The sequence below is a fragment of the Pinus tabuliformis genome, chromosome 7 (genome assembly GCF_031772625.1).
Source record: "Pinus tabuliformis cultivar Carrire ecotype Pingquan chromosome 7, CPIR1, whole genome shotgun sequence".
Taxonomy (NCBI): domain Eukaryota; kingdom Viridiplantae; phylum Streptophyta; class Pinopsida; order Pinales; family Pinaceae; genus Pinus; species Pinus tabuliformis.
Window position 1 is genome coordinate 1,242,268,568 of NC_142293.1, and position 144,179 is coordinate 1,242,412,746.

General features: G+C 38.2%; 1 pseudogene; it reads right to left on the reverse strand.

Moving 5' to 3' along the window:
• Nucleotides 1-8,956: 8,956 nt before the first annotated feature.
• LOC149251877 (NAD-dependent malic enzyme, mitochondrial pseudogene) lies at nucleotides 8,957-108,191 on the reverse strand (annotated as a pseudogene).
• Nucleotides 108,192-144,179: the final 35,988 nt, after the last annotated feature.

The window sequence follows — 144,179 nt, forward strand, 5'->3', positions numbered from 1 at the left end:
CTAAGACCAACGAGGGGAACAGTGACGTTATTCCGATTAAAATAAATTTTAGACGCTTTGACACAACTTGCTTTTTCAAATTTTAAGAGTCGAGAAAAAACAAAAGATGACTCTAGTCGCTTTCGATTTTTAATGAGCCTGAAGTGACAAGTGCTTAGATGGACCTTTTCCTTTAAGGAGTCTGAAAAGGAACAAAAGAGACTACTTTGGAAATTTAGATAGAGGGATTACCAAACCAATCGCAAAACTGAACAATACTTTTTACGGTACAACAGTCAATCTTCTCGAATGCTGTGTTCAGTGCATTGCGATCGATAGGGTGGCAGACACAACTTCCTAAGGATAAAGGATATAGCCTATTGTGGTCTCCCAATATATACTCGACGGTACGTGGGAGCACAAGTTCGTACTGGCACTTGTCATCTCAAAGAGGAGGAATCACCCAACCTATGATGAAAGCGATAGTTACCAGGCTTTACGACGCCGGAATACGTCTCTAGCTTAGACTTCTAGATGTTGTGCGTTAGGTTCCAAAGTTTTTATGTTCATTGAATTTATTTTACAGTTGATCTTTCTTAAGAAGTTTTCCTTTCAGGTTCACCGTGTGATGTAGATATACAATTCCTAAAATGCAATCTAAGATGATAAACAATCATTTGATCTTCTTCTTGCAATGAAAATCCTAGCTACTAAGGAAAGAGAAATGAGATTCTTTCAACATAGAGCAGAGATCACACACTAGATGCTCTGTCCTAAATGAACAAGCAGTCTAAATGCAAATGCACATGCATGTATTTGTTTTCAGCCTTCTTAATGTGTGAATGACAAGAAGAATGCTAAGTACAAATCTGAATTATCTTTTCAAAGCGATAGTACTAACAATTTTTCTTCAAAACACGAAAGGAAGATAATGACGACACTTTGCGATTTTGAGTTGAAAACTGCTTTCGACACTTGAAAAACCACTAATTCAAATCAAATACAAGAGTAACTGTATAATCGACCATCAAGAATGATAGGATTCTTTTCTTTGACTGAAAACGACACTTGCGACACTTCCAAATCAAAAGACGACAGTTTGATTATGCTACTTTTTGTAAAAGAGAACTGTAAATGGCACACAATACATAAAAACATTCACAATTCTTTGTACTATGGAGGCAAAATCATGCAAAGGAAAGGAGTTTCCATAGTGGTATACTGATCACAGACAACAAAACTCCTGAATAAAGCTGAAGAGAGTGAACAAAGAAACCAAAATTTGGAAGCAGAAGAGGTCTTATCTGATCAGCGCACCTGCAACACAGGGAAAGTGCGATGCAGTGCACCTACTGCACACGGGAGGTGCGATGCATCCAGATTCCCAAGAGGAGAAAGTGTGATGGTCCAGGGACGAGACTTCAACTTGGTTTTTGGTCACAGTTTGCAGCTTAGTTCAAGGATTTAGGTCGAGCTAATGATAGTCAGTAAATAGAAATCACAGGGGCTGATCTAATGAGGTTACTAGAGCCACCACTAGGGCAATTAGGATGTTTGCAAATCGATTGTTCAGTTTATAAAGAAAACCCAGAGATAGACTAAAGCAACATTGATCTACTTTGCACTTGCATAGCAAATGCAGTTCGAAGGCTAGCTGGCTTGACTTCAGGCTCCGTCTGTAAGTTTATAAAACAAACAAATATAGACAAGCAAACAATCTATTCGCTCCCCAGTGGAGTCGCCATTTTGTTATCGGGAAATCTAGTGTCTATGCAGAGCTGCTAGTCCCACTAAGATGGGTAGCTATCTTAGAAACAAACAGATTAAAGTTACTTTCATTTTCCTTTATGAGAAGTAGATAGGAGAGGATCAAAGAATACCAACCTCGATTTTTTGTTCGGTTCCTTGCTTGTTCCTTCTCCTCACCGACAAGTATTTGCCGCTTCTGCCTTGACCACTCCGCTTCAAAGAGTACTTGTAAAGTCAAAGTAGCATAATACCTTCAAAGTGCAGAGATCTACAATCATAAGCAATATAGGACCAGATATATATTGACCACACAAATGCATATACTATCAGACATACAAGAATGTGGAGGAAAACTTGAATAGCTTTATTGATGTGAAGATTAGAAGAGAGGATTACAACCCATTGATCTGACCCAGCGTCATCCTCCCAGCATGAAAGCCCTTTTTCACCTCATGAAAAGCTTAGATCACCCAACATTATGATATTCCACCAGGAAACCAACAACACTTCCTTACAAGATACAAAATTCCAGCCCCTGGATGTCTGGGATGAGGGATCCATATATAGATGATTGCAAGGAGGTGAGTCAGCTTCTGGGATTTTGATTAGTGTCTTCTCTCTGATAGTTCTTGATTCCACTTGGAGATTGATGATCTCTTACTCATCCCTGGGCAAATTTAGAGAGGCAAGTGTCACAGGAGAAGTTTCTGGAAGATTCCATGATCATCCACCTTGCAAATTGTCTCTGCCATTTGTCCATTCTCGCCCATCGCACCCTATAGAAGGGCTTTCCAGTATGCATCGCACCTTTTACACTGGGTAGGTGAGATGCATCGCACCCTTAGCACTGAGCAACCTGTATGGTCTAGTTTTGACCAGTTTTCTGTGGAGAACTTCTGGGAGATGATGTAATCAGCTGACCTTGTTCCTTTAGGGCATGAAACAACACTTTTAGGGACTCAGAAGCCCTTGGTTTATGGACATATATGATTAAGGTTGCAGTGCCCAAAAATGTCTATAACACTGAGAAACCCTTTGATACATTGACATCATTCCATGTGTAATCATATTTCATTATTTGATCCCCCTTCTTCAGTTCCTTTGTCCACCATACTATAAGAATACCTTACATGGAAAAAATAAGCATTTATTGAAAAAGGATGACAAAACACTAGGGACTCTTGATAATTCAAGATAACTCTATTACTGCAGTCTCTTTCTCTGGCAGAGCTACAACCCTTCATATACAAGGTCTACACAAGAACTTTGCTTTTGAAATTGTCTTAGTTCAAGTATTAAACATGGATGTTATATCGCATATCAAGGTTACAACCTTTACAAGCTTCAACTAACCATTTTCATATGTCACACCCATTCCGTAAACGAGGAAGGCATTGACCATGAAGACAAGCATTAATAAAGAAAATTTCAATCAACTTAAATAAAAAGTCAACCTCCTTCCAAGGTTCTTTGCCATATGACAATATGTTAATGGGACTTCCCCATCCAACCAATAAATTCATGAACATATACTTTAATTTAAATATAAATAAGCCATGGTATCCAAACTACAACATCATACAATCATATACCTATCTCTTTAAAACTTAGATTTTCCCATTTGTGTAGTATATTATACATATACAGATAGTTTCATGATATATATATATATATATATATATATATATATATATATAGTCACCCAAATCATTGTGCCATACATGATACCTACAAACACAAGCAAGCATTCACTGATCTTTCTCCCTCCCTTTCCTCAAGCAAGGAAGGCCTTAACTAAGCGGAACAAGCATTACGAGTAACTCTGTAACATCAACCTAAAGGAAATAGTCAGCCTCAACTAAGCTTGTTAGCCTCCTACAACATACTTACTATGGGATTTCCACATACCAACCAACTTATATAATACATATGCCTATCTTTCACTAAACCAGTAAGGTTATAGGGAATGCAAATCACACATGGATCCTTTCCCAGATTGATTCATAGACTGTCGTTCATATTCCATTGGATAGTTCGTCACAACATATCTGTTAATATTATATTAAAAATATGAGATTTTACACTTACAATTTATGTAATTTCTAGATCTATAAAATTAACAGTAATTAGTGCATGCATATAAAAGTAAATCAAGCAGGAAAGTAGAGAACAACAAAATAATCTCACACAAACAATACACAATATATATTCTCTGGGAAACCCTTTCTAGAGAAAACCCACTTGGAAGTTGAGGCTTCTTCACTCTCTTTCTCTGTCTAGAAATATGGCTGCAAATACAAAGAAGTAATGGTTATGGCCCTTGGGCTGCTACAGTCCTGTTGTGGCCAGAAACAACCCCATTTTTTATTTAGTTTTAGTAATAAAGCTAAGTAAATGGGGACCCTTCTAAAACATAAAAAACTAGCACTATGTTTCCCTTTGAATAAAACATGCTATCATAAACTTAGGAAAACACTCGCTAAACCTAAAAAACTTAAGTTTTATGATAAGTTTCGAATAATTTTTTTCTCTTAACAATAAAACATCGCATCGCAAAGGATAATGGAGGACATCATATAAACAAGCTTTCGAAATTGTGAAAATGCGATGTGAGGTCGAACGCCTTAAAGACTCATTGCACATCACGGATTTCATACGCCGCAAGTATCACCTAAGGTAAAATATCATGATCCGGTGATATGTGATAAGGCATCTCGTAAATCGCATCTCGCAGACGCATAAGGTAATAAATGATTGGTAACGAAACATATTAGCGATATTGTGATCTGCGATATTGCGAAGGAAATTGCAAAATCGCTTTATCGTAGATCTGCAGGGCTCATAGTTCAATAAAGTATTTCTCATAATCCGATACCGAGTTATGGGCATTAATGTCAATTTAATGGTTAGTTGATGGTCATTTATGAGATAAGATTTAAATCTGATCGAAAGGTTATTTCACGTAAGGTGATATATTTGATATGATTTCGGCATTAAGAGCTTTCCTGTCACCTTATCTCTTACCATTATTCTTTCCTTGCTTGTAAATTTGCAGGAGCGGCAAGCAGAGTAATATACGCAGCAGTGTGTATGTAGTGCCCACTCTAGTTTCTTGACCATAATATGACATTATCTTAGATACTTTATTCTTTAGGGAAGCTTAGGTTGAGGATCCAGTAACGTGACTCTATTATTAGTAAATGTGATTGTTATGAATGTTCTCTATTAATATTATGATTACGATATAATTAATGGTTATGTGTACTCTCAATTGATATCATGATGGTGATAGTAGTAAAGGATAAACATGTTTTCTATTGATGTTATAATGATAATAGCTTTGATCTATATGTATGGTTCCATTAATGTTATGATGATGCTAGCCATGATGGATGTGTCCCCTATGTTACCTACTTGCATTAGTTCTGGTTCACAATGAACAATGACATGAATGACTAGGTGATGGCGATAATGTTATTATGACAATGGCTAACATTGAGAAACCTTGTTACTAATGATTATTGAGTATGGCAGGAAACCACTAGAGGCACTCGCATATGACGAGTTAAAGACACCTGGTTTGATGAAAAATTATATTATTTTATCTTTGAATTTCTAAGTCAATTTTGAAACCTGCTATATATGTTTATCTATATTCTGATGATATGTTGGTGGTTGCAGGCACAGATTAGTTGCTTCGCTGAATGACTCACATATGGGTGATGGGGTTGTACAAGTGGATGGAACTACATGGGAGGGGTGGGACAGTGTCCCTGATCTCACCCACTAGCACTCTCGCCGTGACTTGGGCTGGAAAGGTTGAAACACCTTCGCTTTGAAGATCACGATGCCATGAGGGCAGGTCCCAAAGTTGGGTCGCTCATGAGGATTTTACCGAGGGGCACGCATCAAGGCAGATTCCTTGATCCCCGACACCATTAGTCTCACTATAGCAGGCAACACAAGAGATGACAGTGGTTTATGACGTTGCACTATACTTTCCCCTCGTAATCACTAGATGCTTGAAGGGCAAGTGGTGTGGCACCCTTGGAACTTCAGGGAAATTTCTTGAAGGGCACGACCAACTTGGCACCCTTGGCATCACAAATAAACTATTAGGTGTGGCACCCTTGAAACTTCTAGGGAAGTTCTTGAAGGGCACAACCAAACTTGGCACTCTTGGAATCATTAAAAATAAATAATAATAAATAAATATAAGCAAGGAATGAAAACTAGGTAAATTCACATCAAGGGTAAATGATGATTAGAAACCAAGGTAATTAAATAAAAAATAAAACTTGGAATAAGGAGGATCATAGGAAAAAAATAAAATAGAGTACCTTAAAAACTCTACCCTTCCCATGTTGGAAAATAATAGGTAGATTATGTGGTTTAATTAGGTAAAAGGGGTAAGACAAACATAATTGTAAGGATAAAGATTAATCCTAAACTAATTAAACCTAATTAAGAAAAGAGGAAGGTGAATTAAAATAAGAATAATAAATTAAATTTAGATAAATGTAGAGAAGCTCCATGTGGCAACAACCAATATAAGAATATACATCTAAGAGATAACCTGAGTTAAATTAGGGAGTAGATTGGGGATAAAATCTTGACTCATTAATTGACTTCAAGTAATGAACACAATTTAAGGAATAAAAGGGGGGGATAAAGAGACAACTAGGAGAAGAAATAGGAATCTTGTGAGGTGAGGAAAATATTTGTTTTAAATAAAAAGTTAAGTAAATAATTTTGGGTGACCCTTGATGAGAGAGTGACACATGGGTAGGTGAATAATCAAGCTATTGAATTAAAAAAAAAATATACAATTATGCATGACATGCCAAGTGTCATCTATGAGGACTCTTATAAAAGAAGGGGCAAGCCATGGGAGAAAGGACTTTTGGGAACCCTATCGTTGGATGGATGAGATGATGTCAGAGCAGTGATTACGAAGCTATAGTGAGTTTGGTGAGGTAGAGGATTTTAGAGAGGGGACTCTTGAGCCAAGGTGTGCTCTCCTCTACCAGCTAGTGCTTTCCTCCATTGTACAACCCCATTGCAGCTCGGGGGTCCGCGGGGAATAAGAGTACCCAAGGAGTAGGCTGGGAGGTTAACCGGTGGGTCTTCGCATTCGGATCAAGTACGTCATCATTCACTCGCGGAGGTGACTGGCAACAAGGGAATACCAGTAATAGCAGAGCAAGCGGAGTCTCGCCTTTTGGTGAACGGTACATATGTATTTCATTACTATTTGATCTTAGTTAAAAGTATGTAAATGTTATGATATGTTTCCTGAAATGAGTGGCAGGAATGTGTTAGATAGTGTTGAATAATCTTGAGATTTAATGCGTTTCTTTTCTGGTTGTATTTGTTGTTTAAAAAATAAATAAATGTATATAGTCTGAATGTGGTCCTTACACTCTGATTGTGGTCCTTACATTTGGTATCAGAGCCCAAGTTGAACCCTTGAGGCCTATGGGCCCATGCATGCATGACTAGTTTTGTTTGCTATACGTGGGTATTTATCTAAAATCAAATTACTCAAGTTTAAAAAAAAAATAATAATAAAAAGATAATTTTTTATTTATTTTAAATTTACTCTTTTTTAAAATTTAATTTGAAATGTTAGTAAATTTATTCTTTTCCACTGTGGATATCTCTTACGAATCCAACCACAAACATGAATCAGGTAATTTAGCCATAGTAAAAAGTGACTTCCTACAACTTAGATGACAAATCCGTGATCATCCAGATAAGGCGAACCTTCAGTGTCAGTTATTTCTTTCTCTGGTATATATGGCCCATCAGTTTAGGCTTCGTTAGCACAGTACAAATCGAGGGTCGAGCATTAATCAGAATTAATTGGATGGATATGGTGAATGATTGAGTGGCATGGCAGAGTTTTTAAAATACAGTGTACGACACATCATACTGCTTTCAAAGTGAAGCAACCCCTTCATCGGGCTTGCCAGAATTTAGCATACAGATTATGATGTGTGTGTACATTTACAGTTTCCTTCTTTGATTTTTTTTTTTAACAAATCGAACATATGTGGGGATCGAACCCACGACCTGCATCCCAGCAATCGTCATTCCGTAATCCACAACCTTCAGTTCTCAGCAATTTATAACGTGAGAGCCGCACAACAAATCGACCACAGTGGGAGTCGAACAAACGACCTGTTGATCCGAAGTCGAATGCGCTAATCCACTGCGCTATATCTTCACAATGTTTGGTAATCGGCACCAACGTTGGAAGCATGGGATATTTTAGGCTGTTTCATGGAAATAACACTCTTCTGGGGAGTAGTCTGATACGACTTAGGATAGTTCCTCTGTGCGATTTTTCCCTGTATTTTTACTCACTCCAACGAATATTTACTGAGAAAGGACTTCACGGTTTTGCCTTTTACGCACAGCAAGAGGAAACAAAATCATAAGCTCAACCCAAAATAAAATACGTCCCATTTTAGGGTATGCTGTCCAGAACTCGTTTTATCAGGAGTTGATGATGTTGCTCGTGGACAGGGAGAAAACTTATTTCTTCTAGTTTACAAACTCAGCTGCAGGCATCTCAATAATGAACCAGTCCCTTTCTACACAACTCGAACTCCACAATTCAATTGATAAGAATATCCTGAACAGAACTCGGCCAAAAAGAATAAGAGAACTAGTCCTCTTCCATCCGTGATTGTGAGATTCCTTCTTGTGAAATGGCTCCAAGAAGTACTGATTTTTTTTAGTTAATGCATCTTTTCCAGTGAAGCATTTAATCAAACAGTTTGAGAACAATGTGCTATGGGTGTACTTAATTTAATTTGACTCCAGATGAGAAGCATAGAACCCAGATGACTGGTAATACTCCTGCAACATATCTGGGTATATTAGATGATTTGGTGAAGAACGTCAACTCTACAACAGTGGACATATATTCAGAAATTAATTCCATGTGCACAGTTGTTCCATATGGCCTGATAACCAGAAATACCTCCTCCCTTTCGGCAGCTACAAAACCCACCACAAGCTGGGTTGTCTTATCACCCCTCAAAACTCCAGTTCGAACCCTTATGAAGGTTGGTACGCACAGATTTTGGAGGTTGCTTTGTTCAGCTGGCAATGAGAGCTAACTCATCCTTCATAGCTAGATAACTCGACCTCTTAACTACTAAGAATCGGCCCACAAAAAGGGAGATGACAACACCCTCTTTCCTGGAATGAAACTCGGTCAATGGTACACAGAAACCAAGTCTTCTTTCAGAGACATACGATGAAGCTCTCCGACATCTTTATCTTGGTAGCCCTCTGCAAGATCCTCTGCCACTGCTTCTCTCGCAACAGCTGTAGCTATCTCCACAGTAATATTGCGAATCCTGGATGTTGAGGGGTATATAATTCCCTTTTGCACTTCTTCTTCTGTCATGCATTCAGCTAGGCATTCTGCTGCAACCTGAAGCATGCCATCTGAAATGAGATGAGCACCAGATACAAGGGTACCCAGCCCAATCCCTGGGAAAAGGTACATATTGTTGCCTTGGTTGGAATGCCCAATTTGACCATTTCCAAGATCCACATCAAGAAATGGACTTCCACTTGCAAAAACTATATGGTGTCCCACAGTGTTGAAAGCTTGCTCGGTAGTGCATTCATCATTGCTAGTTGGATATGACATTGCGAAAACAAATGGCCTTACACAAGTTGATTCTTTAAGGGCTTCCAAAACCTCTTTTGTAAATAAACCTCCGACCGCAGTTAATCCAATCAACACATCTGGCCTAATTTTTTTTACCACTTCAGTGAGCTTGGAACCTTCAGCTAAACCTTGAAAACCTAGTTCTTCAACTTTTCTGGCAAATGGTGCAACATCAGGGTCAATGTCATTCCGTGCTTCTGTAACCAAACCCATTGCATCCAGTACCCATAACTGGTACCTTGCATTTTCAAAGGCAGATTCTGTACCACCTAAAAGTCTTGCCATTGCTTTTCTGGCAGCATTTAAGACTCCTATTCCTGCACTCCCTGCACCAGAAACAATAATCTTTTGCTTTGCAAAGTCTGATATTGGTCGGCCTTGTGCTCTTACCGCACCTAGGAGACCTGCAATAGCAACTCTTGCAGTTCCCTGAACATCATCATTAAACATTCTGTATTGATTTCGATACCGTTGTAGCAGTTTGAAAGCCCTCTTGCTTTGGAAGTCCTCAAATTGCACTATGACTTTTGGCCACCGTGCAAAAACTGTTTCCATGAATTCATCAATAACTGATACATATTCTTCTCCATCAAGTCTACGGATTGGCAATCCTAGATATAAAGGATCTCCAAGGAGCTTCTCATTATTTGTTCCACAATCAATCATCACAGGAAGCACCCTTCGAGGATTTATGCCTGCAACAGAAATGTACAAGTCTAACTTTCCAATGGCAAAACCAATACCCTCTACTCCAAGATCTCCAAGACCCAGTATTCTACTTCCATCCGTAACCGCAATCATGTCAACCTGTTCTGCAGGCCAGTTATATACCATTGACATCATTTCCCCCTTATCAGCACTGCGAAAATGCATTCCTCTCGGCCGTCTATACAAACCACTGTAGTTTTGACAGACGATACCAACAGTAGGTGTGTATATTATTTGCGCATACTCTGCAATATTATCAATTAAAACCTCCCAAAGCACACATTTCTGGGAAGTTTTCTTGTAAGAAATAATTCTTGTTAACAAACTAGGCTTTCAATTCTTGAATGGGACAGCCTTGTAATCAAATTTTCTGTAATCAGCAAGAACTCGGAGCGGCTGTGACGCCGTGGGTAGGTCATCAATTTTCTTTAATCAGGAAGAATTTAAATTTAGACGAGTAACCTGACATCTACCGCTTAACTTGTATGTATTATTTAATTTCAGCGCGGAGTGTCTGTAATTACAATTACGGTATATCATCTATTTCCTTTTATTAAAACACATGTTTGTAATCTATTTTTATGATTTTTTTAATAAATAAAATATTTTTTTATTATCAATCAAATTCTATTTTTAAAATTTGAAATGAAGTTAGAATAATCTAGAAGCATGAAGCAGAGACTTATCAAAACTTTATTCAAATGTTATGTCCCAAACCAACTAACACTCAAAAAAAATATATTTATTTAACCAACGAACATTCCAGAGTTTAGAAGTCTTAGAATTTATTGTAATCTTACAAAGCTTTACCATAACTATTTACCTTAAATGCCTCGTAAAACTTTTCAATCCCAAAACGGTTCCCCGAGATTTTTTTTCTTGTGGCCGATGCATCTCCTTTTTGCTAATAAAGTTTTTTTTTATAAGAATTTAGCCTTAATTTATGGAGGAGTATGTACCTCTAACTTTCTTTAAAGTTTTAATTTTTAAATTGGACTTTCGTTTATATTCTTTATAGTTTTATTTTTATTTCTAACTAGTATTTACTTTCTTAATCACTCCTTGGGAAAATGCGCTTCATTCCAAAACCACGAACCCATTCATATATTCATGAGACACTAACAATTCGTAAGGCATTGATCTAACGTTGCTTTTAATTTACAGGTAGACTTTATCACGCTGCAGGAGCAATGGTACTTTCTCGCCATTTCTCATCTCACTACGTTGGATTGCTTATCATGAGTGTTTTCAACCAAGAAGAGGAAGTCCGATAATAAATATATTGAAACACGAAGCCTTACGAATGAGTGATTTGGCCGGGTTGTGTATCTGTAGGCGATTAAATCAGTAGTGGATACAACCATAGGTGTTTTCAAAAAAAAAATAGTGAGCTTATTTAACTTTTCTCAAATGTTGAGAAAGCTCATCTCCCCTCTCCGATAACAGGATGCAATTCCCACATGATTTAGAAACTTGATATACTCGCTAACACGCTTATTCTTGTACAAAAAGGGTAGGATGGAGGAGGAGCTGGGCAAAGAAAAAAAATAAAGTCCTTCCCTCAGCTTCCGGAAGTTAAAACAGAGTGACAGAGTTTCAGTAGATAAAATAGAGTGATAGAGTTTCGGTAGATAAACATTACAAATTTAATTCTGTAAAAATATTTGATTTTTACAAAAATCATTTATTAAAAGTCAATAAAAATTTGGACCAAATCTATGAAGACACTAAGTATCACTGACAAGTACTAATGGGACACTTTCAATGAATTTGACCAATTAAGAAAGAAGCTTTATGAATTAATGGATTATGGAATTTATTTTACAATTTCTAATACACATATTGAACTGCTAAAATTAAAGAATCTTAGGGTAGTGATGAAACATACAGTTGAGAAGCACTCATCCTTAAAATGAACTGGTCAATGCACATGTTTTATGACAGCTAAGGACCTTTGAGTGCTTAATATATTTATAACAATTTAATGATTAACAAATCACCAGAAAATAATAACAATAAAATAAAACATACAAATAAGTTTGACTAATGAAACTAGTTCCATCTCATTTCAATAAGTTGTCTTTTCCATCGTATAACACCAAAAACTTAATCTTGACTTGGTCATACACTAATTTTCTTGGTTTAGGCTTTATGAGTGGTTGGATGTGAAGCATGTTAATGCTTTAACAATAATCAAGCCATTCTTTTAAAATTTAATAACGAGTTAAAAGTGCCACATTATAAATCAACATATGGAAATTATGTTTTATGTAGTAATATCTTTGGTTAAATTTAATATTTACATCAATTGTATAGAATTTTTATATATTGGTATGTATTAAAGAGAAGTCAATAATTAAGTATTGATTGCAAAAGGATGTTTTTTTTTTACATGGGTACATGAAAAATTAGGAGTGTGTTTTAAAATATTATTAAATTAATTTGTTTTGAAATTGTTAATAATAATTTGAATTAAATTATAGTTTTCATAAATATAATTATTGATATAAATATATATTATAATTTAGATATCATATTTTCAATAGGTTGCTATGATAATTTGATAATCTATTTAATTATTTATGCATGAGTAAGTGAAGTTGAGTGGTCATTGGTCACAAGGTGTGATCACTTAATAGTATTCTTGGGTTTTCGTTGAAAAAAAAAAGGTTGGGATCTTTCTTTGGAGATGAACTTGAGTGATAGTAGGGATGTCTCTAGCTCTTTCTTGATAAGTGAGGTGTGGTAGGTGTTATAACCAATTTGATTCCTCTCGATAGCTTTTATGTAGCTAAAACAAAATTTTCCACATTTGCAAATAGAAGACAACTTCCTTGGATTGGGAAGTATGTTTTTGTTTGATTGGCATAACTTCCTTATTTAGAGTATTCTTCTTTATGCCCAATTCAATGCTCGATATATTATTGACTACATGTTTAAATTCTTCCATTGTTAGGTCATGTGCCACATCATCTCTAAGTAGTTGAGACACTAACATCATTACTTACTAGGATATTATCTATAATTAAGTAATGCGTTGATGTTTCAAAGAGTTTCTTGGTTGGATGAACTTCTAGGAACTATTCATTGAACACTACATCTTGACGCACAATCACTTGCTTGGTAATTCATCTAATTATTTATTTATTTACATCTGCTAATAAGAATGTTTTAATTTTAGCACTTTTGACATCAAAGTCCTTCATCTTTTTGCTAGCTCGTGAGCTTAAGTTCGCCATTTGAATTTCTTATTCTTACTTGTCCACCTCTTTCGGAATTTTTCTGCCTATGGCCTAAATGCAATGCTACAAATATCATTTTAGGGAACATGCTAACAAGGGTCCAAAATGACACTTTTTGAGATATTGGGGAAAATATTGCAGAATTATCAGAAGGGATAACTTAGAATTTAAGACTTTTGAAAATATCAAACATATGAAAAAAAATAAAAAAAAAATTGGGTTGCAATGTTCCCTAGATATGGTCTTTTAGTTTATAATGATATTCGTGGTATAGATACCTTGGGAAAATTATACCTGCCCACTAGAAAGTTGACAAGAGTTTCAGGAAGGATTCCTAGGAGAGGTGTCACTGTTTTTCCTTTATGTTCCGAGGACTTCGGGACGAAGTCAATTATTAAGAGGGGGTGTATGTAGTGCCCACTCTAGTTTCTTGACCCTAATATGACATTATCTTAGATACTTTATTCTTTGGGGAACTTAGGTTGAGGATCCAAAAACGTGACTCTATTATTAGTAAATGTGATTGTTATGAATGTTCTCTATTAATATTATGATTACAATATAATTAATGGTTATGTGTACTCTCTATTGATATCATGATGGTGATAGTAGTAAAGGATAGACATGTTTTCTATTGATGTTATAATGATAATAGCTTTGATCTATATGTATGGTTCCATTAATGTTATGATGATGCTAGCCATGATGGATGTGTCCCCTATGTTACCTACTTGCATTAGTTCTGGTTCACAATGAACAATGACGTGAATGACTAGGTGATGGCGATAATGTTATTATGACAATGGCTAACACTGAGAAACCTTGTTACTGATGATTATTGAGTATGGCAGGAAACCACCAGAGGCACTCGCATATGACGAGTTAAAGACACCTGGTTTGATGAAAAATTATATTATTTTATCTTTGAATTTCTAAGTCAATTTTGAAACCTGCTATATATGTTTATCTATATTCTGATGATATGTTAGTGGTTGCAGGCACAGATTAGTTGCTTGGCCGAATGACTCACATATGGGTGATGGGGTTGTACAATTGGATGGAACTACATGGGAGGGGTGGGACAGTGTCCCTGATCTCACCCACTAGCACTCCCGCCGTGACTTGGGCTGGAAAGGTTGAAACAACTTCGCCTTGAAGATCACGATGCCATGAGGGCAGGTCCCAAAGTTGGGTTGCTCATGAGGATTTTACCGGGGGGCGCGCATCAAGGCGGATTCCTTGATCCCCGACACCATTAGTCTCACTATAGCAGGCAAGACAAGAGATGACAGTGGTCTATGACGTTGCACTATACTTTCCCCTCGTAGTCACTAGATGCTTGAAGGGCAAGTGGTGTGGCACCCTTGGAAATTCAGAGAAATTTCTTGAAGGGCACGACCAACTTGGCACCCTTGGCATCACAAATAAACTATTAGGTGTGGCACCCTTGGAGCTTCTAGGGAAGTTTTTGAAGGGCACAACCAAACTTGGCACCCTTGGAATCATTAAAAATAAATAATAATAAATAAATATAAGCAAGGAATGAAAACTAGGTAAATTCACATCAAGGGTAAATGATGATTAGAAACCAAGGTAATTAAATAAAAAATAAAACTTGGAATAAGGAGGATCATAGGAAAAAAAAATAGAGTACCTTAAAAACTCTACCCTTCCCATGTTGGAAAATACTAGGTAGATTATGTGGTTTAATTAGGTAAAAGGGGAAAGACAAACATAATTGTAAGGATAAAGATTAATCCTAAACTAATTAAACCTAATTAAGAAAAGAGGAAGGTGAATTAAAATAAGAATAATAAATTAAATTTAGAGAAATGTAGAGAAGCTCCATGTGGCAACAACCAACATAAGAATATACATCTAAGAGATAACCTGAGTTAAATTAGGGAGCAGATTGGGGATAAAATCTTGACTCATTAATTGACTTCAAGTAATGAACACAATTTAAGGAATAAAAAGGGGGGATAAAGAGACAACTAGTAGAAGAAATAGGAATCTTGTGAGATGAGGAAAATATTTGTTTTAAATAAAAAGTTAAGTAAATAATTTTGGGTGACCCTTGATGAGAGAGTGACACATGGGTAGGTGAATAATCAAGCTATTGAATTAAAAAAAAAAAATACAATTATGCATGACATGAAAAGTGTCATCTATGAGGACTCTTATAAAAGAAAGGGCAAGCCATGGGAGAAGGGACTTTTGGGAACCTTATTGTTAGATGGATGAGATGATGTCAGAGCAGTGATTGCGAAGCTATAGTGAGTTTGGTGAGGTAGAGGATTTTAGAGAGGGGACTCTTGAGCCAAGGTGTGCTCTCCTCTACCAGCTAGTGCTTTCCTCCATTGTACAACCCCATTGCAACTCGGGGGTCCACGGGGAATAAGAGTACCCAAGGAGTAGGCTGGGAGGTTAACTGGTGGGTCTTCGCATTCGGATCAAGTACGTCATCATTCACTCGCGGAGGTGACTGGTAACAAGGGAATACCAGTAAGAGCAAAGCAAGCGGAGTCTCGCCTTTTGGTGAACGGTACATATGTATTTCATTACTATTTGATCTTAGTTAAAAGTATGTAAATGTTATGATATGTTTCCTGAAATGAGTGGCAGGAATGTGTTAGATAATGTTGAATAACCTTGAGATTTAATGCGTTTCTTTTCTGGTTGTATTTGCTGTTTAAAAAAAAAAATGTATGTAGTCTGAATGTGGTCCTTACACTCTGATTGTGGTCCTTACAGTGTAGAGCATAATGGGAAAGAAGGGAAAAGCTCTGGTTGCTGAGGACAAAGAGATGACGCCCTTGTACATAGACACCACCTGCAACAGAGATGCCGACATAACTACTTGGGAAGGAATGTACAATCTGCTCGAAGAAGAAAAGCCAAGAGTTATGAAGGTTAAAGCAACAACAGACTCACGCAGGTCGTCCGAGGCATCAATCACTAAACTTGCATGTTCATTCCTTCATTGAATAGTGGTAAGACCAAAGATTCTTCCATACACAGACATGGTCAAGTGGGTACTGGACAGTGCCGACATAATAGACAGACAATTCAAGTCTCGAAGCCAAGACCTCATTGGTTCATTCACTTCATAAGATTTAAGGCTTATGTATCATCTACCAGAGCCGCAGGCAACCTACAACAAATAGTTCATGGAAAAGTTTGCCAAGGAAAACGAAGATTTGGCAGAATGCACCAAGAACTGGTCGGTAAGGGAAGAACCATTGAAAAGGGCAAAGCGTGTTGATCGAGGCCCATCAAGACCGTACAGGAGGCAAAACTAGCAGTTGGGAAGCTTGGATCAGGAAAAGGAAGTAGTTTCTCATAAACCCCTTGAGAAGGAATGTCCCTGAGTGCTCGGTCGCATGTATGCCAGAAAACCACGAGGAAAAGCGCTAAAGGCTAAAAGCGGGACCCATGCTCCAAAACCGGCGGTATTTATCTGTTAGGATATTCCGACACATAGGATATAGTTAAGTTCAACTTGGTCTAGTATAGAGTTAGGTTAGAGTTAGGTAAAGTGTGTTTCTTTACCGTTGTACATTTTGTAACTTACAATCCGACGGTCACGATATGTAGTGATTCGACGGTTCACTCTCACCTCGGTATTACCGACACTTGATCCGTGGCTTGACACCCGATTGGTCCATGAGTTCTATTTAAAGCGCATGGAGGGTCATTGTTCGGGTAATCCGTGCATGAGAGAAGCTTATGTAAATTTTCATTCTTTGATTAATAAATTGCCTGTAGTACCCACGTTGGGACAGGCCGTGGACTGTTTCCCTCCTTGCACTTTGAGGGTTTTAACCACGTCAAAAATACTGGTGTATTGATTTGAGATCTGGTTGTGAGCGGTGTCCTTTTGGTATTCTTTCTGAGGAACTTACCCTGTAAATTCCTACATGGTATCAGAGCTATTTGAGGGCCGCGTCCGTTGGTGATCCAAATCTGAAGCTGGTAGAACTGCATGCGGCTGTCGTTTCCTAGATCTGCTGTTTCTGACTGCTTTCGGGCTGAGAGGATTGCTCTGTTGCGTTCGGAGCATCTGTTCCAGTGAGGAACCCCTTTTGTTTCACGCGAAAAGGTTTCCGGTAGCCCTAGCTGCGTCATTTTTCAGATCGGGAGGTATATAGTGTTTTTTGCAGTTTACTGTTATTTTCTCTCTGCTTATTTCGGTCTCAGTTTATTTAGCCTTTTTTTTTAACCGGATCTATACCTTTCATTTCTACGTATGCTCTTTGCCCTGCGACTCTGTGCGATCTGGGCAAATCAGAAACAGAAAGGAAGGATTTTTCTCATGCGTATGCTCTTTTCCCTGCACCTTAGTGTGATCTCGGAAAATCAGAAACATTGAGAAAAATATTTAGTATTTCGGCTAAAGCTAACTTTGAGATTTTTTTTAAATTTCTAGTTTTTTGGCTAAAGCTAACTTCGAGCCGCAAGGTTCGATTTTCTTTGCCTATTCGTGTTGGGTTTTGTGTTTTGTGTTTTGTAGGGAAAAAGAGCTTTCTCAAGGCAAGCACGCAAACCAAGGCCCCCCTCTCTCTCTCTCTCTCTCAAATTTTTTGTATAGATCAATTGGTTCAAAGCTATTTTAAGAGAGTAGAGGTCTTGGGTTCAAGTCTCCATTTTGTGGGGGCGGATTTTTTTCATTCCCGCACATTCGCGCACTTTGCCGGCAACGTCAACAATTTTTTTTTCAAAAAGCCATAACTTCTTCATCCGGAAGCCTTTTTCAGAGCCGTTTTTTTTAAAACCGCCTATTTTTTCGAGATCTATCCATTGGAACACTTACTTTCAGCATCGTCAGCTTCAGTTTTTTTAAAAAATGGAAAGTCCATGCCAAGTCATTCTTGACAGCACTAACTACTTCCAATGGGTAGCTTACATCGAAGATTTACTTAGAAGTAAAGGTCTCTTCAGAATAGCCACAGACCAAGAGAAGAAACCAAAAGATGAAGACAAGGCGGCAAAATGGGAAAATAGACAAGATCAAGCACGTGGTTTGATAGGGATGTCTATTTCTCCTGATCTTAGATTCCACATTGCAGAACTTGAGACTCCTCATGAAGCATTAGAAAAACTTGCTAAAGTTTTTGGGATTAAAAATGAAATTAGAGCCCATCAACTTGAAAATGAGCTGCTTACTTTGGATCCTAATAATTTTTCTTGCATTGAAGATTTCTTGTCCAAATTCAAGACCCTTAGATATCTCTTGGAAGGTGTTAAAGTTAAGAAAGAAGATGGTAACCTTATTTATTCCATCCTTACTAAGTTGGGACCAGCCTACTCTGTATTTGTTTCCACTTTCCATTCTACAAGGGAAGCTTTCATTTGTCAAGGACAAGACTACAAGGCCCCTTCCTTTGACTCCTTTTGTGATTCCTTAATAAGAGAACAAGAAAAACTCTTACACCTTGGTCTTCTTAATCTTGGAAACTCTTCCACGAAAGCGTTAGCCGCCCAGCAGCAACCAAATTCAAAGAATCCTAAGAAGTCATATCCTCAAAAGAATGGTCCTAAACCATCTCAGCCTCAAAATGAAAGATCATTTCAGCAAAATGATAAGACCAATAAAAACAAATGGAAGAAGACTGATAGACATTATAACTTTTGTAATCGAGACAGCCACTTAGAATCTAAATGCTTTAAGAAGATGGAAGCCTTGGAAGCCGCAATGAAGAAACATAACATCCATGTGGAGCCTACTTCAACTTCAACTTCCGGAATGGCACTTTCTGCATGTCATTGTCAATCATCTCAGTTTGGTTATGCATTAAATGTATCTTCTTCTTCTTCTCATTCTCATGAGTGGCTCATTGATTTTGGAGCCTCTTGTCACATGGCCAAAAACCAAGCCATGTTTTCTTCTTTAAATGATTGTAACACCAAAAATATATATATTGGTGATGATAGATCTCTTAATGTTGTAGGGACTGGAACTGTTCATCTAGACAATGGTCAGTTTAATGATTTATTATGTGTTCCAACCTTATCCTGCAACCTTCTATCAGATAACTCATTCAGGTGAAGGTAAAATTGTTGAATTTTCACCTCATGATGTTGTAATCAAGGATCTAAAAGATCCTAAACAGATTCTAGCTACTGGTCTTGCTGATGATTCCAAAAGGTTGTATAAGTTTCACAACTTTGGGTCATCAAATCTTCCCTCAGTATTTGTTGCTCATAATGATGAAGTGAGCAAACTTTGGCATGAGCGATTTGGTCACTTAAACTATCGCTCCCTTCAGCATCTATGTAAAGAAAATATGGTGACAGGTCTTCCTATGGTATCTTGCAGAGATGGTTTTTGTTCCGGATGTGTACTCGGAAAACATCATCGGGACAGTTTTGACAAACGTGCCTCTTGGCACGCCTCAGCCCCTTTACAGCTTGTGCACAGTGATTTATGTGGTCCTCTTCCTGTTGCTTCATTCTCTGGCTGCAAGTACTTCTTAACTTTCATTGATGATTTCTCCAGACGCACTTGGGTATACTTCTTAAAACTCAAGAGCGAAGTATTTAACACTTTTTTGGCCTTCAAAGCCTTTGTTGAAAAACAATCTGGACATCAAATTCTTAAGCTAAGAACTGATAATGGTGGAGAATATGTTAAAAAAACATTCATCAACTTTTGCACCGAAAATGGAATTCAAATGCAACATACTGTTTCATACACTCCACAACAAAATGGTGTAGCTGAAAGGAAAAATCGCACCTTAAAGGAAATGGCTAATTGTATGCTGCAATCTAAAGGACTCAGTCTTAGTTTTTGGGCCGAAGCAATTAATTGTGCAAATTATATAATCAATCGCACTCCTACTAAGGTTCTAGAGAATATCACTCCAGAAGAAGCTTGGAGTTCCATTAAACCAGATGTAAGTCACTTTCGTGTGTTTGGAAGTGAAGCATGGGCCCATATTCCAGATGAAAAGCATAAAGCTTTAGAACCTAAGAGTGAGAAATGTACTTTTGTTGGATATTCTGAAGATGTAAAAGGTTATAGACTTATTCCATTTAAGTCCAAAAATGTTATCATTAGAAGAGATGTAAAATTTGATGAAAATAAATCGGCCTGCGAGCCTAGTCCGGCGGATGTGCCACCTCTTCCTATCTCTTCTACTTTTGAAAACATTTCTTCTTCAGATGATGAAAGCGAGGATGATAATCCTCCCCCACCTTCTCAGGATCCTCAACTTCCAAGATGGGTCCGTGCTACTCGGGATGCAGCAGGTGATCTTGCCGGTGATCCTACAGATCAGCGACGTACACGTTCTCAGTTTGAAAGAGCCTCTTCTTTACTGGCTCAAGCTCCAGTAAATCATGATCTTGACACTTTTGCAGAAGCTTCAGGCCATCCACATTGGGAAGCAGCTATGAATGAAGAATATCATTCATTGATGACAAATGATACATGGGATCTTGTTCCTCTACCAAAGGGACGCAAACTTGTTAGATGTAAATGGGTTTACAGAACCAAGTATGGACCAGATGGGAAAGTTGATAAACATAAAGCTCGTCTCGTTGCTAAGGGCTTTTCACAGGTTGAAGGCATTGACTACACTGAAACCTTCTCCCCTGTTGCCAAAATGAACTCTATCCGCCTTATTCTTTCCCTTGCTGCCTCTTTAAAATGGGAAGTCCATCAGATGGATGTTAAATCTGCCTTCTTGCATGGGGACTTGCAGGAAGAAATCTATATGGAACAACCCATTGGCTTCATACAAACAGACTCCAGCCTTGTTTTTCGACTTAAGAAATCCCTTTATGGCCTCAAGCAAGCTCCTCGGGCTTGGTATGCCAAAATGGATAGCTTTCTTTTAGAATCTGGCTTTTCTAGGTGTCATTCTGACAATACTGTCTACACCAAGAAAGTGGGCAACTCTCTTATCATCCTTGTTCTTTATGTTGATGATCTTATTCTTATTGGTAGTGATCCCAACCTTATAAACCATGTGAAGTCCAGCCTTAAAAAGAAATTTGAAATGACAGACTTAGGACACTTACACTATTTTCTCGGTCTTCAAGTCTTGCAATCCCAAGAGGGTATTTTCCTTTCCCAGTCCAAGTATGCTTGTGATATTCTTCGTCATTTTCACATGGAAGACTGTAAGCCAGCCCCTTCTCCCTTTCAGTCTGGAGTCAAACTTTCAGTCTCTTGTACTTCTCCTGAAGTTGATGCTACCTTATACCGTCAACTTGTCGGAAAACTCTTGTATTTAACCCATACTCGTCCTGATCTTTCCTTTGCTGTTGGCCTTGTTGCTCGTTTTATGCAAAACCCCCGTGAAAGTCATTGGAAAGCAGCTAAAAGAATACTTCGTTATGTTCGAGGTACAGTACAGTTTGGGATTCATTACAGTGCCAAAGCAGCTCCTCTGTTAGTTGGTTTCACTGATTCTGATTGGGCTGGTGACCCTGATGATCGGAAGTCTACTGCCGGTTATGTCTTCACTCTTGGTTCAGGACCTATTACATGGGCTTGTAAGAAACAGGCTGCCATTTCTCTTTCATCAGCAGAAGCAGAGTATCGTGGTGCCGTGGAAGCTAGTAAGGAAGCCTTGTGGCTTCGTCAGATCCTATCAGAGTTTGGCTTTGAGCAGCAGCATCCAACCACACTTTGGTGTGATAATCAAAGTGCCATTCAGCTATGCAAAGATCCAGTCCAGCATCAGCGCAGCGAACACATTGAACTACACATGCACTTCATCAGAAAGCTCATTCATGACCATGTTCTTGAAGTGCAATATTGTCCAACAGATGATCAGGTTGCAGACATCTTCACAAAGGCTCTCACAGAGGCGAAGTTCACTAAACTTCGATATATGCTTGGAGTTCAGGAAGTTGTCACTAAGGGGGGATAGGCTCTAGTGCCTCCTTCCTTCTCCTATTGTGTCATATTTGTAAATCCTTCAATCCTATCCCAAGTTGTTCTTAAGGGGGGATGTTAGGATATTCCGACACATAGGATATAGTTAAGTTCAACTTGGTCTAGTATAGAGTTAGGTTAGAGTTAGGTAAAGTGTGTTTCTTTACCATTGTACATTTTGTAACTTACAATCTGACGGTCACGATATGTAGTGATCCGACGGTTCACTCTCACCTCGGTATTACCGACACTTGATCCGTGGCTTGACACCCGATTGGTCCATGAGTTCTATTTAAAGCACATGGAGGGTCATTGTTCGGGTAATCCGTGCATGAGAGAAGCTTATGTAAATTTTCATTCTTTGATTAATAAATTTCCTGTAGTACCCACGTTGGGACAGGCCGTGGACTGTTTCCCTCCTTGCACTTTGAGGGTTTTAACCACGTCAAAAATACTGGTGTATTGATTTGAGATCTGGTTGTGAGCGGTGTCCTTTTGGTATTCTTTCTGAGGAACTTACCCTGTAAATTCCTACATTATCAGGTGCACCCTTGGGCAGTAAGCGGATTTAGCTGAAACCTAGCGATTCCATTCAACACCCGACGCGTGGCAGCGGAAGAAGCAGCTACAATGGGAAACAATGTCATTGACTACATCAATGAAAACCTACATAGGGAAAACCTCATTTCAAAGACTGCACCAGGATTTCTCCCAAAGGCACAACAACTGCAGACGAGCTGGAAACAAAAAGCTGAGGAAAGAGCAGAGTCCATCAAGAAGTTAACCAAGTTGAATTGGGATACTTACTGGCAGTACTTGGTTAAACCGCATAGTCAATGCATGACTGTCAAATGCCTTACGAACTCTACCAAGAAGATAGCGCTAACACTTGCCGATTTTGTTTTCGCATGGCAACTAAAATCAGAGGTCGGCCAACCGACACTCCTCCAGCCGATGCTGAATGCTTACGATCTCAGAGAACAGATACATAGATAGTTAATTCTAGATTCAGTTTTAGTTGTAGTTTTGATTTATTTTTTGCCTTAGATGAGGACGGTAATTTAAACCTCCTCCTATATTTTGGTAATAAACTATTTTTGGTATGTAGGAAGTATTATTTTAACCCCTTTCATGCATTTAGAGAAGGGTCCTAAAATTTGTCAAAAACATTTCCTCAGAACATGCGCTTCTGCAACCTCAGAGGAGGTTTTGATGAATGAATGGAACAAGATTTATTGATATCTGTGTTTAATATCTGCTACTGAAATGAACTTTTGTACTCTTAGTAGATGTTGAATTAGGAAGAGATAAATCTATATTGCTGAAGCTCATGAGTAGAACTTGTCATCAATGGTACTTTTATCTCTTAATGATTTCTACTTATGTGTCCAAGTAATATTTTATGCTCAGTTATTTATATATGAAAGCTTGAATGTTTGAGTTATTATTTGGCACTTTTGTACGGTAATGACTATTATGTTTATGCTCAATATATGAATGACTTATTATGTGATATGCTTCTCACAATTGTTTCGGCTAACTTTTTATACAAAACAGTTCATTTTTATCGAATTCTTTTCTTGTAGCGATTGAATGATATTTATTACCAATTGCTGTTAGAAATTATTTTAGATCGCATAAGTAAAAAGTTGAATCCCGGGTTAGTTTTAGACTTAAATATTTCTATTCATTAGAATACAATTGCATGTTTTAAATTAGACTTAGATTAAAATAATTTTACTTAGAAATCTTTAGAAAACAGAAATATCAATTCTTATCAACACACACAAATTGGGAAATTGGTCAGATTATCCCTAGTCCGATCCACCATCCCAAATGGAAAAGGAGCTACTTTCAAGGTCCGGACCGGGTGGGTACCCCCGTTGTTGTAGACCTGATTTTCGGGGCTTCAACATATTTGGCGCTAGAAGGAGGGCCCCTAACTATGAATGGCTAGTAAATCCAAATCTAAATACCATTCTGAGAGTAAATCGCCCTTAACATCTCCCCCAACTTCTCCATCGCATTCCAAATCTTTAAATCCTAAGCGAGAAGTTGAGAAAACAACAACCACTGCCACAAACCCAAACATTTCAGAGAAATCTACTATTGAACCTCCTAAAGTTGAATCTTTGATTCATAAACTTCAAGGATTTTCCATATAACCGCAAAAGTCTGAAATATCTCAAGGTAGTGTGACTTCGCAATACAATCCTTCTCATTCTTTAACCAGATTGCAGAGTGAAAAGTTTGGTATCGAACCAACCGAATTACCTCTACCTAAAAGAAAAAGAGCAAGGAAATCACCTCAAGGGTCTGATAGTGAGACTCTTTCATCATCGACATCCATTCCAACTTCTCCATTGCAAAGTCAACCATCTACCCCTCCAATTCAAATTGTTGTCCATCAAAGTGCTGGAACTTTAACATCCTCATCCCTTCCACAAGCAACTTCGTTTGCGCTTTCCTCTGTTAGTAGATCAACGATGGCCCAAACCCCATGGATAACCCAGGGGTAGTCTTAATGCCTGCACCCTTAGTCAATCACCGGCCCATCCTGAAAAATGGCTGCCTAAGTTTAATCTTGAAGCAGACATGCTGCAGAAGAACACATAAACAAATTTATGTCATCAATAAATTTAAATGGTGTTACTAATGAAGATGTTGTTGTTCAGCTTTTCTCTTACACTTACGAGGAGCAGCCGGATCCTGGTATTTTTCATTACCATCAGGATCCATCACTAGTTGGGACATTTTCCAAGAGAAATTCTTGACTAAGTTTGGCGATGATAGATCTACAACAACACTAATCAATGATCTATCAAATCTAAAGGCTGAATCAAAAGAACCTATCAAAGATTTTAACTCGCGTTTCAACAAGCTTTTGAATAAAATTCCGACCACTTCCAAGCCTAGCGAAGAAGTTCGAAGTGAATGGTACATATCTGCATTACCATCGAACATAACGATCTTCGTTGATAGGGCTGCTAAGATAACATTGGATGAAAACATGAAGGAAGCGATAGCGGTAGAGAAAAGTATCTTAGCTTTAGAAAATAAAAACGCTGTCGATGAAAGAAAATCTAAGAAGGTTAATTTTAGAGATGATCCTAAGAAAAAGCAATCAAAAGACCCATTTGATTTAGAAGGATTACAGAAAGTCTTAAAAACCATGTCTAATGAAATGGTTGACATTAAGAAACAAGTAGCAGAGACTTCTTCAAAACAGCCCTACAAGCCTTATAGAAAAAATCCCTCAACTGATTCAAAGCCTCCCAACGCTGTAACAAATGTAGAATTAGAAGAAGAAGAGGAAGTTTCTAATGAAGAACCTACTGATGAAGATGAAGTTGTAGAAGTACAGGGAATGTGGGACTTCATCCTTCCAGATGAAGAGGATCAAGAGGCATCACCAGTTAGTACCAGAAGTAGAAATCAACTCGATCCTCCACAACCTAGTCCTAAACAGAAGAGCGCAAGCTCGACATCTAAAGATAAAGTCGCAGGTAAGAAATCATCACCAAAAGTGACTCAAACAAGCCCAGCCCAATCCGATCCCTGAACTCCATCTAAAACACTAATTTTTTCTGATGAGATGGAGTATAATATCGTTGAAGAAATGAAGAAGACTAGGGATAACATTACTTTTCATGAATTTAGCAAATTGAAACATCAACAAAAGATACTTTTGAAAGAGTTACATGCAATTCCCGTTGCACCTCTCCCTTCCGTTGTAATCTCGCAAGCTTCTCATGAAATGGGAAGACCTCCAAATAATATGGAAAATAAAGTTGATCCGAATGATATTGCTTTAATTGGAGGTAGGTCAAAACCCCATACTCTCCCATTCCTTCTTACTTACGAAATATTCAATAAAAACTTGCATAATTGGTTGGTAGATTCAGGAGCTTCATCTAATATTCTACCTAAAACAATATGTGCAAAGTTAAACGTCCAACCTCAAAAATCTGCAGTACGCATAGTTCAGCTGGATCGATCATAGGTTGAAGTAATTGGTGAACTAAATCAAGTTACCATAAGGCTGTCTTCTAATCCAAAGGTATGTCAAGTTATTGATATCCTAGTTGCATACATTCCCAAATTTTATGGTTTAATTCTTAGTAGAGATTGGTTTGAAAAGATTCATGGATACTTTGCAACCGATTGCTCACATATGTGGTTCCCTTACAATGGTGAACCGAATCAGATAAAGGTTGAGTGAGAAAGACACAAAAAATACATAGTGACGGAATTGGAAGGAGAAAATGAACCTATAGCATACAAAAACAATATAATTGGCAACTATTCTGTTGACTCTTTCTTAGGAAATTTTAATGCTCATACTTCCCCTTACCTAGAACATTCTGTTCTGTCTCAAGTGGAAATTTTTTCTCAAACATATAGTTCTAAATGTGTTAATTTTATAGATAGTCCTATAAATAAATCTTTATTTTGGAAATTATTTTTTGATGGTTCTAAGTCTAATGATGGAGCAGGAGCAGGATGTGTATTAGTTAGTCCAGAGGGAAACAAAATGATGCTAACATGTAGACTCGAGTTTGATTGCACAAACAACACTGCAGAATACGAAGCTCTAGTCCAAGGACTATACAAGGCAATCAGATTAGATATCAAGTATCTACAAGTCTTCGGAGACTCTGAGATTGTTATTAAACAGGTACGAAATACTATACATTTTGTATCAGGTCATTTAAAACATTATCAATCTTTAGTGCAAGATCTGACTGAACATTTTATAACATTTAATATTTCACCTATTCCCAGACTCCAAAATGCTAGTGTTGACCTCCTGGCTAATGTAGCTTCCAAGCTCATTCCCTCGGAAGACTATAGCCCAGAAAGATTCTCAATCGAATTGATCTTTAGGCCCTCTATCCCTGATAATGTTACAAACTAGAGAATTTTCAATGACGATCCTGATATTGTGAGTTTCCTGACATCGGAAGGATCTTACACTAATCAGATAATTGATGAGGACCAACATGACAAACAATTACAACAAGAAAGCACTAATAATGCTATACCAAAATCTGTAGTCAAGTTGGAAGACCTATATGATTTGAAATACTGATTTAAGAGATCTACCAATTCAAAACTTTAGAGTTCAACTCTAAATTATGAATTAGTAAATCTAGAAACGGATACCAAGCCATAGAACATCAACCTAGGTCTTGGCCTTACCCTATAAGAAAAAATAGCCTATGTTCGGCTCCTGAAACAATACAAAAGTGTCTTTGCCTGGAACTACGATGACCTTGAGACTTATGACACTTCAATCATTCAACATACTATCCCAATGATAGCTGATGAAAAACCTGTCCAACAAAAGTTGAGGAAGATTCATCCTTATCTAGAAAGTCGGATTAAGTCTGAGCTTAATAAATTATTGAAAGCCAAAATTATTTTTCGTGTTCGACATTCTAAATGGGTTTCCAACATGGTTCCCGTCAGAAAGAAAAATGGAGATATTAGAATTTGTATTGACTTTCGAAATCTTAACAAAGCCTGCCAAAAGGATAATTTTCCCCTGCCTCCTATGGAACAAATATTGCAAGCAGTTGCAGGATCAGAATTAATGTCCTTTTTAGATGGTTTCTCTAGCTACAACCAGGTTCTAGTCTATCCCGACGATCAGCTAAAAACCACATTCAGAACCAAATGGGGTACTTATGCATATCAAAAGATGCCTTTTGGTCTGATCAACGCTGGCGCCACATTTTAAAGGGCCATGGATATCACATTTAAGGGATTAATAAACAAATCAGTGGTGATTTACTTGGATGACATAATAGTATATTCTAAAGAACACGGTAATCACCTTAGAGACTTAAAGCAAATCTTCCAACGTTGCCAAAGGTATGGGATTTCACTTAACCCAAAAAATCATTTTTTGCATTAAGTGAAGGAAAACTTCTTGGATTTGTAGTGTCAAAATCTGGAATCCATATTGATCCCGATAGAATTAAAGAAATTTCTGAAATATCCTTGCCACATAATAAGAAAGCCATGCAATCCTTCCTTGGCCAGATTAATTTTGTCAAAAGATTTGTTCTAGACTTCTCAAGGATTGTGTCACCATTACAAGCAATGATAAAAAATAATTCACTTTCCAAATGGGGCCAAGAGGAATATGAAGCATTCAATCTGATCAAGCAAGCGATTATCAATGCCCCATCCTTAGCGACTCCAATTTTTTCTGATCCTTTTATTTTGTATACATTTGCCTCTGATAAGTCATATGTTGCGATACTCACTCAAGCCAATCAAGACAAGGCAAAAGCTCCAATTGCCTTTTTTAGTTCAAATCTGCAAAGGGTTGAATTAAATTATTCTGACGTTGAGAAACAAGCTTATGCTATTTTCAAAGCGATCAAATATTTTAGACCCTTTCTTTATAAAACCCATACAAAGATCATAGTACTGTTTTCAGCGGTAAGAAATCTCTTAGTACAGAAAGACGTGGGTGAAAAGAGAGCAAATTGGGTCACTGCCTTATGGTAATACGACGCTGAGATTAGGTCAGCAAATATTGTAAAAGACCAAGGCTTTTGCAAAATGTTGGCTGGAGCATCACTTATTTATGAAATATTATCTCCAAATCAAGAGGTACAAATGTATGAGGTAAGCCTAAACGATATTGAATCGATATATGCTGATATCATATTTTATCTAAAGAACGGATATGCTCCTTAAAATCTAGATTATACAAAGAAAAGAGCCCTAAGATTGAAGGCTAAGCAATATCAACTCGTAAATGATGTACTTTTTAGGATGAATTATGATTCTGTTCTCCTTCGATGTCTTGAGAAACTTGACGCTGAAAAGGTGTTGCAGGAACTCCATGATGGATCAGCTGTTATAGACATTTTTGTGCCCTGCAACCCCAAGCATGAACTGTCCATAAACCAAGGGCTCCTAAGTCTCTAAAAGTGTTGTTCTAACCCCTAAAGGAACAAGGTCAACAGATTACAGCTTCTCCCAGAAGTTCTCCATGAGAAACTACTCAGAATCGGTCAAAATAGGGTCATTGCAGCTGCTCCACTGGCTAGGTGCGTTGCATCTCACCCAAATACACTATGAGGGTGCGTTGCATTTCAAAAGTCCCTTCTGTGGGGTGCACTGGGCGAGAAATGACAAATGGAAGTGTCATTCCGCAAGGTGGAGAGGCAATGGAAACTTCCAGAATCTTCTCCTGTGACACTTGCTTCACTGAATTCGACCAAGGATGAGTAAGAGGCCCTCAGTCTCCAAGTGGAAGCAAGAACTGTCAAAGAGAAGACACTAATCAAATCACAAGCTGATTCGTCCCCCTTACAGATATCTATATATGGATCCCTCATCCCAGAGATCCAAAGGCTGGAATTTGCATATTGTAAGGAATTGCTGTTGGTTTCTAGAGATAAACATCAGATTGTTGGGTGATCTAAGCTTTGTTTGAGGTGAAGAGGGGCTTCTTTGCTGGGAGGTTGATGCTGGGTCAGAACAACCGGTTGTAACTCCTCCTGGATCTTTTCTTGTTTTATCAATAAAATCTATTTGAGTTTTCCTCCATGCTTTTGTATCATTGATGCTTGTTACATTTGTATGGTCAATTTATATCTGATCCTAGATTGTTTATGATTATAGATCCATGTCTTTGTATAGTGCTATGCTTCTGTGATCTTATAGGTACTTTGTGAAGCTGGGCGTGTAAAGGGAGCAGGTAGCTGAGGATTATCAAAGAAGAGAGGGATCGAATCGAAGGATTAGCGCAAGACAGAGGTTGGTCTTTCTATTCCTCTCTATCTATAATTCATAAAGGAAATACAAAAGTAGTTTTTCTCTGTTTGTTTCTAAGGCAGCTGTCACACCTTAGTGGGATAGAGCAGTTCTATATAGACACTTTTCCCTGTAACAAAATGGCGACTCCACTGGGGAGCTAATTAGTTTGTTTGTTTATCATTCTTTGTTGTTTGTTTCATAAACTTACAGGTAGCATTCGAACTGCATTTGCCATAACAAATGCAAAGTAGACAACTACTACTTCAATCCATCTACTGGATCTGTTTATGATTCAAACAATTGATTTACAAACTATTTGATTGCCCTTGTGATAGCTCTTAGATCCTCCTTAGATCTACCCCAGATTGTTGCATTACTGATTGTTTTTTACTCGGCCAAAAACCAAGAACTGAACTGCAAACTGTGACCTGGAGACCGAACAGAGTCTCGTTTCTGGCCCAGCGCAGGTATTGTTCAGAGATTCTGAATTTCAGCGCACTTCCCGAGTGGATAACCTGCGTTGCATTTCAGATTCTCTGTGTTACAGGTGCGCTGATCAGACTAGCTCTGTGCAGTTGTGGTTTCTGTGGATCATTCTTTCCAATTCTATTCCTGAATTTTGCTGCCTGTGATCAGTATATGTCTGTTTGAAACTCCTTTTCCTTACTGTTATTCCGCCTCCTTTGTACAAAAGAACTGTAGATGTTTTTGTGTGTTTGTTGAGTCGTTTACAGTTCTCCTTTGCAAAAGTGGCATAATCGTACTGTCATCCTTTGATTTGAAACTATCACAAGTGTCGATTTCAGTCCTAGGAAAGAGTTTAATTGTTGTTGATGGTCGATTATCCTGTTACTGTTGCTTTTGGTCTGAATTTGTAATTTTCTAGTGTCAAGAACAAGTGTTCAGTTCAAAATCGTAAGGTGTTGTAATCGTCTCCATTTTTTATTTCGAAAAGAAACTTGTTGATATTTGTCGCTTGAAAAGAAATTCAGATTTGTGCATCAACTTTCTTTTTAGCATCAATATACTAAGAAAGTCGAAAACAAATACATGCATGTGCATTTGCATATAGACAGTCTGATTGGCTTGATTTAGGAAAAGTGCATTTAGAGTGTGCTCTTTGCTCTTTGTGAAAAGATTTTGTCTTTCTTTTCCCTAGTAGCTAGGATTTTCATTGCATAAAAGAGATAAAAAGTTTGTTTATTATCTTAGATTGAATTTTAGGAATTACATCTACATCTCGTGGTGAACCCGAAAGGAAAACTTCATAAACAAGGTCAACTTAAAATAAATTCAATGAATCTAACAACGCTTTGGAACTTAACGCACAACATTTAGAGGTCTAGGCTAGAGACGTATTCCGACGTTGTAAAGCCTGGTAACTGTTGTTCTCACTGATGGTTGGGTGATTCCTCCACTTTGAGACGATAAGTGCCAGTATGGACTTGTGTTTCCACGTACCGTCGAGTATATTTTGGGAGACCCCAATAGGCTTAAATCCTTTATCCATAGGAAGCCATGTCTGCCGCCCTATAGATCGCAATGCACTGAACACAGAATTCGGGAAGATTGACTGCCGTACCATAAAAAGTATTCTGCAGTTTTGCGATTGGTTTGGTACTCCCTCTACCTAGACTTCCAGAGTAGTCCCTTTCGTTCCTTTTCAGACTCCTTAACGGAAAAGGTCCATCTGAGCACTTGTCACTTCAGGCTCATTGAAAATCGAAGGAGACTAGAATCATCTTTTGTTTTTTCTCGACTCTTAAAAACTGAAAAAACAAGTTGTGTCAAAGCGTCTAAAATTCATTTAATTCGGAAACATACTTCCCCTTTATTTTAGTTGATCAAGTAATCCGCAATCGTGGAAGAAAGTCAATTGAAACCCCGTTGTTCACGGAGGCTTACGAGTCAACCGTCTTTGTCTCCAGAATCGAAGCCCGTCGGAGAAAGCGAACTCGTTTAACCGGTTCCAAATCTCCTATTAAAGTTAGAACAAGTGTTCCAACGATATCAGAGACTCCGGTTACTCCAAACATTTTTGGAATCCTTGCCTCTACAGAAGAAGTTCAGCAGCTACAAAAGGACAGTGATACTGATCCTAGTCTGAGAGTAAACACTTGTGTTACCGAACCAGTTCCATCTACAACCGGTTCAGAGAGTCTTGCTCTTCAAACATCTATCGCTGCCGATTTCACACCTTCTTCGGCACCAGAAATATTTTACGGACCTGACAGTCTTCCCCTTCCACCTGGTCTGATTGCCATAGAAGAAATTGTAGAAGATCCTCAAACAAGTACTCCAATGCAATTTGGAGTTGGGATCACTCTATATCCTTCTTCTTCAGAAGTTAGTCTACCACCAGCGGAGGCTCCTGTAGAATCGCTAGGTAATTTTTTGGATAGACTACAAATGTCTGAACAACCGTCAACATCCAGGACTGTGTCGTCTGACATAGCGACGACAGAACTCCCTACTGTCACTCCGAAAATGTTCGCTGGTATACCATCTGTCCCGACTAGCTCTCAACCGCTAGGAGTCCACTCAGGGGCTATCTCGACAGTATGGTCTGTTCCTATTTGTTCATCCGGAATAATATCCAGAAACTCTTATGTTGAGTCTCAACAAATTGATCCATTTAGAGGTCAATTTGGGCAGTCCGGCCCCCAAGGGAAAACAATTCCCTTGAGTTCTGGGTTACCACCGTATGGGGGGCAGTATACCCTTTCATTATCCCCTCCGGGAGGATATCCATACGGGAATTCACAACAACATTCAGGTTATACTGGAATTACCTCGAGCGGTTGGGTACCAATACTACCTCAACAACCAAGAGTTGTATATTCGATGCAACAATGCTTACCTATGTCAAATATCCCAACTACACCAGCTATTGTGACGGTATCGCAAGTTCAAGCGCTGCTTGTTGTATGCCAACCTCAGGTTTTTCAGGTTGTAATGCAACAGCCCCTTGACCCTGCGACTCAACCACAATCGCCGACTAGTGGAACGACACAGGTTCAGACGGGTACAATTACCCCTCATCTTGGTCAAACTGTCAGTATCGGGCAACAACACATGGCTTCACAACCATGGCTGGTGCAATACCAACAACCGCAATTCCAACAAGTATACCAAGGTTCTGAGCAACAAATATTTGCTAATAGTGGACAGCCGTACATTCAAAACGGTCAAAATCAACCATTTTACAATGGTCATGACCACCAACCTTACCAAACATACCAACATCAAATGCATTATGCCGGTATGCAAAGACCAAATGCTCAAGCAATCCCATCTTATCCTGGTGTTGTGGCCACCAACAACCCCCCTCTTTGTTTAGTATTAGCAATAACACTAAGCAAATGGGGACCCTTAGTAAAAAATCCAAAAAACATTTTATAAAACTTTTTGTATTCTACTCCTTGAAATTATGTCGCATCGCGTGGAGAAGATAAAACATCCCCTTATGTGCATAATAAAAAACTGCGAAGAAGCGACGCGAAATTCATCGCATCACACACATTAAGAAGTGCTCTTAGATGAAAATCTTAAGAAATCTCCGACGGCCGATGTGCGACGTCGCATATCGCAATATCGCATAAGCAACACACAATGATTTAATGACTCATGCGATCCGCGATGATGCGATCTGGCGATATCTGCGATCCGCGATGCTGCGATCTGGCGATATCTGCGATAAATGCTATCTACGATCTACGATCTGCGATAATCCGATCTGAAAAAATTTGCGATGACATATCTAGGTAATGCGATGACGCGATGCTGCTATCGCCCATTGCAAATTTCCTTGGCTCAACATTCAAGGAAAGCTATCCGTAAACCATAAATTAGGCACGTGCCTTAAAAGAAATTAATGAACATATGCCAAAGTGTTAATGAAGGACGGTTTTGTGTTTTTCAAAGACTCAGTTCACGATGGGTGTCCTTATTTTATGCATTCGTAGAGGTTAGAGCTTTTGTATCAGTATTTATTATCATTACTCTTTTCCTTTGCGTGAACTGCAGGAATGAAAAACATGAAACATTATGAAGCAATGAGCAGGAAACATCTAAGGAAAAGGGGAAAGCGTCAATGCTCGGAGAATAGAGAAGAGATGCCTTCATGAACAGATACTGCATGCAACAGAACCACAGATTCCAAAGTATCACTCAACAGATGCTGAGGTCGATAGGTGATTCAACATTCAGGGTCAGAAAGCTCACAAAAGCAGCATGTTTACAAAAAATCCCGAAACTTCTACCCGGTAAAGGAAAAAGGCGCTGAAGAAGGAAAATGCACTAGAAAAGCCCGGATCAAAGAACAAAGGCAATTTTGGATGGCGCTAATCGCGCATCGCTAAGAAAATTGTTCAGAAAGCAAAGTCCCTAACTTGCTTAGTCATTTGCAAGTCCGGAAACCGAAATAGCAAAAGCAGAAGCAGTTTGAGGGAAATTTGGGTTGTTGCCAAGTATATACGCAGTAAATTCGCCCAACCAGAAGATAATTCTAAAAAATATCTTCTAGTGTACTAAAAAGTGATACCAGCGCTTGCCATTTCTATTTTCATAGCTCAAACAAAAGCAGAAGGCAACCAGCCGACTCTTCCCAGGCAAATGTTGAATGCTCGCAACATTTAAGGAGCAAATGCAGAAATAGTTAGGAATTAGATTCAGTTTTTAGAAATAGTTTTTCTTTAGAAGAAGGGCGGTCATTTAAACGGTATCCTAAATTTATGTAATTAAGTTAATTAGTTAGCAGTATTTAAACCCTTCTCATGCATTTGGAGAAGGGTCCAGAAATTTGTCAAAAACTTGTCCTCAGAGCATGCACTTTTGTACCCTCGGAGGGGGTTTTGATGAATGGATGGATCAAGGTTTATTAATGTTTGCATTTGATATCTGCTACTGATGTTGCACTTCTGTACTCTTTGTAGATGTTAGAGCAAGGAGAGATAAATCATTGTTGCTTGAAGCTTATGAATAGAATCAGTCATAAATCTTACTTTTATCTCTTGACCATTTCTGCGTATATTCTGAAAGTGATATGCAGTTTTAGTTGTTTATATGTTATTGCATGAATGTGTGAGTTACCATTTGGCACTTTTGTATGGTGGAGCCATTTATTTATGTCTGATATATGAATAAATTATTATGCGATATGCTGTTCACAACTGTTTTGCCTAACTTTTTATGCAAAGTAGTTCATCTTAATTAATTTCTATTCTTATGATAGCTGAATGATCTTTATTACCAGTTATTGTCTAAAATCTTTTTAGATTGCATAATAGAAGAAATACACCCCGGGTTAGCATAGATTAGATGTGCTGTTTTTCATTAGATTAGATGTGCTGTTTTTCAACACCTGGGTATGCTTCACCTAACCTGAATCAACAGTTACCCTTTGTGGCAACTTTGGAGTTACCTAATTTAAACCGGTTAACAAACGATCCAATTGCTTACGCCCCTTGGTGGCCAGCGATTCCGCATAAACTTCCATAAGATATTCCTAAATTTAATGGAAATCCGGGTGAAGATCCATCGAATCACGTGATGAACTTCCATCTATGGTGTTCATCAAACACCCTAAATGATGATTCGATAAGACTTTGCCTCTTTCAGAGGACGTTAACGGGTCCAGCGGCAAAATGGTACATCGAATTGCCTAGAGCTTCGTTCGACAACTTCAGTACCTTAGCCACAACCTTTTTAATCCATTTTCAGTTACCAATAAGGTACGAAACGGGAACAGAGCTTCTTACCAACTTCAAACAGACAACGGCCACTCACATATCTGATCATATACATGAGTGGCGACGTCGTCGTAGAATGGTAAAGACGTATGTCCCTGATCAGCTCTTAGCTAAATGGTTTATCAAGTCATTACTACTTTCCATCACGGAAGATGTGGCAAAGGGGGGAGTCGTAACAGAAGAGCAAGTTATCGCTCATGCGCAGTATCTGGACTTGATTTACACTCAGTCTGACACGCTCTATGATAAAATACCTGACGCCCCTAGACCGAAATTCTCTATTCCTCCTCCTCCTAAATCGAACAATGACTCTCATGCCGGCGATGGCGTAATTGGCACAACAGACACGAAATCGACAAAGGCTACATCCAAAAAGGCCCGTAAGATTTCAAGTCAAAATGCAAAAGATGAACTTCTTGCTTCGGAAGTAAATGCCGTATCGACAGATAAAGTCAAAGAAACCAAACAACCAGGAAGCAAGAAGAAAGGCGAAGGGAAGAAGAAGAAACAGGAGGAATCATCACCTGAAAAATCTTCTTCAAACCCTCCTGGAGATAGGAAACCAAAGAATCCATGCTTTATATGCGATGAGGATCATCGGATTGCAGATTGTCCACACAGAGCTGAGGTTAAAAAATTCTTTAAGAATTTGAAAACCTCCGCAGTGTTAACTGATCTGTTTCCACATCCAGGAACAAATCTGGTTGAAAGTGAAAATGCTTCCTCGTCCCAAGTGCTAATGTTTTCGGTTTCAAAACAGCAAAATGATGCTTTGATATCGACAAGGAACAAAGATTATGGGAATCCATAGCTGTCGAACAACAAGGATAAAGATCAACCCAATAGTTCGACAACAACTTCGAGAGAAGTTGCGCCACCCATCATCCCTGAATTGACAATAAAACCGCCAAAGGGAGTAGTACACAAGTCGACGTTTAATCCCCGCGCTAGAGCGGCACAGCATTATAATATAGTGGAAGATTTGGCCCAATCGCCATCCGCTATGTCGACTCTTGAAGTATTATAGAATTGCCCATCCCAAAGGCAGGCTTTATTATCAGCCATTGGTGGGGTAGACCCAAAGGATTCCAATCTTGTATCCTTCGACCATAAAGGATACGATCCTCAATTACCAGCTCAACTAGCTTTCCTTGTTCAAGTGAAAGCCCTCAACAAAACTGTTCATCAAACAATTATTGATGAGGGAGCATCTAGATGTATTATGTCGATGAGTTGCTGGAAAACTTTAGGATCTCCAACTTTGTCGAGATCTTCGACGACATTAAAAGCATTCGACGGAAGGACATATACCCCATATGGTATCCTAAGTAACTTGAAAGTTGAGCTCGGAGGGAAAACGGTAGAAATAGATGTTGAAGTCATCGATGGGAATCTTGATTACAACATCCTACTAGGATGACCATGGATATATGCCATGGCAGCTGTTGTGTCGACCTATTTTAGGAAGATTGCATTTCCCTTTCAAGGAGGGATTACAATCGTCGATCAACAAAGCTTCCTCCCCAATGGTTCTCAAGTTACAGGAAGCATTCCCATGATCCATGGAAGCCCCCATTCGCTTCAGAATATCGGAGTAGGCCTACTAAAAGATCCTATACTAATGGGAAATTTTGCCTTTCCACCTCCAATCAACTTGGCGGAAGTGGCGTCGATAGGAACCTGCAATATGATATCTTCTAAAAAGATCTCATAAAACGATATCGATATGGATCATGCAATGGTTTTGCCCCCAAGCCCAACGGAAGTATTGTAGCAATCAATGTTCCTAGCATGGGAGGCAAACCCAAATCAACGCTCATCAAGCGTTTGGATAGATAGGTCTAAAGAATATGGTACCCCTTTAGATCCTTGGTCGCAAGTGCATGTCACCGACGAAGGAATTATCCAATCAATGGTAATTGAAGGAGCACCATGGAATGATTCCCACCATCATTCCCTTCTTTCGGATTGTGGAGAAGATACTAAAGATGACCTTTATCATCCTTCAGTCTTTGATTTCCTATCAAATGCTGTAAACATGGTGGATTCTGAGTGAAACTTGTCCAACATTGAAGAGACTATCGCCATAAATATCTCGACCAAAACAGATGTTGTAGAGAATATTTATGTTGGCAAATGTTGTTCTCCTTCAGAACTGAAAATATATAACGCTCTTTTTCGCGAATTCAGAGATGTCTTTGCTTGGTCATATAGTGAAATGCCAGGCATTGACTCGAGTATCGTTGAACACGAAATTAAGATGTATCCAGATGTCAAACCAGTACGACAACGGCTAAGGCAGGTGCACCCCAAGAAAGCTGCTGCCATTAAGGCAGAAGTAGAAAAACTTCTCCATGCTGGTTTCATCTACCCGGTTCCTCTAACCGATTGGGTATCGAATATTGTCCCTGTTATGAAAAAACAAGGAACAATTAGAGTATGCGTCGATTATAGGGATGTAAATCAAGGTTGTCCAAAAGACAACTACCCTACACCCTTCATCGACCAGATAATTGATGAATACGCCGGATGCGAAATCTTTTCATTCATGGATGGATTCTCCGGGTATAATCAAATAAATATCCGCCCACAGGACTAGTCAAAGACTGCATTTATTTGTCCGTGGGGCACATTCGCATATCGAAAATTACCCTTTGGTTTGAAGAACGCAGGGGCGACGTTTCAGAGGGCAATGAATTATGCCTTCCATGACATCAAGAACATCGTTCAACCATACCTCGACGACCTTACGGCTCATTCGCGAAAGCGGACTGATCATCCGCAGCATTTAAGAGCGATATTTCTACGTTGCCGACACTACAAGATACGATTCAATCCACACAAATGTGTATTTTGCGTTAGTTCTGGTCGTTTACTTGGCTTTGTAGTATCGAAAGACGGGATTCGTCTCGACCCATGTAAGGTCTAGGCAATCATAAATTTGCCTCCACCTTTGAATTTGCTTCAAATTCAGAAACTTCAAGGGAAAGCAAACTTTCTGAGGAGGTTCATTCCAAATTACGCCGAACTTACTAAAGGTTATACACGTCTTTTGAAGAAGGAAGTACCCTTTGTCTGGGATCAGGTTGCGCAAGCTTCCTTTGATGCTTTAAAAGAATCACTAATGAAAGCATCATTAATGTACGCTCCTGATTATCAAAAGGATTTTAACCTGTATCTGGCTGCAGCAGATACGACCATCGCAATGGTTTTAGTTCAAGAAGTCGATAGAATTGAACATCCTATATATTATTTAAGTAAAAACTTAAATGATACAGAAAGCAAATATTCTTACGTTGAAAAGCTAGCACTTGCAGCTGTTCAAGCGATACAGAGATTTCGACACTATATCCTCTTTCGAAAAACTACCATTCTGTCAGATTGCAACCCCATGACTTATATATTGTCACGACAGTTGCTGGGGGGCAAATATTCAAAATGGATAGCAATCCTACAAGAGTTTGATCTGGAATTTGTAAAATCCAAGTCGAAGAAAGCTCTAGTTTTCGCAGTATTATTGTGCGATCTCCCATCATCGTCCAACGATGACACATCCAAAGAAACAATCGTGGACGAAAATTTGTTTCTGATATCCGCAAGAAATGAATGGTATGGAGATATAATCATTTATCTCCAAACCCAAAAATACAGGCCAAACACCTCACACTCCGAACAAAAACGTATTCGATACCAAGAAAAAGACTATATGATCGTCGGTGACACGCTTTACTGTCGTGGTATCAATACAGTTCTGAGAAGGTGCCTCACCCATGATGTTATCAAGAAAAGTGTCTATTTAGAACTGCTCTATCCCACTAAGGTGTGACAACTACCTTAGAAACAAACAAAGAAAACTACTTTTGTATTCTTCTTTATGAACTATAAACAAAGAGAAATAGGATGAACCAACCTGTGTCTTGCGCTAGTCCTTTGATCCAATCTCTCTCCTCTTTGACAGCTTCTAGCTACTTGCTCCCTTACTTGTCCAACTTCACCAAGTACCTGTAAGATCACAGAAGAAGGAAACTATACAAAGACATGGGTTTATATTCATAAATAACTTAGGATTAGATTTAAGTTACCATACAAATGTAACAAGCATCAATGAAACACAAGCATGGAGAAGAAACTCAAATAGTTTTATTGATATACAAGAAGATCCAGGAGGAGTTACAACCGATGATTCCTGACCCAGCATCAACCTCCCAGCAAAGAAGTCCCTTCTTCAACCCCAACAAAGCATAGATCACCCAATTCTCTGATATGTATCTCAAAACCAATAGCAATTCCTTACAATGTGCAAAATTCTAGCCTCTTGATCTCTGGGATGAGGGATCCATATATAGATGTATGCAAGGAGGATGAGTCAGCTCATGATTTGATTAGTGGCTTCTCTCTGCCAGTTCTTGCTTCCACTTAGAGACTGAAAGCCTCTTACTCATCCTTGGTCGAACTCAGTGAGGCAAGTGTCATTGGAGAAGATTCTGGAAGCTTCCATTGTCTTTCCACCTCGCGGAATGACACTGCCATTTGTCATTTCCCGCTCAACGCACCCTGGTAGTGCATCTAGGTGCGTTGCAACGCACCTAGCTAGTAGACTTAGGTGCTATGCAACGCACTTGGCTAGTGGAGCCGCTGAAATGATCCTGATTTGACTTATTCTGAGCAGTTTCTGGTGGAGAACTTCTTGGAGAAGCTGTAATTTGTTGACCTTGTTCCTTTAGGGGCTGGAACAACACTTTTAGGGACTTACGAGCCCTTGGTTTATGGACATTTCATGCTTAGAGCTGTAAGGCACAAAAATTTCTATAACAGTTGCCCCCTAAAGTATGAGGCCGTTTATCGGGTGAAATGCTTTATTAGGAGGATCCGAAGTTCTTTCAATGCTGAGAGGAGACCTGTAATAAGATACAATACAATACATTATCTTCATATTGCTTTCATGATCTAGCTGAGGTGGGCATTCCCATGCTCAACTTTATAAATTCATTTTCATGTACATAGGACATAAAATCGTCTGATGGTAGACTGATGATTCTGATAGAGCCATCATCCTTTTGGTAGGATGATTATCTGTGCTGCAATGCTGTACATTTCAATGTCTTTATTTTCCTTAATATATATCGCAGCCCAGATGGATGAAACTAGATCCGGGGTCTTCAATCTCGTCCGATCTTCACTCGAAGTACAAGTCGATCCATGTGAGAAATGTTTTGAAGTCAAACATGGAAATACATCGCTTGATTACCAGTCAATGATGTAAACTGTTAACAAGCGCGAGAGGAATCACCGATAATGATAATGACCCTCAAGGTACTGCAGTACAATTCACGTGGTGTGAATAAAGGATTTGGCGTCGAACACCACGCAAAATCTTTCGGTCGAAGGTTATTGATGTAAACTTGTCGCCAGAAGTGAGAAACTTGCCATTGAGGCATGCAAGCTTCAAAGTACTGTATGGGGTGTTCCTAGATCAACTTCTTGGATAATGAGCTGATGTCGACAAGAAGTGATCCGTCATAGGAGGGCCTTAATGAATCCCACATCAATGACACGAAACGGAGCAAATGATTTTGATGGAGGTGAAAATGATCTGATGATATATGGTTCAGGGTGGTGGTCATGAAAGAATGGAGTATAATGTATGGTAGTGGGCGGGACACAGGTGGCCTTTCTGGATGACTTCTCTTGAACATGTCGGCGACACTTATGTGATGGATTGGTAGCATTAACCCCAAATGTGGATGGTATGGCGAGACCATGGCGATGTGACCGGTGAATGAAACAACCCAACCCGACTCGGGCACGGAGCGGAAGTGTCATGTTCAAGAGCGACTTGCTACCAATAAAGATTCTTTGAGTTTTCTTCCCAATTTTTCCCCAGTCATTGCTGACCAATACCTCTTTATTTTTGTCAAGCTTGAGGAGGATAACATATGCTTGTTCTATAATTTTCCCTTCGGGCAAACCCATCGCTATGTTTTAACGAGCCTAGCGATAGTGAAACTCGTTCTCGTCTAAAGACAAGTTTGTCGCTATTAACCTTTTTAACGAGTTTAACGACAAAGATAACTCGGTCCTTTTCATTTTTAGAGAGTCTGAAAAGGTACGTAAAGGTAACTCCAAAATTCCTTTTTCGTCATCTAATCCCTTAAGTCCGAAAAAGTATAAAACAATACAGAAGGGATGAATTTTCGATCGCTTTAACGAGCCGAAAAAAACAAGCGCTCGATCTTTTTGTGCAATAATCCCTCAGGTCCAAAAAGATTAAAATCTAGAGGAGGGATAGCACTTCCCGTCGCTTTAACGAGCTGGAAGGCCAAAACTCGGCAATCTTTTCATATTTTACGAGTCAGAAAAGAGCTTAAAGAAGACTCGTCTTTTGAGGAACGAGTGATAAAATGGGTAGCAGCTGATTCCAGGTAAGGTTTGGAATTTTCCAATCACGGCAGTGTCACAAGGATGGCTAGTGAAATCACTCTTCGTAGTTGTTCTTCAAAATCGGTAAACAATCAAATGGGGGTGAATGATCGGCCAATGGAAAAGTGGAGGTGACGGTGCAAACACGACCAAGGCTTTAATGGCTGAAGTGCTACATTCACGGTGGTTATTTACCAGGGAATAGTTCATTTTTTAACGAGCTTAAACGCGGGTGGAAACATTTGCTCGGTCCGGGTTTATTTTTTAACGAGCTTGAACCTCGCGGTAAACACTGCTCAATTAATCCAGTCATATGATAAGAATGTCTCATATAAAAACGACAACTTTTAGATTTTTGCCCCACATCCTTTCTTCATGCAAGTTAGGAAGCAACCAATCCTACGAGTTTAAAGGGTTAGATGTCCTATAAATTTAAAAAATAAATAGTCGTTCTTTGCTTGCACTCTAAAAGGTTTGCATGCCCCCAGGTATAAAATAGAGTTTCAAGGTTACCGCTTCTTTAGTCTGTTAAAACATTTGTTTTAACGAGAGAGGCCTACCTCTTACAGGTTACCCAAAGATTGCTCTATTCACAACGCAAACAAAACACTTCTTCGGCGATGTCTATCGAAACAAACAAAGGTGAGCGGCGATGCCCGCCAACTCACATAACTTTGACAAGAGAATATTGTTCTAGAATAACCCCTCTTCCAATCACGGAGGGGGGTACAGACTAGTCATATTCTCCCGCGGAAACCTACCCTATACCCAAAGTTTTCCCGCCAAAGCAGACCAGGATGCATGCCCCCTGGGTTTCAGTCATATCCCTCCGAATTACTCGCGCTCATCGGGAGGACGGACTGGGGATTGAGACATTTCTTGCGTGAAAAGACCATTTAGGGACGATATATGACTATTTGCTATGCGTGATCCGGGAAATGAAAGTTGGTCCACGAGCTTGACCACTCTTCCTTCGTGCGAAAAACACATTACTCTAAAGAGTGAGGAGACAATTGCTCCCATGCAATAAATATAGTCTCGTCCAAGGAGTAGGTTATAATCCAAGGGTCCTTGAACTACCATTAGGTTCATGCGAACTGTCTTCCTTCTCAATGTTATGGGCACATCGGGAAGGATCCCTAAAGGTCGACTGGTTCCTTTATCAAAGCCTGTCAGATTTCTCATCTCAGGCAAAAGCGATGGCGAACCAAGCGCTTTCCAAGCAATAGAGAAAAGGATACTCACAGAAGCCCCCTCATCTATGATGGTACCAGCCATAACCATTCTATATATTTGAACGATAATTCGAAATGGTATGCTTGCTGGTAAGCGGGGTCTGCCTAGTTGATTCCAGTCGAAGGAGACAACTAGGTTGCTTGGAGGTGGGACCGAATAGACGGCGGGTATGGCTCTGACGAACTTCCTTCCTGCGGTAAAGGAACGGGTAGATTGCCCCCATGTTCGTCGGAGTCTGTGTTTATGAAGAGAATTTGGACGGTGTCATCCTTGTTCTCTTCAGTGACTGTATCATCTGAAGATGAAACCTCTGAAGGCAAGACCGGGTCAACTGCCGCCTCGACCTTTTGACTTTCGTCTGGTATGGATTCAGTTGGTTTATCTTCAATGATAGGCGCTTCAACCGACCACCTGAGCGGGCCAGCTGGATTCTCAACTAGTGACGGACTTGGCAAGAGTTTTTTATATCCAGGAGGAAGTCGTAACGGTGAAACCGGACGATCATCCAAAACTCTTTTAGCCTCGTCTAAGAAGGGACAACGGTGGACGGCATGATTGCCTTCGCATAGTTTACAGGGAAATCTAGCTTTCCCTTTTTGTCCTGGGGCTTCACTTTCACTAGTTGACGGTGTGCTTTCAACATGATCATCAGAGGTTGGCGACACCGGGTTGTGCAAACGAGGAGACCAGTCCCTTAGTATCCGGGGGACGCAAGGACAATCTCTGTGAAAGTGGTCTCCTTTGCAAATGACACATGGCGATTTAGGCCTAGTCGGTGCAGTGTGTGGATTTTCGTTAGACGACACTCGTTTTCCCACATTTGCCTTTGGCTCTTTCTTCTTCTTTTCCTTCTTCTCCTTAGGAACTTGACTTTTGGCTTTACCAGCCCCATCAAGCGAAGAGGAAGGAGGAGAGGAAGAATTAGAGGAAGTAGAAGGTTGGTGGGTAACTCTGGACTCGTCTAATTGCTGATTCGATTGTTCAGGAATAGTGGTGTTCTGAACGACAGATGTTGAGAAGAGCCATACAGGCAAACCAATTGTCAGTCCTGGAAGCGACAATGTGGCCATATGGGGCGCACCAACATCTCCCCAAGAGGAGAAGGGACTAGGATTTCTACCAAGGGGAATTCCTTGGTTGGTAGGCTCCATTTTCTCGACCCAAGATCAACGTAGGAAAGGGGTATGAATATTCCGTTTAAAATAAATTTTAACACGCTTTGACACAACTTGTTTTTTCAGTTTTTAAGAGTCGAGAAAAAACAAAAGATGACTCTAGTCTTCTTCGATTTTTAATGAGCCCGAAGTGACAAGTGCTCAGATGGACCTTTTCTGTTAAGGAGTCTGAAAAGGAGCGAAAGGGACTGCTCTGGAGGTCTAGGTAGAGGGAGTACCAAACCAATCGCAAAACTGCAGAATACTTTTTATGGTACGACAGTTAATCTTCCCGAATGCTGTGTTCGGTGCATTGCGATCAGTAGGGCGGCCGACACGGCTTCCAATGGATAAAAGTTATTAAGCCTATAGGGGTCTCCCAATATATACTCGACGGCACGTGGGAGCACAAGTTCGTACTGGCACTTATCGTCTCAAAGTGGAGGAATCACCCAACCATCAGCGAGGACAACAGTTACCAGGCTTTATGACGCTAGAATACGTCTCTAGCCTAGACCTCTAAATGTTGTGCGTTAAGTTCCAAAGTGTTGTTAGGTTCATTGAATTTATTTTAAGTTGATCTTTCTTATGAAGTTTGCCTTTTGGGATCACCACGAGATGTAGATGTAATTCCTAAAATGCAATCTAAAGTTGATAAACAAACTTTTATCTCTTTTCAGCAATGAAAATCCTAGCTACTAGGGAAAAGAAAGACACAATCTTTTCGCAAAGAGCAAAGAGCACACTGTAAATGCACTTTCCTAAATCAAGCCAAACAGACTGTCAATATGCAAATGCACATGCATGTGTTTTGTTTTTCACTTTCTTAATATTGATGCCTAAAAAGAAAGTTGATGTACAAATCTGAATTTGCTTTCAAGCGACACACATAAACAAGCTTCTTTTCGAAATCAAAAGGTAGAGATGATTACGACACTTTATGATTTTGAAATAAATACTCGTTTCGACACTAGAAACTCACAAATTCAAACCAAAGACAAAAGTAAAAGCATAATCGACTATCAATAGCAAATGAACTTTATCCTATGATCACAATCGACACCTGCGACAGATCTAAATCAAAGGACGACAGTACGACTATTCTACTTTTGCAATGGAAAACTGTAAACGACTCAATAGACACATAAAAACGTCTACAATTCTTTTATACAAATGAGGCGGAATATCAGCAAGGAAAAGGGGTTTGAAACAATCAAATACTGATCACAGGCTGCAAAAATCAGAGACAAAACTGGAAAGAATGAAGCAAAGAACCTCAGCTGCACAGGGCTAGGCTGATCAGCGCACCTGTTACACAGAGAAACTGCATTGCAGCGCAGTTAGCCCTCTTGGGAAGTGCGTTGAAATGCAAAACCTCTTCACAGAGCCTGCGCTGGGGCAGAAACGAGAATTCTATCTGGGTTCTGGGTCGCGGTTTGCAGTTTAATCTTTGGTTTTTGGCCGAGTAAAAGCAATTAGTAATGCACAATCAGAGATAGATCTAAAGGGGGTTCTAAGAGCTATCACAAGGGCAATCAGTTAGTCTATGAATCAACTGTTCAAATCATAAACAAATCCAGTAAATGGACTAAAGCAGCAGGTGTCTACTTTGCATTTGTTAATGGTAAATGCAGTTCGATTGCTACTTATAAGTTTATGAAACAAACAACAAGAGAAACACAAACAAACTAACTAGACATGATCCCCAGCGGAGTCGCCATTTTGTTATCGGGAAAAGTGTCTATTTAGAACTGCTCTATCCCACTAAGGTGTGACAGCTACCTTAGAAACAAACAGAGAAAACTACTTTTGTATTCTTCTTTATGAACTATAAACAAAGAGAAATAGGATGAACCAACCTGTGTCTTGCGCTAGTCCTTTGATCCAATCTCTCTCCTCTTTGACAACTTCTAGCTACCTGCTCCCTTACTTGTCCAAATTCACCAAGTACCTGTAAGATCACAGAAGAAGGAAACTATACAAAGACATGGGTTTATATTCATAAATAACTTAGGATCAGATTTAAGTTAACCATACAAATGTAACAAGCATCATTGAAACACAAGCATGGAGAAGAAACTCAAATAGTTTTATTGATATACAAGAAGATCCAGGAGGAGTTACAACCGATGATTCCTGACCCAGCATCAACCTCCCAGCAAAGAAGTCCCTTCTTCAACCCCAACAAAGCATAGATCACCCAATTCTCTGATATGTATCTCAAAACCAACAACAATTCCTTACAATGTGAAAAATTCCAGCCTCTGGATCTCTGGGATGAGGGATCCATATATAGATGTATGCAAGGAGGATGAGTCAGCTCATGATTTGTTTAGTGGCTTCTCTCTGCTAGTTCTTGCTTCCACTTGGAGACTGAAAGCCTCTTACTCATCCTTGGTTGAACTCAGTGAGGCAAGTGTCATTGGAGAAGATTCTGGAAGCTTCCATTGTCTTTCCACCTCGCGGAATGACACTGCCATTTGTCATTTCCCGCTCAACGCACCCTGGTAGTGCATCTAGGTGCGTTGCAACGCACCTAGCTAGTGGACTTAGGTGCTATGCAACGCACTTGGCTAGTGGAGCAGCTGAAATGATCCTGATTTGACTTATTCTGAGCAGTTTCTGGTGGAGAACTTCTGGGAGAAGCTGTAATTTGTTGACCTTGTTCCTTTAGGGGTTGGAACAACACTTTTAGGGACTTAGGAGCCCTTGGTTTATGGACATTTCATGCTTAGAGTTGTAAGGCACAAAAATGTCTATAACACATGAGGAGGCCGAAAAAGTCCTGAATGATTGTCATTCAGGCGCGTGTGGAGGGCATCAGTCTGGATATGCTACAACGCAAAAAATCTTACGAACAGGATACTTCTGGCCAATAATGTTCAAAGATTGCATAACCATAGTCAGAAGTTGCCATGCTTGTCAAATTTTCGATAGCAAAACCAGAAGACCACCCGCACAGCTGCAGCCAATAGTTGCTGTTGGGCCATTTGCCAAATGGGCATCGATATCATGACATGTAACCCCACCTCGACCGGGGGGCATGGGTATATCATAGTCGCGGTTGACTATTTTATGAAATGGGCCGAGGCGATGCCTACATTAGATAATACTGGTGAAACAACTGCCCTCTTCTTTTTCAATCATGTAGTCGCCAGATTCGGCGTACCACAGGCTATAGTCTTAGATCATGGATCGCATTTTTGCAATCACATGATGGTCGAATTAGCTGCCAAACTAGGGTTGTCTCACGACAGCTCTACTCCATATTATCCGTAAGCCAACGGACAAGTTGAAGCAATCAACAAGGTCCTAAAGCGCATGCTGCAAAGGATGATTGGGGTTCACAAGAGAAAATGGAACCTAATCCTGTACTCAGCTTTGTGGGCTTACCGCACATCGGTAAGGAATGCAACCGGGTTTACACCTTTCCAACTGGTATATGGCCTGGAAGCAGTCTTACCAATCCAGTGTGAAATCTCGTCTCTCAAACTCGCAATTGATATCCTCCCCGGAACTTCAGAAGAAGAGGCTCGTTTCTTGGAATTAATCCAATTGGATGAAACCCATCGTGATGCCGCTTTGGCTAACGAAGCCCATAAGAAACGAGTCAAGGCGCAGTTCGACAAAAATGTCAAACCCCGTGTCTTCTCAGAAGGTGACTTGGTGTTGCTTTACGACCAAGAATCCAATAAATTGGGAGCAGGTAAATTTAAGTCTTTATGGATGGGCCCCTATATTGTTAAACGAGTGTTAGCAAAAGGAGTCTACGAGTTAATGGATTATGATGGAATCTCACTTGCACAACCTCGTAATGGGTTGTACCTCAAGCGTTACTATGCGTAATGGTAACCTGTATGCTTTTGTTATGTTTTTGTTTTCGCTAAAGTGTTTATTTTGGTCAAGTAATCCACTTTTACATTTATTGCAGATGTCAAACCTATTGGAGTCATGTGTTGGATATGCCGACGGAGCAAGTCGTAGTTCGCGGAACCTATCCTCCGCAGTCTGGGCTATTTTTGATCCAAGCAGCGAGTTAGTAAGTTTCAGAGGGGTATGTATTGGTCGATCAACAAATAACATCGCTGAATATAGCGCGTTGATATAACTTCTCTCTGATGCCATCACACATGGTATACGTCGACTAATTGTCAGGCTAGACTCACAGCTCGTAATACTACAACTCAATGGTATATATTCCGTCCGAAACCCAGCTATTTATCGCATGTTCCTAAGGGTTAAGATTTTGGAAAGACAATTTGATTCTATTCAATACCAACATATTTCCAGAAACTTAAACACATTAACTGACTCATTAGCAAATTATGTGTTAGATAGACATTTGCAACATTTATAAAAAGAAACATATCATCAATGTTTGCATTTGGATCATGTAACTTAACCAAAATAAAACTCCGAAAATAATATATATATATATATATATATATATATATAACTGTTTATGGTTTACACATAATGTTCTATAACCAAGACAAAATCGGTCAAATGACCAAAAAACTCAAAATGCTAGGGGGCACCCTAGTCTAATTATGCTCGTGATAGCAAGTCACAGCCTGTGCGATCATGCGTAAGAGACGAGTCCATCGTTTGGGCACACCAGTAGTATGCCGCTGTAACCTCAAAGGTAGCGCGTCAGTCCTCACATCTGGAATACCAAGAGTGAGGCCCTCAACCTGCTCCTGTAATGCTGTGAGAGGCTCGGCCACGTCGAGGTCGCGAAGGATAGCCCTTCCGACGGCCTCTCCTGCTAGGGCAGCAGTTGGTACTCTCAGGCGAACTACTGGACGGACAGGACCAACATCTGGATGTACACATGAGTTTGATTAAAGTCTTGATAGAATAAAGCACAAGGACATTATAAACAAAAAACGATAAACAGGGATATGGTCAAAGATTTTACCAATGGCGCCCCACTGTTCGCCATCCGACAGTACTAAATCTGGATCACCCCGAAAGTCCATGCCAGCGTATGGATACTCGGAATAAACCATCTCCTGACGATCAAACCACTTGAAGAAGGTATCAGAAAATGAAATCTGAGACTGGCCAGCATGCCTAGACATATGGTCAACCCATCTCTGCATATGTGGTTCAGTAGGAGAAGGTAAATTGAGTGCAATATACTGCGGCTGCATCAGTGGTATCTTCTCCAAGGCAAAGGCAGTCAAAATAGAACCATACCCAAAGTTCTTCAATCTCCCGCTCTTTATCTTGGTCAACTGTTCTTTCATCACAAGAAGTACTGCGTCGCACCAGTTGAACACCTTCGGTTGGAGGCATTCTAAGGCATGCTGCATGTAAGATCGGTTGGCTACATGAAGAGCCGCACCACCGGCCATCCTACCAAAAGTAAACAGAATAGTCCTGAGGGACCTATCAGTGACATCACGAATGATGATCTTGCCATCTTTACTCGGCTGAGATCCTTCTCTGCAGTACTGGCGAACATAATCTCTCACAGAATCACCTCCTCGGGCCGAACCTGACAAAGAGATGGGGGCACCTCGCCTCGACAAGCTAGTCAAGAAATAGATGTCTACTACAGTCAAGGGGATAGATTTGCCCCTGATCTGGAAAACCTGATTGGTAGGATCCCAAGCATCGAGCAAATACTGCAATAAGTTGATCTGCTGTCTCATGCTAGAAATGCGGAAGAACTTCAACAAGCCACAGTTCCGCAGTGCGTTTACTGTAACCGGATCATGTAGGGCAAGCATGTCCTCTTCTTCATGCTCATGTTCTCGCCATGTAATGGTCATCTGACTCCCAATATCTTTGAAAAACAAACAAGAGAAGAGTTAGATCCTGATTTTGGTAAGAAACAGACAAATTTTCCATCAAAATTTGTGCATCAAATTCCCTTTTTGCGCCCAACGCACCTGCAACAGTGTTATAGGTGCGTTGAATGTCAGATAGCCTTTAGACATGCCAACATTCAACGTAGCTTTCGATACACAGAGGGTGTGCTGAAGGCAGAACGAGTTCTTCAAACCCCATGGGCTCAGAAAAGCTAGGAATCAATCTCAAAATGCAAAATGGAAACCATGAAATGAAAGAGCTCAGGTTTAGCTCCTACCTGGTCCAGACGGCACCGAGAATCGTCCACAGAATATCCCGAAATCAGCTGATGAAAATCGAGGGGGAAAAGCACCTCCAAAGCTCCAACAAACCAAAGTTCAAATGAAATGGTAAAATGAGAGGTAAAAACACTTTTTCATTACTTTTTATGTAGTTCAAAGTAAAATATTAGTGTTCTAACTCGTTTTCAAGCATATATTGTTCATTTCTGACTAATTTGATGAAGCAGTTGAAAATACAGTACGATCTTTGAAAGAACAAAGCTATTTATGGTACAATCAAAATAAGACCATTTAATCGAGCAGTGTTACCGCAAGGTTCAAGCTCGTTAAAAAATAAACCCGCATCGAGCAGTGTTACTGCAAGGTTCAAGCTCGTTAAAAAATAAACTCGCATCAAGCAGTGTTACCGCGAGGTTCAAGCTCGTTTAAAAATAAACCTGCATCGAGCAGTTTTAGCACATAGTTCAAGCTCGTTAAAAAATAAACATAAGACATGAGCAAATGTTTCCACCTGCGTTTAAGCTCGTTAAAAAATGAACTATTCCCCGTAAATAACCATCGTGAATGTAATACTTCAGCCATTAGAGCCTTGGTCGTGTTTGCACCGTCACCTCCACTTTTTCATTGGCTGATCATTCACCTCCATTTGATTGTTTACCCATTTTGAGGAACAACTGCGAAGAGTGATTTCACTAGCCATCTTTGTGACACTGCCGTGATTGGAAAATTCCAAACCTTACCTGGAATCAACCGCTACCCGTTTTGTCACTCGTTCCTCAAAAGACGAGTCTCCTTTAAGCTTTTTTCAACTGACTCGTAAAATATGAAAAGATTGCCGAGCCATTGGCCTCTCCAGCTCGTTAAAGGGACAGGAAGTGCTATCCCTCCTCTAGATTTTAATCTTTTTGGACCTGAGGGATTATTACACAAAAAGATCGAGCGCTTGTTTTGTTCGGCTCGTTAAAAGTATTGAAAATTCATCCCTTCTGTATTGTTTTATACTTTTTCGGACTTAAGGGATTAGATGATGAAAAAGGAATTTTGGAGTTACCTTTACGTTCTTTTTCAAACTCTCTAAAATTGAAAAGGACCGAGTTATCTTTGTCGTTAAACTCGTTAAAAATATTAATAGCGACAAACTTGTCTATAGACGAGAACGAGTTTCACTATCGCCAGGCTCGTTAAAACATAGCGATGGGTTTGCCCGAAGGGCAAATTATAGAACAAGCATATGTTATCCTCCTCAAGCTTGACAAAAATAAAGAGGTACTGGTCAGTAATGATTGGGGAAAAATTGGGAAGAAAACTCAAAGAAACTTTGTTGGTAGCGAGTCGCTCTTGAACATGACACTTCCGCTCCGTGTCCGAGTCGGGTTGGGTTGTTTCATTCACCGGTCACATCACCATGGTCACGCCATACCATCCACATTTGGGGTTAATGATACCAATCCATCACATCAGTGTCGCCGATATGTTCAAGAGAAGTCATTCAGAGAATTCACCTGTGTCTCACCCACTACCATACATTATACTCCATTCTTTCATGACCACCACCCTGAACCTAATATCACCAGATCGTTTTCACCTCCATTAAAATCATTTGCTCCGTTCCGTGTCATTGATGTGGGATTCATTAAGGCCCTCCTGTGACGGATCACTTCTTGTCGACATCAGCTCATTATCCAAGAAGTTGATCTAGGTACACCCCATTTAGTACTTTGAAGCTTGCATGCCTCAATGGCAAGTTTCTCACTTCCGGCGACAGGTTTACATTAATGGCCTTCGACTGAAAGATTTTGCGTGGTGTTCGACGCCAAGTCCTTTATTCACACCACGTGAATTGTACTGCAGTACCTTGAGGGTCATTATCATTATCGGTGATTCCTCTCGCGCTTGTTAACAGTTTACATCATTGACTGGTAATAAAGCGATGTCTTTCCATGTTCGACTTCAGAACATTTCTCACATGGATCAACTTGTACTTCGAGTGAAGATCAGACGAGATTGAAGACCCCAGATCTAGTTTCATCCATCCGGGCTGCGATATATATTCAGGGAAATAAAGACATTAAATGTACATCATTGCAGCACAGATAATCATCCTATCAAAAGGATGATGGCTCTACCAGAATCATCAGTCTACACTTAGACGATTGTCTGTCCTATGTACATGAAAATGAATTTATAAAGCTGAGCATGGGAATGCCCGCCTCAGCTAGATCATGAAAATATTATGAATGTAATGTATTGTATTGTATCTTATTACAGGTCTCCTCCTAGCATTGAAAGAACTTCAGATCCTCATAATAAAGCATTTCACCCGACACCAAAAGGTTAACGGCCTCATACTTTAGGGGGCAACTGTTATAGACATTTTTGTGCCCTGAAACCCCAAGCATGAAATGTCCATAAACCAAGGGCTCCTAAGTCCCTAAAAGTGTTGTTCTAAACCCTAAAGGAACAAGGTCAACAGATTACAGCTTCTCCCAGAAGTTCTCCATGAGAAACTACTCAGAATTGGTCAAAACAGGATCATTGCAGCTGCTCCATTGGCTAAGTGCGTTGCATCTCACCTAAATACACTGTGAGGGTGTGTTGCATTTCAAAAGTCCCTTTTGTGGGGTGCGATGGGCGAGAAATGACAAATGGCAGTGTCATTCCGCGAGGTGGAGAGGCAATGGAAGCTTCCAGAATCTTCTCTTGTGACACTTGCCTCACTGAATTCGACCAAGGATGAGTAAGAGGCCCTCAATCTCCAAGTGGAAGCAAGAACTATCAGAGAGAAGACACTAATCAAATCACAAGCTGACTCATCCCTCTTACAGATATCTATATACGGATCCCTCATCCCAGAGATCCAGAGGCTGGAATTTGCATATTGTAAGGAATTGCTGTTGGTTTCTAGAGATAAACATCAGATTGTTGGGTGATCTAAGCTTTGTTTGAGGTGAAGAGGGGCTTCTTTGCTGGGAGGTTGATGCTGGGTCAGAACAACCGGTTGTAACTCCTCCTGGATCTCTTCTTGTTTTATCAATAAAAGCTATTTGAGTTTTCCTCCATGCTTTTGTATCATTGATGCTTGTTACATTTGTATGGTCAATTTATATCTGATCCTAGATTGTTTATGATTATAGATCCATGTCTTTGTATAGTGCTATGCTTTTGTGATCTTACAGGTACTTTGTGAAGCTGGGCGTGCAAAGGGAGCAGGTAGCTGAGGATTATCAAAGAAGAGAGGGATTGAATCAAAGGATTAGCGCAAGACAGAGGTTGGTCTTTCTATTCCTCTCTATCTATAATTCATAAAGGAAATACAAAAGTAGTTTTTCTCTGTTTGTTTCTAAGGCAACTGTCACACCTTAGTGGGATAGAGCAGTTCTATATAGACACTTTTTCCTGTAACACCAGCAGGTGGACATTATGTGGGAGATGTTACATCACATAAAATCTTGCGCGCATGATACTGTTGGCCTACACTATTTAAAGATGCACATATCTATGTAAGGAAATGTCAAGTTTGTCAAACTGCTGCCGGAAGACAAAAGAAACCATCATTGCCTTTGCAACCAGTCAATATCGATCAACCTTTTGATCAATGGGGATTGGATATAATAGGTGAGATCGTTCCTCACTCTTCTAAACAGCATAGGTATATCCTTACAGCTACAGATTATTTTACTAAATGGGTAGAAGCAGTTCCGCTCAAGACAACCAATGCTGAACATATCATTGATTTCATAGATCAGTTCATAATCACTAGGTTTGGTTTACCCTCTGCTTTAATGTTTGATAATGCATCATATTTTTTTGGCAATGCTATGACTGAATTTGCACTTAAAAGAGGTTTTAAGCTTAAATATTCTGCCAATTATTACCCACAAGGGAATGGGTTGGCCGAATCAACGAATAAAAACTTAATTAGAATCATTAAGCGAACCATTGAGGAGAATCACACACAAATCTTTGATGTATGCTTTATGGGCAAACCGAATAACCCAAAAGGCTTCCATTGGCACTTCTCCCATTAATTTAGTTTATGGGAAAGAAATAGTTCTCTCAACTCATCTAGAAATTCTTTTTTTGGCCTTAGTTCAATTTATTGACGAAACACCAACTTCATCTTTAATTGCAGATCCTTAAGCTAGAAGAGCAATGAGAACAGGCTAAAATGACATACGCTCATCATCAAGTGTTAGTAAAGGCTTCCTTTGATTCAAGCATGGTATCTAGGAAGGATTTTCAAATTGGAGATTTAGTTTTGAAATGGGATAAGGCTCATGAGGAAAAAGGCAAACATTCTAAATTCCAACAAATGTGGCTTGGCCCATTCCAAATTGTTGAAATCATAGGTCCATCCACTTTCATGTTGCAAGATTTAGCAGGGAAAAAAGAATCTTTGCCTGTTAATGGGCAGATCCTTAAAAAATACTTTCCATAGAAGATGAACTCTTCTATTTTTTGTAAATTATTGTCTATAGCTTTATTTTGACAATAAAACAGGTTGTAAATGGTTAACTTTGGGAATTCACGAAAAATATTAGTGTTTCTTTTAGACTTTGTTTTTCGCTTGCATAAATAGAACTGATTTGGAAAATCGATCATTATTATTGAAAGATACAGCCAAATGGCACAAACCTGAAAATGTTACTAGTTTCCATCTTATGAATTTTGATGAAAACAACCTTTAGTGGGAATTTGTTTTATATCAGTCAATGAAAAGCATCAATAACAAAACAAAGATTCTCTGTAGAAAATATCTTTTCAAAAACTCTATAATTATCGTCCAGATCTATTCTTAACGAACCAATGACTTCCTCCCCACCTAGGGAATTACGAGTTTCAAGGAATAATCCAATGATACACTCTAAGCTTAAAGAATAAGGGGTCTCATCATGAGTCGACTTATCATGATCGTAGATATTATGACTTGCTGACATTGCCAAAACTGCATACCAAAATAGGGCAATGATTCAAGATTGCTGCAATCAAAAGATGATGGGTCTCATCACGAGCCAGCTTGTTCAGCAAAGTTATAAATCAAGAGAATGGCACTGTCGTAATTTGGCTACCAAACCAAGACATTGTTCTTTAAGAATTAAAAGAAAACAAAAAACAACAAGTGTGGATGTGGATTTATCTTTGAAAATTGTATATTTCTCCATGTAGGATACAGGATCATTGTTGGGTAACAGGGAACCCTGTTGAGGCTATCAACGCTTGTTGGCAGCAGAGGCTCTACCTACGACAAATGAGCATACTTAAAACTGATCTACAAAGAAGCCTTTGTTTTTATCTTTATAAAGCAAGTAGTGGCTGATGTAAATACGATGACTAGCTTTGGGAAGTAAATAATCAGAGTTAACCCAGGAGAAACAAACTACCATTGACAGCTGGAAGCATGATGCACTTTATATTCTATAATAAAGTTTGATTTTCCAGAAAAATTTTCTGTTTTTGGAAGTTTATAAAATTCAAAAGATAATCAGAGATACCTGGTTCTTCCTAGTGAATTGCCAATTGTTGTGGCCAGCAACAACCTCCCTTTTTTATTTAGTTTTAGTAATAAAGCTAAATAAATGGGGACCCTTCTAATAAATAAAAAACTAGCACTATGTTTCCCTTTGAATAAAACATGCTATCATAAACTTAGGAAAACACCCGCTAAACCTAAAAAACTTAAGTTTTATGATAAGTTTCGAATAAAATCGTTCTCTTAACAATAAAACATCGCATCACAAAGGATAATGGAGGACATCATATAAACAAGCTTTCAAAATTGCGAAAACACGATGCGAGATCGCACGCCTTAAAGACTCATCGCACATCGCAGATTTCATACGCCGCAAGTATCACCTAAGGTAAGATATCTTGATTCAGCGATATGCGATAAGGCATCTCGCAAATCTCATCTCGCAGATGCATAAGGTAATAAATTATTGGTAATGAAACGGATCTGCAATATTGCGATCTGTGATGTTGCGATCTACGATATTGCAAAGGAAATTGCAAAATCGCTTTATCGTAGATCTGCAGGGCTATTAGTTCAATAAAGTATTTCTCGTAATCCGATACTGAGTTATGTGAATTAATGTCAATTTAATGGCTAGTTGATGGTCATTTATGAGATAAGATTTAAATCTCATCGAAAAGTTATTTCATGTAAGGTGATATATTTGATATGATTTTGGCATTAAGAGCTTTCCCGTCACCTTATCTCTTACCATTATTCTTTCCTTGCTTGTAAATTTGCAGGAGCGGCAAGCAGAGTAATATACGCAGTAGTGTGCAGAACATAATGGGAAAGAAGGGAAAAGCTCCAGTTACTGAGGACAAAGAGATGACACCCTTATACACAAACACCACCTACAATAGATATGCCGACATAACTACTTGGGAAGGCATGTACAGTCTGCTCGAAGAAGAAAAGCACAGAGTTATGGAGGTTAAAGCAACAACAGACTCACGCGGGTCATCTGAGGCATCAATCATTGAACTTTCATGTTCATTCCTTCATCGAATAGCGGCAAAACCAAAGATTCTTCCATACACATACATGGTCAAGTGGGTACTGGACAACGCCGACATAACAGACAGACAATTCAAGTCTCGAAGCCAAGACCTCATTAGTTCATTCACTTCACAAGATTTAAGGCTTATGTATCATCTACTAGAGCCGCAAGCAACCTACAACAAACAGTTTGTGGAAAAGTTCGCAAAGGAAAACGAAGATTTGGCAGAATGCACCAAGAACTGGTCGGTAAGGGAAGAACCATTGAAAAATGGCAAAGCGCACTGACCGAGGCCCATCCAGACCGCGCAGGAGGCAAAACTAGCACCTGGGAAGCCCGGATCAAGAAAAGGAAGCAGTTTCTGATGCGTGATTAGCACTGGGAAAAACCCCTCGAGAAGGAAACTCCCCGAGTGCTTGGTCGCATGTAAGCCGGAAAACCACGGGGAAAAGCGCTAAAGGCTAAAGGCGGGACCCACGCTCCAAAACCAACGATATTTATCGGGTGCACCCTTGGGCGGTAAGCGGATTTGGCTGAAACCTAGCGATTCCATTCAACGCCCGACGCGTGGTAGCGGAAGAAGCAGCTACAGCGACAAACAACGTCATTGACGCAGCATAGAGCAAACCCCATTTCAGAGACCGCACCAGGATTTATCCCAAAGGCATAGCAACTGCAGATGAGCTAGAAACAAAAAGCTGAGGAAAGAGCAGAGTCCATCAAGAAGTTAACCAAGTTGAATTGGGATACTCACTGGCAGTACTTGGTTAAACCGCATAGTCAATGCATGACTCTTAAATTCCTTACGAACTCTACCGAGAAGATAGCGCCAACACTTGCCGATTCCGTTTTTGCAGGGCAACTAAAATAGGAGGTTGGCCAACCGACGCTCCTCCAGCCAATGCTGAATGCTTACGATCTCAAAGAACAGATACATGGATAGTTAATTCTAGATTTAGTTTTAGTGGTAGTTTTGATTATTTTTTGCCTTAGATGAGGATGGTCATTTAAACCTCATATATTTTTGTAATAAACTATTTTTAGTATTTAGGAAGTAGTATTTTAACTGCTCTCATGCATTTAGAGAAGGGTCCTGGAATTTGTCAAAAACATTTCCTCAGAACATGCACTTCTGCACCCTCAGAGGAGGTTTTGATGAATGAATGGAACAAGATTTATTGATATCCGTGTTTAATATTTGCTACTGAAATGCACTTTTGTACTCTTAGTAGATGTTGAATTAGGAAGAGATAAATCTATATTGCTGAAGCTCATGAGTAGAACTTGTTATCAATGGTACTTTTATCTCTTAATGATTTCTGCTTATGTGTCCAAGTAATATTTTATGCTTAGTTATCTATATATGAAAGCTTGAATGTTTGAGTTATTATTTGGCACTTTTGTATGGTAATGACTATTCTGTTTATGCTCAATATATGAATGACTTATTATGCGATATGCTTCTCACAATTGTTTCAGTTAACTTTTTATACGAAACAATTCATTTTTATCGAATTATTTTCTTGTAGCGTTTGGATGATCTTTATTACCAATTGCTATTAGAAATTATTTTAGATCGCATAAGTAAAAAGTTGAATCCTGGGTTAGTTTTAGACTTAAATATTTATGTTCATTAGAATATAATTGCATGTTTTAAATTAGACTTAGATTAAAAGCATTTTACTTAGAAATCTTTAGAAAACAGAAATATCAATTCTTATCAAGACACACAAATTGGGAAACTGGTCCCATTATCCCCAGTTAGACCCACCATCCCTGTTGAAAAATGTGCAACAAGAAATGTTAAATATAGAATGTGCTAAAAATAGGAATCCTAAAAATAGCATGTCTAAAAATAACAGTTTGGCTAGTGAGGTCATTGGCCACCTTGAGTGAGGTGAAACCGCTAAAAATAGAAAGTTCTAAAAATAGCATTTTTGGGTCCCTTCCTATTTATAGCAGTCTCTGGTCTATCAATAGGAAGTAAAAAAGAATTTGGTCTTAACAACAGTTTAAAATGGTAATTAATTAATCTCCATGAGTTAATTAGTTAAGGAAAAACAAACTTGAAGTCTATGTGAGGACATGCAACAATTTATCTATTAATTGGTGAATTTATCCATTAGTTAAAGAGATAAGGATGAATTGTAATTAGTTGGCTTAGTTAACTGAGTCAAGTCCAGTTAGATTAATTTAACAAGTTGTTAAATTAATGAGATTCAGTTTGTTAATGCTTGCATGCATGTAACAACTGGTATTTTCAGATAACTGAATATTATAGCTTAAATAACTCATGCATGTCAGTTCAGACAAAGACCCAGTTGAGATCAAAGAAGGGACAATGTACTATCAGTTGGATGAATATTTTTCCTATAAAGGAAGTTCATCCATGATGAGGATTTATCTCCTTCAGGTTTGTGCAGTTATTTCAGAGGTCAGTGTTGTGTGTGAGGTGAGAATTACACAGGTTGCAGCTGGAGGAACCAGGAAAAACTGTGCATAGAAATAGGAGGCTTGGAGGGTAGAGGAGAAGGTTTGTGAGAAGCCTTTGACTGTTTATGAGCAGTAGAGGGATTGTACTGAGAGATGGATAGCTTCTGAGCTAAGGCTTTGTGTAATCCAGAATATATTTCCACTTGTATGATAATACAAAGATGGGGTTTTAGGTAGGTGCTTTCCTCGAGTAGATTCTTCTATGTTATGTGTGATTGATTCCTTCTTATCAGTTATATGTGTTCTTATTGATGTTGCTCATGGTTGATTAAGCTTCTGCTAAATTGTTTGTAGAATTAGATCAAGTGTTTTGCTTTAGTACATTGCATTACCAGGTGATCTACAGGTGGGAAATTTCTACATGGTATCGGAGCTAGCTGATTTGTAGAAAAATTCTACATGGTATCAGATCACAGGTGATCAAGGAGAGAACAATATACTGAGAGGAATTTCAAAGTTTTGAGTTTTGGGCCGAGAGTTTTCAGAACAGATCTAAAAATTTATGTACAAAATTTTCGGAAATAAGTAGTAGATTTGGATTCCTTGCAGAAAAATATCCAAAATAAAAAAAAAAATCAGCTGAATCGGAGTTCGGATGAGAGAGATATCGCTGATTTAAAATCAGTTTTTTTCTAGAAAATTTCGTGACGGCGGGAAAGTGGAAATAGATTGGTGTGCTAGCCAAGAACCTGTATGCACTTGAGGTACAAGATGCATGCAAAGCCTTGAGGAGCAAGGCAAAGGTTAGAGACTTGGTGGTGGAGAGAGAGGGTATATTACCTCTCAACAGGTAGAGCCAGAAGAAGTCTCAGACAATTGTGGAGGAGCCACGATTGGTGCAGCAACTTCAGGAGGTTGTGGAGTAGCCACAATTGGGGAAGCCAAGAGGAGACTGAGTAGAGACATCTACTCATGCAGAGACCTCTAGTAGGGGGAAACTTTGAACCAGGTGGGCTGAGGGATCACATGCAACCATACCTCCATGTAGGAGGTGGGGCGATATAAAGTGATCGTCCCAAGGAGGAGGGGCAGGATCTGAGGTAGCCGACCTCTTGGATGAGACCTTGCTATAGGAGCCCCGATGTGGAGTAGCAGAAACTGACTGATTGGGTAGAGACAGATGCGGATGGAGCGACAGTGCAGGGAATCCCAGGACAACGCATAGCTAGCAGGCTGCAACAATGCAAGAAGCACAAGTGTTTTGGATAGTGCTAGGTGGCACAGAGAGGTGTGCAATGGTGCGAGATGCATGGAGATGTTGCAGTAGCACAGATGTCAGAGAGGGAGCACTTGTCAGCAGCAGGTAAAGCTTCAGCATCAGAGTATGTTCCTAGCCCAACAGAGTGGTCAGTTGGGAGTGTTTTTGTTCCAAGTGTTGTTGGAGCAAGTGGACTGGGTAGATGTGTTGCATGCAGAACATTCCAGAGTTACAAGATCGTGTTTGAGAGAAATCCTTTCTTGTTGAGAGGGAGTGTTGAAAAATGTGCAACAAGAAATGTTAAATTTAGAATGTGCTAAAAATAGGACTCCTAAAAATAGCATGTCTAAAAATAGCAGTTTGGCCAATGAGGTCATTGACCACCTTGGGTGAGAGGTGAAACTGTTAAAAATAGAAAGTTCTAAAAATAACATTTCTGGGTCCCTTCATATTTATAGTATTCCATGGTCTATCAATAGGAAGTAAAAACGAATTTGGTCTTAACAACAATTTAGAATATTAATTAATTAATCTCCATGAGTTAATTAGTTAATGAAAAACAAACTTGAAGTCTATGTGAGGACATGCAATAGTTTATCTATTAATTAGTGAATTTATCCATCAGTTAAAAAGATAAGGATGAGTTGTAATTAGTTGGCTCAGTTAACTGAGTCAAATCCAGTTATATTAATTTAACAAGCTGTTAAATTAATGAGATTCAGTTTGTTAATGCTTGCATGCATGTAGCAACTAGTATTTTTAGATAACTGAATATTATAGCGTAAATAACCCATGCATGTCAGTTCAGACAAAGACCCAGTTGAGATCATAGAAGGGACAATGTACTATCAGTTGGATGAATATTTTTCCTATAAAGGAAGCTCATCCATGATGAGGTTTTATTTCCTTCAGGTTTGTACAGTTATTTCAGGGGTCAGTGTTGTGTGTGAGGTGAGAATCACACAGGTTGCAGCCAGAGGACCCAAGAAAAACTGTGCATAGAAATAGGAGGCTTGGAGGGCAGAGGAGAAGGTTTGTGAGAATCCTTTGATTGTCTATGAGCAGCAGAGGGATTGTACTGAGATTTGGATAGCTTTTGAGCTAAGTCTTTGTGTAATCCGGACTATATTTCCACTTGTATGATAATACAAAGATGGGGTTTTAGGCAGGTGCTTTCCCCGAGTAAATTCTTCTGTGTTATGTGTGATTGATTTCTTCTTATCAGTTATATGTGTTCTTATTGATGTTTCTCATGGTTGATTAAGCTTTTGCTAAATTGTTTGTAGAAGTAGATCAAGTGTTTTGCTTTAGTACATTGCATTACCAGGTGATCTACAGGTGGTAAATTTCTACATGGTATCGGAGCTAGCTGATTTGTAGAAAAAGTTTTACATGGTATCAGAGCTAGCTGATTTGTAGAAAAATTCTACAAAAATTCTACAATATGCTTCTCACAATTGTTTCGACTAACTTTTTATATGAAACAATTCATTTTTATCGAATTTTTTCCTTGTAGAGATTGAATGATCTTTATTACCAATTGCTGTTAGAAATTATTTTAGATCACATAAGTAAAAAGTTGAATCCGGGGTTAGTTTTAGACTTAAATATTTCTGTTCATTAGAATACAATTGCATGTTTTAAATTAGACTTAGATTGAAAGCATTTTACTTAGAAATCTTTAGCAAACAAAAATATCAATTCTTATCAACACAAACAAATTGGGAAACTGGTCTCATTATCCCCAGTCGAACCCACCATCCCAAACGGAAAAGGAACTGCTTTCAAGTTCCGGACTGGGTGGGTATCCCCCTTGTTGTAGACTCGATTTTCAGGGCTTCAACAAGTCCATAGTTTCTCTTTGTGTTCTCTACCTCCTATGTCTCCTGGCTATCTTTTCTCAACTATGGAACAAATTGCCCTGGAAAGAATGGAATGCCTCTTCCTCCTAGTGGCCTAGTTATAACACAGCCTGATAGCCTACTAGCGGTTAATTTTGATTACATCAACTCTTAACTAGAGTTACAAAATAGACTCTTCTAGAGTCTTTTACATCACCAACACGTGGCTAGCCCCTTTTCCATGAATACTCTGGGTTGACGTGGTATTTTCCCGAACTATAGGTGTGAAAACACGAAGGTCAACTTTTGAGTGGCATAACTTTTGCATATGGACTTCGATTGATGGAATTCTTGCACTCGTGGAAATATTTATGTGTGTAGAATAGCATGAAAATATGTTGCACATTATCAACAAAGTTTTACCCCCAAAAAATGTCATTTGATGCCTCAAAATGCTCCCAGAAGGTCTCAGACCCCGTTTCGCCAAACTGTGTTTCACCGGTAAAAATGGTCCCGTGAGCTGATTCCTCCACGTTTTCCACTCCAAATGCATCGAAATGGACGAAAACAAATATAATGATCCAATTTGAATCAAAGATCCCTTAAAACTCATGGACAATATTGTTTTGAGCATACAATATTGCACCTCCCAACCAATGGTGTTGGTATGCTACAAGTATCTCACTGCCCTACAAGCTACTCAACAAAATTAAACAGAAAATAGCTTCCACGGCCACAACCACCAGTTTCCCACTCTTCAAGATGCCAAATAGCAAGTGAAATTATCAAATCAACCCATCAACATCATTGATGATAATTTGAAATACAAATCAAATGCTATGAGTAAGGCACCATCAACTTCACATTCATTTGTTACACTCATTGAGATCCTCTCTAGTTCCTAGGATTCATACATTAGTACGATGCTACCTAACCACATGGTAATCATGTCAATCATGCATACAATAAATCATTCACAGGCTAGCTTTCAACACCTAAACATTTGTTTTATTGATTTTCTAATACCACCTAGATGCTCTGATACTACTGTATAACACACCCCACCACTTCACCCAGTGAGGTGGTCATTTTCAAATCCAATTGCTCTTGCACTGTTAGAAGAATGGGATTAAATTTTTATTTTGTCTCTTATATACATTCTCCTTTTTACACTTGAGCACAAGACTCAAATTTCAAAATCTTCATTTTATTTATTTATAAATAGTTAAGCCACACACACACACACACACACACACACACACACACATACATATATATATATATATATATATATATATATATATATATATATATGCCACACTCCCGTTTTCGATGATTCCCACCTATACATATATTAATCCTCATGACCACTAATAATTCACCACACCACCCCGCTCTAGCGGTCCCCATTAGTGCATAAAATACATGCAGTCTCTAGGCGGATCCCCACACGTTTGGACAATGAAGTTGTCATAAGAAACTCTGACACAGTAAAGTGCACAATTTTTATGAGGAGGTCACCCCTCAGAATGGGCATAAAGAAGAAACTACTAATCACTAGATCAACGACTCACATTCATTTTGAAATCCTCCATTGCCTTCTCTAAAGCCACTAGAAGGGGTCTCAAATAAGGCTGTATCAGGTTTTCTAAAACCACCTACAGGTTCTAATTAGATGTGCATGATCAAAATATGGGGCCCATTTCTCCAGCACCCCCCCCCTCCACTCTCGGGTACCGGCCTGCAACTTCATCCTATCCTTTCATCCCGATGCTTCCCACAACTATTCTCCTTTGTAACTTTGGGGTGGGACCCCAAAGACACATCATCCCAATCCCTTCACCCTGATGACCCTCTTTCTTACGCCTTTTTCACCTCTGAGGTGGGGACCTCTAGGACAAGTCATCTTGGTCCTGTCACCCCATCGCTCTTCTAGCTTGTGCCTCTTGGGCTTCTTCGGGCGAACCTCTAGGAAAGTGTAATCCTGACCTTGCCATTGTAACACACACACATATTAAGATTATAAAAGTACTGGTTTGGCATGTTTAATATGCATTTTTCCTCCATAGACCCACCATGCTCAGAACCTTCATTATTTTATCTCAACGATGAAGTTAAGTGTTTTAATAAAAAACAAAGGTTATGATGCCTTTACAAGTGCTTTCTTGCACTAATTGCATAATTATATACACTTAGTTCCTATGACACCAAGACAATGTTAGCAAGATGTTTTCATTAATGACAATAGATGGAAAAAGATGTCAAAGGCGGACACGAGTGTTAAAGATCACACACAAGAAGAAGAATGAAGATCAACATTAGTGTATAATGGTGTAGTGCCTTTGAAGGCATTTCTAGCGCAATAAATCATCTTAGGAGTATATTGGACCTAAGTATTTGGATAGAGCTATTAAAGAGATTTCCAATGGTATGTGGAAGTCTAGAAATGGCATCCTGGATCAAAAGATAGAACTAATCAAATCTAGGGACCCCAAAGTCAGAATTTTTAGAGCTAAGTGGATGGAAGACCCTTTTGGAGCGTGTGTTAGTTTGGTAGATTTTCCAAACCCAACGGTAAGATTGGTGGAGCCATTGTCTAAAGCATTAGGTGTACATGGAGCAAAAACATAGTGGTGTAAATTTCTTTCATTGGCCCAATGCAGATCCCACATAATGGCTCGGCCCAATGAAGATAGCCCAATGGGTGCACCTTAGAGAAGCCTTGAAGATCACTTAAGGAAATGAGTGGGATGATGTCAACCAGGAAAACTTGGTAGTATGATAACACAAGGACCAATGACTTACATCTAGTCTAGCATGGCAGAGATAATGTAGCAGAGGCAAGTGTGTTGATTGGTGGAAGTTTTTTAGAGTGGGAGGTCCCTACCTGATAGTTAAATGACGTGCATGTTTTGAGGCAGATTGGGCACCACGACTCAGACCACCAACAGATCAGCATAAGTATGTGGGGATGTGCAGGGGGTGGTGCAAAGGTTGTTTCCAAAAATTGTCGATCAAAAAATAAATGTTTGTAGTTGGTTACATTACCCCTTGCCCTCAAAACCATAAACAACCTAAGTGGGTGTCGACGCAACTATCAGTATTGACCAGAAGTGGTTTTTCAAATGGCTTGGAAACGTGGCGAGTGGAGAGAGGAAATACAATGATAAAAGGCTGGGACCAATAGAAGTTTTTATAAAGGGAAAATGGTGAAAATTTAAGGCTTTAGGACCCCTTTCTCTTTCCTCTGAGAGTGGACAGGTGGCACAATAGGATTGGCTTGTAGGGATGACGTATATGCACAGGTGGATAATGACATCAATATTGATGTGGCCCAACTAAAGCGAGACATGCGGCAGGTGGTTTTACCTTTTTGGGTGGCCGATTGGGCCAATTTTGGGTGACACATGGACCACTCACAGAGCACCATGTGGCACAAGTGATGTGAGCATGACATCATCCCAGTCCTTTGACCCTGGAAAGCTTCAGTGAGTTGTAAGGGAAGACTTATGGGATGAATGGGCATCAGGAACATGTGGACAACGTCAGTGACAACTCAACATAGAACTGCAGTGATTGGGAAAAATTGAAGTGGGCGGACCCCACCAGGACATGTCTTCCCGTAAGGAAGACCTCGATGGATTATAAAGGATAATAAGTTATTTAAACGAGGATTTATGGAAAGTGATGGAGTAGGAGACATAAAGATTCCCATAAAGTGATGATTTCATCAAGAAATGAAAGGCATGCCCAGGACATGGTTTTGCAACATTTTTATGTGTTAGAGAACCAGGGTCCAACATAAAGGTTTGCATTATAAAATAATCTCTTGGGGCTTATTGCTAAATTGGGTCTATAGTATTGATTTTTGACGTGTAGAGAAGCCTTGTTGACGTGCTAAATTGTGGTGGTGTTTTTCAGTGGAATTGTATTGAAAGGATTTGGGCCTATATTGAAGTGCTTTGGGCACAAGAATGAATGGATCGACGGCTAAATTTGGCAACATTTTGATGAAAGCCTACAGGGTTTAGGATGAATGATTCAACAACTTTGAGTTTGGCAGTTATGCTAAATAGAAGAATGAGTGTCAAAATTGCTAAAGCATATCTAGAGGGCAAGTGGAAGCATTTAGCAGCATGGGTGAGTTAGGTGGAGTGTTGGGATTTTTTTATTAATTTAGTGGCAACTAAAGTTGGAACTAGAGTTAAAACTATAGGTAAATCTTATAAAAGTTCTAGATTGCTAGAATAAGCAAATTTGATCAGTTGAACTTACAGAAACATGTGATTAAGCTCTAATGACTTGAAGAGTAGATTTAGAAGACTAAAATGAATAGGACAAAGGAAAAAATTAGAAGACTCATGCAAATATTCAAAGTGAAGTTAACTAAAATCTCATGCCAAAAATATTTAGTCAAAAATATTTATAAGTAAAATTGATTAAGGAATTCCATAAGATTTTGGTGTGAGAATTTGCGGTGAAGCAATGTGTTAGTGTGCTAGTGTGATGGTGTATTTCAAAGTAATCACGAATTGTTGAAGGTGGTGTAGCACAAATTGTTTTATTGTGTAAGAAGAGGTGGAATTCATGATTCTAGTTTGAAAATGGATGAAAGATGAACCATTGATGTCAAGCAAGCCATATCTTGTTGATCAGGGGTTGGAGCTCCTTCCAGTAGGTGTTGGTAAATATTTGGGGTTGTACCTCCATTTAGTTGTAGATGAAAAATCACGGAGTTGTAGCTTCTTGTTGGATGTAGCTAGATAAATTTATAACAAGAAGTTGTATCTTTCCATGTGAAGGAATCTAAGAATAGTTTGAAGAATTTGTTTGTTTCTTATGTTACTAAAATTATTTCATGTCATGCTCATATGAAAGAATTTTGAAACTCTTTATGGTGTCCTAATATCAATGCATAAGTAAAATAAAGCTTTAAAATTACTACATACTGATTCATCCCGCCTCTTAGTATTTTCTTGGTTTCTAACAAGGCATTAAAGCCTAGTTACTTCATAAACGTTTAACATCTGGAAGAAAGTTCAAGGGCCATAGAAAACTAAGAAGGAGGATTTACCAATAGGGAATCTATGTTCAAGGGAACAAGCTATGTGTTTTGGAAAGTAGGTATGAATACCCACATTTAATCACTTGGAGCTGATTTATGGGATGTTGTGGAAGTGAATATCAAAAGCCTCCAACAATGATTACCAAAGATCAGAAGATGGAGTTTACATGCAATGATAAAGCCATGAATGCCCTACTTGTTGGCATACGTGAATCATAACTTATCAAAGTAATGGACCGCATATCAACCAAAGCTATCTGGGACAAGATGAGTAGCTTCTTTCAAGGTAATATCAAGGTAAATAAAGCTAAACTTGCATATTTTAGAATGCAATTCGTCTTTGAGGATGCATGATGATGAAGATATTACAAAATATTTTTTAAGAGTCGATGAGCTTGTGAACGGTATAAGATGCCTTGATGAAGTTGTAGGAGTTCAAAAGGTGTTGAGATCTCTCCCTGAGAGTTTTATCCCAAGGTTTCATCCATTAAAGAATGACCAACCTGAACACTCTCACTCTAGATCAATTACATGGCATCCTTACTGCTTATGAGATGAGTATATCAACTGGAAATCGTATAGTAAAAGAATCAACCTTCAAAGAATATAGGAAGCCCAAGGAAGAGCACGATTATTCATGTTGTGAATATTATGAAAAAGAAACCAAATTTGTGAGGAATCTCAAGAGAGGCTCGGGAAAGTATAAAGGTAAGTTACCTTTTAAGTGTTTAAATTGTGGCAAATTGGTCACTATGCTTCAAAATATCCTGAAAAGAAGAAGAATGATTATGATCCAAGAGAAAAATTTAAGAAAGAAAAAAAAATATAGGAAGAAGGCTAAAAAGAGGGGTCTCTATGTTCAAGAAGACAACTCCTCTAAAATTGAAGTCACCCACTCCTTAGATGGGGACAAAGATGATGAAATCCAAAAAGAATTCATGTTGATGGCATAGACAATCTACAAGCCAAAGCTATCAACTCTAGTAATGAAGAGGCTAATGTGGATCTAGAAGGAGAACTGGTAAGTGCACTTAAAGAAATAGGAAGGCTAATAAAGAAAAATAAATCCCAGAAGGAGTCATTGATCAAAGAAAAATTTGAAGTTGTTGAGCCATTGCTCCTGCAAATTGAAGAAGGTAAGAAAATTCAAGATTCCTTAAATCAATAGTTGAATGAGAACAGTAAAACTTGTGAAAGGATGGAAGGTGAAATTGTTTTGTTGAAGAAGGAACTAGAAAAGACAAAAATACAGTTGAGATTTAATCAAAATTTTGGAAAAGGGATTGATAATTTAAATGAGATGTTGGAAGCACATATAATTTCCAAAGATCATAGTGGTCCTAGATTTGAAGTTGAGTCCAACATAACAATATAATTAAAAGGAAAACAACAAATCACTTTTGTACTAGAAATAAAAGAAGATATAGTGCAACAAAAACATGAGATATGCACACAAAATACTAGTCAAGGAATTATCATCAACAACAAAAGAACAACATTAGTCAGGAAAATTGAAATACCTAGAAATCAACCTAGCATAGAAGACAAACTTCCAGGTATGTTGATATTTTTCTGGGTTACTGTTTCACCTGCACTAATTATGGCCACAAAGTAGAAAACTACATGGTCAATCTATCCTATAAGAAATTCAAAACAAGAAGAATAAATCAACAGATTAGATAAAGGAAATGCAGACCTAAGTACAACAATTCCTTTTCTCTTTTGAACAATTAGGTGTAATGTTTGAAGTTTCAAAATTTTGGGCATATATTAGTTGATTGCAAACTTAAAGAGAAGATGCATGGACTAGTTATTAAGCGAATTAAACAAAAGCCTAAGGTCTAGAAAGAAAAGGAGAAGATAGAGCAATGTCATATTGTTTTGTATACTCAGAATGAAGGGAGTCATTGATATATGGACAATGGTTGTTCTAGGCACATGTCAGGTGACAAAATTAAGTTATTGACATAGAAACCAATGGATAAGGGTAATGTAACCTTTGGTAACAACACACTTAGTAATTTTTTAGGTAAAGGAGTTGTCATCCTGTCTAATGACAGATGTAAAGTAAAGAATGTCGTATATGTTGTTGGGTTGAAGCATAATCTTCTCAATGTGTCATAGATGTGTGATTAAGGCTATGATGTGAATTCTAAGGATAAAAATTGTCAAATCAAGTCTACTGGAATAGGTGAAATAGTGCATGAGGTTGTGAGAACAAAAAAATATATGTATGTTTTGAAAGAGAAAAAACAGAGTTGTTTTTTTTATTATCAAAAATTGATGAAAGTTGGTTGTGGCATAGGAGACTTGGAAATTTGAATTTTGATCATATAGTCAAACCAAGAAAGAAGAATGTTGTTAAATATTTACCCATGATTACAAAACTAGAGAATATGATTTGCAAGTCTTGTCAATTGGGTAAGTGTAGAAATTTTCCATTGTAGATCACCTGATAATGCAATATAGTAAAGAAAAATACTTGATCTACTTCTACAAACAAACTTGTGGAAGCTTAATCGATTTTGAGCTAGATCAAATAGAACACATAACAAATAAGAAGAAATCATACACATGAAACACAAAAGAATACTCTAGGGAAAGCCTCAGCTAAAAACCCCGATCTCTGTGTTATCATACAAGTGGAAATATCTCAGGATTACACAAAGCTTTAGCTCACAAGCTATCCAGCTCTCAGTACAATCCCTCTGCTGCTCATAGACAGTCAAAGGCTTCTCACAAACCTTCTCCTCTGCCCTCCAAGCCTCCTATTTCCTTGTGCAGTTTCTCCTGGGGTCTAATGCTACCACTTGTGTGAATTCACCTCTCACACAACTCACCAAACTCAGAAGTAACTGCACAATCCTGAAGGATATAATTCCTTCTGCATGGATGAGTTTCCTTTATAGGAAAATTCCTCCAACTGATAGTACATTGTCCCTTCCTTTAATCTATACTGGGTCTTTCTTTGAACTAACATGCATGAGTTATTTATGAGAGAATATTCAGTTATCTGGAGAACACTAGTTACATGCATGCATCCATTAATTGACTAAACTCACAATTAGTTCCTCCAACTATTTGGAACTAATTTAACTGGACTTAACTCAGTTAACTGAGCTAAATAATTATAACTCAAATACAACTCATCCTTATCTCCTTAATTAAGGGATAACTTCCTCAATCAAAGGGATAACTATTCCATGTCTTCACAAAGACTTCATGTTTGATTTTCTCCAACTAATTAACTCAAGATGAATTAATTAATTACTTTTCAAACAGCTGCTGAGACCAAATTCGAATTTTAATTCTCAATTTTAATTCAGGGACTAATTAAAATTGGAATCTATCCCGAAATGCTATTTATAGAATTTCTATTTTTTGATGTTTTCAATAGAGTTGGAGTATATCCTGAAATGCTATTTATAACATTTCTAACTTTAGAATTTATTGTTGCCATTTTCAACACTCTCTCTCAACAAGAAAGGAATTCAACTCGAACCCGATCCTGAACCTTTGGAATGTTCTGCATGCAATACTACTCTCAAGTGTTGTTGCTGCAGCAACTCTAGGAACACAAAAATATCGAACTTGAATCAGAATGATGCCTCTGTCATCAAAGTCTCTGACTGCTATTGCCTCTCTCGACTGAAAATTCTGCACCTTTGTGCTCTTCAGTATCTGACTGCTCTAGCCTCTATCACTTTGATATTTGACTACATCAATCACACTGATTCCTCCTGTTGCATCCGTGCTGCTGCTGGTCCTATCTCCCAACATTGCATCTGCACTGCACCTCCTCTCATCATGTTGCATCGTGCTGCCCACTGCTGCACTACAACTCAGTTACTGAGAAGTAAGTAACTGATCTCCCAACTGACCTCCCTGTTGGGCTAGAAACATCCTCTGATGTTGAAGCTTCCTCTACCGCCGAAAAGTGCTCCCGCTCTGACCTCTGCATTATTGCAACAAATCCTTGTATCTCACACCGTTGCACACCTCTCTGTGCCATTCTGCACTGGTGCAACACTCCTGTGCCTTTCACATTGCTGCAACCTGCTAGTTTAGCGTTGTCTTGGGACTCCTGCACTGTATCTCTCTCTGCCTCTCCATCCACATCTGTCTCTACCCACTTAGCCAGTCCTGCTACTCCTCGTCGGGGCTCCCAGAGCAAGGTCTAATGAAAGAGGCTGGGTACCTCAAGGATCCTACCCCTATTTCAGCCTTCTTGGGACTATCACTTCATCGCCCCACCTCACACCTGGACATATGACTGCATGTGATCCCTCTGCCCACTTGGCTCGAAATTTCCCTCTACTAAAGGTCTCTGCATGAGTGGATGCCTCCACTCGGTCTCCTCTTAGCTTCTCCAGTTGTGGCTCCTCCACAATTGTCTGAGACTTCTTCTGGGGCTGCATGTTAAGAGGTAATTTACTCTCCTTCAACCACCAAGTCTCCAACAGTTGCCTTTCTCCTCAATGCTTTGCATGCATCTTGAACCTCAAGAGAATACAGGTTCTTGACTCGTGAACTGATTTGCTTCACCTGTCTCGTGGTGATGTGTCTAAGGAAAACCTTTCCCTTGGTGAAGACTACATCATAGCCTTTGTCTTCCAACATCGCGATCGATACCAAGTTCTTCTTCAGTCTTGGCACATACTTCACATCTGTCAAGGTAATGCAAGCTCCATGCTCCCTCTGAAAAGAAATCGTGCCCACACCTAAAACACTGTACTTTTCATCATTACCCATCGCTATGAGTATTTGAAGTTCTCTCTCCTCCAAGGTACCAAACAAAATCTTATCGCTGATCATGTGGAATGAGGCTCCACTGTCAATAAACCAACCACAACCCATCATCAATGAAACCATGCATGCGATGAGGGTAAAATCCAATTCAAACTAAGAGGCCAATGCCTCACCTTTAGATCCTTCCTTAGATCCCATCTTGGATTTCTTCAATGAAAAATTTGTTGCATAATGGCCCACCTCATGACAATGAAAGCATCACACTTCCGATTTGTCAAACTTCTTCCCACCACGGGTAGAACTTGATTTGGGATGAGAATCCTTCTCTTTCCATTTATTTTCCTTACTCGCTAAGGTGCAATTTTCTTCCTCCTCCTTGGATGAAGAACCATCTCTGGTGCTTCTTCTTATCTCCTCCTGCATCAGATTCGACCATAGTCGTTCCCAATCTGGCAGTTTCTCTCTTCCATTTACCGAGTCTTGGTAGCTATGCCAGCTCTTAGGAAGACCGAGGAGAGCAAGACTCACCATGTCATCATCGATTGTCGTGATCCATACACTTCCAAGCTCATCCCTGCAGGTGGTGAGCTTGTTCAGATATGTAGAGATCGTGTCGCCCTTTTCACACTTGATTTTTTGAAGCTTGTCTTTCAACACCAACTTCCTCTGATTGCTGCTGTTCAGATATAGATCCTTCAATGTTTGCCACATTGAAAATGGTTTCTCCTTCCCAAGGATACTCGAGACTATGTGGTCTCGAACTCCCTCCAGAAGGATTCTCCTCACTCTAGCCACACATTTCTTCCATTTCACAAATTCTATAGCATTAGCTATTACTGGCTTGGGGACTTCTTGATCAGTGAAGTCCTCCAAACCTTGTCCTCTAATATTGCTTCCATGCGATCCTTCCAGGCTATATAATTCGAGCTGCCATCTAGGGCATACTCGAGTCTCAAATCGTTGAACGCCATTGGTGAAATTTGAGATGTGATAAGAATTCGAATTATATAATCAGGAACTTCAAAACTTTGAAATTCTCCCTTCTTTGTATACTATTCTCTGCTTTAATCACCTTTGCTCTGATACCATGTAGAAATTTCCCACTGTAGATCACTTGATAATGCAATATACTAAAGAAAAATACTTGATCTACTTCTACAAACAAACTTGTGGAAGCTTAATTGATTTTGAGCTAGATCAAATAGAACACATATAACAGATAAGAAGAAATCATACACATGAAACACAAAAGAATACTATGGGGAAAGCCTCAGCTAAAAACCCCGATCTCTGTATTATCATACAAGTGGAAATATCTCAGAATTACACAAATCTTTATCTCACAAGCTATCCAGCTCTCAGTACAATCCCTCTACTGTTGATAGATAGTCAAAGGCTTCTCACAAACCTTCTCCTCTGCCCTCCAAGCCACCTATTTCCTTGCGTAGTTTCTCCTGGGGTCCAATGTTGCCACCTATGTGAATTCACCTCTCACACAACTCACCAAACTCAGAAGTAGCTGCACAATCCTGAAGGAGATAATTCCTTCTGCATGGAGGAGTTTCCTTTATAGGAAAATTCCTCCAACTGATAGTACATTGTCCCTTCCTTTAATCTCAACTGGGTATTTCTCTGAATTGACATGCATGAGTTATTTATGAGAGAATATTTAGTTATCTAGGGAACACTAGTTACATGCATGCATGCGTTAACTGACTGAACTCACAATTAGTTCCTCAAACTGTTTGGAACTAATTTAATTGGACTTAAATTAGTTAACTTAGTTAACTAATTACAACTCAAATACAACTCATCCTTATCTCCTTAATTAAGGGATAACTGTTACATGTCTTCACAAAGACTTCATGCTTCCCTTCGATCTGTTAAAGATCGTGTCGACCCTAAAGACATGAAAGGTGTCTATGTCATTCCCTGTTCTTGTGGGGCCCCATACATTGGTGAGACTGGTCGTTCTATTAATCAGAGGATTAGTGAGCACTCAGCAGACTTGAAGCATGGAAGGGCCAAGTCCTCAGCCCTTACAGAACATGCCGAGAAAACTAAACATCATGTTTGTATCGAAAAGGCTCAAGTTATCGCGAGAGTTGCGTAGTTTCACCATCGTAAATTTAGGGAAGCCCTTGCAATCGAGAAAATACCTAGTAATCTCAATAGGGATGATGGCTGGAGGATTAGTAGTTGTTGGATCCCAGCCCTTTTGTCTTAGCCTCTTCTTGGTTTTTCCTTGCCTTACCCCTCTTTGGTTGTTTAGATTTCCGCTGTTTTCATATGGTAACAATAGTTTAGTAATAGTAATATCATTCTTTTAATAACATGAGTCACTTTATTAATGAGTAATAATTAATTATTTACCCTAGACTAGTATTATCAGTTAGTAAGAATAATATTACTATTATTTGGTAATAGTAAATTTTTTTTACCAGAGAATTAGGGTGATAATGATATCATTTTAGTCTCCTTAAATATAACTATTATCATCAAACAACAGTAAAAATAGTAACAATAGTAATATTATTCCTTTAATAAAATTACTCACATTATTAATTAGTAAATTTACCCTAGGCTAATATTATTAATAATATTAATTGGTAGACAATAAAAATAGCAACAATAGTAATATTATTCCTTTAATAAAAATTACTCACATTATTAATTAGTAAATTTACCCTAGGCTAATATTTTTAATAAGTTTAATTTGTAGTTAATGTAAGAATATTACTATTAATAATATTAATTTGAAAAAAAAAAGTTGCTTTAGACTATTATTAGATTAATAATAATAATAATATTTATTTGAGAAGTTAATAATTGGAATAACAATATAAAATTAAACCATGGTCTCTTTAAATATGATTTACACATTAATATTCCATAAGATTAGAAATTATTATATTATTTGAATAATTTATTTAACAAACCTTGACCCTTCCTACTTGGGCCCAGGTCTAATCTAGTCGTTAGGAGTCTTTTTAACCGTTGCCCGGTCAAATATAGCTGTTTGAAGGACCTGCATTCCCTATTTAACTGGTCGCTCAAATTTGTTCCTCAACTTGTCCTGACGATGAACCACATTAGTTGGTTCGAAACGTGTCGACAAATGATTCTCTATGTGATTTTGCCGAAATTATTCTCACAATCTTATTATGGATCACAGAAGTCTAAAATCTTTAACTCAAGATGAATTAATTAATTATTTTTCAAACAACTACTGAGACCAAATTCAAAATTTAATTCTCAATTTTAATTCAGGGACTAATCAAAATTGGAATCTATCCTGAAATGATATTTATAGCAATGCTATTTTTAGCATTTATATTTTTTGCTATTTCCAACATAGTTGGAGTATATCCTAAAATACTATTTATAGCAATGCTATTTTTAGCATTTCTTGTTGCCATTTTCAACAGTAAGAAAACCCGAGTTCCATTCAATTATAAGGAGAGATCATCATCAAATCCATTGCATCTAGTACACATGGACCTGTGTGGACCATCAAGAACGCAATTAGCCATAGGTAAATTGTATTTCATGCTAATAATTGCTGATATCAGTAGGATGATGTGAGTTTCTTTTCTTAGAGTGAAATTTGAAGCTTTTGAGAAGTTTTAAGAGTTCAAATCCATCGTTGAAAATGATATTGATTGAAAAATAAAAAGCATAATATCTGATAATGGAGGTGAATTCACTTCTAAAGAGTTTGATGAATTTTTCAAAAAGCATAGCAACAAGAGGCAATTTACTATAGCATAGACTCCAAAATAGAATGGTGTTGGAGAAAGAGAAATCATATTTGTACAATAGCTGGCCAGAGCTATGATGGATAAAAGGAATGTGCATCAAAGGTTTTCGGCTAAATCCATTCACACAAGAGTGATCATTCTCAACGAAACTCATTTAGAACAGAAAATATAAAAAATTCCTATGAGTTTTCGTATGGCAGACTTGCAACAATCTAGAATTTTTGAGTTTTTGGTAACAAATGTTACATAAAAAGGAATGATGATAAGCTTGGTACTTTCAAAGAAAGGTTTGATGAATGCATTTTTCTTGGATATTCCAAAAACAACAAAGGATATAGATGTTATAATAATAATACCGAGAGAATTGTTGATTTCTTTGATGTCAAGCAGATGAATACATTTAATATAAAAATAAATAGTCAACAAATACTAGCAATAATGAATCAATTACCAATAATGAGGAGGACGATGAGCCACTTTTGGAAGAATACACCGAAGAGCTTTGGTCCTCAAGCTAAGGATCCTTCAAGTTATGTGCAAAAGTATCACTCAATTAACCAGATTGTTGGTGATTTAAAAGCAAATGTTAGGACAAGAAGGAAGCTTATCAATCCTCCTACTCAAGCACATGTAGCCTTTCTATCCATTGAGGAACCAAAGGATGTTGCATAATCTGGTCAAGATTATAATTGGTTAAATAATATGAATGAATAATTGGACCAAATAGAGAAAAATCATATATGGGAATTTGTTCGAAGACCAACAAACAAGAATGTCATTGGTATGAAATGGGTCTCTCGGAATAAGTTAAATGAACGTGGAGAAATGGTAAGAAATAAGGAAAGGTTGGTATGCAAAGGTAATGCTCAAAGGTAATAACTAGGTCCATAGGATCAACATGATAGAGGAAGATTGTTGACAGGGTGAGTAAGGTTATAAGGGGAGCATTTGGTGTCTTTTCCATTAAAGTCAAGTCTTAGTGATCAAACAACAATAAGGAGAATTCATGATGATGAAGAACAACAACAACACCACAACAACAAAAGTAGATCAACACAAGAGAAGTCCATCTTAGGGGGAGAAACATTCAAAGGAGAGATATGCATCCAAAGGATAGATTTGAGACACGAGGAAGTTTTTTTTTTATCATGGTGTTTCCATCAATTCCAAAGGGAGAGAATGTTAGAAATATGTTGTCATTAGTGGAAATAGACGTAGAAATTAATGTGTAGATTAAAAAATGATCATGAAATTTACTAAATCACAAGACTTGAAGCTACTCTACTCGTATGTAGAAGTTAATTCACCATCTAAAACAAGAATCATATAAATGAAAGGGGAAACATCATACATGCACAAAGATTTATCTAGGGGAAATTAACTGCCCACAACCCCTTACTATATGTATTCCATTAATCAAAGAATCTGGATGAATACGATATGTTTGCTCAAGCTTGATCACAACCTACACCTATATCTTGTATCCTCTACCTGACTGACTAAACCTAGCCAAAATTTAGCCAATTGACAAGCCTTCCCAAGCTCCTAATTCCTGTTCCCTTGGGAATTTTCCCTTATTTAATAGGAATATTCTCATCTAGATTGTGCAATTCCTTTAGGTCAATTCTCTAACTGCATGCACTACCTATACAACTTGGAATAGTTTATAACTGATAGTACACTTCCCTTCAACTCCAATCTCAACTCAGTAGCTCGAATTCTCTGGATGCATGAGTTAATTTAGGTTGATTAATTAGTTATTTGGATGATCACTTAGTGTGGAAAAAGTCCCACACCCACAACTTGACCTCCACTAATTCCTCTGTCAGTTGGAACTAGTTTAACTAACCATAACTTAATTTAACTGAATTAAATTGTTACAACTGAAATTAACTCAACCTAGGATCCTAAAATTTAGGAACCCACTACACACAATCGAACTTCATGTCCCTAACTCGAATTAACTAAGCTAGACTCCTATTGTTTAGGAATCAACACAAACACACTGAACCTCAACTCATTAACTCGAATTGAGTGTTCTTAATTGAGTGAAAAGTGCCATGTCACATCAATTAACTCCTCAAGTTGTCTGGAAATATGGAATTTTTGAATTTCCTCAATTTTAATAAAGGAAAAATCAAATTGAGAATTTCTTGCTGCATTTTTCAACACTTCCTCTCAACGAGAAATAGATTATCAACCACCCCTATCCTGCACTTGTGGAATGTATTTCATGTAACATCTCTCACTTTTCCTATTGTAACTGTAACATCTACAACTGATAAGAATCTAAAAACAAACTGATCAACTATGTATGTAACTATCTAATGGGAAAAATATGTTGTTGTTGTTGACTTTGCTACTGAGCCTCCTTCTCTGTTGTCAACACTTCTCAGTATCTGATTGACACTAATCCTCTTACTACTAAATATTGTAGGCCCCTGTAGCAAGGTAATGATCGATGAGAAAGAGAACTCAATGGACCCTGCCCAAATTTCTACAACTCTTGGACTATGGATCTACATCGCTCCACCTCACTCTTGGAGGCATATCTACATGTGCTCCCTATACCCACTTGGATCGAACTCTCCCCCTACTGGAGGTCTCTTCTTGATTGGATGCCTCCACTCTTCCTCCTATATACTTTTCCATATGTGGCTTCCCCACAACTTCTTGAGGCTTCTTATAAGGCTGCATGTTGAGATGTCTAGCATACTCCCCCTCAACCATCAAATCTTTAGTCTCTGCCTTGATCCTCAAGGCTTTGCATGCATCTTCTACCTCAAGTGCATACATTTTATTGACTCGAATGTCGATCTGATTCACTTGTCCCACGGCTACGTGTCTCGGGAATGCCTTTCCTTTGTTAAAGATCACATCGTAACCACAATCTTCCAAAACCACAATGGAGACATGATTCTTGTTTAGACCTGGAACAAACATTACATCCTTAAGTCTAAGAGGGGAGATTGACTCCCTTTGAAAGGTGACTCCCTTTGAAAGGTGACTATACCAATCTAGGTTTCACTGTACCTTCCGTGATCTCCAAACTAAATGTTCATCTAGAGATCTTTCTCCTCCAAGTCACTGAAAAATATCTATTCCCCGTTGTATGAACAGGGCACTGATGTTGAGATACCACACACTTACCATCACTATGCTATATATGCAAGCAATGAGAGTAAAATCAAGCTTGAACTGTGAATCTAAAGCTTCACCTGTTGCTGCTACTATAGGCTCCATCTTGCTTGCCTTCTTTTGTGTACACTTCATGGCATAGTACCCGAATTCATGAAAGTGAAAGCACTTGATTTTGAACAAGTATTTCTTCTTTCCCTCTTAGCTGGAATGAGCCTCACCTTAGGAATTCTTCCCCTTGGTCTTCTTTCCCTTGATTACTAATGCAATGTCCTCTTGCTCTTCTTTGGAAGAGGTCCCATCTTTGGTATTCCGCCTTATTTCTTCTCGCGCTAGATCGAGCCATAACTGCTCCAAACTTGGTAGTTTCTCTCTACCATTTACTGAATCTTGATAGATATGCCAACTCTTCGGAAGGCCCAAAAGGCTATATCTATCAATTCTTCTTCAAGGACATTAACAACGACCCCACGAAGCTCATCACGAAACTTTGTAAACCTCCTCGGGTACTATGGAATTGTGTCATTCTTTTGCATTTTCATACTTCGAAGCTTGTCCTTAAGTGTCAGCTTCCTGTGGTCACTTGAACAATTCAGTCAATTCTTTCCACATTGTGAACGAAGTCTCTTTTCTATGGAGATTCAAGACAATATGATCCTGAACTCCCTCCAATATGATTCTCCTAGCTTTGGCTATGTTAGAGTCAAATCATTTAGCGTTGAAGTGTATCCTTCCCATTATTCATTTTAAGAATTTGATGGTCAATTTAGCCTATAAATCACTAAGGCATCATAACCTAAAGGTTTACTTGTCTAAGGAGCCATTTAGTTCTTAAAGCCTTGTGGTTAAGACAAGTATGAAGGTTTGGGATAATTTTTTCATGAGAATTCTTGTTCAGATCACATTTCATATGTTTTCATGACAAAGTGTGTAGAATCAGGTTAACAATGGTATATATGATTCTTCAAACTAACCTCTGGATCAAAAATTATAGCTAAATGAAAATCCCTCCTCAAATCTAGAAAATAAAGGAAAAAAGGGCTAACTATAAGTCCCAGATTTCACATATCGGTGAATTTAAAGAGAGGAGTGGAGCAAAGCGAATAAGCGATTAGTGATCACTGATATCTCATATCGACAATCAGAGATTCAAGCACAATAGTGGTGGCATATTGTCGATTAGCGACCAACAATCAGTGATATTAGTGAATTGGCACGTCAAAGGGTTTAAGACATCTCGCACATCACAACAGCGAAGGTACATTGGTGAATAGCCATATCGGAAATAGGAAAGTGGAATTCTCATCTCGAAGTGATGCAAAATTTTAAAAAGATGTGATATGCGATATTGTTAAAGCTGCTAGTGTTAAAGCGTCGGGGAGGGTTGATACAACTTAAAAAAGGATTTATTTGACAAACAAGAGTAGGAAGCGGTCTTTTCTCTCTTCTCCTATGGGACACGTGATGAGTAGAGATTGGTTCCAATAACCCACATGGTAGATGACATCATCATGACGTTCCTGTATGATGGACACATGGCATGCAGATTTAACATTTTGGGGGCCATAAGGGGCCAAAATAGAGTGACATGTGTCACCACTCACCATGTGACACATGGAAAAGGATGACATCATATCACAATACGCGATCAAAGGATGAGGAATGTCATTTCTTGAAATTAAAACCTCTGATTGAAAAACTCCAATTGAGGAGCTCCGATGAGGGGGCTAGCACTATGGTCACGAACAACTCAAAGAAACGAGGGCTATTGGCACAAGGCAAGTGACATGAATATATGTTTTGTGTTAAAGTTAAAGATTTGGCAGAAATTTTTTAACAAAGGTTTTATATGTTAAAACTTGGTGCAAGCCCTTCCCTATCCCCTCTCCACGTGGATCAGACCACGTAATACATCGGAGATCACAAGTCTTGGGGGGGTGCAACCAAATGCAACAATATAAAATCATCGATTAGAAAGTTCATATATTATAAAAGGTCCAGGAGCATATGTGGTGTGGTCCCATGTATCATACATGGAGACCGTTTATAATGAAACAACACATTAAAGATTCAGCCCCATCCCAACCAAAGGGTTTAGCCCCTAAAAAGGCTTTGACCATGAATCTCCAAGCCCTGGTCGTACATATTCCACCTAAGCCCTGGGGGCTAGGCATGTTAGAGATTTTACACCACCACGTAATTCAAAGTGGGAATACACAACAAACTTTGATTTAGTTAAAGCTCCGATGTATTGGCTTGTAGTTTCACCTTTGGTCACCAAAATAAGAAATGCTAAAGAAACAGAGCGCAAGAGTAGGAAGAGTATCCGTGAAGCAATAAGCGTATCAGTGGTCAGTTGTTGCGCTAGTTTCAAAGGAAAAATGGAAATATACCAATGCATCAACAAGATTTTTTGCACAATTACAGGAAGGTATGGATTTTCCAAAGGACTACGGGAAGATGAGGATAAAGATCTTGGTCTTGTGTTGACCCGAATCTTGTTGTTTGTTAGGAAAAATGATAAAATACACCTTTTGATCCACTTAGTGGATGAATGCAATGTATCTGGTCCTTGGATAAAAGTGTATTTAAAGGCTAGGTATACAATGTAATAAAAAATAATAAGGGAGAATTTTTAAGGTAGGAGGAGACCTTCTATTGAAAACATTTTTAATAAAAGCTCAGTCCATAATTTTTCCTCTAGTTTTCAGAGATTCCTATGGTGTGTGGTTTCAAGCTTTTGCCTTCTCTATGTTAATCTAATATCCATTTTTGAAATTGTTGTCTTGAATTCGTCCTTAGATGCTCAGAATAATTGTGGATCTCATACATGATGGAATTCTTCATGGCTATATCATGTTTCTTCTAAATATTTGGTCATGAGTTGTGTAGCAGAATTCATAATCACGTGCTCTATTGCATTTGACTGATACTTTTGTGTTTCCCTCATTCTTCACTATATTACAAGTGATATTGGCTTGAAATATGTGCAACTACCTTGCCTCTGTTATCTAGATGGCATATGTATGCCCTGATGTTCTATGATCTTATACTTTAGTGGTCCCCTCTCCCAACAATTTTCATTAAATCTCATATCATTTACTTTCCAAACTTAATAACCAGTCCAAAATCCATATCCTATCAACGTTTTTTATTGATAATTGATCCAACGAGAGAGAAATCTTCAAGGTTAAGGGGATTGGAACCTACAAGTGGTTTGTGATTACCTCTGGGATCCCTTTCCTCAACCTTAAGGAATTTACAGAGTGCTAATATAGTGGCGTTGTTTTCGGGGAACGAAAAGTTTTATTTTCTACGGGAAAGATCATCAAAGTTCCATATTTGCTTGTTGATGGTGAACAACAAACACATTTAGAAAGTCTGAATCATTCACCTCGTGAGTCTGATTTCAAAGAATCCAGAAGATCAAACATTCATGATGACTCTACTGATGAAATTTCATTAATTTTGGTTGACTATTTTCAATATAGGTTTAAGAACAAATGTCAGGTATGCACCAATGGATAGATCTCGTATTCCTAGTTTTCCAAATCCTATGCCTCGTGTTGTTTGGTTGACCTATCTTCCATTATTCAAAGATTAAAAAGGATATGATGCTGCTTTACATCTGTTCAAGTTTTATTTGCATGTACATAAGCTTGGGGTTAAGTTTCTTGAGGACTGTTTGATGAAAATGTTCATGGAAACATTCAAAGACAAAGCTAGATCCTGGTATGAAGGTTTTCCACTTGCTAGTTGTGTTCTCTTACAGACTTTCACATAGTCTTTTATGAGCTTTTAAAGGAATTTTATCCTCCCTTGCCTTCGACTAAAAAATGGTGTACGTGTTTTAAATATTTCTTCCAATATCTGGAAAATAATTATGGTGACAAAGAATGTATGGATGATGAACTTAAAGAAGCTCTTTGTGAATTTTCATCTCAATGTCAAGAACAAAAAATAGAAGAAGTATTTTTCCTAGTTATTCAAGAAGATTCCTAACAAGCAATGATTTTTGTAGTTGTAGATGAAATTGGTAAGATAGAGGTCGATGAAGAAATGCAGAAGGTTTGTCTTCTTGAGCTTGATCAATGTATTCAACAAAATATTAATGATCAAGAAGAGGAGAGCAGTGAAAAAGAAGGGGTTGTTTTAGAGCCTCTAACACATGAAGACTTGCCTCCAGTTTCAGAAAATGAAGAGTCTATTGAAGAAGAGCAGGTTGTCCTAGATCCTATGTATTTGCACTTTATTATTGTAGTTGCCTCAATTGAAGAGGGTAAGATTGATGAACTGAGTGTTCCTACAAAGTTCTCTCACCGATCATAAAGTGAAGGTAACCAATTATGCTTTTGAAGATCCTTTTGCTCGCCTCTTAGAACCATTGAAAGAAGAGGATTGTTATCCCATGGCTAGTTTGTTGTAGGATTTGTGGAATATTGTACTTTTTATCAATGTTGGTTTTTAGGATCAGTTGAATTTTGAGTTACCACTCTTTTTTTTCTTATGCTTGCTCAAGGAAACTATGAGCAGAATTCATTAAAATATCCATTTACTTCATTGGATACACTGGAGGGATCACATCATATGATTGTACATATTCTCAGTAGAAGATAACTATCATCATGGTTTGAACTCTAAGGAGAAGGCCCTAGGACTTTGGTGATGTGTTGTCATATTTATTATTTCTTTTAAAGTTTTTAGCTATGTAAATCAGTCAGTCAGTTTGCAGTTAGTCGGTTTTTAGTTTGACTCCATTGCCCAATGGTTAGGCCACTAGTATTCTTTTGTTCTTAGCACCTCACAGGGAGGATGCCATCCCTATTGGAGCCAATGTTACGATCATATAATTTAGGGTTGAAGCATCTCCTTCCTATTATTCATTTTGAGAATTTGATGGTGAATTTAGCCTATGAATGACTAAAGTGTCATAGCCTAAAGGTTTACTTTTCCAAGGAGCCATTTAGTTCTTGAAGTCCTATGGTCAAGACAAGTCTGAAGCTTTGGGAGGTTTTCTGCATCAGAAGATTGGATCAGATCATTTTGTAAGTGTTTTCATGATAAAGTTCTTAGAAGAAAATTTCCAACATATATCTGTTTCTTCAAAGTGACCTCCGGATCAAAAGTTATATCTAAATGAAAATCATTCCTCAAATCCAGAAAATAAAGGAAAAAATGGCTAAGTATAAGTCCCAGATTTTGCATATAGGATAATTTCAAGAGAGGAGCAGAGCAAAGCGAACCAGCAATCAACAATCGCTGATATCGCATATCAGTGATTGGATGTTCAAGCACAACAATGAGGGCATATCACTGATTGGTGACCATCGATCGGTCATATTGGCGAATCGGCATGTTAGAGGGTCTGGGACATATCGCACATCACAACAGTAAAGGCACATCAACAAATAGCCATATCGACAATTGGCGTTCATATGTCGCAGGGGTGACAACTTTTGAAAAGTTGCGATATGCGATATTGTTAAAGATGCTAGTGTTAAACCATCGGGGAGGGCTGATACAGCTTAACAAAGGATTTATTTGACAAATCAGAGCAGGACGAGGTTTTTTCTCTCTCCTCTAGTGGGATACGTGATGAGTAGAGATTGGATCCAATAACCCACGTCGTATATGATGTCATCATGACGCGGCTATATGATGGACACATGGAATGCAGATTCAGCATTTTGGGGGTCATAAGGGGCCAAATAGAGTGATACATGTCACCACTCACCATGTAACACATGGAAAAGGATGACATCAGATCACAATCAACAATCAGAGGATGAGGAATGTTGTTGCTTGAAATTAAATTCTACAATCAAAAACTTTGATTGTGGAGCTCTAATGAGGGGCCTAGCACTATGGTCACGAACAACTCAAAGAACCGAGGGCGATTGGCACAAGGTGGGCGACATGAATATATGTTTTGTGTTAAAGTCAAAAATTTGGAGGAGAAGGTTTAACAAAGGTTTTATATGTTAAAACTTGGCACAGGTCCTCCCCTATCCCATTTCCATGTGGATCGTGCCACGTCATGCATCAGATATCACAAGTCTTCGGGTGCGCAACCAAATGCAACATTATAAGATCACCGATTAGAAAGTTATGATCTTATAAAAGGCCCAGGCACATATGTGGTGCGGTCCCATGTATTATACATGGAGACCATTTATAATGAAAAAAAATGTTAAAGAATCGGCCCCGTCCTAGCCAAAGAGTTTAGCCCCTAAAAGGGCTTTGGCCTTGCATCTTAAGGCCACGGTCATACAAATTCCACCTAAGCCCCGGGTGTGAGGTGTATCAGATATTTTACGCCCCCACACAATTCAAAGTGGAAATACACAAAAAATTCTGATTTAGTTAAAGCTCTAATGTATTATCTTTCACTTTCACCTCTGGTCACCAAAATAAGAAATGCTAAAGAAACAGAGTGCAAGAGGCTAGAGAGTATCTGTGAAGTAATAAGTGTATAAGTCGGCAAATGTTGCATTGGTTTCAAAGGAAAAAGGGAAATATACCAAGGCATCAAGAGAATTTTTGGTGCAATGCTAGGCAGTTCGGGATTTTCTAGAGGACTATGGGAATATGAGGATAAAGATGTTGTTCTTGTGTTGACCTGAATCTTGCTATTCTATTATGAAAAATGATTAAACACACCTTTTGATGCACTTAGTGGATGAATGCGATGTACCTGGTCTTGGACAAAAGGGTATTTAAAGGCTAAGTATACAATATAATAAAAAAGAAGAAGGGAGAATTGTGGAGGTAGGAGGAGGCCCTGTATTGAAAACATTTAAAAAAAAAGCTCAGTGTAGAATTTTGCCTCTAGTGTTCAGAGATTCCTATGGTGTGTTGTTTCAAGCTTGTGTCTTCTTTATGTTAATCTAATATCCATTTTTAAAACTGTTGTCCTGAATTCATCCTTAGATGTTCACGAAAATTTTGGGTATCATACATGACGGAATTCTTCATTTCCCTGTCATGTTTCTTTTAAATATTTGGTCATGAGTTGTATAGCAGAATTCATAATCATATGCTTTGTTTCATTTGACTGATATTTTTGTGTTTTCCTCATTTTCACTATACTACAAGAAATAATTGACTTAAAATATGTGCACCTATCTTGCCTCTATTATCTAGATGGCACATGTATGCCCTGATGTTCTATCATCTTATAATTCAGTGCCCCTCCCAACAATTTTCATTAAATATCATATTATTTACTTTTTGAACTCAATAAACAATCCAAAATCCACATCCCATCAGTCTTTTTGATTGATATTTGATCCAGTGAGAGAGCCCTCTTCAAGGTTACGGGGACTGGAATTTAACCTACAAGTGGTTTGTGGTTACCTCTGGGATCCCTTTCCTTAGCCTTAAGGGATTTACAGAGTGCTAACATGATACATCCTTCTTCCACTGAGCAAGATTTTGGGAATTAGATGCTTGGGGTTTTTCTACATCTCTCTTGATGTATTCTAGGAGTCCATTATCATCCAATAGTGCCTCAATGCAGATCCTCCATGCTACAAAGTGTGAGGTTCCTTCCAAGGCATACTCGAGCCTGAGTCCATTGAAAACCATCTTCTCAGTATTTAAGAAAACCTACAACAATGATCTTCAAATTATAATCTCCTATAATTATAACTTCAAAATCTTTGTTCTACAGTGATTCTAGGTCTAATACCATGTAGAAATCAATATGTAGATTCAAAATTGATCACGGAATTTACTAAATAACAAGACTTTAAGCTACTCTACTCATATGTGGAAGTTAATTCACCATCTAAAACAAGAATTATAGACATGCAATGGGAAACATCACACATGCACAAATATTTATCTAGGGAAAAGTAATTGCTCAAAACCCTTTACTATATATATTGCATTAATCAAAGAATTTGGATGAATACAATATTCTTGTTCAAGCTTGGCACAACCTGCACCTATATCTTCTATCCTCTGCTTGACTGACTAAACCTGGCCAAAACTTATCTAATTCATAAGCCTTCCCAAGCTCCTAATTCCTTGCATGTTTCCTTCAGAAATTTCCCCTATTTAGTAGCAATTTTCCTCATCTATATTGCACAATTATTTTAGGTCAATTCTTTGATTGCATGCACCACTTGTACAACTTGGAATAGTTTACAACTGATAGTACATTTCCCTTGAACTCCAATATTAACTAGGTAACTCAAAATCTCTACATGAATGATTTAATTTAGGATGATTGATTAGTTATATGTTTGATCACTCAGTGTGGAAAAATTTCCACACCGACAACTTGACCTTCACTAGTTCCTCCATCAATTAGAACTAGTTTAACTGGCCATAATTCAATTTAACTGAATTAAATTGTTACAACTGAAATTAACTGAACCTAGTCTCCTAAAATTTAGGAACCCATTGCGCACAACTAAATTTTGTGTCCATAACTCGAATTAACTAAGCAAAACTCCTTTTTTTAGGAATCAACAAAGTAAATTGAACCTCAACTCATTAACTTGAATTGAGTGTTCTTAACAGAGTGACAAGTGCCATGTCACATCATTTAACTCCTCAATTTGTCTGCTGATATGGAATTTTTGAATCTCCTCAATTTTAATCAAGGAAAAATAAAATTGAGAATTTCTTGATGCATTTTTCAACAACAGATGGCAAAAAGTGTCAAAGGAGGACACAGGTATTTAGGATCAGGCATAAGAAGAAGAATGAAGAACAACACTAGTGGAGAATGGTGCAATTCCTTTGAAGGTATTTCTAGTGCAAAATATTATCTCAAGAGTAGATGGAACCTAAGTGGATAGATAAATCTTTGAAATAGAATTACACTAGTATGTGGAAGTCCAAAAATGGCCTCTTGGATCAAAAGATAAAGCTAGTCAAAGCTAGCGACCCCAAAGTCCAAATTTGCAGAGCTAATTGGATGAAAGGTCCTTTTGAAGCGTGTGTTAGTTTGGAAAAGTTTCTAAACCTAGAAACAAGATTGGTCGAACCGTTATCCAAAGTGATGGGTGTATGTGGAGCAATAGTGCAACAACATAAATGTTTTTCATAGGCCTAAGGCAGAGCCCACACGACATCTTGGCCCAACGGAGGTAGCATGGCAGGTGCACCCCAAAGAAACCTTGAAGACCACTTATGGAAACGAGATGGATGATGTCAACTAGGCAGACATGGTAGTACAATAGTGCAAGGACCACTGAAATTACAGTTGGGCTAGCATGGCAGAGAGGTCCCCACTTGAAATTTAAATGGTGTGCAGGTTCTGAGGCAGATCAGGCACCACAAGTTCCCACCAACACATGGACGTAAGTTCACAATGGTCTGCAACTCAACAATTAATGTGCAAGGGGGTGGCACAAAGGTTGTTTCCACAAACCATTGATCGAAAGGTAAAATGGCTATGGTTGATTGAGCTGCCCCTTGCCCTCAAAAATAGAAATAACTTGAGGGGGTGTCCCAACCAACGATATTAACCAACAATGGTTTTTCTACTAGTCGGGAAATGTGGCAACCAAAGAGAGGAAACACAATGATAAAGGGTTGGGACCCTTAGAAGTTTTTATAAAGGGAAAATATTTAAAATTCAAGGCTTTGGGACGCTTTTCTCTCTCCTTTAATAGCAAACAAGTGACACAATATGATTTTCTCACAAGAATTTTGTAGATGCACAGGTGGATGATGATATCAACAATGACATAGCCCAACTAGAGTGAGACATGCGGAAGGTATTTTGGGCCTTTACGGGTAGCCAATTGGGCCATTTATAGGTGACAAGTGGACCACTCATAGAGTGCCACATGGCGTGGGTGATGTGAGCTTGATGTCATCCTGGTCCCTCGACCCTCAAAGGCTTGAGGAAGGCGCAAAGGAAGACTTATGGGTTGACTGGGCATCATGCAGACATGGATGGTGTCAGTGAGATGTCAGCCCATAACTGTAGTGATTGGGAATAGGTGCATCGAATGGACCCCAGCGGGACATGTCATCCCATAAGGAAGACCCAAACAGATTATAAAGGAGCAAAGGCTATTTGCACCAGGATTTATGGCAAGTGATAGAGCGGGAGATGAAAAGATTCTCGTCAAGTGATGATTTCGTCAAGAAACGAAAGGCATGCCTAGGAAATGTAATGTTTTTATGTGTTAGAGAACAGGGTCCAACACGAAGGTTTTCATTATAAAATAAGGTCTTGGGGCTTATTCCTAAACTGGGTCTACAATCTTGATTTTTTTTCGTGTAATGGAGTCTTGTCAGAGCGCTAAATCGTGGTGATGTTTTGTAGTGGAATTGTATTGAAAGGCTTTGGGACTATGTTAAAATGATTTAGGAACACAAATGAATGGGTCAAAAACTAAATTTGGTATCACTTTTATGAAATCCTTCAGGTTTTGGAATGAATGAGTCATGCTAAATAAAAACAACGAGTGCCAAAATTGCTAAAGTAGAGTTAAAAGGAAAGTGGAAGCATTTAGCGACATAGATGAGTTACATGGAGTTTTTGGTATTTTTTCCAAATATAGTGGCAACTAAAGTTGGGACTAGACTTAAAAGTGTAGGTAAATCCTATAAAAGTTCAAGATTTCCAAAATAAGAAGATTTGATCAGTTTAACTTGCAGAAACAGGCGATAAGGTCCGATGACTTGAAGTGCCTATTTGGAAGGCTGAAATGAACAACATAAAGGAAAATATTAGAAGAATCATGCAAATATTCAAAGTGAAGTTAACTAGTTTGATCTGAAAGCTAATCAAACATGTCTTTAGGAAGAGTTCACTTATGGTTCATAATTGAGGCAACCTTGTTCATTATATCTATATCTATATATATATATATATATATATAATTGTACATAGGTTGAATTTAATGCTCTATTCTATAAAAAATATCTTTCTTTGCATGACTGCTTTTGTTCCTTAACAACTTGGGTATGGCGATATGGTTTTGGTTTTGGTGTTGTGATTAATGCAAACTAAATAGTTGAAGTTTTATGCCTAGTCAGAGAGAAATTATGAGTGGAACTACTCTTTTGAGCCAATAATACAGTAGGTCATAAAATGAGAACATGACGAGTCAACATATCAAGAACAATGCCCTTCTGATTTAAACTACAACTTTCTAGCGTTGATAACTTCTTTTCCACCATAAATTTTAACTTTTGTTCTTATCTTGTAACTTACATGTCTCTTTCTTTTTCTTTATACAAGTTAACCTGTGTTGAAATTTGTAGCTTGGGAGGTCCTCCAAACCCTAGGGTTTAGGGTTGTGGAGGGTTTCCACCATAAAAGGTATTTGTGGTCTAAGAACCCAACATGTGGGCTTTCCACCCAAGTTTGTGGGTGTGAAACCAATAAGACTTTTCGACATTTAACCCTTGGAGATGGAAGAGCACCCCTAGAGGAGAAAAGGGCTACTTCAAGCACCAAGAGACTCTGCACCAAAGTGGAGAAAATAATTTTTATTTGTGTGAATGTGGATTTATGCAACAAAAGACAAGTCAACCTTGTTTTAGGATAGCTCGAGACAGGGACAGTTGTTTCCATATAAGATTCATATAAATAAAATATTGTGAGACTTCATTTTGGAATCCAAGCAACATAAGAGAAACTTGCATAGGTAGGAATACTTTTGTTTTGACCATAGTCCTTTGGACCTTAGTGAAGAGGAGAAATTGATTTGTTTTAATACTCATCTCATAACTGTCTAAGTCAAGTTAGGAAGCATATCAGACCGAATGAAAGAGGGGAAGTTCTGTGCATTGTTTGTGGAGGTTTTCTCTTACTATATAAGCTGTTGGCATTATGATTCAGGTGTTGTCCTTGATGGCAAACCCATTCAGGTGATAAATCAAGAAGGACGCAGGAAATATGTTCAGCAAGTGCGTCCCCGCAGGTATACCATACAGAACCCGCGTCCAGGGACGCCGGCCAGCCGTTCAGGAGGTGCGTCCGCCCAGTGCACACATTTCAAGGCAGAGAAAAGCACGTGGGGGTTTCTTGCGTGGTATCTAGCCGACGGTTTTGTGTTTCTATGGTGTCGGCTCATGGTTTTGTTCCATGTTTTGGGGAGAAGCTTGCCTATATAAAGCAAAGGAGTTCATTTGGATTAAGGATCATCTAGGTTGAATATCTTTTGGTGAGATCTAGTCCAGATCTATGAAGGCGAATCTTCTAATGGACTGTGATCTCTAAGGCGCATGATCAGATCTGTGGATCTGAGTGTTTGGGTTGGTTCTGAAGTCCTCATATCTTTTATATCTGAAGGGACGCAGTTTCAGTGAAGGGAAAGTGCGCCGGGACGCAGTACAGTAAAGGCTCAGGTGCGTCTCTGAGGCAAAGGACGCGGCGCGACTGTGTTATTGGGTGCGTCTCTGAAGCAAAAGACGCGGCGCGATAGTATTTCTGGGTGCGCCGGTCGCAGCAAAGCATAGAGAAACAGTGCGTCAGCACGCAGAACAGTGGAAGGTAGACTGCGTCCAGTCGCAGGTCACAGAAAGAAAATATGCGTCCCTGTCTTAAGATGATCTGTTGACTGTATAATTCTGTTCATAAGGTGTTCTGGGTTATTTCTGTAATTACTGATCTGATATCTGAAGTGGACTGTATCTGTTGTATACTTGTTGATCATTTGATTCTTCATAAAAAGAAGTAGGGGGTTGTAGCTCCCTTCCAGGAGAGACTGGAAAACGAGAGAGAGTTGTAGCTCTCTGCAGGTTGCAGCCTGCGTGCTGGTAAAGGACTGCACCAGTACAAAATCATTGTAAAAAGAATTTCTTGAAAGAAGATAGAGACATATTGCAGCAGGTGGTTTTCTCCCGCATTGGGTTTCCACCTTACATCTTGTGTTCTTTGGTGTGACTGTCTATTTTCTTTATTCATGCTCATTATTTTATGGTACTGATATGCAAAAATAATTCAAAAGATCAAATAAGGAAGATTTGGTAAATTGCTTGATAATACTGATTCACCCCCCCTCTCAGTATTATTTCCAACAATTGGTATCAGAGCCGGTCCTTCAGAAAAGCTTGATCGCTTGAAGGTAGATCGTTCATCATGAGCAACTACGAGAGAGAAGCATCAATCAGGCCACCAGTTTTTGATGGGACAAACTTCAATTATTGGAAGGTAAGAGTTACTGCATATCTTCAATCTCTTGGTACTGAAGTTTGGGACATTGTAGAAACAGGCTATGCTTTTCCTTCAGCTACTCCTACAGATCCAGCTGAGAAAAAGAAGTATGAAACAAATGCAAAAGCAGTCAGTACTCTATTAGGAAGTATATCCCAAACAGAATTCATGAAGGTAATGCACTTCAAATCAGCAAAAGAAATATGGGACAAAATGATCACAAGCTATGAAGGAGATGAACAGGTAAAACAAGCCAAACTTCAAACTCTCAGAATTCAATATGAGACTCTCAAGATGTATAATGATGAAAGTGTGGCTAATTATTTTCTTCGGGTAGATGAGATTGTAAATTGTATGAAAAATTTGGGTGAAGAAGTAAAGGAGTCTCTAGTAGTTCAAAAGATTCTAAGATCATTATCCCCCAAGTTTGAATCCAAAGTATCTGCAATAGAAGAAAAAGAAAATCTCCGTGTTCTTACTATGTCTCAGCTACATGGAATTCTAACTGCTTATGAAATGAGAAAGGGTGGACCATCAGACAGAAGGGAGGCTGCTTTTAAAGCATCAGGCAAAGAAGATTACTATGAAGCAAGCCATGATCCAGAAGAAGAGGAAGAAGAATCAAATTTTGTCAGAAATCTTCAAAGAGGTTCTGGAAGGTTCAGAGGTAAGCTACCTTTCAAATGCTTTGCTTGTGGAAGAGTAGGTCATTATGCTGCAAAATGCTCTTATAAGGATAAAGGAAAGGAACCAGTTAGATGGAACAAGAAACAAAGCGCAAATAAGAAAAGCTACTACACCCATGAAGATAGTGATGGCTTGTCAAACAGTGATGAAGATGAACAAGGTAATAAATATAGGTTGTTAATGGCATTTGAAGATGATGATTATGAGGATGCTGTAGATGTGGATAACCTTTATGATGAAATTACTAGACTTAAGAGATGCATAGAAGAAAAGAACATGATTATTGATACTCTACAATTCCAAATTGATGAAAAGGAAAAACATCTTGAAAAATTAGAAGGTGAAATTGTTGGCCTTAGAAAAGAAATTGAGAAAACAAAAACTATTAATCTCAAGTTTGTCAAAGGATCTGAAACTTTGGATGAGATTATCAGTGTGCAGCGGTCTCCTCTAAATAAGATAGGTTTGGGCTATAATGGAGAAACTTCTCAAGCATCCACTTCAAAAAGTTATCTTGATGCAGCAAGAAGAAATGAGCAAGAGCACAAGGAAGATCATCAGGTAAAGCAGGGACAAATGTCAAGCAGAAACTATCAGGGGCAATCCAGCTTAAGGGTGAACAAAAGCCACAACCAGCCACAGGTAAAATCTTCTCAATTTGGTTCAAGAATAGATGAAAATAGAAATTACAATCAGTTGGCTGGTAGATCCAATAATCGCAGAAGCTTCTTCAATGGACAATGCTTTTCTTGCCATAACTTTGGTCACAAAGCAGCTCAATGTGTTGCGTATAAAACAATCATGACTAGGGAAGCTCAAAAACAAAGAAGTATGACAGGGATTACAAAAAGGACCTATAACAACTTTTCAGCTCTTGAAAATGAAGTTGAATGTTCTATTTGCAATAATTTTGGACATAAAGACTTTGAATGCAGAAGCAGGTTTCCGGAAAGAAAGGTACAAGAGCAGAAAAAGGAACAAGCCTCAGGCGCCAAAACATGGAGAATAAAGGAACCTCAAACAGAAAGATGTGGGATAGCATTTTATGCAGAAGGACAAGAAAATCTATGGTACATTGACAGCGGATGTTCGAAGCATATGACAGGTGATAAAGAAAAACTTGAGTCTTATTCTAATTTAGAAAAGGGAAAGAAAGTCTCTTTTGGAAATGATACTCCTGCAACTATAAAAGGAAAAGGTATTGCTCCTTTAAAAGAAGATGTTAAGGCTGGAAATGTTTTGTTTGTTGATGGATTGAAGCATAATCTTCTAAGTGTCAGCCAGATGTGTGATCAAAGAACCGAGGTTATATTCAGATCAAATGGATGCCTTGTTCGTGATCTTGATACAGGTAAAACAGTTCTCAAAGGAAAGAGAACTCCAAATAATCTATACATATTTGATGAAGATCAACAACAATGTTATCTAAGCAAGAATGAAGAGCACTGGTTATGGCATCGAAGGTTGGGACATCTAAGCTTCTCACAAATAAGGAAAGCTTGCAAATATCAGGCAGTTCGCGATCTTCCAGATATCAAAATTCCTGACAACACCATATGCAGATCATGTCAGTTTGGAAAACAAACCAGAACTAACTTTCCAGAAAAAGAAGGATCAGCCAGCATGCCTCTTGAGCTAGTACATACAGATGTATGTGGACCTTTCAGAAAAAGAACACCTAGAGGAGAGGAATACTTGATATTATTTATTGACGATTTCTCCAGGTTTGTCTGGTTAGGTCTTATGAAGCACAAAGATGAAGCATTCGAAAAATTCAAAACCTTCAAAGCCTTGGCTGAAAATGAATCAGGTCACAAAATTAAGTGCCTCAGATCTGACAGAGGTGGGGAATTTACTTCAAATGAATTTTTCGATTTCTGTGATGAACATGGGATAAGGAGAGAATTCTCTACAGCTAGAACGCCTCAGCAAAATGGAGTTGTTGAAAGAATGAACAGAACAATCCAACAAATGGCTCGTGCTATGCTTGATGAATCAGGAACCCCCGCAACCTTCTGGGGTGAGGCTGCACATACTGCGGTTATTATTCTCAACAAGACAAATGTCCGGGTGAACAGCACTCAAACCCCTCATGAGCTCTGGAGTGGTAAAACTCCTTCAGTAAAGCACTTCAAAATATTTGGGAGCAAATGCTATATCAAGAATACTGAGGAGCAGCTTGGCAAACTTGATCCTAGAGCAGATGAAGGCATTCTTCTTGGCTATTCTCCACATAGCAAAGCATACAAATGCTACAATAAAAGACTTGGCAGAATTGTTGACAGCATTGATGTAGTGGTTGATGAAAAGGGATATATTCCTAGGCAAATACATCGTGAAGACATCGAAGAAGATGAGAGCTACCCTCAAAGACAGAATGATGAAGAAGAAGAACCTCAAGAAGAATCTCAAGAAGAACCTCACGAAGAAGCAGAAGAACGGACAAGAATAGAAGAAAAGACTCCATCCAGATATGTTCAGAAGAACCATTCAGAATCTCAGATCATGGGACAAAAAGAAGCAGGTATACAAACTAGAAGAACAGTTGCAGAAGCTTCAAGCTATTTGGCATTACTTTCCTCCACCGAACCACAAAATGTGAAAGAGGCATGCAAAGATGAATGTTGGGTGAAAGCAATGGATGAAGAACTTGAGCAAATCGAAAAGAACAACACTTGGGAGCTGGTTCCTAGACCAAAAGATAAGAATGTTATTGGAACAAAATGGGTCTTCAAAAATAAATTGAATGAAAATGGAGAAGTAATTAGAAACAAATCCAGACTCGTCTGTAAAGGGTATGCGCAGCAAGAAGGAATAGACTTTGAAGAAACTTTTGCTCCTGTTGCAAGACTTGAGGCCATCCGAATGTTCCTTGCTCTCTCAAGTTTTCAGAACTTCAAAGTATTTCAAATGGATGTGAAATCAGCCTTTTTGAATGGAGACCTGGAAGAAGAAGTATACATTGAACAGCCAGATGGGTTCATTCTTGGAAATGATCCAAATCTTGTATGCCGATTGAAAAAGGCTCTCTATGGTCTCAAACAAGCTCCAAGGGCTTGGTACTACCGGTTGGACAAATATCTTCATCAACAAGGTTTCTTAAAAGGTTCAGCAGATAGCAATCTGTATATAAAAGTTGAAAATGACAAATTGCTAATACTTGTTGTGTATGTAGATGACATTATTTTTGGCAGCAATGAAGAAGCTATGAGTCAAAGCTTTGCTTCAGTCATGCAGAAAGAATTTGAAATGTCCTTGCTAGGAGAACTGACATATTTCCTTGGTTTGCAAATCCAACAGAAGGAAGGAGGAATCTTTTTATCTCAAACCAAGTATCTCAAGCAGATTTTGAAGAAATATGGCATGGAAGATGCAAAACCAGTATGTACACCCATGGTCACAGGATGTAGTCTCAGTGCAAATGATGAATCTGCAGCAGTACATCAACCAACCTACAGATCTATGATTGGAAGTTTACTATATTTGACAGGTACCCGACCAGACATCATGCATGCAGTTGGAATAGTTGGAAGATTTCAGGCAAATCCGAAGGAGACTCATCTTCAAGCAGTGAAGAGAATTTTCAAATATCTTCAAGGGACTCAAAATTATGGCTTATGGTATCCTAGAGATACAGATCTTACTCTTCATGCCTATACAGATGCAGATTGGGCCGGAAGCGTGGATGACAGGAAAAGCACAAGTGGTGGTGCGTTCTTTATGGGTCCCAGACTGGTCTCTTGGTTCAGCAAGAAACAGAGTTCAATTGCCTTGTCTACAGCTGAAGCAGAATATGTTGCTGCTGCATCTTGTTGCACCCAACTCCTTTGGATGATGCAGAATTTGCAGGATTATCAAATCACATGTACTCCTCCTATTCCTATCTTATGTGACAACACAAGTGCAATCAGCATCTCAAAGAATCCGGTTATGCATTCAAAAACCAAGCACATACCAATCAAGTACCATTTTCTCCGGGAACAAGTACTTGAACAGAAGGTCAAGTTGGAGTATGTTCCTTCTAAGGAACAAGTTGCTGATATTTTCACCAAACCGTTGCCCAGGGACACTTTTGAATACCTCAGGCAAAAGCTGGGGGTTGTTGATGCATCATCCTACTGTTGATCATCTTCCTATTGGTGGTATAGGCTCAGGGGGAGCACATAATGCATTGTTGGCATTATGGAGAAGGAGATCTTGGAAATAGCTGCAATATGTCTCTATCTCCTTCATGATGGATTTCTGGAGATGCATGAGCATAGGGGGAGCATACCCTTTGCCCTTGATGTCAAAGGGGGAGAATGAAGCTGAAGATTATGTGGTTGCCATCAAGTCCAAAGGGGGAGATTGTTGGCATTATGATTCAGGTGTTGTCCTTGATGGCAAACCCATTCAGGTGATAAATCAAGAAGGACGCAGGAAATATGTTCAGCAAGTGCGTCCCCGCAGGTATACCATACAGAACCCGCGTCCAGGGACGCCGGCCAGCCGTTCAGGAGGTGCGTCCGCCCAGTGCACACATTTCAAGGCAGAGAAAAGCACGTGGGGGTTTCTTGCGTGGTATCTAGCCGACGGTTTTGTGTTTCTATGGTGTCGGCTCGTGGTTTTGTTCCATGTTTTGGGGAGAAGCTTGCCTATATAAAGCAAAGGAGTTCATTTGGATTAAGGATCATCTAGGTTGAATATCTTTTGGTGAGATCTAGTCCAGATCTATGAAGGCGAATCTTCTAATGGACTGTGATCTCTAAGGCGCATGATCAGATCTGTGGATCTGAGTGTTTGGGTTGGTTCTGAAGTCCTCATATCTTTTATATCTGAAGGGACGCAGTTTCAGTGAAGGGAAAGTGCGCCGGGACGCAGTACAGTAAAGGCTCAGGTGCGTCTCTGAGGCAAAGGACGCGGCGCGACTGTGTTATTGGGTGCGTCTCTGAAGCAAAAGACGCGGCGCGATAGTATTTCTGGGTGCGCCGGTCGCAGCAAAGCATAGAGAAACAGTGCGTCGGCACGCAGAACAGTGGAAGGTAGACTGCGTCCAGTCGCAGGTCACAGAAAGAAAATATGCGTCCCTGTCTTAAGATGATCTGTTGACTGTATAATTCTGTTCATAAGGTGTTCTGGGTTATTTCTGTAATTACTGATCTGATATCTGAAGTGGACTGTATCTGTTGTATACTTGTTGATCATTTGATTCTTCATAAAAAGAAGTAGGGGGTTGTAGCTCCCTTCCAGGAGAGACTGGAAAACGAGAGAGAGTTGTAGCTCTCTGCAGGTTGCAGCCTGCGTGCTGGTAAAGGACTGCACCAGTACAAAATCATTGTAAAAAGAATTTCTTGAAAGAAGATAGAGACATATTGCAGCAGGTGGTTTTCTCCCGCATTGGGTTTCCACCTTACATCTTGTGTTCTTTGGTGTGACTGTCTATTTTCTTTATTCATGCTCATTATTTTATGGTACTGATATGCAAAAATAATTCAAAAGATCAAATAAGGAAGATTTGGTAAATTGCTTGATAATACTGATTCACCCCCCCTCTCAGTATTATTTCCAACATAAGCTGGAAGCTCTATGGCCCAAGAAGAAAGGGCCTAGCCCCTGTAGTCTCAATTGGGAGAGCCAAAGGGCCTATCTAGGTGGTTGTAACAGTCTGTTAGGGGAACGCATGACAGAGGCTTGTAAATGGAAGGAGACTGCAGTCCCTTGAAGAGGAGTTGACCACAGTTGGAGGGATGACATGGACTATAAGTGTGCCCTATCTAGTGAGAAAAAGCTTTAGGATATATGCATAGGCCATGAGTAGTTTGCAAGGTATGTATTCTTCATGTTGATGATTGTTGCTAGGTGTTGAGGTCCAAGTTTGGGACCAGTTTGCACAGATTATTGTTTGTCATATTAAGATGTTGGGAGGGAAGAAATTAGGTGATCTTGGAGGCCCTGAGTGCAGTAAAAAGAAGTATATTTGAAGTGCTAGGAGAGGTATATTTAGAGATTTGAGGGACTGATCTTTGAAGGACTAAAGAAGGAAGTCAAAAGGAATAGATTAAACGACACTAAGTTCATTGTTTAAGATGGATGTTTGATAGTGATAATGGGATGCCCAAAATGCCCAAAATTTGTCTTCATTGGGTAAGCATGGGAAGGAAATAGTGGGAAAAAGTCCCTAAGCGTTGAGGAGAAGTAGTGGGAAGTTTAGGAGTTATTCGTAAATGGAGTTGTGAACAACTCAATAAGAGTCCCTATGTGTTGGGTCATTGATGGATAGATGATAAGATGGAAGGAAGATTGGAGGGCCATGCTTAGTGGCCTAAAGGAGTAGGGCCTTTGATAGAGGCAGACCTATAGATTTGGAGCAGAAGGACCAACAAATGTTTTCAAGGTACGACCAAGGGAAGTTGTGACACTACAACAAAACAAGAAATTTGTGCCCGATTTAGTACCATATTTTAGTGCATTTTTTTAAATTGGTATGAGTAGCTTGGCGCTAAATCTAGCTCTATTGTACAATTTTTAAAGCATCCTTTTTTGTGCCAAATTTTGTATCCTTTTTTACGCCAAATTTTGCATCCTTTATGCATCAATTTTGCACCAAGATTTGCATTTGGTTTTACAACAGGTTTTGCTTCTATTTTTGTGACATTTTTTTCATTTATTTTTGCATCATTTTTGCTTCCTATTTTGTGTCATTCTCTGCTTCTAGTTTATGTCATAATTTGCATCGAGTTTTACACCATATTTTGCATCTGATTTAGTGCATTTTTTTTGCATCCAGTTTGTGCTAGTTTTTGCATCTAGTTTTATGCTATTTTTTGCTTCAAATTTTGTTCCTATTTTTACATCTATTTTTGTGCCAATTTTTCTGCATTTCTTCGCACCATTTTTTGCATCCTATTTTGTACCATATGTTGAATCTGATTTAGTGCCAATTTTTGCATCCATTTTTGCACCATTTTTTGCATCCTATTTTGCACCATATGTTGAATATGATTTAGTTTCAAATTTTGCATCCATTTTTTGCATTTTTTTTGTCTCCCTTTTTTGCAACCTATTTTGCACCATATTTTGCATGTAATTTTGCATCATTTGTTGCAGGCAATTTAACATCATTTTTAACACCATTTCTTGCATCCAACTTTGCATCCTTTTGAGTACCTAAATTTAATCCTATGTTGAACCATGTGTTGCATCCACCTTTGTATCCCATTTTGTGTCTAATGTTACGTTCAATTTTGGGCCATTTTTTCATCTACTTTTGCATTTTTTTTTGCACCAAGTTTTGAATCATTTGTTGCACCTCATTTTGCATCCAATGTTGCATCCAAATTTGAGCCATTTTTATGCCCATTTTTGCACCATTTTTCTACTTTTGCGTCTAATTTTGCACCATTTTATGTCCTATTTTTCATAATTTTTGGTGTCTAATTTTTCATCCTTTTTGGCATCCAAATTTGTATCCTTTTTTCTACCACATTTGCATCTCATTTTTCACCTAGACTTTAGTTTGAATTTTCATCTAGTTATGCATCATTTTTGGCATCTTTTGTTTCGCCTGTTTTTAGTCCCATTTTGCATCTTATTTTGTGTATTTTCTTACATCCTTTTTGCACCCAATTTTGCATCCTAATTTTACACCATTCTTTGCATCCTCATTTTGGTGTCCATTTTTGCATCCTTGTTTGCACCCAATTTGGTATCCTTTTGTATGCCCTATTTTGTTGCACCCTTTTTTAATTCTACTTTAAAACCATTTTTGTGTCATTGTTTGCATCTTGTTTTGATGGCTAGTTTAACATCCAATTCTACTCCCAAATTTGCATCCATGGTTACATCCACTTTTGGCTTCTTGTTTATAGTTTTACTTTTATTTCCATTTATAACCCCCTTTATGGGTTCATTTTACTGATTTCAATTACATAGTGAAATATATTACAATTTCTAAATATTATTTTGGTGTACGATTTAATGTACGGTTAGATGAACATAAAACCCTCCCTGTTTACCCCAGAAACCTAGGACAGATCGAGTAAGAGAAAGGTTGTTCTAAGGCTCAAGATTCTTAGTAGATTAAGATGTAGAGTAAGACTAAGAAGAAGAGAATTAATTCATGTGAGTCCTCGCATGCAGGTCTTGTTGGAGTTTTCAGTGTAGGTGGGAAGCACTCCTAACTAGCTCCAAAGCTTGGTCCTACACATAAGAGAGCAAACAAAGAAAGCTTCACAACATAATATCTTGATAATCGAAACTATCAGAAACATATAAATATTTCTGTATTCAAGCTTTTGTGATCCATAATGAATTAAACAAAGTCTTTCGGTAGAAATCACATGAGATAATTTTTTGGCCGACGCGTTTCAAACCAACAAGTGTGGTTCATCATCAGGACCAGATAAAGAGGCAGTCGGCCAAAAAATTCTCTCATGTGATTTCTACTGAAAGACTTTGTTTAATTCATATAAATATTACTGAATAAATAAATATATACCAAAATCCCATACATTCATTAGTCAAATAAAAGAAGTAAAGAATGAATAGAATCATATCGAAGGAAGAACAATTGATCTATATTAATAAAGGAGTCAGAGGAAAGTTATAATGCAGTTAGAGCAACACCTCCCCCAACTCCTAGCTCCAAAACTCTCCCTCTTAAGATAGATCTCAACAGTGTGACAATACAATAATTCCCATCCTTTTCTCAATGGCCAAGCCTCCAATATATAGGAAAGTGAAGGCTATGAAGATCTCCCAAATTCCTCACTATTTAAATGTGGGCAAAAGAATTTGGGTGAATAATGTTTCCTCATATGAAAATGGTTTTTTCCACTTTGTAGATGCTTTTGTGCTTAGGAAAAATCTTCCCCATGCTTTATGGCTCTTTCCCTCTTTTGTATGATTTTATTTTTTAGGAAAAATATAAATATGGGGATAAAGAGATCACATTCCACCATATGAGTTTTCGAAAGTGAACAAGAGTGTGAAATTCTAGTTAACTCGAGATTTTTTCCTCGTTACTAAGTGAGAATTTTGGTAACAAAAGTTAGATGAAGGGAACAACTTGTTGTAGACTAGGATAACGTGGTCCTCATGGTACATAACTTGTATTATAGTTTTATATAGTCTAGGAGAAAGGGGTATTTCAACCAACAACATAATATTCTCCTCCGAGCTCATGAGAAGGTATTTTCATGTATAACACATTTAAGAAGATATCACAACTCAAATTGATAACTTAATATTTGTAAACAAATTTAAGGGTAATTGACAACTTTCATAAAATAGATAGCAATATCCTCATATATAACAATTCTCCATCAAAAAATCATTGACAATTTTGAATATACATATATGATTACTAAATCAAAACTTATTGTAGATATCATTATTCCAATGTAAATTCACAACAACACATCCAAAAATATTAATATCAGCATACATAATGATTCTCTATAAAAAAGAATTGGAAGTTTTCAACACATATATAAAGTAACAAGATAATACTAATAATATCATCATCATCTTTAATAAAATCAACTAAGATTCAAATGTGTGATTATCAGATCAAAATGTTTCATGAACACCATTATTCTAAGGTAAATTCACAACATCCATAAAAAAATAGTAATATCATCATACATAATAATTCTGCAAAAAAATAATTTTGATAATTTTCAATATATACATAAAATAACAAGATAAAAATGATAACAACATCATAATATTTAATCAAATTAACTAAAATTCAATGTATGATTACCAAATCAAAATGTTTCATAGATATCATTATTCTAAGGTAAATTCATAACATCCATAAAAAATTAGGAATCTCTTCATACACAATAATTCTTCATAAAATAATGTAAACAATTTTCAACATATTCATAAGGTAACAAGATAGTACCGATAGTATAATCATCATTATTCAAATAAACTAAACGTCAAATGTATGATTACCATATTAAGACATTCCAACTAAATATAACGCATGGCTGGCTACCACCACGAAAATCATAGTCAAGATCATCCTCATAATCATTTCCATGATCATCATCCTGACCATCCTGATAATTTCATCCACATAATCATCACCAATGCCCTTGCCATCCTTATCATCATCTCTAATACATGATCTAATCTAAACATAGTCTATATCATCATCTTTGCAGTCATTACTTGTAGTGTTCTAGAAAAAAAATCAATAGTACATGCTAGTATTAATTCTATAGCACAATGCATATTTTTGTTACAATGCTAACCATAAAGTGAGGTAGGACATAATAACATTTAATAGTACTAAAAAATAAAATGAAAATATGATTTAAGATATATTGGAGATCCAACTAATATTACACTTGGAATTCACATTAAGTAGTAGAAGCATTTTTTAATGCATATGAAGTAGGTACCCATTTGTTCTTCATATTATATTGTGAATGTCTTTTATGATGTCCATGCATGATTGGTAAATTATTATTATTTTTACTAGAAGTAAATATATATTAAAAAAGCTAAAACATAAGAAAATAATTATTTTCTTATGTTTTAGTTTTTTTAATGTATATTTAGTTTTAGTATTTTCTTTTATTTTCTAAAAAAATATATTTAGTTTTTGGTATTTTTTTTGTAACAAAAATTATATTTTGTTTTTATAAAAGTTGATTTTAAGCATTCCATTCATGCTAAATTTGTGATTTTATGATAGAAGTTTAAATTATATATAAAAAAGTAACTTAATGTCATGCATTGTGTCGTTGAGATGCGTCTTATACATCTCTTCCCTGCTAAGTTATAGAATGTGCTTTGGTTTTCTTAATGCAATAAAATTAATTCCGCTCTTCATTATATCTTGAGATGTTCAACTTGCACCTAATAAAACAATAAAGTTAAAATATGTTTGCCTTTGTCCTTTGTAGATCTTTGTCCCCATTAATCTTGGTCTTAATAGATTCATTGTCTTATGGTGGCCTTGAGTGGTCACTCCCGTTAGTTGCATGCCTTTTAGTTTTCTATTAGTGAGATTTCTTAGGCTTGATAACATGTTATTTAATTTATGAAAATGTGTTATTTTTCATATTATTGTTAAATATTAATATTAAATATGTTGGTTTTGAGCAAGGTTTAGCAAAAAGTTCCCAAAAGGTTTATAGACTGTATTTTATAATGTAATGATTCATTGCTTGATAAAATTGTTTTGGATATTTGTTTTAATGATTCATTGATTAATAAAATTGTTATGGATATTTTTTTTAGTATATCAACTTGTATGTGATAAAGTCAAAAGTCACCTCTTTTTGAGATTTTCATTGGTCAGTTTCCCTTAAGGTCATCAAGTTCATCATTCTGTCCCAGTTAAGGAAATATAGGAGTCAAGAAGTTGCATTGTCCAAGCACTTAAATCTTGAAACATGTTTTTTTAGTCACATTATACTTCCTTTCTGTGTAAATTCTCCATGAAAATAGTCTCATGGAACATGAGGGGCCTCAATAGTAAAGGAAAACAAAGACTCCTAAAAGAAAAATGATATGAAAAGCACCCATAAATAATGTCTATATAAGAAACACAAATATAAAGTGAGGCTCTACTTCATATAATTAGAAAGTGAGGGAGGAATTTCCAAGTAGTAGTGATTGATGCTTAGAGATACTTGGGTGGAATGTCTATTATTTGGAATGATCAGGACATCAATATGTTTACCTCCTTTCGCATTATGAAGATACACATTTAGTTAATTGACATCGATTACTACTACCATGTATCCAATGTCTATGACTCAAATATCGCAAACATGTATCCAATGTCTATGACTCGAATATCGCAAATGGAAAACCTCTATTTATCAATTCTATTTCCAGCACAATTAATTTATACTTCCCATCTCCATGTATTATTGGGAGTGACTTCAATATTATCAAGTGTCTCAAGGAAAAGAAAGGACAAATCACAATGTTTACCAAGATATTTTGTAAGCTATACCATTAAAGCCCTAAAGTAGTCTCCATTAAAGTTCTCAAGCAATGAGTCTTCAACCCACACATGTGGATGAATGAGTTGCAATACATGTGTGTGTGGTGACTAACTTAATACACTATTCTAATAACTCGACAAAATTAAGTATTTCACTCCATCACATAAATTGACCATAAGGTAACATAGGTAAACCAAGAGTAGACACGAAACCCATATGCAACAAACATTCCCTATATCCTCAATTAGGTGCTTAAATGATGAAGTGAAAATTCAATGGAAAAAGATGACTTCATGATTTAACCATTACAAACATGTGATCAAGTGTGACTAGGAGTGTATATATTCATATGTTTTCCAAAGAGGGAATGAATACATGAGGTACCATTAATTGGGCTTGATTTTTATTTCTTTTTCTTTTTCTTATATATAGGACTTAGGGAATGAGGTTTTCATAAGTTTGGCACAACTCATAGATATAACATCTACACGAATTTTCACTTCAACCTTAGATTTTACACTTAGATAAATCATTATAGTGTATCTTTAATGATTTTGGCTTTCACTTTTTGATTTTCTTTCATCACAAATGACAAAAAGGGAAATATTTTGCCACAAATCTATGGATGCTTAATCATAAAGGCGTCATGCAATGAAAACAAAGTAATGATGTTATTCTCTATGAAAATGACAAGTATTCTTGAGAAAAGCTTATGCTTGTGGATGTCTCCTCCCTGGTTGAGAGGGAGTGAAGGCAGACACCATATTATCCATGTGTCATGTACTATGGCCAATACTAAAAATCACAAGCCTAGTAAAGACACCAATAGGGAGAATGGTGGATTGGAAAAACATATGGGACCAATATTCTTTGAGAATTTATACTTCGATTAGGACTAACTGTCATAAGTCAAGTACATTAATCCAAGATAAGAATAGTCATGAGGATCGACATTTCCTAGTGTCAAATATTATGATAGTGGATTATGAAATGATCACGTGAGGACATACCTAATGAACATCCTAGTGGGGTAAGTTCCTAGAGAGGCAGTGGTGTCCAAATTTATGCCTCCCAACATTATGCTATGATCTAATGGAGAGATAGTGTTATCACTCCTCCGGATCTACAAGGTTGAGGAAGAGTCGAGCTGAGGTAACAACAGACCAATGTTTTGACTTGGTAGCTAGCCCTACCAAGCCAGAGTGGGCCCTCTCCAAAGGATCACAGCCAAGAGGGCTGGATATATTAGGTTTTAGGCTAGATGTAAAGTGTAGAGGGTGTTTGATTTGATTTGGTGGGGTTTGTTGGAAGAGGATTAGGTCAAAAAGACTAGGTCAAGGAAAGGTAGGTAGGCACTCAAACACTTTAAGGTTATGAATTGATATGGATAAGACTGGTGAGGTGCAAGAAATAACAAGACAAGCTTGTATTCTTTCTAAACTGAAGAAACTGGACAAATTATGTCGATTTCCCCAAACAGAGCATATAAAATGTATTCTGATCATCAACTTGAAAATCAACATATCATAGAAGTGAAGTGAAATATGGGTGTACAAAGCATTCAAACATATGCAACATAAGAAGAAACTAAGTGAAAATTCCATACCACAGGTATTCCACCAAAATAGTTGCAACTCATTCATTCAATTTTGCAAAACACTGATTAAACTAGTGTCTCTGATTAATAGCCAAACATCCAACTGATTCCAACCTATAAAATGACTAAGAAAATACATAATATAGGCCTCAAACCAACTCATCCTAACCTCAGGGGTCGAATCCATGAGAGGAGCAGTTGCAAGAAAAACTGAACTGATAGCTAGAGTGTAGGGTGGTCAAAATGACTCATCCCTAACTCTAACAAACTGATTCATTACATGCCATGTAGGCCATTTGACTGATGTATTTACCCTAGATAATAGTGAAAAACATAATAATTACATCATATTGATCAATTACATGAGTAAAACAATAATTTCCCAAAGGTGAAAGTCAATTTGGAGAGAAATAGTGAAAATTGGAGTACACTGTCAAACGCGCCCTCCAACTTCAGAGTTGTGTTTGGGTGCCTTCTCGGTGTCTAAATTTGCTCCAAGATAGCTCGTTGGAAAGCCCTTCGAGTCTAATTTCTAGATATGCCTTTAGTTTTCCATTTGGAGGTCATTTTACCTATAAAAATTTCAATCTCCCAAGACTTGTCAAGGCACAGCGACCAGGCAAAAAAAGAGGCAGAAAGGTTGTTTTTTGATGGTTTTTGACCCCTTTGGCTGACCATTTTTCCTCCAAATTCTTAGAAAATACACAGGGTGCATGTCCTCATCATTCTAAATCCAAAACGTCTACCCTTTTTTCCATCAAATGCCTCAAAAAAGAGCGCAACACCCTAGGTGTTGCACGTTTGGCATATTGACTGTGTTGAAGATACTTTCAAAAACACAGAAAATTGTAACTTGCAAAAATTGGTCAAAAATTGTCAAAATTAGTGAGCTGATGGTTGATCATCTGTTTGAGGCATGGATTGATGCCTCGGCAAGGATATATAACCTTGTTTTCTCCTCTTGCTTGGTTAAGGATGCAATTTTTGCATGAAATCTTTTGAGCTTGGCTCTTGCAATTTTGTTTCTCATGGCATAGTACTTAGCCATCCTTCTCTGCATATAAATATCCATTTTGGCCCTATCTAAGATGCCCTCAAGATGAGTTTTCACCCTCTCGAGCCAATGTTCCTGGTTTTCATTCACCGTTTTTGCAAATTGCCCATTTAGGGTGAGCTCATTGGCTAATTCGACCTCCCTTTGTTTTTCTAGCTCCAAAGCTCTCTTTAGGCCTCTTGTCCTTGGCCTTTTTCTTAGCACCTGTTCATCAAGATGTTCACCATATTTTCCATATGCCTTGAGATCAAGTAAGGCCTTAGCCTTTTCAGCCTCTCTTTTCTCAGATAAGCTGAATCCCCATGAGCTCATTTTTGACCTCAAATTGTCTGTTTTCCTGCTCATAGTATGAGATAATCTATTTGGTCCTTTGCAAGTTGACCTAGAGCTCTCATATGAGTGCATTCTTCTCCATGATGACAATGGCTATGTTCTCACTGTCATCATGTTCATCTGAGTCAACTAACTGAAAATCATTCTCTGTCTCATGGAGGTCTTCCTCCTGCTGCTGGATCTCTGCCTCTATAACCTTTTCCTTACCCTTTTGTACCTATTTTTCCGATAAAGAAGGCCAGGCCCCTCCCACAATTTGTGGGACAAACAATTGCCTATGCCCTCTCTGATAAGTATGTGTCAAGGTACCCAGACTAGCCCCTTTAGACTTGCTGCTCTCACCATGCTCAATGTGTTCTTGGTCACTGCTTTCATCTCTGCCAGGTGAATGAATAGCCTCATGAGATTGTGAAGATGAAGGTGATGGTGTGGATTACTCATCAGAGGAAGATGGATGATGTATGGGCTGAGGTGGAGGAATGGAGGTGGATGGATGAGTAGATGAAGATGCTTCTTGGGCATGTTGAATAGGTGGGACTGTGAAAATCTCATCAGATATGAAAGTGTCCCATGCAATGTTAAGCCGATCAAGGTGGTGTAGGATTATCATTTTGATGAGGGAGTGGTGAAAGATGCTTTGCATTTGATGATCATAATCCTTCCTATGGGAAATAAATGACATCTTGTCAATGTCCCGGTAGAGATAATAGGGCAGATTGAGAATTTTGACTCTTGTGAAATGCATGAGTAGCCAAATATGATAGAAATAGAGCCTGGAAAACGTACCCTCACATGTGAAGTACTTCATGATAATTTTCATCATGGGAATATATTTGTCTAGGAGATAAGAGAAAGGAAAGATCCTATTTCTCTCATTCTTGTATCTTGGTTTAAGATATGGCTCATAATAAAAATGATCCAATTCTCCTTGTTTAAACCATTTTCCCCCCATGTTTGGGATCCCAGAGGCATCTGCTATGATATCAAGAGATATAGTAAATGTGACACCAGCAAGGGTTACCTGGCTGTTATTGAGGTTGGTGATGAACAATATGGTCAACATAGGATGATGTTGAATCTTGGCCACTTTCTCACAAAACTCAAAACAACCCACATGCTTAAAACTTGTTACAGTGATGGGATATGCCATGAGTTCTTTGATGTTGGTTGGGCTCATGTCTGAGGATTCTCCCTCCTTTATTATATTGCCTCCTTTCTTGTCTTTCTTCCTCAACCTGACTTATGTGTTCTTTTTTTGCCATGAGTTGTTGTTGTCAAAACCCTAGGGAGTTGATAAAATGGATTGTGGGTGTGGGACGTATGGAATGGTGTGAGGAGATTGATGAAGTGGGAATGAGGACGTGTGGTATGAGGGAGGTGATAGGAGGTAGTCTTTAAGTGGTGGGAGTGGTAATGGATTGCTAAGAAATGTGATTTAAGAGTGAAAATATGTTACTAGGGCTTTTAGTTAAGTAAAACAACAAATGACTATGAAACTCTATGTAGATTAACACTGGAGGGGAAGAGTGAATGTATTTCCCAACTACCTCATTACTAGAGAGTTTGATGGCAAATTGTGATGGTTGGAGCAAATGGAGCACGTTTTGGGAAATTTCTGGACTTTGCGAGCAAACGCACAGTGACCCAGTCAAATGCGCCCTCCAGCTACAAGCGCACAACGCCCTTATAAAATGCACTGGGTTTTTTTGGCAAACGCACCCTCCCTTGTCTAAACGCACCCTCTGGACCTGTTTTGCCCAATTTCGCCTTAAATCTAAAAATTTTCTTTTGCTAAGGAGGCTTGAGAGTGAAGGAGTGAAAATGAAGGTTGAATTGATGTCTTTGAGGGCTTTTATTCTCGAATGAGTTTTGATTTGTGATTTGCAAACCCATTATCTAATGTTTCATGTCACTTTCAAACTTTCATACTAATGCTCTTTTGACTTTCTAAACTTTTTTTTTGATAGGTGGATGATGCTTTTGCACTCTTGTTTTTGAGCTTTGTTTGGATACTATTGGCAATGGAATTGAGTAGGCAGCTGAAATGGTGACTTATTACATATAATAGAGGTAAAATTACAAAAATGAAATAAAAATTATTACATCTGTTTTGAAATAAAAATTTACAAACTGGAATAAATTCCCTTGTTGAAATCATATTTGTGACTTTCAGTAACCATGGTTACAAGCTAGTAAACCCTTATTTAACTGAAAAATATATTATGTGCTTCACTCTCATACTTTACTGACCTTATGCACTGAGATGGGGATTTATTTGGACCTCGGGAAAATAAAACCTTGGTGACCTAATGAAACCTTGAATGATTGAACTTCATTTTGTTTTGAATGATATAAAACATGATGAACTAAGCCTTTATGGTCAATGGATGCTCAGCAAGACACATGAAGGTGGGCCAACAAATATAAATTTTTTAGAGGGGAGTGTAATTTTTTATTTTGGATTACCACTAGTGAATGAATTTTTGCATGATGACCTAGGTGGAATGATAAAAAATTTCAAATGGGACACTAATATGATATGAAAGAGTAATTTTGATCATTGATGGCAGTATGCAAATACTGACACTAATATTGGCCTTATTTGGGGATGGAAGCTCCTTGGAGGTGCCAAAAACACCATAGACCAAGTATCCTAACCATATGGGCCAATACGGTCAAAAAATGAAACTGGGATGCAAACTCAAATAACTCAAAAACTGACTCAAAACTTACTCAAAAACTGACTTACATGACTATGGATTGAATACTTAAAATGGCAGAAAATCAGTGAAGCTCCATGGCCTTCACTTTGGGCTCCGAACTCCAATGATCTTCAACTTTACACTTGCAGAGAACTTAAAATGTATGTACAATGAAACTGGTACAATTCAGAAAAGATAATGTTTTAGGAGCCTACCATTGACTGGTCCTCCTAAGAATGGTTCTCCATTCATCTCATCCAACAAGAAAGCATTTTGTCCCCGAAAAGATGAAATATGATAAGGGCCTTTCCATAAATTCTCGAATTTACCATGCTTACCCTTTTCTTCGTTTCTGGCATCCCAACGAAGTACCACATCTCCGATTTTGAAATCATCTTCCTTTGTTTTCCGGTCATAGATCCTCTTTATTTTCTCATGAAGCTTGGACGTGTTCTAAAATACCTCTTCCCGTGTCTGCTCTAAGTGAATCATTTGATTGATCCGACGCTGCATATCATTCTCTTCACTTCCTACTTCTTGTAACAATATAATGATCGGGACTGCTAATGATGTAGGAAAAACAATATCTATTCCATATAAAATTTGAAAAGGGGAAAGCCCAAGATATTTCTTACCACTCACTCGATCTGCTCACAATGCATTGATCAACTTGTGCCAATTCTTTTTGTTGGCCTCCAACAGTTTCTTGATGATGTTGATTAAAGGTTTATTGGAGGATTTCGCCAAACCATTCCCTTGTGGATAATATGTTCTAGAATGTCCCAACTTTATGTTCTACTTGTCACAAAACTCAGTCATCTTTTTGGACTTGAATGATGTCGCATTGTCTTTGATAATCTTATTAGGATAACCAAAACGGGACAAGATATTAGTGTCTAAAAACTGAATGATAACTGAATCAGTTGCTTTCCTGGTTGGGATCACTTCGATCCATTTTGTAAAGTAGTCTATAGCTGTCAATATCCACTTGTGTTGTGTGGATGATGATGGATTGATCTCACCTATGAAATCTAGGACCCATTGTTGAAAAGGTGCATTAATTGATATTGGTTGTAGAGGCAAAGGAAGTAGCTTTCTTTTACTTTGGAAAACCTAACACTTGTGACAAATCATCATTGCCTTGTATATATCTGCAAAAAGAGTAGGCCAATAGTAACCTGCTCTCAGTACTTTGTTGGCTGTGGTATTCCAATACAAGTGGCCCCCATAATCTCCTTTGTGGAAGTCATTTATTACATCTTTGGACTCATCTTCAGTCAAACAGTTCCACAACACACCTCCATGATCTTTCCAATAAAGTGCATTGTCCATGATACAATATTTGGAAGCCTTTAACTTTAATGACCTGATCTTAGCTTTAGACATGCCTGGAAGAGGATTTAGATGCTGAAGTACATAAATAATATCTGAATATCGTGGAGACGAGAGAAAGATTTCAGATACCTGAATGAGATCCACTTCTTCTTGGTCTTCGGATAATGTTGCCACAAGGTTGATGTCTAGAGAATGAAGGTTTGACTCGACCATGAGTTTGGCTAAGCCTTGACCTTTGATCAGCTTTGTCATCTTGATATCAAGATCATATTCTAATAGTGCTGTTATCTATCTACCTCTTCTACCTTCCAGGTCATTTTGCACAAGGACTTCTTTTATCGCTGCATTAGGCTCAAATGCAAGAGTATGTGAATGTAAAATGTAAATTCTGAAATCTTTGATCACCTTTACCAAAGCCAAGGCTTGTTTCTCAATGATGTTGTACTTAAGGGCTGCATCCCTAATGTTGCGACTAAAAAATGTTATTGGAAGCTTGGTCTTATCCCTTTTTTTCATTGGTACCGCAGCTATAGTGTGCTCGGAAGCAAATGAAAATATGATAAAATCATCAGTATAATTAGGGCTAATCAAAACGGGGGCAGTGGTTAAGGCAAGCTTCACCACATGAAAAGACTTGCAGGCTTCTTCAGACCATTTCACCTCATTATCATTTTTTAACATATTGGTCATTTCTCTAAGATGTTAAGCTAAATTAGGAATAAATCTGCATAAGAAATTCATCTTACCATTGAATGCTTGGATCTCCTTTTTGCTGCGAGGGAAGTCAATTTTCTGAATGGCTTCTACTCGTGAAGGATCAATCCGAATGCCATCTTTTGAAATGATGTGGTTGAGAATTTTACCTTCCTCCATGGAAAATAAACTTTTCTTTGGATTGAGAGAGATCCCGAACTTCCTACACTTCTGGAAAATGATTCTTAAATGATGCAAATGCTCATCATCTGAATGTGAAAACACGATTACATCATCTAAGTATACAACCAAGAAAACATATTTCTCATCTGAAAAGGCTATGTCCATGGCATGCTGAAAAGTGGCCCCTGAATTTTTGATACCAAATGGAATCTTTTCATATTTGAATGTGTCGTAAGGTGTGGTGAAATTTGTCTTGTCCTGATCATCTTCATGCACTAAGACTTGATTGTAACCGGAGTAGCCATCCAAAAGTGACATCTGGGAAGCACCCACAACTCTTTGAAGGATGTGGTGCATTTTTGGAAGTGGGTAATTTTCCTTCAGAGACACTTTGTTTAAAATTCTGAAGTCTACGTAGAGCCTAATCTCCCCGATCTTCTTTCTAGTTAGGACTAGATTCGATATCCAATCAGAAAATTTGATAGGAAAAATGATGCTAGCCTTGTAAAGTCTGTTAACTTCTTTCTCTGCGGATGGAAGCAACCTTGGGTTAATCCTCCTTAGCTTTTGTCTGAAGGTTTTTTGATCGGGCTTGATTGGGATGGTATACTGAATTATTTTCTTATCATACTCCTTCAAATCTGCATAATCCCAAGCGAAAACATCAGAAAATTCAAAAAATAAATGAATGTATTTCTCTTTTACCTCAGGAGACAATGTTTTGGACAGCTTGATCATTTTTGGTTTGTCTATTGTTCTCATGTTTACATCTTCGACACCTTTCTCCGTAGGAACCAGTGTAGGCTTCCTTGCTACATCATCCTAATCAAACAAATCTTCCAAAGGTACAAGACCTTTCAGAATATTATTGTCCTTCAGATGTAATATTTCAAGTTGGGTTGCTTTGATGACTTCATAATCTTCATCGTAGACTTCATCCATAGAACAATTTTCAAACTCTCCTTCACTCTGAAGAAATTTGTTCACCTATTTTTCATCCCAGAATACTTGCTAATATCGCAAGTTGTCAGGAATTGAGGGTTGATGCTTCACATGAATCTCAAACTTCTTGTTTGAAAAGATGGAGATTTTGAAACTACTTGCAGTTGTAGTTAATGAATTCGCCATAAGATTCTGATTTCTTGGTACAAATAAAAGAGTATGCTCAAGAAACATCTTAGGAATGTCTAAAATCGTATTTCTATATTGTTTCACTCGCGGATGGTGAGCTTGATATTCACCCTTAACTTGCATGATTACAAGTTCTAAATCACCATACACGGAAATTCTTCGTGCCCCTAACTCCTTTAAGATCTTCAAACCTGTGATTGACGCTTCATATTCTGCCTCATTGTTAGTGCAATCAAAAGCTAGCTTGTATGAGCACAAATTAACATGCTGAGGGAGATTACCTTGCTGATGATGATGTAGGCTTCGAATCCAAATGCCAATACCTGCTCTGTCTTTTCCAAGGGCACCATCAAAGTCCATGGTCCAAAGGCCACTTTCCTCTTCCAAGAGTTGAACACCTTTTTTCTGTTTTGGGTCAATTTGTTGAACTTTCATTTCAAACTCTTCTGAAGTTTCCATTACCTTCTTGGATGGTTGATTTGAACCTTTATGTGCCTTGTCTGACAGCTGTTCGGAAGAACTTGGTAGCTCTTCTTTTTCTTGATATGAAAATGTCTTTATAAAATTGAAAATCTTCAGTACATATTTAATTTTTATTAGTTGACTATCTACATCGTTCAATGCACTATCATTATACAAAATAAAGACTCAATTTGTATGTACAACATTTATAGGATGATTATTAGGCTTATCCTTGCTTGTTATCATGAAATTCATTTTGTTTTCCTGGTACAACTTTCTCAATTTCCTGAAAACTGGAATGGTAACATAGGGGAATTCTAACTATAGTGTACCTCTTAATTTAGCTCCCCAGGATTTGGACAATAACATCCCAAACCGTGTTGGTATATCAGCTACCACCACGTCCATTAAAACATTCTTAGCAGGGATTTGATCCAAGGATACTACCAAATCTTTGATTAGGCCAAGACAACGAACCTTACTGGAATCAAAAGAATACAAGTCATGGTACTCACGAGATATATCTAGACCCAACCATTCCATGATGGCTTTTGGCATTAAATTATGAGAGGCTCCAAAGTCAAGCATGGAGTTGTGAAGAATAAATTGGTGAATTCTCAAACTAAGATAAAATGGAGGAACAACACTATATCCTAACTAACCATCTACAGACAAACCAAAAACCAATTTAGGTTGGTCATATTCAATGTTAACCATGTCAGATGTTGGATCAACTTTGAGCATTTTTACTATATAAGACTTGTATTGGCTATTTTTGACTAGTTCAGTAAGAGGGATTGACACTTTCAACTTTGAAATTTCAGTTTTTAAATTGAAGGAATTAGATTTATCTACCTCTTTTTATACATTTTCTCTCCTCTCAAGCAGATCCCTTGGTATCTGATCCTTCTTTTGACTATTATAATCTTTATTTGGACTGCTTGTAGACATCTGTTTTGTTTTTCTTTGATCGGCTGCTGCCATCTCTTTACCTTTGCTTTGACCCCCTTGAAGATTTGATTTCTGTTGAGTATCTTTCTGTTGTGATGTCCTCTTCTGAATAGAAGTTATTGGGACATATCTATTCCTCAAAGAATATTGTTCTGCTAAGAACTGAGAACATCCAAATATCCTCTTTGATAATCATTGGTTTGGGTTTTCAATGCATTGTCACTGGTCAGTTTGTAATCCTCATCTTTAGGATCCTCTTCTTTCTCGACATACTTCTCATCTTCAGTTAAGAAAATGGGATGGTGATCTTCTCTAAAGAAGTGATTTTCCTCAACAATTGGGTCTGTTTCATCATCATTTTCTCCTTGAGCATAGTTCTGCTGCAAGGGTGTCGGAACTGGTTGCTGAGATGTAGATGCTTCGGAAGATTTTTGTTCTCTTTGTTTTATCCTGTTTTGAGGTTGCTGCTGATTTCTGAAGTTAGGATTTCTAACTTGAGGCTCTTGAGATCTGTTTGAACTTATCATCCAGTCAACCATTCTCTCCATTGTTCGGATCAGTGCATCTAACTTAAGATTTGTGGAAGAAGATGGTTCTTCTTTGATGGTCACTCTCTTTTCTAGTTTCTCATGCTTCAATTAAGATTTCTTAATCATCAAGTTTACCTCCACACTTACCGCATTGTTCTGCATGTCTTCCAGAGTGGTGGGATCTCTTTCCCTCAATTGATAAGCCATCTCCGGATCAAAAGCATCTGGGTAGTGCTGAAACACCAAATCAGGTGGAGGTTTCATGTTATCTAGAATTGAATTATAAATCTGATTAAACCTTATGGTGAATCCTTGAACAGTCTCATTAGGATTCCTCTTCAAAGTGTTGTATTCTACTAAGATCTGTAATGGATTCTTCTTTTCATGCCATCTGGCTAAAAAACTCATTAAGTGTTAAAATTGGAAACCAGGGTAAAACTTCATGTGGGTCATCTTATTCATGGCTAATAATATTTTTATTAGATTCCTCTCGTCAAGAGGTGTAGGATTGATATAAAGATAATCCAATTCCGATAAGTATTCATGGAGATATGAATTTATTTTGATTATGGAATTATTATCAAGCCGACCAACAACTCATGTAGGCTCAGAAGGCCAACAGTCGCATCTATTCACCCACCAACGTTGTGTATAAATATAAGAGGAATTTTCTTCATTTAGACTCACTCTTCTCATCACATCTCTCTCTCTCTACTGCGCAGATATGAGTCTCTTCTCTACTGCGCTGAAATGGGTCTCTCTCTCTCACACATGTGACGCCGGAAACTGCTGAAACTGAAGTTGCAACTGCAGAAGTAAAGATTGACTTGCGTGGCCTAGAAGATCTCCTCTTTGGAACTGCGCTATAGGTTCATCTGAATGTCCTCTGAAAGCCGCAACTTTGGGTGGTGGAATGAAGTCAATCCGACGAACGGTTTGCAAGATATCGACTGCCCTAGTTTGAAGCCGGAAACTGCTGAAACTGAAGCTGCAACTGCAGAAGTAAAGATTGAATTGCGTGGCCTAGAAGATCTCCTCTTTGGAACTACGCTGTAGGTTCATCTGAACCTCCTTTGAAAGTCGCAACTTTTGGTGGTGGAATGAAGTCAATCCGACGAACGGTTTGCAAGATATTGACTGCCCTAGTTTGAAGCCGGAAACTGCTGAAACTGAAGCTGCAACTGCAGAAGTAAAGATTGACTTGCGTGGCCTAGAATATCTCCTCATCTAAACTGCGCTGTAGGTTCATCTGAACCTCCTCTGGAAGCCGAAACTTTTGGTGGTGGAATGAAGTCAATCCGACTGTCGGTTTGTGAGATATGGTCTGCCCTAGTTTGATAATGAAGCCGCTAATGCTGATGCTACTGATCTAGGGTTTGCTACTGCTGATATGAATCAGATTTATTGTACTATTTCTCTCTGCTGAATTATTGAAGATAAAAGAAGATTTGATCAAAGGGTTTCCCCACACATTGTGGGGTTTGTCCCTGGCTAGCCGCCACATCTTGTGTCTCTTGTCTTGGCTTGTTTTCTATCGATCGTTTAATGTTCTATCTGCACTTTACTTTATGTACGTGTGATTGCTAATCTTTGGAATATAATAAGGAAAAGAAGTAAACTGTTATAAGCATAGAACATACCATAACTTAACATGGTATCAGAGCTGAGGTGAAGACAAAGCCCAAGCAAGAGCAAGAGCAATCATTGAAGAGAAGATTGGCAAGGCTATCCTAAAAGAACTATGGGGTCCTCAACACTCTTTCCTGCCAAAGACAAGCTCCGTGAGAAAGCTGACTATCACGGATGGAAGATGTCTATCGATCTAACCCTTGAAGATCAAGGAGTGCTGGACCATGTAAGAGGCAATATTGTTGAGCCTTCATCAAATGCATCTGCTGCTGCCTGGAACAAATGGAAAAATGGAGAAGTCAAAACAAAGAAGATCATCCGGGACTCTATCGACAAGCGCTTGGTGGCCTACATCTCTGATCTAGACACCTCCAAGGAAATCTACGACAGACTGGTGAGTTTATTTAAATTTAATGATGCAAATCAAGTTTTGTTTCTTAGAAATAAGTTGAGGGAAATCAAGAAGGGTAAAGATGAAAGTATGCAAGCATACTTCTTAAGAATCACCGAGATCAAGAACGATCTCCTATCTATTGGGGAAACCATTACTGACAGAGAAATGGCACTCACAACTCTCGGAGGATTACCATCTGAATGGTATTTGTTCAGGACTACTCTTCTGAACAATAATGTAATTCCTAGTTTCGAGGAATTAATGGCTAGATGCATTCAAGAACAAACAAGGGTAGAAGAGCAGGAAATGCCCTTGCCTAAAGGTCCTCCTACTGCTTTTTCTTCTCATGCTAAGAAAAGAAATAATTCTGGGTCTAAATCGAAAAGAAACGCTGGATTTAAGGGTGGAAAAAAAGGATGATGTTTCATTTGCGATAAAGCAAGTCACTATGTATGAGATCATGAGCATCATTATGAATGAGATCATGGACATACAGGGCAACATGAGATCATGGACATGTAGGATAGCATGATGAGGATGCACACTAGTTTGAGCAGCATTATGATGGATAAAATCATGGACATGGGCAGCATGATGATAATCATGATTAGAGAAGCATGGTACAATATGCAGTGGTGCAACTCGAAATCCCTCTGATGGCAATCAAAGGAATGTCAAATTCAACAACAAAGGTAAGAGGAGAGCTGGGAATCAAGGAAGCGGACAAGCATTCAAGAAGGCTAGAAATTCTAGGATGTATTAAATGCACCTGACCTCAAAAGGAACCTAGTGTCCATCTTGGCAATGGAAGACAGAGGCTACAAGGTAACCTTCAACAATGGCAAGGTATGTATATGGAAAAATAATGTTAAAAATGCCTTTAATCTTGGGTTTAGTGTTGATTCATTATATCAGGTCGATGGAAGTCCGCTAGTGTCATGTCTTGTGACACAACTCTTTAGTCCGAACTTTGGCATCAAAGGTTTGCCCACCTTCATTACAAAGCTCTACCCAATGTAAGACAGATGGTAACAGGGATGCCCGAATTCCAAGTAGAGAAAGAAGGTGTATGTCCGGGATGTGCCAAAGGAAAGCTCAAAAGGGGACCATTCCCCTCAAGCCAAAGCAAGACCTCCGATATATTACAATTAGTTTACTCAGGCATACCTGAGGTTGGCATTAAGAGGGAGAATACTACACCACATTCTCCTGAGCAGAATGGTGTGGTGGGAAGGAAGAACCACACGATGATGGAAGCTGTCCGGGCCATGCTACATGATCAAAGACTTCCAAAGTTTCTATGGGCTGAAACTACAATCACCACCGTATATGTACAAAATCGATGCCCTCATCAAGCATTGGATTCCTAAACTCCTGAAGAAATGTTCACCACCGGTCAAAGGGAAGTCATGATTAGTCATGATGTCACCTTTGAAAAAGATATGGCTCTCAGCAAGGTGGACAATCTGCTAACTTTGAGTAGCTCTCAATAAGCCGACACCAGGGAACCGAAAGAAAAGGATGATGAATCAATGCCTGATGTAGAAGAACCCATGGATCCGATTGATCCTCATCCACATGAGCCTTCCTCTTCTAAGAAGAGGCCTTCATGGCTTAGGGGGATACTTGATGATGCTGAAGGACATGCTGCACCCTGAGGAACCTTCCATCAAAGTAAGAAACTTAACAGGTATCAGGGATACCTGACCATCATGAGCACGATCATACAAAATGAACCTTCATCATTCTCAGATGTCATCAAGCATTAACTATGGAAGGATGCTATGACCATAGAATATGAGTCTATTATGGAGAATGATGTCTGGGAAGTAGTTCCCAGACCCTGGACAAGACAATTGTTACTTCAAAATGGCTTTACAAGATAAAGCATGCAGCAAATGGAAGTATGGAAAAGTATAAGGTTCATTTTGTTGCTTGTGGTTTATCCCAGAAGGGAGGTATAAACTATGATATTTGCACCTGTTGCTAGATATATAACCATCCACTTGATCATAGCCCTTGTGGCTTCACAAGAATGGAACCTACATCAGATGGATGTTAAGACCGTGTTCTTGCATGGTTCTATCAAAGAAGCGGCCTATGTGGAGCAACCTGAAGGATTTGAGATTTATGATTGAAAATCTCATGTATGTAGGTTGAAGAAGGCTCTCTATGGGCTGAAGCAAGCACCCTGAGCATGGTATGAGAGGATCGATAGCTACTTGATGAAGCTGGGATTCACTAGGAGTGAAGCTGATCCTAACCTTTACTTTAAGGTTGAAGATGACAAGCCTCTCATACTGGTGTTGTATGTGGATGACCTCTTTCTAACAGGTGCAAACCCTCTCATTCACAAATGTAAGAGGGAGATGGCTTCTGAATTTGAAATGAAGGACCAAGGACTTGAAGTGTGGCAGAAGCCAAGGGAAATTTTCCTATCTCAAGGAAAATATGTGGTAAATATATTGGAAAGATTCGGTATGATGGACTGCAAGCCTATGACTACCTCAAGGATCTAAACTTTTAGAAGTTATATGGTAGTGATGTTGGACCAGACTTGGGAAATGCCTCTGAGTTTCAAAAACTCATTTGCATTGATGTTCTTGGTGAACCTCCATCCGAACATATGTTTTGCAGTTAGCATTGTGAGCTCATATTTGGTTGAGCCTCACTGGATTGATGCCAGGAATCTTTTGAGATGTCTTCAGGACACAATCTCTCATGGATTAAGATACACTGCCGGAGATGTGAGACTACTTGGATATACTGATGTTGATTGGGCAGGCAGTATGGTGGACCGTAAGAGCACTTTTGGGTACTGTTTCACCTTGGGACCTGCTTCGATTTCCTGGATGAGCAGGAAGCAGAAGTCGGTGGCTTTGAGCACCGCCGAAGCAGGATATATTGTTGCTATCATAACCTCGTGTGATGCAGTCTGGTTGCGAAAGCTCTTCAGTGAGCTGTTTGGATTTACATTGGATACCACTGTGTTTCTTTGTAACAACCAGAGGTGGGATTCGATTATTGAGGAATCCCGTATTCGTCAATTGCTCTAGCAGATAGACATCATCCGGGATATGGTAAGTCGATGAGCAAGGAAGCTCCATCACATTAAGATGATGTACAGGTTGATACACCTTGTCAAAGCCCCAAGGAAAGATCTAATCTGTGATTTTCCTAAACGACTTGGAGTCGGCAAGAAACCCTTGTACAAGGGTCCTGCATGTTGCATACATTGAGCTCTGGGAGCTCTGAGGGCTTGCGGTTCCTACTGGAGCAAAATATGACCACAGGGTGACTCACCCTCCCCTGGTGGTGCACACTGGAACAAGATGATTCGCTCTCTTGTGGGACAAGATGATTTGCTCTCTTGTGGAACAGGATGATTTGCTCTCCTATGTAGCAGGATGATTAGTTCTCCTGTGAGGCCTGGATTGATGTGTTCTCCATGGCAACCTGGATTGATGTGTTCTCCACGGAGATTGTAACAGGATTGATGTGTTCTCCTGTGAGGCCTGGATTGATGTGTTCTCCATGGAAATTGTAGCAGGATTGATGTGTTCTCCTGTGAGGACAGGATTGATTAGTTCTCCTGTCGAGGCATCCTACCCATGCAGTCTGGGACTCATGGGAAGTACCTCTCATCTGATCAATGAGCAGGGAAATGAAGTTAGGGACCATAGTAGTACCGATGGACGCATCGTTGTAACTACCGTACTCCCTACGCTAGGATGACCTCCATTGATCTGGGATCAATGATACTGGTCTGGGACCAGTGGTAGGAGTTGTACCATACTATGACGCTGACTTCGGGTTGGTTGAGACTGGTCTGGGATCAGTGGTACATACTCTGAGACTGACTTTGAGTCAGTGGAGGATGATATTGGTCTAGGACCATTGGAGTTGTACTCACTATGACATTGACTTTGGGTTGGTTGAGACTGGTCTGGGACCAGTGGTACATACTCTGAGACTGACTTTGAGTCAGTATGATACATCCTCGATCATTTCTTCTTCTTCATAATTCAGACAAAAGCAGAGCAGAACAGAACAATGCAAGAGCAGAGCAGAACAGAGCAAAACAGTACAGATCAGTGCAGGGCAGAACAGGAAAAAGCAGAACAGGCAAAATAGAGCAGAGCATGGCAAGGGTCAGGCTGTACAAGGTAGTGCATTTGATGGTTGAATAGTAACGATCGATAGACAGATTGCAGATGAAGTTCTCCATGGTTGAGAGGGAGTGTTAAAATTCGCAACCAGGGTAAAACTTCATGTGGGTCATCTTATTCATGGCTAATAATATTTTTATTAGATTCCTCTCGTCGAGAGGTGTAGGATTGATATAAATATCATCCAATTCCGATAAGTATTCATGGAGATATGAATTTATTTTGATTATGGAATTATTATCAAGCCGACCTACAACTCATGTATGCTCAGAAGCCCAACAGCCGCATCTATTCACCCACCAACGTTGTGTATAAATATAAGAGGACTTTTCCTCATTTCGACTCACTCATCTCATCACATCTCTCTCTCTCTCTACTGCGCAGATATGAGTCTCTTCTCTACTGCGCTGAAATGGGTCTCTCTCTCTCACACATGTGAAGCCGGAATCTGCTGAAATTGAAGCTGCAACTGCAGAAGTAAAGATTGACTTGCGTGGCCTAGAAGATCTCCTCTTTGGAACTGCGCTGTAGGTTCATCTGAACCTCCTCTGAAAGCCGCAACTTTTGGTGGTGGAATGAAGTCAATTCGACGAACGGTTTGCAAGATATCGACTGCCCTAGTTTGAAGCCGGAAACTGCTGAAACTGAAGCTGCAACTGCAGAAGTAAAGATTGAATTGCGTGGCCTAGAAGATCTCCTCTTTGGAACTGCGCTGTAGGTTCATCTGAGCCTCCTCAAAAAGCCGCAACTTTTGGTGGTGGAATGAAGTCAATTCGACGAACGGTTTGCAAGATATCGACTGCCCTAGTTTGAAGCCGGAAACTGCTGAAATTGAAGCTGCAACTGCAGAAGTAAAGATTGACTTGCGTGGCCTAGAAGATCTCCTCTTTGGAACTGCGCTGTAGGTTCATCTGAACCTCCTCTGAAAGCCGCAACTTTTGGTGGTGGAATGAAGTCAATCCGACGAACGGTTTGCAAGATATCGACTGCCCTAGTTTGAAGCCGGAAACTGCTGAAACTGAAGCTGCAACTGCAGAAGTAAAGATTGACTTGCATGGCCTAGAAGATCTCCTCATTTGAACTGCGCTGTAGTTTCATCTGAACCTCCTCTGGAAGCCGAAACTTTTGGTGGTGGAATGAAGTCAATCCGACTGTCGGTTTGTGAGATATGGTCTGCCCTAGTTTGATAATGAAGCCACTAATGCTGATGCTACTGATCTAGGGTTTGCTACTGCTGATATGAATTAGATTTATTGTACTATTTCTCTCTACTGAATTATTGAAGATAAAAGAAGATTTGATCAAAGGGTTTCCCCACACATTGTGGGGTTTGTCCCTGGCTAGCCGCCACATCTTGTGTCTCTTGTCTTGGCTTGTTTTCTGTCGATCGTTTAATGTTCTATCTGCACTTTACTTTATGTACATGTGATTGCTATTCTTGGGAATATAATAAGGAAAAGAAGTAAACTGTTATAAGCATAGAACATACCATAACTTAACATTAAGCTTGGCTGAAGAATTAATAGAGCTCGCTGCCAAACCTCGAAACCATTTTTTCACGTCTCCCAAAAAACTTTGGGCTATCAGCCTCATTTTAGCATCATCTTCATCGACTTCCTCTAATTCAATGAAATCAGCCATCTTATCAATGTGATATTGTACTGTGACTTTGGGGATGCCATTAAATAGAGGAAGTCTTTGATCATAGGTCTGAGGTAAAGTTGCCAACTGACTGGGTAACACCAGTGAAACAAATCTCGCCATAACTCCCGAGGAATGGTGGATGGGAACTGCAATGAGTTGTGTTGGTTGATCTGAAGATGGAGGGAGTGAGGTGGATGTTTTTGGAGGTGTAGTAGAGGGTGTGGTGGAAGATAAGAGCTCAATTTGATACTGAATATAAGCCTTTTCATCAGTGATCTGTAACTGATCCGCTACGCTTTGAAGTTTGTCAAAATTTGACCAAATCGCGTGCTTGACTTTTAAAGACTGAGAAGCAATAGAAAGCCAGTTAAACAATGATTTTGAGTCAGAAAGATATGAGTCAAACTTTATAGGATCGAAAACTTCTTCAGTAAGACTAGACTCAGAATTTGATCCGAAAAAAGATAACTCAAATTTAATGTCAAAAGGTATATCCTTGATACTATGTATTTTATCTAGTAAGGAAGTGGTACTTTCCAATTTAGGGGATTCGGTCTCAGGGATAGGGACTTTGGGCTTTCTCAACAACCTCTCAGGGTTATCAACTGGAGAAGGAGGATTAAGGTCAGGTTTTGACCTGGTGTATCTTTTAGAAGCTAGTATCTTAAGAGGGTTCGACTCAATAGGATCAGCGATATAAGACTTTGAGCTGAACCTAGATTATTTTCAAAGGAAAGTCTTCAATAGCGAAATATGAAATTGGTAATTATTGAGAACTTACAAATGGGAGAAAGTATGATCAAACTTGTGATATGTACTCATATTTTGTTTTGAACAAGCTCTTATTGTCTTCAAAGGAATCAACTGGACCAGGATGCATAATTTGCCTCGTTGTCTCCTTGAGGCCAGCTTCTACAATTTAGGCACTGCAATCATTGAATTAGCCTTAGTGAATCTTAGTCCTATCATCCAGAGGAACAAACTACAATGTGAACTAGTCATACACCTACGGAAAATGAACCTTTCATTCCCTAGCAACGACGCCAATATGTTATTGCTCCTCTGAATCTCTAAGGTTGAGGAAGAGTCTAACTGAGGTAACCACATACCAATCTTTTGACTTGGTAGCTAGCCCTACCAATCCGGAGTGGGCTCTCTCCAAAGGATCATAGCCAAGAGGGCTGGCTAGATTAGGGTTTTAGGCTAGATTTAAAGTGCAGAGGGTGTTTGATTTGATTTGGTGGGGTTTGTTGGAAGAGGATTAGGTCAAAAGGACTAGGTCAGGGCAAATGAGGGTATGATTGCAAACATTTGATGGAGCAAGGTAGGTAGGCACTCAAACACTTTAATGTTATGAAGTGAGATGGATAAGACTGGTGAGGTGCAAGAAAGAGAAAGACAAGCATGTATTCTTTCTAAACTGAAGAAACTAGACAAACTATGTAGATTTCCCCAAAACAGAGCATATAAAATGTACTCTGCTCATCAACTTGAAAATCAACATATCATAGAAGTGAAATGAAATATGGGAGTACAAAACATTCAAACATATGAAACATAAGAAGAAACTAAGTGAAAATTCCATACCATAGGTATTCCACCAAAATAGTTGCAACTCATTCATTAAATTCTACCAAATATTTATTACACTAGTGTCTTTGATCAATAGCCAAACATCGAACTGATTCCAACCTATAAAATGACTAACAAAATACATAATATAGGCCTCAAACCAACTCATCCTAGCCTCAGGGGTCGAATCCATGAGAGGAGGAGTAATTGCAAGAAAAACTGAAGTGATAGCTAGAGTGTAGGGTGGTCAAAGTGACTCATCCCTAACTCTAGCAAACTGATTCATTACATGCCATGTATGCCATTTGACTGGTGTATTTACCCTAGATAACAGTGAAAAAAATAATAATTACATCATCTTGATCAATTACACAAGTAAAACATCAATTTCCCAAAGGTGAAAGTCAATTTGGAGAGAAACAGTGAAAATTGGAGAAGACTGTCAAATGTGCCCTTCCTTTGTCAAACACGCTCTCTAAGTGTCAAACGCGCCCTCCAACTTCAGAGCTGCTTTTGGGTGCCTTCCCAGTGTCCAAAGTTTCTCCAAGATAGCTCTTTGGAAAGCCCTTCGAGTCTAATTTCCAGATATTCCTTACTTTTTCCATTCGACCAGGTCAAAAAAGAGGCAGAAAGGTGGTTTTTTTGTTTTTGTTTTTGTTTTTGTTTTTTTGTTTTGTTTTTGTTTTTGTTTTTGTTTTTGTTTTTGTTTTTGTTTTTGTTTTTGTTTTTTGTTTGTTTGTTTGTTTGCTTGTTTGTTTGTTTTGTTTGTTTGTTTTTGTTTGTTTGTTTTTGTTTTTGTTTTTTATTTTTTTGTTTTGTTTTTTGTTTTGTTTCTTTTGTTTTTTTGTTTTGTTTTGTTTTTGTTTTTGTTTTGTTTTGTTTTTGTTTTTTTGTTTTGTTTTGTTTTGTTTGTTGTTTGTTTTTTGTTTTTTGTTTTGTTTTTGTTTTTGTTTTTTTTTTTTGTTTTTGTTTTTGTTTTTGTCTTTGTTTTGTTTTTGTTTTGTTTTTTGTTTTTTGTTTTTTGTTTTGTTTTGTTTTGTTTTGTTTATTTGTTTGTTTTGTTTTGTTTATTTGTTTGTTTTGTTTTTTGTTTTTTATTTTGTTTTGTTTTTTGTTTTTTTAATGGTTTTTGACCTTTTTGGCTGACCAATTTTCCTCCAAATGCTTAGAAAATGCACAGGGTGCATGTCTTCATCATTCTGAATCCAAAAATTCTATCCTTTTGTCCATAAAATGTCTCAAAAAAAGAGCACAACGCCCTAGGTGTTGCACGTTTGACATATTCACTGTGTTGAAAATACTTTTAAAGATACAGAAAATTGTAACTTTCAAAACTTAGTCAAAAATTTTCAAAATTGGTGAGCTAATGGTTGATCATCTATTTGAGTCATGGAGTGATGCCTCGACAAGGATATCTAACCTTCTTTTCTCCTCTTTCTTGGTCAAGGACTCAATTTTTGCATTAGCTCTTTTGAGCTTGGCTCTTGCATTTTTATTTCTCATGGCGTAGTACTTAGCCATCCTTCTTTGCATATCAATATCCCTTTTGGCCTTGTCTAAGAGGCCCTCAAGATGAGTGTTCACCCTCTCAAGCCATTGTTCCCGATTTTTTCATTCACCATTTTTGCAAATTGCTCATTTAGGGTGAGCTCATTGGCTAATTCGACCTCCCTTTGTTTTTCTAGATCCAAAGCTCTCTTTAGACCTCTTGTCCTTGGCCTTTTTCTTGGTACCTGTTCATCAAGATGTTCACCATATTTTCCATATGCCTCATAAATTAAGGCCTTAGCCTTTTTAGCCTCTCTCTTTTCTTTGATAAGCTGAACCCCCATGAGCTCATTTTTGACCTCAAATTGCCTATTTACCTGATCATAGTATGAGATAATGTATTTGGCCCTTTGGAAGTTGACCTGGAGCTCTCCTATGAGTGCATTCTTCTCATTTATGACAATGGCTATGTTTTCACTGTCATCATGTTCATCTGATTCAACTAACTGAAAATCATGTTGTGTCTCATGGAGTCTTCCTCCTGTTGCTGGATCTATGCCTCTATAACATTTTCCTTACCCTTTTGTACCTATTTTACCTATGAATAAGGCAAGGTCCCTCCCACAATCTATGGGGAAAATACTTGCCTATGCCCTCTCTGATAAGTATGTGTCAAGGTACCCAGACCAGCCCCTTTAGGCTTGTTTCTCTCACTGTGCTCAATGTTTTCTTGGTCACTGCTTTCATCTCTGCGAGGTGAATGAATAGGATCATGAGATGGTGAAGATGAAGGTGATGGTGTGGCCGACTCATGAGAGGAAGATGGATGATGTATGGGCTGAGGTGGAGGATTGGAGGTGGATGGATGAGAAGATGAAGGTGCTTCTTGGCCATGTTGAATAGGTGGGACTGTGAAAATCTCATTAGATATGAAAGTGTTCCATGCAATGTTAAGTTGATCAAGGTGGTGTAGGACTATCATTTTGATGAGGGAGTGGTGAAAGATGCTATGCTTTGATGATCATAATCCTTCCTTTGGGGAATACATGACATCTTGTCAATGTCCTGGTAAACATAACAGGGCATATTGAGCATTTTGACTCTTGTGAAATGAATGAGTAGCCGAATATGATAGGAATAGAGCCTGGAAAACCTACCCTCACATGTAAAGTACTTCATGATGCTTTTCATCATGGGAATAATCACCATCATCATCATCATTATTGTCATCATTGCATTATCATCATAATCACCATTCATGTCCTCCTCATCATCATCATCATGATTATGGACATTGTCGTTAATTGTTCATAATTATAGGTGTCGTAAGAAATATCATCAACCCAAAAAATGTTACGAGTGCTAGAAAAGGGTTGCTAGGACACATGATATATGCAAGAGAAATAACAACTCTATTTTTGAGAGATGATCGATGATTATCATCATCATTATAATTTTCATCATTCCCATCATCATAATTAATGTAATTTCTGTCATCATTACAGTCATCGTTGTCATGGACATCATCATCATCATTCATGCCATTATTGTTGTTGATGATGACCAAGATGAAAATAATGATAATGATGGTCATATGAGGATGACTGGGAAGATGACGCCAACTATAATGATTATGATTATGACCATGAAAACATTTAAAAATCGGGAATATTGACCAAGGTCATTAGCATCGTCATCATTATTGTCATCACCATCATTTTCATTGTAACCCCCATTGTCTTTACCATCATTGTCATTATCACCATAATCACAATTCATGTCATCATCATCATATGCATTATCATAATCATCATAATTATTGACATTATCATCAGTTGTTCATAATTGTCCATGTCATAAGAAATAACATCAATGCAAAAAAATATGATGAGTGTTGGAAAAGGGATGCAAAAGTGAACAAAAAAATGGGGGCAACAATAGACATAAAATTGGATGAAGAATGGAAACAACATAAGTAGATGCAAAATAAGATAGAAAAATGAAACGAAAGTGGATGAAAAAGTAGATGCAATAGTTTATGCAAACTTGGACACAAAATAGGATGCAAACGTGGATGAAAAAGTGGAAGAAAACATGGGTGCAACAGTAGGCATAAAACTTAGCATGAATTGTGATGAAACAAATGTGGATACAACAATGAATGTAAAAAAGAACACAAAATTGGATGAAAAAAGGAGGCAAACTTGGATGAAAAATGGGATGTAAACATGGATGCAATAGTCCACACAAAATTAAATGCAAAATTGGACACATCAGAAGTGAATGTAAAAGTAGATGCAAAATGGGATGCAAAAAACATAAACAATATTTGATGCGAACTTGGACACAAAAGAGGATGAAAAAGTGGAAAGAAAATGTGGGTTGTAATGGTAGGCACAAGATATGGCATAAAAAATGTGGATGTAATAACAGACACAAAAAAAATATATACAAACCTAGATGCAAGACAAGATGCAATAAGGGATGTAAAATTGGATGAAAACATGGGTGCAATAGGAGGAACAAAATTGGATGCAATGGAAATAGATGCAAAATAAGATACAAAATGAGACTCAAAACCCAACACAAAAGTGGAGGAAAAAATAGATGCAATATTTGATGCAAAAGAGGATGTGAAGATGGATGCGAAATTGGAAGAAAATGTGGGTACAATAGTAAGTGCAAAACATGGCACAACAAAAGTGGATGTAATGATAGATGCAAAAAAAGAAGCAAAACAAGATGCAACAAAATATGCAAAAAGGGATTCAAAAGTGGATGTAAACATGGGTGCAACAATGGATGCAAAATAAGATGCAAAAGTTGATTCAATAAAATTCGATGCAAAAGTAGATGCAATATGAGACACAAAACCTGATGCAAATTTTGATGAAAAAGTGGATACAAAAAGGGATGCAAAAATAGATATAAAAGTCAATGAAAACCTAGATGTTTATTATGATGCAATCATGGATGCAAGATTAGAAGCAAAAATGGGTGCAAAGGGAGGTGCCAAACTAGGTGCAAATTATGGCACAAGAAAATTGGATGCAATATTGGACACAATAACAGATGAAAAAGAGGATGTAAATATGGATGCAAAACCATATGAAAAATTGGATGCAACAAAAGTAGATGCAAAACTAGACACAAACATCGATGCAAAACTTGGCGCAAAGGGGATGCAAAAAATGATTTAAAAAATGATGCAAAAGAGGATGCAAGAGATGATGCAAGTGTAGGCTCAAAAATTAGATGCAATAGAGGATTCAAAAGTCAGTGAAACAAAATTATGTGCCAAACTTGATGCAAAAAATGGTACAAACGATCACACAACACTTGGAATAAAACCTGGCGTAAAACCTGGTGTAAAACCTGGTGCAAAACCTATTACAATACCTGGTGCTAAACTTGGTGTAAGAATTGGTGCAAAACTTGCTGAAAACTTTGCATCAAGTTTTGCACCATATTTGATAAATGGACACAAATAACACCAAAAATGGGCTCTAGACGCAAAAAAGGAAACAAAAAGGGACGTTAATAACAGTGTTTTGTTGTAGTGTGAAGTCGACTACATTAGCTAGCTGGTTAGATTATATCTTGTTTAGGGTAGATTGATCTTCATTGTAGTTGACAAAAAAAACTATTTGTATTCATTTATCAATGATTTTATGAGGCCCATGATGCCTGGTACAAGAGCCCTAGATAGTTGTATTATCGATTGATAATATAAAAAAGTTTGGTTGTTGAAAATTTGTAAAATGTTGTCAATTTATGCACTAGTTGATTTACTATTGTTTTTATTTCATTTTGTAAAGTAGTTTGTTGTGGAAATTGAGGTGGTTGCATAGCAGACTCTAATACCCTAACCTATATTCTCCAATGCCATGGAAAAATCAACACAGGATCAGAGCTACTTTGAAGGGCAAGTGAAACAAAGTGTACACAACAAGTAAAACTTAAGAGGGAGTTGGTTGCATTTTTGTTGAAGGATTCATAACAACGTCAAAGTTTTCGGTTGGTTTGCAATATCAAGATAGGTAGGAAGGGTTGTTAATATATATTCCATTGAAGGAAAGGATCAAGTTGGTTCTAATGGTGAACATGATCCAAGACTTGGTTGAGAAAGAGATCAAGAAGATGACCGATCCTAAGGAGTTGTATGTGTATCAAGAGATGGATACGAGAGCTAAGTTGATCATCCTAGATGGTGTCAAGTATAGTGTGGCACCTCATCTATTGGGTAAGAACATCACCCATGAGATTTTGAAATATCTTCAGGATTTTTTCTGAAATAAGAATGAGAATTGGTTTTTGGTATTATAGGATAAGTTGAAGGCCACCAAGATGACACAGGGTGAAGGGGTGACTTTGTATCTAACAAAGTTGTCTCAGGTTCAAGACGAGCTCTCCATCATTGATGAGACTATTACAGATTCTGAGATGGTGAGGATTGCTCTGAAGGGGCTTATTCCAGAGTGGAACCCATTCATCAAAGGTATCGTTTCCAGAGTCAAGATGCCTACATATCAGAATAGGTTGTGAGATGAATTCATTTAGTAAGAATTGGGAGGCGAGGATATTCATCTGAACAAGAAGGCTTCTGATGATGATGTGGCTCCATAGCAAGAATAAAGGGAAAGAAAAAGAAGGATGTGAGTAAGTTGAAGTGTTTCAACTATGGAAAGTATGGTCATTATTCAACAAAGTGTCGGAGGAAGAAGCAGGGAGATGATGAGAAGAAGGGGAAGCAAGTTGTAGGTGTCACCACTTCTAATGACATAGATGATCTCTCCAAGAGATTGAGGAGTGGGGATTTTGATTTGATCTCTCATTTCTCAAGATACCATTGATGAGGTTGCATGGTACATGGATAGTGGTGCATCGAAGCACATTGAGCGTTTACAGGATGTTTTCGAGACTCTATCTGAGTGGGACTTGAAGTTTCACATGGTGGTGGGTGACAAGAGTTAGAAGGAGATCATAGGATCATGTGTTGTGCCATTGAGGATGGAGTCAATCCAGTTGATTTATTTTCAAGATGTATTGTTTCTACTAGAACTTAGATATATTTTTCTATCTTTCTCAGTGATTAAGTAGAAGAGGTTTGAGGTGATTTGCCAGGGTGGGAAGGTGAGACTCGGGCCTAGAAGCTCTAACTCTGCAAGTGTTGTGATTTATTTAGAGAGAATGGTCTATATAGGTTGACTGGAAAGCCTATAGATCATGATAAGAAGAAGGAAGAGAAGGTCTAGGTTCCATAGGTTCAGAGGGAGCTGATTTCTAACAGATATTTGTAGGTTCAAAGGGAGAATGTGTATCCCAAGAAGAGTGCATGGTCAGTGGGGAGTAAGGGTACTTCTATAAATGGCAAGAAGGAATCATGGAATGGCTTAAAATCATTCCAAGATAAGAAGAAGTAGGAGGCTTCCAATGGTAGTGACACTTCCAATAAGGGTACATTTCATGCTTCAGGGTATACTATAGTGGTGAGCACCATGAGTTGGGATAGTGTTGCCAAGAGTGACAATGATGACGAGATACTTCATAGTATTGGAAGTACCCCCCTTGCTAAGATCCAGTGTTTCAATTTGTAGAGGTACTCCAAACCCTAAGGTTCAAGGTTGTGGAGGAATTGGCACAACAAAAGGGCTTTGTAGGCTAAGAACCCAACATGCGTGCCTTGCACCCAAGCTTGCGGGTGTGAAAATAATAAGGCTTTTGGACATTTGACCCTTAGATATGGAAGAGAACCCTTAAAGGAGCAAGGGGCTACCTCAGGCCCAACACAACATGTTTCAAAGTGGATATTTTTTTATTTTATTTGCGTGAATATGGGTTTATACAACAAAAGACAAGTCGGCCTCATTTTAGGACAGCTCGAGAGAGGGATAGTATTTGTCACATAAGATTCATATAAAGAAAATTTTGTGAGACTCAATTTTGGAATCTAAGAAACACAAGAGAAACTCGCATAGGGAGGAATACTTTTGTTTTGGACGCAATCCTTTGGAGCTTAGCGAAGTGGATAAAGTGATATGTTTTAGGGTTCATTTCTCATGACTGTCTAAGCCAAGTTAGGAAGTAGACCAAGATGAGTAAAATAGGGGAAGTACTATGCATTTTTTGTGGAGGTTTTCTCTTATTATATAGATTGAGAAGCTCCATGATGTAAGAATAAAGGGTTGAACCCCTATATTCTCAGTTGGGAGGACCAAAAATCCTAAACAAGTGGTTGTAGTAGTCTATTAGGGTAGAGGATGGCAAAGGCTTGTAAAGGGAAGGAAACCATAGAATCTTGAAGATAATTTCATCACATTCAAATGGATGGCATGGATTGTAAGTGTTCCCTAACCAATGATTAGAAAATTTATGAGGTGTGCATAAGATGTGAGCCGTTTGCAAGGTACACTATTCTTCCATGTTGATGATTGTTGCTAGGTGTTGAGGTCCAAGTTTGAGACCAGTTTGGACAAATTGTTGTAGGTCATCTCAAGGCTATTGGGAGGGTAGAAAGTAGGTGATCTTGGAGGCCCTGAGTGTAGTATAGATAAGAAAATTTGTATTGCTAGGAGAGGAATATTTAGAGAGCTCGGGGATTGACCTTTGCAGGACTAAAGGAGGAATTCAAAGGGATAATTTGACCAACCCTAAGTTCATTGTTGGATAAGGATTTTTAACAGTGATAGTGGGAAAACCTCCATGCCCAAATTTTTTCTTCATTGGAGAAGTGAAAGGAGGAAGTATTGGGAAGAAGTCCTTAAGTGTTGAGGAGCAACAATGGGCAGTTTAGGAGCTGTTCACAAACGAAGATGTGAACAACTCAACAAAAGTCCCTATCTTTTGGGTCATTGATGGATGAATGATCAACTAGAGGGAAGATTGGAGAGTCTTGTTTAGTGACCTAAAGAATCATTACCATTGATATCTGTAGAGCCACAGATTGGGAGTAGGACCCACAGATGTGTTCATTGTAAGACCAAGGGAAATTGTGAAGTTGACTACATCATATAGGAGGCCAAATTGTATCTTCTTTAGAGTATATTGGTTGTCATAACAGTTGACACCAAACCCTAGTTGTATTCTTATATCAGTGATTGTATGAGGGCCATGATCCTTGGTACGAGAGCCCTATACAGATGTATTATAGATTGATAATATAATGAACTTGGGTTGTTGAAAAATTGTAAAAGGTTGTCTGTTTGTGCACTAGTTGATTTATTGTTGTCTTTATTCCACTGTGCAAAGTAGTTGTTGTGGCATTATATTTTGTTGTGTCAGAGATTCTAAGACCCTAACTTATATTCTCCAGTACCATGGAAAATTCAACAAGTTGCCCCAATTTCATTTTTTTGTTTGATCTTCTTGTATAATAAAAGTTAATTCTATCTTGTTGTAAATTCTCTACATGTCTATTGATAAAAGCTATCAAATTGAAAAACAATGACCATGATCTGGCCCATAGCATTGACCTTGATATTATTGCAAGAGTAAACTACACTCAGAGTATAATTAGTGGTATATGACACCTTTATCTTGGGCCATAAATAAAAATCAAGACGACATCTCAAAAATATCCCACTTTGTCATTGATGGAAATACTCTCCCTTTTAGTTTTCTCTTCCCCTTTGTCATCAATAAAAAATGGGGTGCTCCTTTGTCTGCATCTTCTCCATGTGACCTATTAGGTACTCCCCCTATCATGATTATCTCCCTTTGAAAAATATCACTACTACCTAGTGCATTTGTATATTTAGAGCAATCACATAGACATCTCAACAATGGTCAACAAGTGCAACTTTTCAATATAAATATTTCTTTCAAAGATAAAAATGACTAGCATTATTGCACTAAAAAATGGATAACCCCATCGAAATTGTCTCTCGTTTTGACTACATATTTACACCATTTCTTAACATGTGCTTCACCTGTCACCTACTTTCTCTATAAGGTTAAATCCTTGAAAGTGTCGACTGATAGTGGCATATCTTTGAAGTGATGATCCATTCAACATTGGAGAAATTCTTGGAGGTCCTTCAAACCCAATTGATATTTGATAATATTTATCACATCCAAAACTTCTGGTCACAAACCTTTACAACAAGAATTACCTGAAAACAACACATGCATCCATATGAAGTTTGAGTTCCAAACATTGTGAAAAAAATTGTTGGTATATCTCAGCTTACATCAAAACATTTTCTAATGGACCAAGGTACTTCAAGACCAAAGGATAAGAGTGGAAGTGAAGTGAAAAACTTCATTTTTCAAGGAAATTTATTGATATTACACAAAGGATCCATGATATTAAGTACGTGCATAATCAAGAGAAAATGTAATATTTCTCTCCAGATCTATTGCTTTTGCATGCATGTATTTGTCTAACTTCCTAAATTTCTCATGTCATGGATTCCCAATAATAGAACAATAATATAGTAATATTGAGAGAAAAATAATAATATGTTTTATTAGTAGCAAGAGTAATCTTCAGGAGAAAAATAGTTGAATCAATTTGAAAACATGTGTGTGCACATAAGTTATACTATGCCTCTTTCATTTTTGCATATTCTACCAATAATTACTGATGTTTTCATAAATGCACCTCCCTTGTACTTGCACGAAGTCATGGGAATGCTACAATTGATGTATTCATCTTCTCATCCTGGACACCTTCTCATTCAATGTCTATAAAATGTATTTTTATTTTGATGCTTCTTTAGATCAATTAATGCTTTTGTGCATCTCGTTTTTCTTTTCTTTACCAACCATTTCTTCTAAGCTAATCTTCACTTTGAGAATTATAGACACATGGTTAAGAACTTAAAATAGAGTTTGCAGAATATGCAAGATATTATGGTTAGGGAGGGAATTATTCATTCTCATGTATCCAATAATTTAAGTCTTTTCACTTCATCAGTAATTTGGAGCACGCTTCAACAGTTAGGAACAAGATCATGTTATTTTGCATTTATCTCCTCTTATTTTCTTTTCTAGACTTTTGTCGATTTTATTGTCAAAAAAATTTCATTCTTGGCTTGCTTAGGAGCCCATGCCATGTTATTTTTGCAATCATGTGTAAAATTTCCAATATTGTGACATTTATAACACTCCAAATTTAACCTAAATAATTGAGCAAATGTTGTGTACCTTTTGTGGTAGAATTCATTATGATTCTATTTCTAGACATGCTTCCAGGATTTTGATGATATTCTCTATGGATACCCTTATTATAAGCTTTTCAATCCCTATCCTTATGTCCATAATTAGTGAAAGAATAAAAATAATGGATACCTAGATGAGAAGACTTCCCTTGATGGTTTCCTAAAATTGTTTTTCCTTGGAGGAGACCTAATATTCTCCTGATCCCTTGAGAGATTCAATATAGATTCTTGGAATGGTAAAAGTTTTAGCCTTATTCCCATATATACTATGATTTGGTATTTGATGAATAACAAATTCTGCCTTTTCTTCATACTTATCTCTTGGGGATTTGGAGTTTGCTTCTTTTTTGGAAGGGGATTCACCTTTATAACAAAGTCTTATTTTCTCTAGTTGTGATCTTTGATGGCTAAGAATGTCATCCAAATATTGAGAACTCTTCAGACTCTTGGATAGCTTGTCCACTCCATTTATTCAAGGAAACAATCTCTTCTTTAAGCCTTACACAATATTCTTCTTTTTTTATTAGCTAGATGTCCATTACTTGTTATGCTCTCTTTGTTTCCTCTAGCAGAATGTTTAGGAAGTTGGCCTCTTCATGTTGATCAAATTTTGCTTCACATTTACTCAAGCCCTCAGATATTTATTTGATATGACTTGTCAAAATGTAATTTTCACTATGTCTCTTATTATTCTGATGCGATTTAGCTTAAGCTCATTGAGATTCTCAGCTCTTTCTTGTACTTGGTGCCTTAAAAGGGCCACTTATTCCTTTTTTTTTTCAAGTTCATGATCAACATCTTGTACTTGCTTCTTGATTTCTTGATTTTCTTTTTTTTCAGTTTGCTTATCTCTTCTAGAAAAACCATATGTTTTTCCTTGAGGACTAATTCAAAATTATATTCATCATCATCCTATTTTATACAATTGGTTCCTTCATCTACCTACTTTGACTCTTGATGATTTTTGTCCTCTAGTTCCTCAAACTCTAGATTTGGTATAGTTGATAGAAAAGAAGATTCTTCTATATAAAGCATTTGTAGCCTTTCCCAAAGACTCTTAGCTAAGGGGAGTTGACCTATATTGAATTTTACTGGATCTAATAGACTACTAATGATATCATTCATAACTTTCGTATCGTATTCTTTTTACTCTTCTGACCTTCTGTTAATCACTGATTCACATACATCAAAACCTTGAGCCATCAAATATAATTAAATTCTATTGATCCATGTCACATAGTTTGTTTCATTGAAAGAGTGGGCTGTTCTAAATTTATTTACTTCTAATTTTGTGACTGAGGATGAGATTTCTTCAAAATATTTGGAGGCATTCTTCCTTTATTTTTTTCGATTTGTGTTCTTAGGATCTACCTTCCAGTTGTTAGGTTGGGATTGAAAGTAATGGCTCTGATCCAAATTGCCGAAAATACCGAGGGGGTGAATAAGTGTTTCTTTTCAATTGTTAAATTATGCAAGTTAATGTCATTAAACTAGAACACCTGATGTACAACAAAAGAATAATTATATTAATAAAATGATGATGACTCCAATCCTCTACTAATAACTCAAGTTCAAATTTGTATAAAAACTTATAACTTTTTTATGGCTCCAACCCTAGATGAAGACTCCAATCTTCAATTACAAACCAGGTTCTAGCCTGTACAATCCAAGCTCCAACTTAGTCTACTTGAGGACTCCAATCCTCTCAACGACTTAGCCTTCGACCTGGTTTTACGTAAGGCTCAAATCTGTGTGAGGACTTCAATCTTCTAGGGCCCCAACCCTCTTGATCTGCTTTAGTTCTTCAAGGTGTTTTCAATGCTTTAAAATTTCTAACATCTCCTTCAACAAGTCCTGAAAAATATCTCTAGGAAAGGCTTCAAGAATATATTTGAAGAAAGTTCCCAGTATGCTTCAAGGTCTGCTACAAGAGCTACTTCTGCAAGCATTATAGAAATTTTAAGGTAAAAAATGGGCCTCAGAACAAAAATGTACAACAAAAATCAAATTTATAAGAACCAATAGGATTCAATATGATTATGTCAACCATGGGGGACAATTCACCATATTTGGAGTAAAAAGGTAACAGGATAAAAAATATATAAAAAATAAAAAAACTACTTTTTCAACTCATATTTTCAATTTATCTCCCTACGATTTTACTTAATTTTTGAGTGGGAGCACTCGTTGGATGAAAAAAATAATTTTGCATCCAAGGAGTACCCATGTTGCACACTTTTGATGGATCCTACTACACAAAAAGTGTGAAATACATGAAAAAATGTTATTGCAATCACGTTTTTTTTTTTTTTTTTTTTGTTTTTGGTTTTTGTTTTTTTGTTTTTTGTTTTTTTTTTTTATGTATTTCACTTTTTTGTGTAGTAGGGTCCATCAAAAGTATGCAGCATGGGTACTCCTTTGATGAAAAATTAAATTCCTCATCCAAGGAGTGATCCCACTCGGAATTTGAGTAAAATAATAGGGAGATAAGTTGAAAATACGAGTTGACAAATAGTTTTTCTTTGTTCCCTCCAAAACTTGATGAGATAATCTAATCTTATTTTATTATTTCCACTATTATTTTATAATATTCCTTGGGAGGCCCATTTTAGACCTCAAAAGTTATCTAATGTGTCTTCAACAGATTTTCAAGATTAGCTTGAATAAGTCTTCAAATGAAAATGTCTTCAAGAATAAAAACTACTTCAAAGTTGTCTCAAAAGGCTAAATCACAATGTCTCCAAGTTCTTCTCAATATAGGCTTAAGGTATTCCCCAAGTCCCCTTTAATATTTCTCTGAGAATGTGTCTCCAAGTATATCTTAACATCACCTTTCAAATCCTCCCAAAAAGGTCTTCAAGTATTCTCTAGGATTGTCTTCAAAAGGTTGCATTAAAATTGCTCAAATAAGGTATCCAAACTTGTTCCAAATCACCTCAAGTTTTGCAACAAGTTAATCTGTATATAGGTCTTCTAAAATATTGTTCTTAGGATTGAAAGGTTTATTACATGATCATCAAAAGAATCTACTTCAACTCCTCATATTTGTTAAATACATGTCTCCAAGTATGTTTAAAAATACTCTCCAAGTCTATTTCAAGCTTAGCTAAAATATGCTCCAACAAAGGTTTTTAGTGCTACTAACAATGTTCTACAAGATACTCCAATGAATTCTTCAATCTCAACTCTACAGGAATTGGTCTACCATGGTGTAGTAGCCACACCTTTCCTTGACATCCTGTTACTATTTTATGTAATAGCCTCACATAATATTTAAATGGCTTGATGCCTTTTTCTTATTTCCAATCTTCCATTGTATGCAGGTCCATACTCCAATGTTTGTACTTTATTCATCTATTTAATTTCCAGTGCTAGAGGTCCACAATGCAATGCTCACATTATACTTTAAATGCATTTCATTCCACTTATTTAATTCCTAGTGCTACAGGCCACAAGTCTTCACGCTATGTTCCAACCTCCCACTTGTTTCCACATGGATATACTATAGGAAATGTATTTTAGACAACTCTCCTTTCAAATAAAGTATAACCTTAAAAAGTTCGCATCCACATAGAAGTTTCAACCTCCTTGCATAATCAATTTGCATAGAGATTTGTTTGACCTTCAGTTCTATGCCACAAAGACTTCTTTGCACTTTTTATTTCTTATCTTCTACTTATTTCTTGGATGAGTTCATGTGCCTTTCTTTGTTGGATTACCCTGTCATATACACGAATTCAGTTTTTGCTTGACCAAGGCAGTGTTTAAATGGAGGACAAGTGATGAGTATATATATTAGTTTGATATCAAAGTTGATTTGACATGTCTTTGTGTAAACATCACTTATGATTAATAATTGAGCCTATCTTGTTCATTTTATAATTTGTTTTTAGCTATACATAGGTCGAATTTAATGCTTTATTCCATAAACAAATATCTGTCATTGCATGAATTCTTTTGTTCCTTAACAATGTGGGTACGGGGATATGGTTTTGGTTTTGGTGTTGTATTAATGTAAACAAAATAACTGAAGTTGCATGCCAAGTCAGAGAGGAATTATGAGAATAACTACCCTTTGGATCCAATAATCCAATAGGTCATAAAATTATACCATGATGAATCAACATATCAAGACAAATTCCCTTTTGATTTAAAATTCAACTTTCAGTGTTGATAACTTATTTTCTGCCATGGATTTTAACTTTCCTTATCTTCTAACTTGTACGTGTCTTGTTTTTTCATTATACAAGTCACTGATCAAGTTGTCCTGATTTCATTTTTTTGTTTGATCATCTTCTCATAGAATAAAGTTGATTATATCTTGTAGTAAATGCTCCGCATATGTCTACTAATAAAAGATATCAAGTTGAATAAAAATGACAATGATTTGGCCCATAGCATTGACCTTGATATTGCTACAACAATAAGCCATACTTGGAGTATAATTAATGGTAGATGAAACCTTTATCTTAGGCTATCAATGAAAATCAAGACGACATCTCAACAAGTAATTACATAATGTCGAAGTCTGGAGGCCACAATCATTACACAATTAATAACATAATGCCAAGGCCCAAAGGGCCACAATGGATACACAGTTGATAACACAATATGTGTAATACAAGCTACAATATTAAATATGTGATATACTAGAGTGTTAGGTCCCTATAATACTAGTGTAACCTCTTATTGTTATTAGTGAAACCCCTTTATTTTATTATTGTGCCCATATCTTCCCATAAGGAAAATTCATAATTTCATTAAAAAGAGGAAATTATATTCTGTAGATGATGGTGCATATGCAGTGCATGATCCTAAATCATGTATATCAGTATTGTTGCCTTTGATCCACACAGGGGGCAACAGAAAATAACATAGTTATGAAACATATGATAAGCAACCCGTTATCATGTTTAGTGACTATATATACAATCAAAAAAGACTTGTGCCTGATAAAAAAGCATAACTAAAAAATATCATGAGATTAAACATCAAGTTCCATAAAAGGCCGATGGTAATATTGATAAAAGGCCTACCCATTCTGTTCTCTGATCATCCTGAAGCCCGACTTCCCAATCGCAACCTCTTTGGATAAGCTGTCGGCAACTTCGTTCTGCTACCTGTAAATATGTGAGCAAGTAAAAGTGTCAAAATATGAGATCAATCTCAATGTCTCATCCAAGATGTGCAATAATGTATATGTAGAACATCTAGTTTTCCTGTTTAACCAATCACAAATAATTTTAGAGTCCCCAAAAAGTTGTAAATCTGTGCAGTTTTTCTCCAAGGCAATTGTATGAGATGTTTTGCAACAAGGAGCTCAATTGAGTCATTTGTTCATCTGCGGAAACCTATAAGAAAACTGTAAGAATGTTGATGGGATAAGTGTAGAATAGCCCACCCTCCATAGCCTTGTTCTTGGGTTGTTCCGTCAAAAAAAGCCCAAGGTTTGTTGAAATTTATTTGTAGAGGAGAGGGATTGCGCCGATTACTAGGAGGAGGGTCATCCGGAATGAGTGAGTAATCAGCAATGACTTTAGTTGCCAGAACAACCCAGTTCGGCTCTAACTCTTGAAAAATGCTGCGATTCCTACCAATCCATATTGTCCAGCAGATTAGCAGTGGCAGATTCTGAAGCTTGTGTGATGAGGAATTGTGATACCAGGTTTGCCAAGCAGCAAGAATAGAGTTTCTAGCCCAGATTGCAATGGGTATAATGGGTTGTAGGATAAGTTTCCACAGGTGACATATTGCTGTACATTCTAAGAATAGGTGAGAGGTGGACTCATTTTCCTGCTTGCAGAAGCAGCACCAGTGGGGTCCATGTTGCGCTCGCTTGAGAAGGTTTTCGCCAGTAGGAATTTTGTTCCAGAGGATGGTCCACATTAAGAGTATAGATTTGGGGGGGGGGCTTGAGTTTCCAAAGATGTCTCCACCTGTTAGCTAGTAGCAGAGGCTTCCTTGGTGCTGAAAAAGTCAAATAACCATCTTTAAGTGTATACCTGCCATTTTTTGAAAGTGCCCAAATAATCTCATCATCACCATCAAGTATACGGATGTGGGCATTAGTGAGGGCTTGAGTGTATTCCTCCCAATGCTGTGTCCAGATAAGAGGGATGTTTAACTGTTGTGCAGATTTCCAGACTTGATGAAGGAAAGTGGAATACTCTAGGTCAGCAATTTGTGATATATAAGTGAAATTCTGTTGCTAAAGATACCGTATGAGATCCTTGGATAATCAATGCATGTCCCCACATCCAACACAAGGATCAAGACCGATGCGAACAGAGTGCCATGATCGAATTCTCCAGGTGATACCTTCCCTGATCGAGCTTAAAGCCTTTAGAACAACGTTCCAAATAATTGAGATACCTGAGGTACATATATGGGCTCTTCTAATCCAGTCCATGATGTGCAATGGAGTGATATATTTGGCATATGTGACCCTCGTCTATAGGCTGTTTGCTGTTACTAATTTCCATCCAAGTTTTGCGGCAAGTGCTAATGAGAAATCTTCTAGCTTTTTAAGGCCCCAACCTCCCCATTTTTTTGGTAGGTTCAGGGCCTCCCACCTGACCCAAGAAAATATCCTACCCTGTTTTTTCCCTTGCCAGAGAAATCTACAGCAGAGGGCTTGTATTCTATTGAGGATGCCTCTGGGTATCCAGGCCAAGGACATCCAATAAAGTGGGGTGGCCTCCAGGACACTTTTGATTAGACTGAGTTTTCTATCTTGCGAAAGATATTTGAGGTACCATGTATTAAGTCTTTTCTCCATCTTGGGGATGAGCTAAGTCCAATAAGCAATTTTGTATCCCAGTGGCTTCAATTTGTACCCCAGATATTTTAAACCATTAGGTAAATGCAGCTAAGTGAAATGGAAGCGATGGAGTGCATAATATATCTTGTGCCGGGTACATTAAGCTATTGTCAAGGTGGACTTTCTGTCATTTATAGTCATACATGTTGCCACTTGGAAGAGGGTGAAATTTTCCTTGATGATACTAATGTCCCCAATACTGCCATTGATAAAAACCAGGATGTCATCAACAAAGAGAAGGTGTGTCAGGGTGCAACCTTCTGTTATCTTTATGCCTTTTAGTCTGCCCCTTTGATGCTCATCTTTGATGAGATTGCTGAGACCTTCCATAACGAGCAAAAAGAGCAAAGGCGAGAGGGGACATCCCTGTCTCAGCCCCCTTTTAGAGGTAAAAAAAAGAGATGCACTTCCATTCACCAGAACACTGAAAGGGATATTAGTAATGCAGCTCATGATCCATTTAATGAACAAGTAAGGGAAGCCTTAATGAGTTAACAACATTCTAATATAAAGCTAATTTACTCTGTCGAATGATTTTTATAAATCGACCTTCATAATCATACCTTTGCCTTGCCTTGAGTGTAAAGTATGTATTACTTCCTGGGCAGTGCCAATAGCTTCATGGATCTGTCTATCTTGTAGGAAAGCAAATTGCTTCAGTGAGATATGATTAGAGAGAATAGGTTTCATCCTGTTGGCAATAATCTTAGCTATGATCTTATATGTGCAGTTGCAAAGAGATATGGGGTGAAAGTCCTCGAAGGCGTCTAGGTTGTCTTTCTTCGAAATGAGTGCAAGGAAGGTAGAGGTGATAGAATTTTCAAGAAAGCCAATGATCCTCGAGTCCTCAACTATTCTGAGCAGGTCTTCCCTAATGATGTCGAAGAAAGCCAAGTAGAATTCAATCGACCAACCATCGGGCCCCGAACTCTTATCCTTTCTGAACCACTTTAAGGTGTGTTCCAATTCCTCCAAAGTGACTGCCTTTATTAATTCATCTCCTTCCATAGGATCCAAAAATCTGGGAAAGAGTTGTGCAACCCTGATGATTTCTACAAGGTTTGTCTCCCTAGGGGCTCGGTATGTACTTTTGAAGTGTGAGG